At 32.6% G+C, this 144,179-nt stretch overlaps 10 protein-coding genes and 1 non-coding gene across 11 annotated transcripts; 5 read left to right on the forward strand and 6 right to left on the reverse strand.

Annotated features, from left to right (window-relative positions):
* The first annotated feature begins 18,608 nt into the window (after nt 1–18,608).
* Nucleotides 18,609–18,680, forward strand: TRNAD-GUC (transfer RNA aspartic acid (anticodon GUC)). Its single transcript has one exon. It is a non-coding gene; the product is annotated as a tRNA-Asp (tRNA).
* A 170-nt stretch (nt 18,681–18,850) lies between these two features.
* Nucleotides 18,851–49,732, reverse strand: hh (hedgehog signaling protein). Its single transcript, XM_090106651.1, has 4 exons — nt 49,358–49,732; nt 27,642–27,903; nt 21,515–21,657; nt 18,851–21,189 (listed from the first exon to the last, which is right to left on the reverse strand). The coding sequence occupies exons 1-4, from the start codon at nt 49,631–49,633 to the stop codon at nt 20,722–20,724; spliced, it is 1,149 nt and encodes a 382-aa protein (XP_089962777.1). The 5' UTR covers nt 49,634–49,732; the 3' UTR covers nt 18,851–20,721.
* A 4,690-nt stretch (nt 49,733–54,422) lies between these two features.
* On the reverse strand, nt 54,423–55,219 carry LOC149905131 (uncharacterized). The gene has a single exon (XM_090106232.1). It carries the CDS (start codon nt 55,217–55,219, stop codon nt 54,440–54,442), a length of 780 nt encoding a protein of 259 aa, XP_089962358.1. The 3' UTR covers nt 54,423–54,439.
* Nucleotides 55,220–56,228: 1,009 nt separating this feature from the next.
* LOC149905132 (26S proteasome non-ATPase regulatory subunit 5) lies at nt 56,229–63,193 on the reverse strand. The gene is made up of 7 exons (XM_090106648.1): nt 62,849–63,193; nt 62,626–62,770; nt 62,299–62,520; nt 61,824–62,076; nt 61,435–61,623; nt 58,008–58,331; nt 56,229–56,511 (listed from the first exon to the last, which is right to left on the reverse strand). The coding sequence occupies exons 1-7, from the start codon at nt 63,025–63,027 to the stop codon at nt 56,315–56,317; spliced, it is 1,509 nt and encodes a 502-aa protein (XP_089962774.1). The 5' UTR covers nt 63,028–63,193; the 3' UTR covers nt 56,229–56,314.
* An 866-nt stretch (nt 63,194–64,059) lies between these two features.
* Nucleotides 64,060–66,648, forward strand: LOC149905133 (dnaJ homolog subfamily C member 9). The gene is made up of 5 exons (XM_090106316.1): nt 64,060–64,376; nt 64,656–64,928; nt 65,001–65,128; nt 65,912–66,053; nt 66,238–66,648. Exons 1-5 carry the CDS (start codon nt 64,286–64,288, stop codon nt 66,402–66,404), a joined length of 801 nt encoding a protein of 266 aa, XP_089962442.1. The 5' UTR covers nt 64,060–64,285; the 3' UTR covers nt 66,405–66,648.
* A 303-nt stretch (nt 66,649–66,951) lies between these two features.
* Nucleotides 66,952–73,020, reverse strand: LOC149905134 (zinc finger protein 830-like). The gene is made up of 4 exons (XM_090106353.1): nt 72,366–73,020; nt 72,191–72,291; nt 67,345–67,514; nt 66,952–67,165 (listed from the first exon to the last, which is right to left on the reverse strand). Exons 1-4 carry the CDS (start codon nt 72,841–72,843, stop codon nt 67,018–67,020), a joined length of 897 nt encoding a protein of 298 aa, XP_089962479.1. The 5' UTR covers nt 72,844–73,020; the 3' UTR covers nt 66,952–67,017.
* On the forward strand, nt 70,259–71,674 carry Naxd (NAD(P)HX dehydratase). Its single transcript, XM_090106352.1, has 3 exons — nt 70,259–70,352; nt 70,460–70,627; nt 70,873–71,674. The coding sequence occupies exons 1-3, from the start codon at nt 70,269–70,271 to the stop codon at nt 71,611–71,613; spliced, it is 993 nt and encodes a 330-aa protein (XP_089962478.1). The 5' UTR covers nt 70,259–70,268; the 3' UTR covers nt 71,614–71,674.
* A 3,312-nt stretch (nt 73,021–76,332) lies between the features above and the next one.
* On the forward strand, nt 76,333–89,538 carry LOC149905136 (uncharacterized). The gene is made up of 15 exons (XM_090106724.1): nt 76,333–76,472; nt 76,595–76,727; nt 78,285–78,489; nt 78,778–78,974; nt 79,516–79,765; nt 80,962–81,136; nt 81,476–81,615; nt 81,696–82,236; nt 83,266–83,450; nt 83,526–83,818; nt 85,265–87,212; nt 87,289–87,536; nt 87,621–87,717; nt 87,798–87,967; nt 89,131–89,538. The coding sequence occupies exons 2-15, from the start codon at nt 76,600–76,602 to the stop codon at nt 89,303–89,305; spliced, it is 4,752 nt and encodes a 1,583-aa protein (XP_089962850.1). The 5' UTR covers nt 76,333–76,472; nt 76,595–76,599; the 3' UTR covers nt 89,306–89,538.
* A 5,005-nt stretch (nt 89,539–94,543) lies between these two features.
* wuho (tRNA (guanine-N(7)-)-methyltransferase non-catalytic subunit wuho) lies at nt 94,544–96,013 on the reverse strand. Its single transcript, XM_090106725.1, has one exon. The coding sequence runs from the start codon at nt 95,949–95,951 to the stop codon at nt 94,836–94,838; it is 1,116 nt and encodes a 371-aa protein (XP_089962851.1). The 5' UTR covers nt 95,952–96,013; the 3' UTR covers nt 94,544–94,835.
* Nucleotides 96,014–96,922: 909 nt separating this feature from the next.
* Srp19 (signal recognition particle 19) lies at nt 96,923–98,499 on the forward strand. The gene is made up of 4 exons (XM_090106445.1): nt 96,923–97,095; nt 97,172–97,349; nt 97,546–97,685; nt 98,376–98,499. Exons 1-4 carry the CDS (start codon nt 97,040–97,042, stop codon nt 98,446–98,448), a joined length of 447 nt encoding a protein of 148 aa, XP_089962571.1. The 5' UTR covers nt 96,923–97,039; the 3' UTR covers nt 98,449–98,499.
* A 28-nt stretch (nt 98,500–98,527) lies between these two features.
* LOC149905139 (uncharacterized) lies at nt 98,528–101,370 on the reverse strand. The gene is made up of 4 exons (XM_090106446.1): nt 101,313–101,370; nt 100,461–100,547; nt 100,128–100,178; nt 98,528–99,702 (listed from the first exon to the last, which is right to left on the reverse strand). Exons 1-4 carry the CDS (start codon nt 101,368–101,370, stop codon nt 98,528–98,530), a joined length of 1,371 nt encoding a protein of 456 aa, XP_089962572.1.
* Between the last annotated feature and the right edge of the window lie 42,809 nt (nt 101,371–144,179).

Consider the following 144,179-nt stretch of genomic DNA (forward strand, 5'->3'; position numbering starts at 1 on the left):
GTTCGATACATTTAAATATTACCAAAAATTTACCATTATGATTAAGTTACACTGATTTGAAATAAAATTAAAATGCGGTATTATTTTCAGGAAAACAGAATTAGATCAGGAGAGAAACGACCCTCCTGCCAATCTAATAACGAGTCAAATAAATAAAATCAGCTTGCGAATAATTCTTTTATAGTTAGGAACTTTTAGTATCTGACTAGGAAGGTAGGTATGGACTTTCTTTACCATACAATTATTCTACATTATTGTGAAAACATAAAAAAATAATTACTTTATTAGGTACCTACAGTAGGTATACTAAAGACAGAAACGGCAGAGCATTCTATAGATATGATTTCGGCAAGTTTGAAGGAATTAAGAGCGATCTGTCAAAGTTGGTCATTGAATGAAATCTTTTGTGTCCCATTTGGTTCCCGATTTGTACATGGAACCTAACGTTAAATTGCAATCCATTTACGCTCCGGTTTCACTTCGCAATAACACGCACATAATTATGGTAAAAGCGTTCTTGGAAACAACTTCGTTTTCGTGCTTTCTCGATCGCTTTATGAAGTTTCGCAAAACAATGTTATAAGTTAAATTAATTTAAGTATCATTCAATAGTCCTTTAATTTTTGTTATAAAACTACAAAAAATATTTATCGAGTATACATAAATTAGTTACGAAAAAATTATTGACCTAAACTTCCTGAAAAGTTGTGTTAAGTCGCCCAGTTTAGTGCCTAATCAACTTCCTCATAATATACTCCACTTTGTGGCCGTAAGCCGAAATGTTTGAAGCAATATTAATTTTTATACGACTAAACTAGGAATTCATTGTTTAATCCGGTAGATAGGAATATGAAAAATAAACCACAGCTGCTACCCAGGAACCGTGGATCTACGAGATATTTCCACTTAAAAAAAGGTTTAAATTATTGGCTACATTTTATTTAATGATTGAATGAATGAAATAATTTTCATTTTAGGAATGGCTATCCAGTTAATTATCGAGACATAAACCTAACTATGGGGTTAAAAAAATTATTGCGAATATGTAATGAAATTAATGTGTTATTGCAGGATAGCTCTTTAAAAATTAAATAAGATCTTCAAAAAATACTTGACGAGACATATATATTATATACCCATCCAAATTTCGTAAAAAAATTCATACTGCGAAATTATTTTTAGAAAATAAACTAATAACAAAATTTTGTAGTCCATGCGAGCAAAACCGCAGGCGGAAAGCTATTGTCAAAAGAAATATTATCTATAAATCCTCTACAACCAACTACGGAATTGAATCTGCCCTTCCTATTCAGATGTAAGTAATTGAATTTCAACATAAAAATTTAATCTGAATATGAATTTTATATGAAAAATATGATATTAATAATTCAGCAAGAGAAAATTTTCCGAACCCGTGAGGAAAATTTCACGAGCTCTAATGTGTGTTCACTTCTAAGAATTTCAATCCAAATGCAACCTATTATTTACCTGGTACATTACTAAGAAAGTTTTCATATTTCCCGGCTTTTACTTATTAATTTTTTTGTTCCAAATTTAAAACGCCACATAGTAGGTAATTTTCTCCGGTATTTAAAATAGCACTTGTGATGAACACATTAAAAAATGACCCTCCACGAAATAAAAAAAAAGAAAAAAGTAACTGTGTGAAACCACCCCAGTGCCTATACCTACCAATAGTAAATTCACAAAGGAAAAGGAAGAAATTTCTATCCGTTAAAAGAATTTTCTTTGTTTCCTAATACAATTACAACACAATATAGAAACCCCGTCGACTGATTTTACTTAGTTATGTTTGCTAAAAGTAATTTTCTTGTAGGTACCTACTCGAGCTATCCTATGATTGAATGTTGTTCAAATAAATTGTATTTTAGGTGTTTATGGATATCTAATTGATTTCATACAAAACGACTAAGGATTCTGCCAAAATTTAATAACTAAAGTTAGGTACGGCCTACTCGTACCTAATTATGTAAATTTTGTGGCTTAATTTTGTTGTTTGTTTGATATTTAATACCTTGGGCGGGGAAAAATTGAACATAAACGAACATCATGATTCGTATAAAGTCCTATTGATACAATAAACAATAATTGTATTTATTAATCATATTTCTTGTGTTATTCGTAGATAGTTTAATAAGATAATAAGAATAATAGATATAATGTAGGTACATATTAATTATTTTTGTGGTACTGATGATTGAATATAAAAAATAACCACCAGCTTTGCTACTTCCTTGGAAATTTCTAAGTTTTCTATCTAGTTAGTCTATTACTAAAAATATAATAAGAAATGAGATTCGAATTAAGTTGAAGGTATAACCGGAAGAAAGTTAATAAAGATATCGGATCACTAGAGCACATTTCATGATTATTTATTTTGAATCCAATCAAATAGAAAATTGGATTTTCAATAACTATGGAGGAAATATGAATTTTTCTGCATAAGTTCATCATACTATCTACCTACCTAACTACTTAAAAGTGGGAAATGTTTTACCTCCATGTAAGTATGAAAAATTAAAATTAAAAGTGTCTGGCCCAGATTCTAGAATAACATATTGAACCTACTTGCCACCTGTTGATGTAAGATGTAATATCTACAATTTACTATATTACAATTAACTTTTTATCTTCTATCTACAGCGAAACTACATAAGTAGGTACCAAATTAATTAATATCTAAATAGGGTATACGGTTATACCACACATAATCGCCCTAGAATCCATTTAACAAAAATTACTTCTTAACATCTATACATATCTGCAGTAATATAGAGCATCTCTACAATATATAGAGATTTCTCTAACGTTAAAAAATGTTAACACTCTCAACATCATACCTACCTATCGATCGGTCCATACAAAAACATTTGCCCAGTCGTTTAACAGCTTCACCTGAACCATTGACTCTAATTTAAGACCATTGATTACAAACACACCCACATTTGTTGGCACATTCCTTCTGAAGATATTGTTTTTCTAATTGTACGGTTTGGAATCCGACGAATTATTGACATTTCACGTAAAAATATATAATTTTCCCTTGAGGTACAGATTTCAGAAAGCTTCGGTATAAGCATGAAGTTCTAAGCAATTTAAGCCCGAATAACTTAAGCATAGTTATAGCCGCATTAAACGTACTTAAAAAATATTTTCCTTTTATTCCTATCAGATATAAGACAACGATTTATTTAATCATAATGTTACTAAAACAGAAAATTATTACGGCGTTTTATATAGTTCCTTACTTAATAAAAAGTAAAAAGAATAATAATCAAATTAAATTATGAAATATAAGGGAAGGTAGGTACTTAAATAATTTCATAACGAACAGGAAAATTGCTTTTCATCTTTTGGAAATGGTTTGCTAACAAATCAACGAAAACTTATTAAAGATTATGGCCACAGTGTTAATAGAAACAATACTTACTGCGCTTGTAGGGCGAAAAATAATAATTGTATTAAAAAAATAATAAATATATCTCTGTCCGAAATCATTTAGATCAATGTTTACTATTCAATAAGCTCCACCGCAAACCGAAGTGGAGTTCAAACGAATTTGCATGACCTAATTGACGTTGAAATTTACTTCAAGCCACATTAATTTGATACGAGCCATGTTTGTAATTCTACATATTTGGACGTATTATTTTTGTATTTCTAGATCCTCATCCATCCATAGTTTTTAAAAACATTGTTATTATTATGCAGCGAGCGACGATTTTCTTTAATTTATAACAGAATTTATCTGATAGAGCACCTACTGTGCAAAAAGAATTTCATGTCAAATCGTCACGAAAACTGTAGAAGAAAAATAAAATAATATAAATTTTCGTTTTATGTCACGCAAATTGTATATTCCTTTATAACTCCCTGCATAATTTTGAAGTAATTTATGTCTCTGAGAGATAAATCTACAAATAAAAGCACGGTAATTTATGGGCCACAGTAAAGAAGATATTCCTATGCGGCAAGTAATAAAAAGCAAAAAATAGCAGATTCGTCAAATAAACAATTTATTTAACACAAGTTGAACATCAATAAGCAAAAAATAGATATAGGTATCGAATATCTCGGGTGCCTTTTAACCAATAAATAGGTATATTCGATTAAAACTGATTAACTAATATGTATAAGTTATGTTTGTAAGTTTAAATCATATATGAATAAACAAGTATCGTAAGAAAGTAGGTATAGAAAGATCGAATAAGGCCTAGTTTTTTTCTTTTACTCGATTTAATTTAACAAACTCTATTTCATCGCGATTCTATTTTTATGAAATCTTTTGGATGCTACATAAATTAGACAAAAAATATTCGAAGAAAGAATTAAGATATGAATATCCCATGTACATGGGTTGATCCAAAAGTAATGATAATGAATATTAAACAAGGTCATTACAGTTAAAATAATTATGTATTTCTCTAGATAGTCTTCTAACTAGATAATATACTTCGATATTTTTTTTCCTTAACTTAGAAAAAAAAAACTTTGACTTCATCTACAAAAACCCCTCAAAATCGGCCATCACTTCGCTGTCGTCTTAAAATTTCTTGTATCGACGGTGTTTCTTGTGCCGAGGTAAGAGATAGAATTAACTAGGAGCTAGATCTTACAAACAGGGTGGGTGTTCAAGCATTTTCAATGCCGATTTTTGATTGGCAGCCATCGCAACTGACGCTTTGTGATCTGGTGCGTTGTCTTGGTAAACCAACATTCCGCCAACCCGCAATCTTTTAATTTGGTCTGTGTAGTAAGAGCCCTGTGTAGTAATGGCTACCTTCTTAAAATATTCCACATTTCTTCAGCGTCCCAAAAAACTACGGCTTTAATCTATCCCACTAATTTTCACTTTGAAAATCTTCACCGTCACTTTGGAAGCTCGCATCCAGGCCATTGATTGTTTCTTGGTTTCAGCATAAACATGGTGAACCCAGGTAACGCCCATGGTCACAAATCGTGACAAAAAATTATCCTGATCTCATTAAAAATTTAGAAATTCACCCTCTAAATGTCGAATCGTTGTTTCTTCTTTTCGTCGGGAAACATTTTGGCTCGCACTGTTCACATTAAAATTAATGTTAATACTTGGAAACGTGGCCTGTAGATATAATTTTTTTGTGATAACTTAGTGATTACATGAGCAAGCATAAAACATTTATTTTATATTTTTATGTGCACAGGAAATACCCAATTATCATTACTTTTGGATCAACCTATACATTTAATATGAAAGATTTTAGCTTTTTTTTGTTTTTTTGGTTTTCTGCTTTAATTACTTCGCAAATTTGGAGGGAAGTTCATTTAGAAACTGTAAATAGACCTCCTCATTGTATTGCACAATAAGGACGTCACTTCGAAAATCTACTATGAATACAAAATGTATGGGAAATAAATTGTATGGGAGCGTTTAATGTAACATTTTTGGTTATTTCTCGTTTTATTTTTATAAATTTATTATGGCCATTTTACTCATTAGGTTAAGTACTTTCGATATCAGTTTAAAGTTTTTTGATATCTGCAATAGTTACGGAATAATCGCTTGTGCACACTTAACGATTACACCCTGTATATAAAAATGAATCGCAAAATGTGTTGGTAAGCGCATAACTCGAGAACGGCTGAACCGATTTCGATAATTCTTTTTTTATTATATTCCTTGAAGTACGAGGATGGTTTTTGTGTAGAGAAAACGTAAATATGTACCACGGGCGAAGCCGGGGCGGACCGCTAGTTGAAAATATAATTTATGCTGCCTTTGTCTTTATAATTAATTTACCTACAGTAAAAGCTAGCATAGTAATTTTATCTTGCTAAAAAATGTCTTCTGAATGAAAGCAGGTTACAAAAATATTTGAAAACCTTCAATCTTGTTGGAAGTTTTCAAATAAGAGCCCCATAGGCTGTGGCTTAGTACTGCACTCCGCCACATCATTTGCATACTACATTACTAGATTAATTCCGCGCCGTTGCGTTCGGAGAATTTTCATGGTCAATAATTTGCTAACGTTTTGTCTAAACCATATTCTTCAATTTAATGATCTCTGAAATAACATGACTTCGGGTGCTTCATTTATAAACACACTAGAGGTCCGCCCCGGCTTCGCCCGTGGTACATATTTCGCAATAAAAGGTAGCCTATGTCCTTTCTCGGGTATCAAAATATTTCCATACCAAATTTCATGCAAATTGGTTCAGTAGTTTAGGCGTGATTGAGTAACAGACAGACAGAGTTACTTTTGCATTTATAATATTAGTATGGATTCTTCGCTACACATCTCGCGAATTATTGGTGGATAAGCACCCTTATTGGGCATTAATTAAATCTTTGAACAACTTACGAAGACTTTTTTTTTTCAAATTTATGCAGAATCAATTTGATATTTACGTACATATTTAAAACAATGAAATATGAATGGAGAAGACCTACTACTGGATTCATGTCAAGCTTAGACACATTTAGTGATGTATTCAATTTCAAAGACAGATCACAATTACATACTTTTTCCTTGATCATAAATTGAGAATGAATATCGATATCATTCCAATTTTACAAGACATATAAATTAGATTTTTATAATGAAAAATGAAGCTAATTTCACAGTAAATCGGAAAATTTAATAAGAGATAACGACCATTTAAATTTTTCGCATTAGATAAAAAGTTAGCGAAGGTAACTTAGGTACCTCTTTATTTATAACTAATACTGTCTCATCAATAAATTATTAATTTTAGATACATATTACATACACACGGAATTCATTTGCGTGTTATTTTGAAGACGATAACAGAATATTAAATTACAAATAAATCAAAAATACGTACCTATAACCTATTTGCTTGAGATTCAATACACATTGAAAAGTAAAGTAAGTAAGTAAGTTATTAAACATTATCTCTGAAAATTAAGTAACGTAGAGACTTTCGATCATCAAAGGGTTCGATTTCAAATGAAATTTAGATTACAGTTACATATAACATTGTTCTACAGAACGAAATAATAATTAGTTTCATTTACATACATACCTAAATCAAACGAAAATTATTGAAATATTCCAAAGCTCTTTTACATTCATGTTTAGATATAAATTGTATAAATTACATTCTCAGAATATGTATTAATATTGGTACCTACACTACGTTATGATTTTTTTATATCTTCTATATTATATTTGATTTATTGAGCCTGTGTTATTTTAATACCTAGTAATTTATTTTGATTGGATAGTTTAATTCAACTGAAATGAAATAATTATCATTTTGACCCTGCCTCAGGCAGAACTTCCGATGTTTGCCCAACCGTGATGATCTCCTAATTCAGATGATATTATTTGCAAATTTCAATTTTCGGTTTAGGTTAGACTAAAAACCTCTTGATTTATCTACTAGTTAGGTAGATGAACTATAAAATGAGTGGATACACCACAGGGATACACTTTCTATATGAATCCATGTTTAAATTTTTTTGTCAATGGATGATAAGAAGAGTAGCACGTCCATCACAGATTGCATTAAATACATAATACTTTAAGAATACATACTTAATATTATAAATGCGAAAGTAACTCTGTCTGTCTGTCTGTTACTCAATCACGCCTAAACTACTGAACCAATTTGCATGAAATTTGGTATGGAGATATTTTGATACCCGAGAAAGGACATAGGCTACCTTTTATTGCGAAATATGTACCACGGGCGAAGCCGGGGCGGACCTCTAGTAATATTATAAATTCGAAAGTGTGTTTATTCGTTTTAATGTGACATGGCCATGTGTAACTTTTGACAGCGGTGAAACGACTCATACTAATACGAATTTAACATCAGGGGAATCCGCGGGCAAAGAAAAATATATGAATATTGTTTTCAATAAAAATGATGATGATGATATTGTTCATGAAATTAATAATAATTCCATAATTCCAGGGCCCTGGTGAAAGCGCCCAACGACCGGGCGAGTTTATACGTTCGCTAGCTATGCAGATACTGAGCCATTCTGCGCACGCGCGGCCTGTGGATAGAGAGCATAGCGTACGGGATGTGGGTGGGAATAGGTGGGTGTTTTTTTTTATGTCAGAGCAAGCAAAGGAGCAGGTGGGCCACCTGATGTTAAGTGGTCACCACCGCCCATAAACACCTGTAACACTTCTAAGTGTTACAGGTGCTTTGCCGGCCTTTTATGGACAAATAAGCTCTTTTCTTGAAGGCCCCAATGTCGTTGTTGGTTGTCGTTGTTCGGGAACACCGCAGGTGGCAGATCGTTCCACAGTTTCACCGTACGCGGAAGGAAGTTGCGGGTTTACTTTAATCAGTCGTAAAAATTTCAAATTTTAGGAAAATTAGAAAAATGATTGACAGAAAAATTACGATGTCAGGAAAAATTTCTATAAGCTGGAAAATTTCCATAAGTAAGGAAAATTTCTATACGCCAGGAAATTTTCTATAAACAAGGAAAATTTCTATACGTCAGGAAAATTTATATACGTCAGGAAAATTTCTATAAGTCAGGGAAATGACTATACGCCAGGAAAATTTCTATACGTCAGGAAAATTTATATAAGCCAGGAAAATTTCTATACGTCAGGAAAAATTCTATAAGCCAGGAAAATTTCTATACGTCAGGAAAATTTCTATACGTCAGGAAAAAATCTATAAGCCAGGAAAATTTCTATACGTGAGGAAAAGTTTTCTTTGCCGCAAAAATTTCTATAAGTCAGGAAAAATCCATAAGTCTGGAAAATTACGATAAGTCAGGAAAAATTTCTATAAGACAGGAAAATTGCCATAAGTCTGGAAAATTTCTATACGCCAGGAAAATTTCTATGCGTCGGGAAATTTTCTATAAGCCAGCAAAATTTCTATAAGGCAGGGAAATTTCTATACGTCAGGAAAATTTCTATACGCCAGGAAAATTTCGATAAGACAGGAAAATTTCTATACGTCAGGAAAATACTACTGAACCGACATAGAGTAGGTTTTATCCCGGAAATCCCACGGGAACGGGAACTATGCGGGTTTTCCTTTGAAAACGCGGGCGAAGCCGCGGGCGGAAATCTAATAGGTAATAATTTCCACCATTCATAGTCATATAATATCTAGTTATAATCGGTACATACTACAAGCGTTAATTAAGCTTTATGCTTCTATCTATAGTTAAAATTTTCCAACGAAATCAATAATCATCTGAAAACTGGCACAAAACCTCAATATTAATTGTACACAGAAATGAATTATTTAGTATGATGAGTTACATAGTTCATTTATGAAACCGCATAACGTTTTTCGGTTGCTGAAGAATTTGTTTGTTAGTTTGTTCGAACATTAATCTCAGGAACGATGGGTCAGATTTGAAAAATTATTTATTTGTCGAGGAGGGCTTTTAGGCTATATAATCACGCTACGATGCGCTACGACCAATAGAAGCGGAGCAGTGCGGCACAACTAGTACTTGTATATAAAAAATAATTAGAGTCATGTCTTTTTTTGTATCCTGAAACTAGCTTTTATTTTCTGCCTTTTTTATGCATGCTTGATTTTTACGCAGTTAACGAACTAACAAGGTAGGTACTAATTAGTTTTAAAGAGAATTCTCTTTTATCTACGTTACCGGTTGCTGTTCCATTGAAAGATTTACACAACAAAGTACCTACCTATCCTACTTGTTAGCAGGAAAAATTTTTTTATTAATAAAAAGAAATCATACTTAGATGAAAGCTCTACAAGAGTGCTTGTAATAAAATCTTAGTACTTTCATACATATAAACATAAGCATATTATATCATAGTACTTAACAAGTTCAATAATGAGTCTTTCTGAATACCGTCACTCACTGTCAAGGTGCTCTATTCTCATGCTACCACTACCTGTCGGATATTCAGAACCATGATCTATTTAAAGCAGATAGGAAAATGAAATAACTATCTAATATCTTAGCATATTTCAAAGTTTATAAGTATATTTTATTTAAACGATAAAAATTAGGAAATCTTATTCCATATAAAAGTCAATAGTACTTGACCGATTATTATGATTTATAATTATTAATAATTGTTCTACAAATAAATTTTTACAAAGAATATAATCTGGCTCTCTTTGAGAAGTTCCTTTTATCGCTAATGGGCTCTCTATTGTAAGGACGTTATTGAATAAACAGATTACACTATGAAAAGCTTATATATGAAATCGTTGAAAATACACGTGTAACGTGTCTACACGCCTCTACACTCTTCAAATCGTTACAGTTCGAAGATTGCAAATCGAAATCGAACTATACGTGGGCTACAAAATCCTATTAACTTCGAAATGTTGTACGAGGTCCATACTCTGTGCACTTTATCATCATATTGATGTAATATAGCATAGGATTTCAAGCCGCTACACCGCAAGATGGAATGTGTTAATAACTCTGATAGAGCGAATTTCTTGAACCCCTTTGTACGGACTTCTTACAAATAATCTTAAACATTATATCCTTGTTTGTGAAGTATTTTTCCGCTCGGGTGTCGAAGCCAAGGTTTAGATGATACAATTTAAGGCTGAGTTGTTATTATTTGTGCCTGATATTTGAATGCTATACGAAAATAGGTTCCGTCGCGTATCCCTTAAATAATAAATAGACGACATTCGTATGGATAAATGTGAAAAAATAAATACTAATGTACCTTTAACTTCTTGTGTAATTTAACTTCTATATACATATAGTATTATAAGAGTATTTTATTTTTATCTGGGCTTCTTCATACTAAAAAAATGTTCCGTATACTACCTTTAACAAACATTGTAAAGCACAGTTAATTATTTATGCAAATATTTATTGGGATCCCATATAACGTAGTAACAATTCTGATAACCAATTAATTTTTAACATTTTATAGATACCAAAAATCCGTAAAAGAAGGCAAAAACAAGTCGTAATCCGATTCTAATGACGTAGGCATCGAATCGATAAATAAAGAAGAGGATAATGAGAAGTCTTTGCTGAAGTCTACACCATTAAATTAACAGTTAAGTATACATAGCAAAGGCTATTTTTTTAACGAATTTACTGTAAACTGATTTCGAAGTTGTGCCTATTAATAGAGACGTCCGTCGCGTCGTCGTAATAGAAAGTGTAAAAAGTGTCGTTAAAAAATATGAAAAACTCTATATTACAACCATGGACTTACAACTAAAGTTATTTATTCATTACCTAATATTGACACTATGATAGAGGTTTTAACTATAGAACGGATTAAGCTTTCAATGAGCTTTCAATAAAGTTGCGAAGAAATGACGAGAAAATATAATTTTTGCCAACATTTGTATAAATTGTATTTTTACGTGGAAACTTTTTTGGATTATTATCTGCAAACACCTAATAATATTTTTGTTTAATTAACTTTTTTTACAAACATATGCCCTTAATAGTCATTGATGTGATACTGCAGTAGGTGCAGCTATACCTCTATATCAAAATATGTAATAATACTGCTTATTTATTCACTATTTTAAATTAGTATTCACAGATTTCCATTCTCAAAGCTTATTATCTTATTTATTATTAGTTTTAAACATAAATCGCTACCTGGTCTAGGTCTCTTCTTATATGAGTAGAAGTCTAGACCCTTTAGACTCTCTATAATATTTAATATTACGTAATAAGTACATATAATTTATATTTGCTTCTGTTATATTTATAATTCATCTCAGTTCCTCTGGGAACTTCTTCCTCTTGAGCTTTTATATTAAATACCTATCTATGAAAACTTTGTCCTACAAAGTTTAACAACTATTGCTCCTTGTAGATACAATATTAATAGTTGAGTGTATATGTAAAGGTTTCTTATTAGTCGAAGCTTTTCCAAAAGAGCAATTTATATTTATTCAAATGTAGAGTCTAGAATTATTAATTATATAGGTATTAATAACAATACCTACTTATAATGCGCTAATAAGGTAATAATAATTAGTTACTACATATATCTAGTGGGAGAAAGGCAGTATTATATTGAATTGGCAAATTGATATGTTTTATAATATATATGTAAAGCCAAAAATTCTGATCACGAAATGGGTGAAGGAAAGCATATTGATGAAACAGGCCTGTCGTAAAACTTTTTTGTTATGTGACATCTATCAAACCGCACTTAGCCAGTGTAGTTGTCCATAAATAAATAAAACCCTATAAAAATTACACTACGTCGTTTCATTGGTAATAGAATAGATTGATGACGAGTTTCTTGGAGTGTCCTAACCTATGGTCCTAACCAACGTCCTAACTATATGATTAGTGTCTAATGTTGGTAGAAATTCAACCAAATGATTTGGACTTAGTGATATTAATTGCGATAAATTCGTTAAATGCAAATAACATCGCCTAACGTACCTAATATATATTATATAGGTACCTACTAAGAATTTCACTTCAAAATTCAAATATGAACCTTATGAAATGAGATTATTTTTTAATATTATTTTCTAAGTCCTACTTAACGTCTTGTTATAGGTAAGTTTTCACAATGTTATTGAAGAAATAACAGGGTATTATACCGCGATGTTTCAAATTGTTTCGAACTTCTTTATACGCTGTTGAGAATGTATTCTACGGTATTACAATGTACATAATATATGTGGGCACATATTTTATTATATTATTGTAGAGCACCGCCTTTGTATTATTTGGTATGTACCTATGTATTTAATATTTATCATAAAGTAAATATTGCCTGGAAGGAACAGATTTAAACCCAGTTCTTTACCTATATAAAATATGGCGTTGGTTAAATATAAAAACCAACCATGAATCAGGTTCGTATAGAATATTAATTTTCTGCCCGCGGCTTCGCCCACGTGGTCAAAGGAAATTCTACGGAGATGTTTGAATTTGAGTAAGTTAATTTAGAGTAGCTAATATGATATATCATTGTCTAGCGTAACTATCTCATGCTATATAAATCAGTCCATTATATTGCTCTGTTGCGATGTGAAAGAATGAAAAGCAAACAAACACGATTTCGCATTTATAATGTTAATAAAGGATACATAGTAATGTAGGTTATATATTTCCCTTCCGAGAACCTGAAGTAAAGCGAGGAAAGAGTTCTACTACGTATTTCTAGATAAGTACCGATTAAAAACAATTATAGAATCAACAAAACGGCAAATAAGTCTAAAGATACTTATTGGAAAATGGAAATGTTTTTATTTCAATATCGTATTGGAAATATCTTAACTAAATAGTTTCGCTATATTTTTACTATTCTTGTTTGCTTTCCATGTTACATCATTAATTCTAGCACCAATATAATATGCTTGATTTATATTCAGAATATTATAAGCGTTCTAACTGGCACGTTCAAAACTTTTCTAATAAATAAGTATAAGGTACCTAGTTGTTTGAATAGTTCCAAACTACCAATGTTTTTATTCGTTTGAATGACTTTATGAATTAAGTTAAGTGTATTTAACTTTGTTGAATATTTATTTGTGAAAGAGATAGTCGAATTGTAGAGTGATAAAAGTTCGGTCATTGACTTTTCATTTACTTTGAAAGTATCTAATAATGTCGAATTAAAATTAAAATGAGCCATATCTAAATAATATAAATTGTCAATTATCGAAAATATCTTGTATAAAACCGATAAAATCTCCGTCAAAGGCGATATAATATAATATTTACAAGGTCGGTGTTTAATATTTATGAAAAACATCTTGTAAGTAAACATGTAGGTACGCTACTCTACATCTAATAATTCTACGCTTCACATGCTACGCCATAATAATCACTAGAGGAACTACCATTAACTTTACCTTTATATTTAATATTAAACACTTCATTCGAAAAAACAAGCCCTAAATCTATCGTCAAGGTATAAATCTTCTACTTCCGACTTGGCTCATAAATAAGCCAATTTCTAGATGGTAAGGAGTAAGGACATTACAAAAACAAGTAATTCTGTGGTAAATAACGTGATTAGGGCTGTTTTATTGAACATTTCTGACCTATGAAGATAAATCAGCCAAGAGCGGTTGTATTGAGTGGTTTGGGTCTAATCGGAATATGGGAAGTGACATGTTCTGTAAGTGTACTGGTTATGTAGTTCTATGTGTTAATCAAACTGGGCATATCTAGTAGGTAACTGAATTGCGGTAATCGTAGCTTAGCAAGATCGATGTTAAAAATTTAGAAATCACAAAATCTCCAGAGATATGTTTTGCTTTATATAATTTAATGAAAAATATATGTTACTAGAAAGCTCGGAAACACTGAAAGAAAACATGATTCAAACAGAAAAATATGTGTTCATCGCAAATGCTACGTGAATTATAAAGGATAAAAGGAAAATAATTTCGCGTCTTCTGCAAATCTCATGAGCCGGCCAAGAGTAATTTTGCTTACACCTACTCATATACCTACTAGGTAATATATAAATGCACGGCTTCGCCCGCTCTGCAGGAAAGTTAGCAAAACCTTCCTCAAGAACCACTCTATCGATTAAAAAAATCATATCATCAATACATTGCTTGATTGTCACTGTAATGGCAGGTTAAAATTAAACTTATTTCATAAAAAAATTGTTGCAGCCATTTCCATTTAAAAATGTTAGCTACCTACAAATTTAAGTTACTTTTTTCCACTGTAGCATAAATTTATAACAACGCGTTTCTAATATCAAAAAGAATATTTTCTGTTCGTATAAGATTGCAAATAAAAATTTAATAGGTACAGATAAACATGTGCCAAGAATGAACTTGAAAAAGATGTTTATAAAATTTGCACGTTATAACATTATCTGAAGGTGATAAATTTTCTAATACACAGATACGACTTTCAGCGTTAATTTATTTTTAAACTTAATTGTTTAAGATACTATCTATTACTATAGTTATAGCCTAATAATAAATAAAAGATAAAATCTGAGCTATACACAAGGCAAAGCTATACATTCTTTCAGGGTGAAAACTCTAACAAAGCTTAAATTTAAACATCTAATTATCCCCCTTCATTTGTTTCAGGAGCACATTTTGAACCGAAATACTATACAGAAATAAGGAAAATTGTTCAAAAAGTTCACCAGCGTGGATAAGTAAACTGAAGTAGCAGAAGGCTGGGCACGTAGTCCATATAACCGATAGCTATTGGGTACGAACTCATATAGTACAGGAGAACTTACAGAGGATCCTGATCTGCATCTGTTCTTAAATCTATGGGGCACAAGAAATATACGGGCCTGTGGGGGGACGAGAATTCCATAGAAATAAAAACCACGGCTTTCGCAAAATAAAATAAAACTAATGGGTAATGGCAAACTTTACTTCAGCGATGATCAATTAGGAAACTTCGACATCGATAAAACTTATTTTTTAGGCTTATTTACATAGACATTACAATACTCAGCTATTTGTTTAGGATCAATCAAAATTGGAAGGTATACAAATTTGGGAAAGTAAATCTAATGAAATAATAAAAATCGAATTTATCGTACCTTATTCCACGTGCCAGAGCCAATTGTTACAATATGCTTCACTGTGAAGGTAAATCTCCCTTAATCAATTTGATCACTGATAGAAACGTTGAACTTTCAATACGAAAACTTTGCGATAGTGTTCGCCAACTTTTATTGTAGATGAAATTATTCCGATAGCGTCGCTATAACAACTATACTATAAGACAAGTTTGTATCACGTGATTGATTTTGTATCGAATGAGATAATTCAAAAATATTATATCGTTCAAGAGAATCGTTTCTGAAGTACGTAAGTAAGTACTACAACGTGCGTCCTCCTTCAATTCTGAAATATTACTGATTCAGCCAGCATGGATAGGAACTAGAGCTATCAACGATTACTCTTCGCAGTGTTTGTCGTCAAATCACTTTGCGATACTTCCATTGCCATTTCAGAGTAAAGTGTGATATAATGCTCGAAAGATATAGAGCAATCGATTGTAAACATAGTGATTTATTACAATATACAACAATTTATTGCAGGAACTGTAACTATAGGGACAAAAATCAGATAACGTCATTGTTAGGGCTGAAGTTACAGTTGAAATTAAGTTTTTGTGCGCTCTATTCAGAAAGCTCTTTTTGATAAGTTTAGTATGAAAGTTCCGTGTAATTAAACTTATAATATAAGTAATAAAAGTATATTTTTGGAATATATTAAAAGGACATTATATTATATACATTGATATTACGATCGATACACGTTTCATGTTATATTACGAAGCTTAAATAAATACCTAGGTCTAGTATAGTATTATATTATGTATAGGCACACAGCCCACAGGTATATATACCAAAATTACTACATAATATTATTTGAATCAAATTAAACACAATAAATTATTCCGAGTAACACAGATATTATATATATATTATATTAACTATTATATTATATATATATTATATATATTTGATTTAAAAAAGCTCTGAATTGAAAGCTTTAAATTTTTTTCATAGCGTCTATTTGTCAAAATGTTTATAAATTTTTCATTGTAGATTTGTATACTACAATAGTATGATGAAATAATAAGAAAAAAACAAAATGAAGCATCGTGTGATCTGGAATATCTTAACTTACAAAGTAGGTACTTTATCATAGATATAAAAGTAGGTACTAGATATTCAATACCTAGTCTATTTTTTCAGTTGTATTATAAATTATTGACAAAATAATTAAAAAAAATTGTATATTAATTATATATTTAAATGAGTTTTTTACGGCTATTTGCTAAACAAAGAATAAATTACAAATGAATACTAACAATTTTTTCCAAATTAAAATCTATGGAGAAAGCTATATGAATAGGACTTAGCAAATAATAATATTCTAATATGATTTATTATTAGGGATGTAACGATACATGATTTTGCCGATACGATACCGATACCGATATTTGTAGTAATGTATCGGCGATACCGATACCGATACCGATATCGATGGCTTGGTAGAAAAATAAATAGTGAATTATGCATAAAAAGTTACCAACATTTAACAGAGACAACTGTTAATCGTATTCTTTTAAATAAAAATGCCAAATCAAAAAACAACAAAACCATTTATTTTAGTATTATTATTTTACGAAGTCAGTTAAACTTTAAGTAATACACATACAATCAGTACCTAATAAAAGTTTACTAATTGGTAGAGTTTTTTCAGAAAACAAAGTGCGCACGCGCGGGCGGCCTCCCGCATCGTTCATTGGGCGTGGATTTTTGAATTCTATATTCTATTCTGTATTTGATATCAAAAAAATTGGTTGTTTGTAAAGTAGGTTTACGATCGAGATGTTTACGTGATAACATAATGCAGTGGCAGCGCTCGAGATGAAACGGGAGATCGGTCCGTCTCTCTCTCGTTATACCTGCGATCGCGCTCGTGAGGTTTTGGTGTGACACAAGTTTATGAACATGTCACCCGACTAAAACGATTTTAAAATCGTTATCACGTTAAAAATTAAAAAAATGTTGTGTGGTTTTATGAAACCACGGTAAAAGTGAAACTGTTCGAACGGTTCCGAACACTGCTTTGTGTAGCGCATGTCGCGTGACGGTCGGCTGCCGAGTAGGTATACCTACTCGGCAGCCGCGATACACGCGACATGCGCTACACAGACCAAAAAAATTGAGACGATGTTATAAAAGTTTCACTTTAAAAATTCAAAATTATTTCTTTCTTTCCTTTACATAAACAAATTTGTGATTGGAACACTCCTAGTCAGCAAATAAAATGCTTGTGTCAGGAGGTTCCGCTCTTCCTTAACACTATTACAGAAACAGAAATAAAACAATATGAATGAATACAATGCAAAAACATAAAAGAAAAGAAAGAATTTAATAAAAAAATATCGGTATCGGTTGATTTATTATCGGCGATACCGATATATCGGCTTGCCGATATATCGGCCGATATATCGGTATCGGTATCGGTATCGTTACATCCCTATTTATTATTCTATTAATGTATTTTATGCGTATAATTATCTTGCTGGTTTAATATAAGTCTACTAAGACTCAAGTACATATAATGTAGGTACTACAATCTACATGATCAAAAAGACTGATAAGTAGTAATTAATAAGTAATAATAATCTTCATATCCAATAAGTTGCTAACTAGTATAACTGATATTTTCACATTTTATGAAAAAAATCAACGTTCTTTTTTTCTACATCTTACTAGAAAGACTAATGCAACACGCCATTCTCATCAAGCTTAAAAGCTGCGAAGATGCCATCACAAAGTTCGTATAAAGGAATAATAGATGGCGCTGTAGCAAAACCTGCAAAAGCTTTCCTTCAGATACGGCATTTTGTTCTTATTCTTATACCAATGATTATAATACTATATTAGTACTTAAACTAGTACTACTTTGTTAATCTATTGAAACAATTTGTATAGTAATTTGTATTGAAATAGCTTGTATAACAACACAAGAAAGCAACAAACATTCGTATTTTAATTTTGTAGGTATGATAAATATTGCAAACATATTTTTAGATAACACACGTAAACAATTTTTATCTGATAAAAAGCGATAAAACGACTTTATTATTTTCGTTAAAACTCTTCTAACATATGAAACATAATTTCGATTATACAGACATGTCTTCGGTAGTATAGTGGTCAGTATCCCCGCCTGTCACGCGGGAGACCGGGGTTCGATTCCCCGCCGGAGAGTTCCTTTTTATTTATTTTACTTCTCTATAGAGCATAAGGTTTATTTTTATTTTTAAGCGATTGCATAGCTTTTTACTATTTTTATTTATTTCATTATTCATATTCAAGTTCTAGCACCAGGAAAAGGAATGAAAAGGATCGGGAAATAAGTTAAAAAAATACAATCTCAGTGAAAGCCAACTTTTTATTTAGTTTCCCAGTTTCGTCGTACACATGTATAAAAATTATTCTCAGCATTTAAAAGCTTCGAATTACCTAAATAATAATCATTCGTGAAAACCATTAAAGGACACAGGTGAACAAATGATTTCATTAAATATAATGTCAATAAATAAATTATAATAAGAGTATAGAAGCTTTCTATTGTAAAGTATAATTTATTTTACAAGGGCAACATTAAAGTACAATACTTAATTGTAAAACAACTTAATATAAATACCATAAATTATATTACGAGAATATATTTTAGCTTATTTCATAGAGTAGTTAATTATTTTCGTTATAAATGTATACTGGATGCAATTTTTACCACAAGCAATATAATGAAGAGTCATCAAATGAGAAAATTATTATTTTACTGCATTTCTGATGAATTAGCTAAAATATAACCTACTAAGCTCTTAATATGGCAATTGTATGGCATACCTTTATTGTCAAATATTAGTTAAAGCTCTGATATTACATTATTAGTTTATAAATATGCAGAAAAATATTTATCATTATACATCTAACATCATTTGTTTTATATATGAAAATGAACATGCATGCGCTTTGTACAAGATACATTTTTTCTTGAAATACGTTACATAACAATAGGAACCCAACTTCAGTTCAGATCAGTTTACAATCATTTAAGTGATTGTTTATAAAAAATTAATAGCTATTGCTATAAAGTCTTTCCAAGTTTCAGTCGTAGAAAGTCTTATTGAAAAGAAAATATAACGTATTCACGAAATTGCCTAAAATAACTGTCTCCCGTTAAAAGCTTTCAAAGTCGATTATCACAAAAAGGTACGTATATAACAATAGTCACAGGACGAAATTTAGATTTTATTTCTGTTATTATGTTGTAAAATATATTTACAGAAATTGTATACGATTGCCATTCAGCAATTCGGTACATTACAGTTTTAAAAGTCAATTAATGTAAATTTGAAGTTATACATAATAGGATTTATACAATATACATATTGAACTTAATGAAAAACTCTTATTAAATCTGTAAATTATTGAAGTTATGCGTTCAAATTTGTGATTATTTTATATACTTATGAAATAGATAAATAACATAGGTAGGGTATTTTAGTATGGCCATTTTTAATAATGGCTAAATTATTGGCTTGTATATTTCTTATTTTCCATCCTAATTAATTGTTGAAATAAATAAAGAAAGTCTTACATATTTGTAGAGAGAAAAATAAATAGAGCTATGAATTAATATACAAAAATATTAATACAACGAAAGTAGCAAAATAAATTAATATTAATAGGTTAAGCATTCGTTTATGTCAATTTTTTAAATAGCTAACTAGCCTATATAACAATAAATAAAATCTTAAGGCACTGGTTTAGGTACCAAGATCACAATTTCATTATTTTATCTATGATTTAAACGAATGTAGATTGTTAGTATAACAACAGATTAGAGCCATGGAATGTCTAGTTACAAACAAAATTTGAATACTGTTTTGCGTCAAGAGAGACCTAATAATATACACGAAAGATAATTTATATAATCTAACAAGATATATCTACAACATTACCTAAAACATAAGCGCATACAGACAATTACTTCTGCATTATGCAGAATAACAATACCGACACAATTTACAAATATGCTAGATTAACTAAACAATAAAAATCTTGCAATTCGCTAATACTACTTAATAAATAATCCAATTATGGTAAGCATACTGAAGTCGTAATTTTTTCGAAAACAATTTCCGATATTTACATGTATAATCTGACAGTTATTTACAGTTTTATGTACAAGCGTAGAGAATGGCACGTCCCGCGCGCAGATCTTTATAAAATACAACTTTTAGCGATATTTATAAGAGGACGGTAATACAAAGTCGCTAATGCCGTACAGAGCTTTAGCATACCAATGAACACCTTTCGATAAATCGTTTGAATTGCTCCAACTCGACATCCATCGAAGGGGAGCCATGGCGGCGTGCGCTAATGAGTGACTATTGACTATTGCATAACATGACGCGAGCGCATCGTCTACTATAATGGTTCCTGCTTGTGTTAAAGGCGCGAACACACCTCTCTTCGTGACGATTCGTGTCTTTATAACTTTCGAGGGTCGCATGACGCTGCCTTGACCTCTTGTTAATAGAATGTCGCCTATTTGTATATTTGCGGCGAATACTTCTCGCCAATTGTCAGCAGCAGCTAAAAGCAGCAAATGCGATGGCGTCGCTGTTATCGTGACACCATTTTCTGAGGTCACTTCGACGAAACTTCTGGTAGTATTCGGATCTCGATCGATGAACGTAAGAATCTGAAAAATTGAAAATGAAATTAGAAATATGTACTTGTTTTTAAATTGACAATGTTTAATTACTCCAAACAAATTAAAATACCATATAAAATTGTGCAATTGACGAATTACGATATTGCTCAATGCTCAGTGAATAAAAAGTAATTCGTGCTTATCATTGAAAGTCATTTGTATGTGCCTGAATTAAATAAAAATAAATTTAAAAGCACTTTACGATTGAAGGGGATATAAACTTCTTTATGAGCGGAATCAAAGCTCGAATCAAAAATAACAATCTGTTTATTCGCAATAAAATGTTAATTATTAAGTTTTTTTCGAGTTTTACCTCTGAATAAACCATTTTTCCGTCGTCATCAGCTGCGAGCACTTTGTCTCCTTTCTTCAGGTTACTAATATCTTGTGGACCAGATTCTGTGTACACTACAGAGCCTGACGGGAAGCACCCGGCACCCGTTCCTACTGATGATTCTGTAAACAAGTAAAATATTATTAATATTTATCACCCCAAAAAAAAAACGCTTAAAAAAGTCAAACCAAGTTATTAATATGCAGATCAAAACAATCGTTTAACGTTTAAATCAACATATAGCCAAAGATTTAAAACTGGACTTCAAGTCGTGCAAAGGGAGGTCAGCAAATTAACTCAATGCAATCATACACATATCCCTTTAAGGTATAACGAGATTGTTCTACGCCCGTAATTAAAATCCGATAAGATACAAAACAAAAGGGCATCGCAAAGGTTCTTTTATTCTCTGGCCGAGAGTTATCTGCTCACGGTTAAACTGCAGATAAGTCGCATCTCATACAGGTAACTCTTTTGTATCCGTGTGAGAATCCTATGTAAGAAATACAGATTATCACCTGTGACTCACGTGAAAGGTAAAAATTCAAGGAAATATTAACCGGCCTAAACAAATTGTGAACGATAAAAAATCGAATCCGTTTTGTTAATCTAATCCATTGTTTGTAAAAAACTAAAGCCAGAAAAATCAAGGAAAACCTAACTAACTATATTTGTTTATTATAATGTATTTATTTTAAATCCTGATCCAGCTTAAACTGTACCTGTGTATAATCCAGGTACAAAAAAGTTATATTTACGTGCAAATAAATGGCATCAGGGAGATAAGGCGAAATGGGATGAATCTAATCCGAGGAGTAAACTTTCGTGCCAGAATCCCGATTTCAATGGAATGTCATAGAAAACGTTTCGTGGAGCTATAGCGCTCGGATGTTACTTTCTTGGTGAATACGTAGGGTACTGCAATTACACGGTTAAATGAACAGTGGCGGTGGATTATCGTAAACGTAATGGCATCTTTGCGCGAGCTCGTTAAATTTTGATTTGTTGTGTAACCGAGCGATAAATTCGGGCGATCCTTGTCCACAAAGCGACTGAGCGGGCCCGACCGTATCGCATTACACAATAACCGCACAAATTAGATTTCGTTTAAAGTCAAACTCTTATTGTCAAAACTTTGTTTGTTGTCTGGTGAACATATTGCGCGCTTCAATAAAAGGTGTCGGCCACCTTTTGGTTCTCGAAGCTTTTATGGTTTATAAAAAATATGCAGCCTTTTGCATTTGCGAATAATTATGAATAGATCGAGTATCTACTCATAGAACTTATATAGCATTTATTTTCATATGGTAGATTTCTTTACCAATTTCAATTTTCAATCCACATAATGTTTACCTACAAAAATTTCGTTCAATTCAACTCAACTCTACAGTTACTTAATAAATAACAAATTTACTTCAACATACAATCAAAAGCTTTGTTCATTTAAAAATCCTAATAGCCTAGCATACAGTGGCGTGCCGCGTGACACAAGTTAGGTTGAAGATGGGCCGATAAGCGACGCGGGAGCAAGGCTCTCGGGCGCCGGCGGGGTGTGCGCGGGGCGCGCGGGGCGGCGGGGCGAGCGCTCCGAGTGGCCGCGGCGACCCCGCCCCGCCAAGACCACCGGGAGAGCTAGGCGGCGCCTGACCATGCCAGCCTGATATGACACGACTCCTCGTCACATACAATATGTGATCCACTAATATATTACATCACGTGCTCACCGTCTTGCCTATTGTTAAATACCTATGCAAACCGTCAACAAAAAATCTAGATAATGATATGAAGTAAACAGCAATTCGAAATTCAGGTTTTAAATGCAACAATGTACTGATGCCCCCAGCGATCCGCTCGAAGACTATCTGATTTATTTCACGTAGACTAGCAATTAGCTGACGTGAACCCATGCAAATGGCGAGCCTGGCCTTATGATTCATATACAACACACGCATCTCTTTAATTTATTTTTAAATGTATAAGCATTAAGCAATGAGCAATTTATAAGTTAAACATTAATCGAATTGTCCCCTGCAGTGTAAAGGTACCTATCATTATCTAATAGACACGCAACCGCAAGTCATGTTAAAACCGTAACGAATTTTAAAAGTAAATTCCTAATCACTAAAATGTGAAATGCATAACCATTACCGTTTAATCTGTTCAATATATCAGAATCATACAGGTATTAAAACGAGTGGATGAATAAAAATTTATGTAGGTACCGTATGCACGTTTACAGAACCCGCAGTGGACCGATCGCAATATCTCTAACATATAGCTTTGCAACTCATCCATCTACTTGCAAATATCATAATAAAATATATCAGATTGCAAATAAACATTCGCTTACGAATATAGATTGTAAAGTTACAGATTATCATAACTTACTGAGTTATTGCCGGTTGGAAGTTATGACATTGAATAATATATTAGACGATTCATTTAACGCCGATAGTAGTAAATGGAGTGAAGATTTTATACGAATTTAATGGAAATTTCTGTTCCTCCGCACGTTTATTGCCATAATCAGCCTCATCTCGGTCACTTTATGGTACAATGAACCCCGTTGTTATGGCTTCCTTGGAGCTAAATATTTAAATACTGCAACGTTTATTGGTTATGCGTATTAATTAATTAGCTTCTATAAATAAAATATATTTGAATGAATGTTGTAAATAAAAACTGTGTCAGTCGGCGAACGCGACGAGTATCAAATTATTCTTTTGATGTCGAGGACAGTCAAATAAAGAAGCGCATTAGTGAGAATTAAATAACGATTACATTAGTCACTTTTATTACACAATATTAAATTAGAATGAATAAAAAATACGTCAAGATTGATACAATATAAATACCTATGACACAGATTGAGATGAATTTACCTAAAGGTAGTTAATAAATAGTATAAGCTTCGCATACGATATTATTGAATCTAACCTACAAATTTCATTATGAAAATCCCGGTTTGTCGCCAACACATTACCAAAAATATGTAGTACACTTCCGAGTCCTGCAGCATATGAATGAATGAAAAAAGTGAATGAAGTATGCTGAGTGAGTGTGGGAACATGCGACAGTGCCGCCGCAGCCTTCCGGGATGTGGTGTCGGGTGTCGCTCGCCCGACTGCGCCTGCACTATCCACAACTCAAGTGCATGACCGATTAGCCAATGAAGTCATTCAAGTCTTATATCACTCGCCAAAATATGACTAATCATACCGTTCAACATTCGTTTTTGTAGCTCCACTTTTGTATAGAAACGATTGCGTGAAATGTGTTTTTATCATATCTGTTTATCAAATATGATCTAGAATATATAGAATATTAGCAAAAGTATATGATTGACTGAGAGCAATCTATTAAAGCCTTGAATTTTATTTTGTTGTACCTGCTACACTTAACTCTTACTAACCTATTAGTGATCTAAAATTAAACAGTTTATCCTATCTCATTTTATATACTGTAAACAAATAGAAAATATTTATTATGTTGATTACATAGAATAATATCGAAAGAGCCGTTTTCTCCAAGATATTGAGGTTTACAGGGTATTATCGGACCATAATCATGAAACTCAAATAGTTTGCATTAACAATATCCTTACGAGGTACTTTAGGGAAATCGATTCACGAAATATGGCTCTATTAAGGAAATCGTGTGGCTAAAGCGGGTTATGTTATACACCTATCAGAAACAATACGGTAATATATACGAAATATGTATAATAAATAATAATATGTATTACCTACACGTTATATCGGTTAGGTAAAGTTAATTATTTGTTTGTTTTTGTAAGCTATTGCGGACGTTTCGTATTTCAAGTTTACAGAGCGTGGTACCTAGCAGATAGACTGTAGATAATAAGTAAAAAACTTTGAATTTAAATGTCATGACAATACATTATGTATTCTATATTTAAATGTCTGTACTGTGATCAGATTGGGACGAGCTTATGGCTGTGTATCGAAAATATTAGCTCCATTAGTGAGATCGTTACAGTTTTTTAGCGCTGATTGATTCCCCAGCGATTAGTGTCTAGATCTGCTCGTCCTTCACCGGTCGTCTCGCCTCGTGACCTGCCTCGCTCAGTCACGCCCATTTGCACCTCCTATATGTTCCTACCATTAGAGGCTATCAAATTATTCTTCCTAGAACCGTTTAAAATCTTTGACTCATTCCAGTGGATTTTGACATTTCATAGGTACTACACGTCATTTGTGAGCAATAAAACATTGATATTCTTGAAACGAGTTTCATCATGGTACAATAGGCAATAATTCATACTAAAATATAAACTAGTAACTCTCAACATGTTAATTTTTATGTACATTGTATACAAAATCAAATGAAATATAGTATTATACAATCATTATGGTAATAAATATTATGTTTTCATCGGATTCAAAGACACTACACGTAAAGCGAGCGCGTTGATGTCTTTTATAAACAAAACACGTCGCAACGTGACAAATTGAGACGAGCAAAAAGTTTTGAGTTGTTTAGGTGAATTTAATTCGAAGTTTGACTCATAACATGTACAATAACGATGTATGGATGCGTAGTTGTATAAAACGTTTATATAAGAGAAAAAAGATAATCAAGTGCGACCAATGAAAATCAATTAATTGAACGTGAAATAAAAACGGTGGATATTTTATTGGCGGTCAGATGATCAAGTGTGGTACTTCACGAGAGCGCGTCATGCTTCGGACTGGTTCAGCGATCATGATTATACGCCTCCCTTACAAGTCTCGCATTGACATTTTCGACGTATATGACTTTAATTAATTTCGTAAATAACAAAATTCAAATGAGTCAATTATATTGAACCATAACAGTCGCGAATTGCTTTACAATGAGCGAATGTAAATAAAGAGATTTTGCGCCAACTGTTAGGTGCGTTTATTGGCATTAAAATAGAAAACTGTATGTACAGGTGGTAAGAGCAGAAGAATTCGTGATCGGCCTGGCCTTGACCCCGCACAGGGAGCCACGACCGCAGACACAAAGCGCATTAATTATTTATATACTCCAAATTAATAAAAAAGCCCCGAACCAACAAAACGCCGGAATAAATGAATATATACATTGGAACAAATTACGATCGATCGTATCGGCCGATACTTAAGTTTTGGAAATTTTGTTGCCTCAAAACAGCTTGGGAACACACTTTTAATGGTTATCGTCGTGTAAATTTCATTCATGTGTAAAAATCTAATTTGACTATTTATACCTATTTTATGCGAACAAGCCTTTGAACAATGTTTACGGCCACATCAGTGACAACTGACAAGCCTATAGAAATTTCTTCACGCGTGATTGAATATACGAATAGCCCAATTTCAAATAAGCACTAAAACTTATGGCTATCACCGTATTTGAATAATATTACCTAATAGCCAATAGCAAACATTTAATTGGTCCAAAACTTCCAAAGAGATTGCTTTTATCAACTAAACATGTACACATAAATAGTTGTTTCTCTCATCGTTATATATATACTCATAACTATAGTAGCTATTGAATCACCGGCATAATTATAGAAGTGGGGGATTGGCTGCGATGCGGCTGTGTGTGAGGAAGATATGAATACGATTTTTTGAAAGTGCGACAAGGAAACTGCGTTAACAAGAGGCTTGTTCGTTCGTTTGATCGACACCGCCAGCGAGCGGGCGCGGGAAGCTGTTTGAGGTGCATTCTTCTTGTAAAGCTTAACTATATAATATTTGGTCCATGGGATTGATCACTCGTTTTAAACTTATGTACCTACTGTGCCAATACACATTTGACTAAATACCGAAGGTGATTGTGTAATTTGATTGTATTACTATGTATACATAATAAAATGTATAACCATAAAACTACAATGATATTAATAAATATTAAATACCTTATTTAATTAAATAACACTATTATATGAATGACGAATAAATTTAACTAGAAATAAATACGAATAATTTTAACTAACGATAAATATACCTAATCATTGAAGTGTTATTAAAGCTAATAAGTACTTATCCAATTATGAATTGAATTTATGTGAGCGTAGCATGCGGCTACATAGATTAGAATATTTTATGGTCTAATATAATCGATTGTAACAAACCTGTCTTAACAGAACAATGTATATAGGATCGGCTTTCATAGAACACCCAGTCGAAGCCCGCTTCAACTGCCAATCTCGCTAGCATGCCGTATTTGCTTCTATCGCGATCGCTGGTAGTGAGGTCAACGGCTCTGCCTTCGTAGTGTAAGGAGTTGTCCACGTGCGAGTTCTCTTCGTCCCAGCCCTCGATGACCCGTAGCCGAACTCCAGGCCACTGATTCATGACGCTGATCGCAAGCGTGTTCAGTTTCTCCTTGCAACGCTGGAAATGTATAATACTGTATGTTACTTATTGGTTTATTTCTAGGGCTAAGTGCTATGATAGCCTTTAATCATCCTATGAATTCTTTATTCGATATTAAATTCACAAAAAAACTGTCCATAGCTCTAAAACAAACAACTTATTGATAAAACATTTAACAGACGAACTATGTGTTAAGCTGTTAGCAAATATTGTCACAGCAATTCGCAACGAAAAAAAGTCAAGTGTTCTTTATTCTTAATGGAACTTTAAGAAACAATTTGAAACTATAAAGACACGCAGCTTTTTGTTTGCACTACAGAAAATACCAATAGACGTGCTAACAAATTGACAAACGTCGCCGCCCTGAGGCCGGACCGCGCAGGATGTCGAGCATTTTGTCGTGAAGAAATAAATCAAATTAAAACACGCCGCACAAAGGGATCGACACGATTTTGTTTGTGAAATATGTCAGGGGAACAAATAAAGGAAATGTCAAAATATTTTTAAAGAAAACGTTGACAATGCGTATGCACCGCATGCTAGCATTATACTGCGATGTCAACTTACTCTATGCAGATTTCATAGTGAAAAAATTGTGAGATTGACGTAACGAATCGAAGCGATGGGCGCCCCGCCTGGACGACGCGCTCGCATTCAATATAACAGCTATTTTCAAGCACCGTATATAATTACTTCTACGAATGTTCTAAACATCCAACCACGTAATAAAGAGTTGTAAGGAATTCGGCCTGTTCCCAAATTTTGAAGCGCATAAATTGCTGATTTATACAGTTTCGTAAAGTATCCGACTATTTTGGCCCACTTACAGACTTTTATTTATAATTAACCAGAACAGGAGTATGTATCAAGATGTGAATGAATTTATAGCTGTTTTCATAGAATATCCGTTTCATAAAATTCCTTAAACACGAGAGGCAGCGGCAGAGTTCGGTGGGATGTTCAATGTTTACCGTGCAGACGTCTCAGCCAGCCCGCACTAAAACAATCGAATGCTAAATGTATACTCAAACATTGCGTGCATTTTAACGTGGGAACACCACGGTGGCGCAATTAGTCTCTCACACTCTAACTTTTCAACAGCTTTTAAACTTAGTGATTAAGCTGTATGGAATTTACATCACGTTTTTCTCATGCATATAAAGAACGATTTAAATTATCTATTGGTACACTTTAAGGTACCTACGTATCCGATCGAAATCGTCGTGACGTGCCGGGCGGGCCATTATAAATTCATTATGCATATTTTTAGTAAACAAGCTGTCGATCACAATGCCTGCTCACAGCAGGATGCCTGCCTCTGACACCTCGCCCTCCTCAGCTGTAATATCAACCGGCCAGCCCTGTATCGATAGCTCGGTATGCGTTAACACAACGGACATTAAACCAGTTTTTATCATAAATTCGATTAAAGGATATTTATTTCGCAAATTATCAAATTACACCACATCAAAAACTCATAAAGGACCATTTTAATTAAAAATAACAAGCGTATCGAATACCTAAGGTCACGTTTGGAGCGAAACGCCAGACTACCTGAACCGGTGGCGACCGAGGCACTTGCGGACGCATAATGAAGGCCGTCCGATGGAATTGAATCAAAAATGGATAAAAAACTGTAGGATCATCGCACTTTAGCAGTACTGCAGTAATGTGGACAAAAATGCGCAAGAGCCAAGAAAATAATCTTAGCAAAACATTGTAAGGAGATTAAAAGCGCAGCGAATTCCAAACGCAAATGAAATATATGCAATACTCCTTTCGTATCCATCTACCGCCCTGACCAAATTCGGTTTAAACGCTTATTTATTACCAAGTTCTTCGCGACCATAACAATATATTAGGATAATTAAATGGCTCTTTACATTCCTTAACACGTCGTTTTTATAAGAGGCTCGCCATAGAAAAGCACCGACCAATGGTGACTAGCTTTTTTTGTTTTTCGAAACCACAACAAATAGTTCAGGGGTAGTTTTATAGCAACCGTTAATTTTGTTGAAGCAAGTATATATTTTTTATTTTTGTTGTAGCTGATGATGATTCTCAACTTTTAACTATATGGGATTGTTATAGTTTTATTTAATAAATAAGTTGTATTTATGGGATGTTTTTACGGGTTTTGTTATTTGTATTTATGAGCTTTTATATAATTAATAATAAAAGTGAAACTTAATAGATATCTTAGTAGGTATGCAATTTTAGTACATCCGCGAATAATTCTATCCTTATAAAAATAATGTTAGAAAATAATCAATGCAAATGAAGCCAGCACTAACATTATGCAAATAAAAGTAAAGTATCAAGGAAAATAGTACCTATTTACTGACGCCGACTTAAAACATATTAACTATCTATCATCTCTCGTTAATGGATATACGCTATTAGCTACGTTCTATAGTCTATAGTCCATACAGATAATAAATACGGCATAAATGTTTGTCAGCAAATAAGTCCCAGTGTCACACTAGCTGTCGAACACGTTATAAATATGCATCAGGAAGGTACATCACCTGTATGCTTGCTTATGTTCAAAGCCCTTTAATGTTTGTCGACGAAAAATATTATCCTTTTGAGGTTTGTTTCATTACGGTTGTTAGAGCCCGACCCTAGCACGGAGATGCGACTTTTTATAACCTTTAATTGATTTTTTTCTATGAAAAGGAACATGAAGATATACTGTAAATTTTTATTAATGGGATTTCATTACAAAAATAACTATAAAACTGCTGAAAATGTTTAGTGCTCAGTAAAAACATGTAGTTACATACTTTTTATGTCAAGATTATCACATTTCCTAGTGAAAATTTAACAAAATTATATCATTTGAATGTAAAAAATTCGTGGAATTTCACGGGTAATGTATACAGACTTCAAATGTTTACTATTTAACAAAGATTCGGTTGCCAACAGTTAATAGTTTTCCATTAAACAAGATAATTTGTCTGCCAAAGAAAACAAATTAGGCCGTCTGTAAGTGTAGGTTACATTACTGTACAAAATAATGATAAAATGTTTCATGACTTATTGCTCTTTGAAAGGCGTAGTAAACATTTGAAATAATGGTGATGCGGAATGGCTCATTGTATTGTAGTATTCTCATCTTGTCACAATTGCAGAAAGTCCCCCGAGAGCGATGCGTCGTATCCATGTTTATTACAATCGTGTACTTTCAATCATTTATACCCACGGGAACCTCGTAGGTATATTTATACTATCATGATCGCAGCCTGTAAGGGTCAATGGTGAAGTCAATGAGAGCAAGCCCACAACTCGCAACCTGCAAGTCATTCGACTGAACGATAGTACCACGCTTCCGACACCGATTCATTTCGTTACCTATCTTTTGTTATTCTCCTATTATTCATACGATAATTCTAAATGTTTTCGTTCGATTCGCTTATAGAAAATACCGATAGCAATGATTAGTCAATTTTTTGCATACGGCAAATGACTGTGTCCGCAATTATCCTCTCCGCTAAATCACACACGGAAGGCTATAAACATTAACTGGCGTATCGTGCTAATTTACTGCGTCAACCCTCGTCGAGCCGATAACTGCCGTTGATCGATTTGCATCCGTAATTACGTCACTTTTAGCGAAGCAGGTGATGAAAACGCGACAAGTACGTGATTGCAGGAGGCGAAGAACCACCGCCTCTTTACCACGACCGGTTGGAAGCTTTTACTTTATGCCTCGCGTTAAATACGCTGCTGTAATAAGGTGCTCGGTAAATATGTATACAAAGAAAAAACAGGTTAACTACCTTGTCTTTTTTTTCAGATCTCAGTGACGTTATCGACTCACTGATGATTCTCATTAAAGAAAATAAAGAGCGAAATCATGACGCGTCGGTGCTATCGTAATAAAATGAATTATTGATTTATCAGTGTATCAGAACTTCATAATTCCACTCGTCGAGTCGCGTTTGGTACGGGCCGCTGAGCAACTCGCACACTAATCTTCGATAGTACGGTCCGCCATCGCGTCATGGTGTTTATACTTTACAAATATATTATTCAAAGATTCATATGCTTACAATAATAAAGTGTATTTGTTACAATATTGACTCGCAATCGCCGCTTTTATTGTTTATCCCTCGACCTAAAGAGAAGTGATCACATCATCGTGGGCGTAAAGTCAACAATCGCACACGGATCACAATATGAGTCCTCTTTTGCTGACGGTCCCGAAGTGCCACTCGATAATATTTTATAAGACAAATAACGCGATAAAGATGTTTTGACGTGAACCTGTGTTCATCGCTCACACTAAAATGCGTTCAGTGAACGCGTACAATAAAATATATATTAACAATGTCTGTTGTGATTTTTATTGAAATAAAATAAAACGACCCTAATTTAGTGTCAACTTTATTGAGGGCGAGCGAAGCGTTAAGGCGATCGGTTGTTGTAGTGTGGTGACAGGACTTTACGGCGGCAGACTTCAACGTAAATCCATTAGCATTGTTTTAAAGGATTAAACGACGCTTACGAGACGCATTATGGGTCGACGTGTTGCTTGACACACATATTTATATGACACATGCCCTTTTATTTTTTATATAATCAGTGTGAAATGACTACTGACTCCTGAGTGTTCGATAAGATGAGCTCCTTTTTAGGGTGTACTAAGCTTATCTATTATTTATATACACCTGTCAGTAACTCTGACAATGCGATTAATAAAAGGAAATAAATTAAGTAAGATTCTAGTGCAACCTTTGAGTTGTTACGAGTATTTAAAAGCAATAAATTGTCACATATTAAATGTAACCAATATTGTATCATTTGGGATATTTAAGCCGCGGTCTCGTAGATTGATGCCAGCGGTCAATATCATATTACACAAAAGGTCTTGTATTGTTTCTATGTCCCAAATCAAATGAGATATCCGGTAATATTACAAATTTACCCGGTGGGAAGGTGAGTTTTTTGTATGAAACTCTAACATGCAACCTATTGAATCAATGATTGAAATTTGACCCGCTGTAGACATGTTGAAGTTGCAGCAGGTAGGTAACCAAACTTTTTGAGGTTACAATTGCATATTTGAGGTCTAGAATATTAGTTTACATATGAGATTATTAATTTATATAAACCGTAAAATATAATTATGTAATATATCAAACATGACGTGACTAATGCTGCACGTAACATTAAAACAATAATTACATAAGAAAATTACCGATAGTTCAATAAAGCGTTCGATCAAATGTTGTGAAACACGAACGACCTAAAATATTGATTTAAATAACGGTAGTTGGTTCATCACAGACATTTTCGCAAATGGCTCGGTGTGATCAAAGGTTCTGGACGAAAATTAATTATCAATTTGTCGTGGGTGCCAGGCAGGCGACATAAATCGATCGGGTATATCTGCCTGCAGCCACATTAGCCACGCTCGAACATGAGATAAGGATAACAAATGCTCAGTTTAAGGTTATCTTAACATCGCGGACATGAGAGCGCTTTTTGCCACCGAGTCCCTCGGCTTGACCTTCTTGTTTTATGTTGGAGACATCACTCCAATAGACAATGTTTTGAAAAATAAACTATATTTATCTAATCATTAAAAAATACAAAAAAAGAACGAAATATTCATAATATATAAGTAGATATCTAGATTTACTTAAGTAATTGAAAAGTGCAAAAAATATTTTTTTTAATATTGATTATTAATTTATCTGAGCTTATAGGAAAATTAATTTATATGAACTACAAATATTAGATTAGATAATCAATATGGTAAATACATAGATATGTATATCAGAGCTTGCGTTACACATAGAACCTACATACATACCTACTGTAGTATACAATTTTGTTGGTGCATTTATCTGTTCAGCTAGCATATAATTATTATCAAGCCATAAACGCATGCGAAATTGGAGTCTCACCTCGCCTCGGCGGCCTTAAATAAAATAACATGAGCAGCGTCGGTGGGAGGAACTCTGTGCTAATGATTAAGCTGGATGACCCAAGTCTACCCCAGCGGGGTATTTCGACAGCCGTTTTATCCTCTCGGCCATTTTAAAACAGTTTCCATTGGTCAATCTCGCCATAAATCGTACAGGGTAAAATTAATCATACTTTCAAACAAATAAACTAACAAACGTGCCTAATTTGATCCCAAGATAACATCCTCCATTTTGGTTCAATTCAATTTTGGGAAATTGAATATCAATTTAAATAAAGTTAATATTGTAGTTCCCAAATTATGATGAACCGTTCACCTCATCACACATAAAGCGCATTATACTTTATCACTCAAAACTCGGATTACACAATTGTATAAAATGTTTAAAATTACTCAACACGAAAGTCCAATTTGAATATGAATAGGCAGGCGCCATGTGGGCAGGTACATAAAAAACCGGCCCAAAATAATAATAGTAGACAAATGTCCTCCTCGGCAGACACAATGAGCGACCTCTCAGAGATCGATTCACTTTTAAGTCATGCTAATTTGAAAGTCTAGAGCGGTTTTTTCTTTATACGAGATCATAAAGAAGCTCATACATGAATAACAACTAGATATCTCATGCATAATGAAAAAATAACGCAACGAGAACATCATTTATTTACCCTATTACACTGTCTTCACAAGCATAGAACAAAAATAGCAAGCAATATTTTCTGAACGCGTGTCTCTGTAGACATTCTGTATGTTAATACAGCTTAATTGCGCGATAAATTACAAGAAAAATTGGTTGGAAAAAGCATGGTTAATAAAGAATGTTATAATATTTTACGAGTTCATGTTCATGTTCATATCTTATATTCATATCGACGTTTTTAATTAAAACAAGTGAAGGTTACAATGCGGAAGAAAGATTCGAAGTCAAGAAGGATTCAATTAGAGCAATATTGACTGCGATTTAGTAAGAGGGAATTTAAACGGTCAAAATAAGAATCGCCATATAAAGAATGGCGTCCATGGACACAGGTAGGTTGGAAGGCAGCTATCATTTAAATTAATTGGACGTGAAACAACGAAAGGCACACTAAAGCGTGTCACCCGAAATTGTCAGATTATTAACTACTCGCAATTTAAATGGTCGGCATTTAAAATATATTTTATTGATATCTACAAGATGTTTTCAACAGATTTGTGAACCATTTTAAATTTCTATAAATTGATATTAAATTTTGGAGACTGCTACAGTTTATTAGATGGATTGCTTTAGATAAGCTATTAGATATTGAACAAAATTATTTGTCCACAGCAGATTACTAGTTTAAATGTTATCGTTTCTCTTGTTATGTTATTAAAATAAATACGCTCATAGAAAAGTGTCGTCTTCATAGGTCTAATAAATGAATCGAGTAAGTCAAGGAATAAGTGAAGCGAATAATAAGTGAAGGATTAGCGATGCAGCGTTTGGCCAGGAGGCAGGAGTCGCCCGCTGGCCCGCGAGATCCATATCGGACGTCGCCGTGTCGACTTCACAATGCCATCTTTTGTATTCCGACACGATAATTTATTGCCATCAAACACTGCGCTTACGAGAATAAAATAAACTTGCGATTCTGTATTATTCACCGACCACGCCTTTAACGATAATATCGAGTCTATTTTAATATATTTACAATTTTCATAATTCACAAACTACATAATTCTATAGATAACGTAAACACACGGTTTCATCATAGGTATATTGAACAGGTGTGAAATACTTTATGATACAAGATCTATGTTTATGTTTAATTTTACAACCATACTAATGAATCCTCCGTTGAGGAAATCGGACGAAAACATGTTATAAATGTACACACTTACAACGTATTTGTCTAATTTTCAATTTTGCAAAGATAATATTTATTTACATCTTACTTACATAAACGAAGCGAACAACAGCAGAGGTATTACAACGCCACTAAAATTTTCTTAGGTCCAGTAGAATGGTCACTTATTTCGAGTAAAAACGAATTCTGCCTTCAAAATAAGTACGACATAGTGGCCAGTAAGCGTTAAGCCCGAGAAGCTGAACAATGCAGTGAGAGGACACTTGCAGATATCCAAGAGCATTCAGGTCAATGCATCCCATATTTTAATAGTTATTACCGGTGTGTCGGTTGTTGTATTAAAACAATGACCAATAACTTAGTATTTACGTCTCATTGAGTGAACGTTTATTCGTGGCGGCTTATCTCGGTCTATTAGCCGCTTCTACTTTTGCACACATCAATTACTAATACTGAAGTAATGAAAGAATGTCAAAAAAATAACAATATTGCACTAGTTTTAGAGATATCCAAGCAATACAATGTAACTACCATATATTATTTACAGATAGTAATATAAAAAAGATGAAATAAATTTTATAATGATTAATGATCATAAATCATATATGTAATTTATTAGAGCGTTTATAGTGCGACGGTTTACAATTAATAAAATTCTACTTACATAAAGTAGCTAGCACGAACGGAAGTTACAAGTTTCAGGATAGATATTATTCAAGAACAATGGGGTTGCGACGGAGTGTGCCTTATCGAAGGCACGAAATCGAGCATTCATAGTCAAAATAACGACTTAAACCTTCAGGTTACAATTACACTCATTAGTTTATTAATCGCGAAACCACATCAAGCATTGTTCTGCCGAGGACAATCGTCGCTAGACCAAATAACGCCATTACCTTACCTTAAAACGGCGACACAATAATAAGAAAAAACTAGACAGTAGTATTGCATTTCAAACCTGTCTGTGGGCGACGACATTCACAAGGTAATTCGTCTAAGATTTCGATGATACTAAGAACCAGATACAACTTAGTACGTTTCAGAATAACAATATACTTATAACTAGACATCGGATTATATGCATTTGCATATTTGCATATGCAAATGCATAAAACTCTCTTATTACGGCGTTAGTGCATATTTTAGCCTTTTTCCCCAATCGTGCATATTTCGTTAAGTAGCAGGAGTTTTGATTGGTCAACTAACCTTTATTAGCCAATCAGAATGCTCAACGAGTAAGCAAACCCTATTTTGGCCTGGTAAAATGGCAAAAAATTACAAAATGGGCTGCATTTTAAGTAAATTTTGAGCCATTCAAAATAGGGCTAGATTACCCTTTTGGGGCTAAAAACTTAAAACACGGGTTGAATTCCAAAAAAAGGGCTAGATTTAGCCCGGAAAGGTCTAAGATGGAAACACTGGGCTCGCGGGTGACAAATGTCACAAAGTGCTCGAATATTTGGTAAAATTGCTTTATTGTATATTGGCACAAAAACTATACTTAATTTCAAGAAAATTTCACTGTTTTTTGATTCTGTATTGTGCATATTTTGGGCATATCAGTCGTTTTTAGTGCATATTTCGGCCTTTTTTAGTGCATATTTGCATGCATATTTTGGCATTTTGTTAGTGCATATAATCCGATGTCTACTTATAACTCATGTGTACGAAATTGAGACACGATTTATGAAAGCTTAAACAGTTTAAATCTTTTAACAGTGAAGATTTGTAATAAATTACATAAAAACGTAGGCGGAATGGAAAACAAGCTCCGTGAGAACATATCGTATAGCATGGCTTGACTGCACCCGCGACTCTATTCCAGCAAAATTCCTACTCAACACTTCAGCACCCTTCTAACAGTGTTTAAAAAATATGGTTAATCATAATCAATATTAATTTAAAATGTATAAAACGATCTATATATATCTCGATTGTCATGCTCTATTATTCGATTTAGGCGAGGATTTATTGGTAAACTTATCGCAAATTGCATACATTTTTACAAATCACTCAAAATCACTCAATATCTGTATAAAACTATCGCGTAAACATTAACAATAACTAAATGATGTTTGAACAATCGTATTACACATTTTGCATTTAATCGGCCATACAATTGTGTTATGCAACATGGATATAAAGTGGTACTGAAACTGAATTCATGCCATTGAATTCAAACAAGAATGTTCATAAAGAGAACCAATTACATGCTTATTAATTGTTTCAGAGTGTTTTCAAACGCTGAACTACAACTTCTTAGACCTATTTTATCGCAAACATGAATAATAGACTTATGAAAGTTACAATAAAAACCTAAATGATATGCGAAATATTATGTATCTAATCAGTTCAAAAATATAAAAAACAAGCTTTTATTAATATATTTAGATTAACGCCTAAAACAAACATATTTTTCATATTTCATCATGATTACGGATGCGTGCGTATATTTGCCACATGGATGAATAGATACACAATATATTAATGGTTTAAAACTTTAAATAAAGTAAACAATTGAATCACGATCGACGCCCACGAGACGCTTCCGTAGACGCTTCTTAATGTTATTGAAATAGACAAAATACAACCAAATTACAATATACAAAATAATCTTCAACGAGGTTAATAAACGAATTGGAATTCATGATAAAATATGAAAAAGCATTCCTTACACGCCTACATCTATTTTTGTTTATGGTAACTAGATTTTATAAAAATAGAAATATAATTTAAATCCGACCGCGTTCTACACAATAGCAATTTAACATAAACAATCGATGACTCATAAAAAATCTATTATCGTTGGATTATTAAATTCAACATTCTCTGTGGCCCGTTGGTTGAACCCCTACATTCGCACATTCTCGCGAATTGACTCTCCGTCTTACACAAGAATGCACTTTAAATTTCGACGAGGTCTCACTTGATATTTTTATTCGTTAACTAAACAGCAATATACAAAATGACACGTGGATATTAATTTCAGAGGTAGTTGTTTGTCAGATTGTCACATAAATTTATGATCAACCATTGTTTTTAGGTGACGTCATCTGATGCACTCCTTCGCGCATCTGATTCAATTATTCTTTTCCTACTGTTGTAAATGGTTTTCGAATACTTGGAATTTACTTATGTTTTAAAAGAAATATAGTAAAAATGTATTTTTATCGGATAATTAATGAAACTCGGCATTAATTAGCACTGTTTGTATGTATGTAGTTCATTTTCATAAACGATTGAACACGTTGGCGAATGTGTGTTATCGGCATCTGATACTTCGAGGCCACATTCCTACTTCGAAATTCACTCTGCTCGTGAGATACCTGGTGACCGCTACACTCTTCTTGTGTTTCAAGCAACCGCAGCCCCGGCACCCTCAGTCAACGACCTATACACTCTCACCGATACGATTTCTCTTATAAACTCGCTGATAATTTAACAGTTATCTAATTATATTGGAAGGTAATATTTTCTGAACATAATCTAAATAAATTATGTAGGTAATTGAATTCAATATTTTTATTTTTTTTAACATTCCCGTAAAAATCGTAACAACAAAGGCATGCAACACTTCATTGATGAAGTTAAAATTAGATGTCCTAATACATACATAAAAATGCGTGCACATGCGCCGGTATATTTGTTTGTTGCGGCATCTTGTACGCTTCTATTTAAGCGTTAAATATACGAGACTCCTAAAGAGCTGTCGATATAACAAAGCCTCTTCCGCCAGAACAGTACTGGGTGGAGCTAATAAACTATTTGAGTAGTACCTCATGTTGACACTCGTGTTTCACACCTGAACAAAGCTCCTCGTTTACATTAATGTAAATTAGGTTAGGCAGCTCGCCGCCGCGCCGCGCCTACGTTCAATTAGAAGAGCCCTAAATGCATGTGTTCATACGAAGACAATTGTTATCAACCAGGTATCACGTCCCGGAAATTTATTTCTTACATCTATAATATTATTTATCCGCTACTACTCAGCTACTAGAATAATGACGTAATTCTAGGTTAATCAAAATTGTATCAGTATTATTAATAAATATTATTTAAGAAAATATTATTGAGATTAATAAAAATGTAAAAAATATATATTTATAAACGGTTTAGTTCAGTTAGATCCACACAGAGGCCGTGAGAGAAGCACCATGTCAAAGAGTGCGTATGTTCTTCGTCTTTCAGCGCCCGCCTCGGTCGCGTAAACACCGACGCCTGGCAGCGATCTGAACTTAACAAAACAATTTCAGTTTTTACGGGAATTCGTTGTTTTAAACTCTATACTCTATAGTCTATACATTAATTTGCGTGGTTTAAGACGAACTCATTAACGACGCTATGCAAACCGTGAGGATGATGCTTTGAATTCAATCGAGATTTTACTGATATTCAGCAGGACTTCAACGAATCCTTAACTGTAGTCTGTAACTTTTTCTAAACGGATATGTCATTAATGTTTCCGAACGTCACAAATCACACCACCAAAATGCGAGATCTATAACCAAAAAAGATCTGATGTTGGGAATTTTTTTTATTGTGAAGCGGCGGAGTCGCACGCGCGGCTCGATTGTGGCTGTGTGGTCCTCGCTAGCCACTTTGTAAATAGCGCGGTTTACCTTTTTCAACTTTTGTGTTTTGTTACCTTTTGTGCTGTTGTACCTACGACCAATATTACCATAGCTATTTAGGATCGTCGGATAAATAAATACGTCATTTATCATGATAACTGATGCGCACGGACGTCGCAGTGTCACAATGTTCAAATGGGGTGAAGATTTGATCTTTTGGCTTGCACGATTTGTAGCGATTTATCTTTGCATTGTTTTCTCCGTTGGTAAAAAGGGTACGGGACGGGTAATTAATTTGAACTTTATTGGAAAAGTGATTATTCAATTTAAATACAACTTCTTTAAAAATGTTTTCTTATTTTACTGCAAAATAAAGGACAACTAATTGAGTAAAACGGTACTTTGTATTTTTTTTTTGGTTTATTTTTAAGTATAGTACCTACCTATTTAAAGTACAATAATTTTATGTTTATTGTTTTATTGTTATTATTAATTCTAAATCAAAAATTAAACTATTACCTAGTAAAAACATTAAATAACCGTTAAAACTATTTTCTAGCATAATGAAGTGTTCCTGATTTATGATCACGAAATCGCATCAACATTTAACTCAGCTGCTCATATCTTTCCAAAGAATTTTTTTTCGTCAGCGGCATCGAGGCTGTGCCATCAAATTGTGGCACAATAAATTCACTCAAAACCGCAGCCTCTTTCACAATATTTGTATCGGGGCGACAAAAAGGGCCGAAAGGGCGGCCCTTCGTTGAATGAAGGGAAGGTAAATAAATATAAATAAAGGTGAGGGTGGGAACGTGCGGGGGGTGATGTAGGTGTCCCGCGGCGCCTGCGCTCGGGCACAACACCGTTCGGAACTATGCTCAGCAAAAAAATTATAATTGTACAAATTATACATTTATCACTAGACACTTTTGAACTGCAATGGAACGAATGATTCATGTTTAACATTCAGAATGTATAATTTTACATAGGGCGCCTGTGAATTTTCGAGATTGTAAAAATCCAATTACAAGCTCATTGTTCTTGGTATCGAACCGTCACACGTCATTAAACGGGACCAATGAGAATCGTAAAAGTGAGTCCGTGTTGATCGACTCAGCTCACGGGTATAATCGAGTACACCATGAGCACGACCAATTACAGGTCTGTACTCGTGAGGTGCACTTTTATTGGGTGTAAGATTTAAGTGCCGATCGACACGCCAGAGTACGGTTCTACCTCATTTTATGGCCACTTATGTCTCTAAGGTACCTCTTTCCTTTTTCTACTCAAAATTAATGTTGCTGTCCGTACTATTTTGCTCTTAAAAATAGTAATATGTTACCTTAAGTATGCAGTGGTTATTATAAATAGATTAATGCGCGTGTAAACTGCGAGCACATGTAATCCGTTCGTAAGCACAGCATTTTAATTTGTGATGTTATTACTGCAGCATTTCAGAGGCATACGGCTCAAATCGTCTTGCGAAACCTAGGAAGAGAATGTGTGTAGTGAGAGCAATAAATTACTAATAGACATCGATGTTAACACGAAATTGAGAGCAGTATAAAATAAATAAACATTGACGTATCCATAAAATTACCTCAGTCGACTCACTGAAAATTAGTTATTTATTGATCTTATTTCCATTTATATGATGAACTATAATTATAGGTAAAACAAAAATAAATAAAATGATCATAGAAGACTTACAGCATGCGGTCAAAGTCATTACCTATAAGGTTCTTAGTCCTTACAAGGTAATAATGAAATGATGGTTTTATACGATAAATAAATATGCATTGTTGCGACATTATTAAATTACTAATTTTATGACGTATTATTATATTTTGAAGGTATATTAATTGAAAAGAAAAATTAAATTTTCTAATCTTCCTCTACCATTAAAAATTAAATAGCTACACAATAAATAAATATTTATTACACCTTAAAGCAAAAACTTAATAAGAAATTAAAACAAGATTACTCCATCCATCAAGTTAGTTAAAAATAGTTCTGAAATTAACATGCAACTATTTCTAACATCATAATTCATAAGGCAATGTTTAGGTGCCCTGTTTAAATAGATACCAAAAATCCTCGGATTTACTATCGGATAGATGTTGCATAATGCAATTTGCTTTGAGAAGCAAATAGGCACATAATACATTAGGAGTTACATTTAATATTTACTATGATCATCATTCTAAAATTGCTTAATGCTTATAAAGTATCAAGGTGGTATTACTTTTATGACCGACACATAATGAAATACCTAGTTCCTAATTATATCGTAGGATACGTAATGTTTTACAACTGTTTAATTAACTTTATTACTATTTTTGTTTGTCGAGGTTTGAAGTCGTAATTGGAAGGTTATGTGGCCCGTGCCTTCTAACATTGACTGAGGTTTGACAGATAAGAATGAGATAAGACACGCGACTGTACCACATCAAATATTTGCGGGAATAATGGAAATAAACATAGCTCGAAACATTCAAACAAAAGATTTCTTTTTGCACAACACACACAGTGCACACAACACAAAAACGTACCTACGATGATAAATACAAAAAAGTTCTGTGTACAGTCGGGAAATTAAATGATGATGAACACATAATCTTAAGTAATAGATATTGAATCGAGAATGATACACATTGTGTACATAATTTAGTACTACATGACTACTACCTAGACCTACTAGATATTACTGATTTGTGGTATTCTGCTTGCATGAAATAGTTTGGTACCTAACTACCTATTAACAATACCTACTTATCTATGAAATTGCTTAGTTTGTATAGTTTATATTTTTGAAATTTTAAGTTAAACTTAAATCATAAAAGTAATTCAATGATGTAACAATATTATTTTGTTAAATAACGATGCGACAAACCCATACCTATTCAGTCTATTATAATGAACTGTATTATAAGACACCTACATTTAATGAACGCTTAGTGGAAATGGAAAACTATCCCATGGTTTTAATACAGCAATATTTTGTAGGGTGTAGTAACAATCTATCCCGAGCACATGGCATGTAGATATATTGACACATTTGTGTACATACATCATGACTGTTTACGTTGGCGGGAGATGCAAATCGTTAATTTATCGCCACCTTAAGAAGCAACTATATAAAACGAACCGCAAACACAGGCAAGGTTCAAAGACCTATCAGTTGAACAGTTTGGTTTGTATTTGAACAAGTGTTCCCAGCATTTACATGCAAACTTAGAGGGCTTACACATGTGTACTCGATCACTAACAAATCTGCGAATACCATTTTTTCCTATTATTTTAATAACTGAACAATTATTCCGAAACTAGATACATTTGCAGTGAACTTTTACAATTAAATGTTTTAAAAATGTGTTAATTAATAAATATAATTTTACTATAAGGGTATCATAGAAGTATCTAATCAATCGGACTGAAAAAATGATTATTAATTCGACTGAAATATTATTTACACATCTGAAGGAAAGTAAATTATCAACTAATTACTTTATATTGTTTTTCTTTTATGAACTTTTAAATTTTCCCCCAATTGTAATCGATATCAAGACAGATTTCTTGGTAAACTTATTTGCTGTATGGTCCTATGTGCATGGTACTTTACAGTTACTAATGCACACTTATAGAATATGGGTAATTATTATCCTATGCACTTGCTCGCGCACAATGCAAAATAAATTTTAAAATACGGACCACGGATTAGTAAGTTTTATGATATTTTCATGAAAATATTATTTAGTTACTTAATTAGCATCTCATCGTTCTTTTTTCTTCTTATAAAAGAATCAAGATAAAGCCTTTATTTTGAAAACCCAAAGAATAAATTGACTAACTTCAGGATTGGTGATTTAAAAATTAATGAAATAACACATGTATGATTTAATAAGTCAGTTATTATAAAAAGATTTTACTTCCATTAGTATAAAAATATTACACACTGTAGGAAACATTCAAACTACTGTTATTTCAGTCTACCTTCACCCAGTACCAGTTCACGAATGTAACATGATACCTGCAACTTTTGGCACATTCAAGGCTTATGACTTGTTAAATTGACGTGTTAAAATATGTCTATTGACTCTATATTGTGGTTTATTCCGAGCAAAAAGCTCAAGAGGAATACCATATTATTTTGTAGTATTTCATACTTCACACTGTTTATCTTGTTGACATTCTTTGTTTTATTACTAACATGCACTATGTAGGTATTTGTGTTACAGTCAAATCTCATTGCCGATCAAAACCACTTGATACTGCAAAAATCAGTCAAAAGTGGTTTTAACTGAAGACGTTAGTCAAACTGTTACATGTACAATGTACAATTTTTTTTTGTGATTAACCTGTGTTAAAATTAGCATTATCATTGTATTTATATAATTTTATTAAACATTTAAATCTAAGAATTTTTTATTTTATTTTGTGGATTTAGGAGAATGATGATAAACACGCAATATACGGTTGTTAAGAGGTCTTTATTACATTTTATAACGTTGTAAACCCACCGTAGAATTTGAGGATTAATTTGATTATGGTCAATTATTCACAAAGCGATCGCCTCTCGTTCCGTTTTTTATCCTGCGCTAATAAGCCGAAAAGTACCTAATTTGAAGGCGGTGTCTTTGCAGCTAACAAATTAAACCACTTTAGCGTATCAGACTGTAAAACAAAATCAATATAAACAATCGATAATTAAGCGACCTTAAAACGATTTTATCAAAATAATGTTTGTTTGATTTAGGAACAAGCCTTGAGGACATGCCCTTAGCTGTTTGAAAAAATAAACGATGCAGTATTTAAATAATTCCAAGCCGACTTATAATCGTTAATTAAACATCATGGGCTAATCTGGGGATTACAATAAGAATTTTAAAGAAGATAACCGCGTTTGTGTAGTGGTTAAGATTGACGTGCTATCCGCGCGCGCGCACCGCTGTAAAAGCTTATTGTAACTCGACCCTCAAATACGAAATTGAATAATGCTGACCTATCCCGCGACCGCCTCGCCCATAAATCACCGAGATATTTATGTCCCTCAACCCCCGCACACCCGCCACATCCCCTTTCTCGTCTATGCCTTTTTCGCAGGCGATAATGTAAAATATTTTATAAAATGGTAAGTAATTTGGATTGAACTCGACAAAGCAAAAGCGGTGTGGTTGTGCAACGATTTTGTGGTTTTTGCAGCTAGCCAACAAATCAACAGCTAAGTATTTTTCCTACAAAAATATTTTATTTGTTAACCCACAGCTTTCGATACAATGTAACCATATTTGTGTCCTGTGTAGTGTAGCTTACGCGTTTTATGTACTCGTATGTCTATGTAAATATATAAGATAATGGAGTGTGTTATGCTAAATTCTATTATAATACGTAACTACATACATTTAAATAATGAATATCTATTTAACAAACTTCATTATTTTTCTCAAACGAGTAATCAGAATATGTAGTTCTATACGTTTATCTCAGAAGCCTGTGGCATGTAACGCACCGCTTCCCGGCGCATTAACTTTACTTATATTCCCTCTTATTCATGAGAAATAAATAATACTATTAGAAGGAGATACCGATTCCTGATAAAAAGTGGGCCCGAGTTAAATGGGAGGCACAGCGGAGGCAGAAAGAAAGTAATGGAGGCGCATCGGACCGGTTTGGAGATTTTTACGAATGCAAGGCTGCTCGGCTCGACACGGGCTATGTGCTGCCTGCGGCGAACATATAACATAACCGACGGCGGATTCGCGTCGGCCTTTCTTCATCCAGACGCACACATGCATCCTACTGTCTGTACCCAATACCGATTATTATTATGGGCACATAACTGGATTCCACGCATAAGTACATTAGGCCATTAAAATATTTGCTGAGCAAACTACCCATGCTCTTAAGTCATTATTTGCGAATGACGAAGTAAACAAAGTCATCCTTGAACATAGCGACAACTATTCGAAGATTTGGGTTAGTTGCACGGAAATGAGCTCTGTACCGACGTTATTTGAGTATTTTGGCGGTGCTTCATAGAGTTTCGAGGCAAGTGTAAACACAAACGCTAAATCAATTTGACTGCAATCAAACACCGGCGAAGTGATCGACATTCAAACCAACAAGCATCCGATATAGAAGCGACTTCACTAAACATGTCCTGTTGATTAAAAGCATGCGATGGTTGTGACAAGCTTTTTATGTGGACGACAAAAACCGTGACCGGGCGTCAAATAAAGATAAGTATATTTTTTTTATTTTAAAGCATATTATAGCATTTATAATAGACTGGGTTTTTAAGATCGACTTTCAAAAATTTTAAAAAGGTTATTTAATTTTAAGTTAATGATATGACTTTGTAAAACTTATTGATAATTTATTATTTATTTGCAAACCACTTACTATAACTGTATAAAAGTTATATATACTGTCGGTAAATGAATGTGAAAAATAAACGCAACCTTTAAAGTAAATATCATATCCATAATGGGTTTTCCATTATTTCGTCTTGACTTATATAATATTATGTTCATTTTGATTTACGGCGGTTGGCGTATGTAGGTAGTATCAGTATTCAGTAACCTTAAATATTTTTAACATCACAAATTATGAAAGTATCCAATATTTAATAAAATAAATCGCCTAACTCTAAGTATATTGATGGGAATAAAAAATAGTATTATAATTTTGAATAAGATTTTTACACGTAAGTTTAACACTTGACATCTGAAGCTACAATATTTTTATTGCTGTAATTATTTAATCTCTAAAACAATTAAATTAACTATTGCATTCGATTCAATTAAATTACAGGAAAAAGTTCCACAACAAGTAAGATTAGAAGATCATTAAAAGCCCAAATAAATAAATACATTTTTAAGTTTGAAAACAGGCATGTTCAGTATAAGAATAAGTATGCAACCTGCATATGAATTATGACGGACTTATGTGCTGATTAAATTTAAAAAAATAAATATTATAGGACATTTTAAATAAATAGATTAGAAATATTTCTCCTGACGGACAGTTGGACAAATTTATTGGAAGAATAAATAAATTAAGGCCATAGTTAAATATTCAATATGTAAATTAAATAAATATTTTGCAGACCCATTCTTATAATTACACACCTAATATTGATTTAAGTAATAAAAATTTGCCAGATCAAGTTACCATATTATTAACTACATAATATAGGAACCTACAGCCGCTGCGTACAAGTTATTATTTTATTAACACTTTTTTTTTTCTTTAAATATATCTATGTCTTTATATCTATATATCTTTTTTTATTATTATTTACTATGTTTAATTGATCAAAGTTTAACTTTATCGGGCTGTGTATGTAAAAATGTACCTCTAACAAGTAACCACTACACCTACATAGGTACAAGGTTTCTTCAGTATACCTAAAAAAATATTCATCTACCGATATTTTTAATACAGTTTTATGGAATACCAGATTATTACCTAATTTGTAAGAAAATATATTTTTTTGTTTTAATAGGTATCTATATTTTTTGTTTTAATTTAAGTAAGTAACATTTTTTCTATAAATTCCAATTATTTTCGATATATTTTGAAAATACATAATTGGCTATTTTTTACTGACCATCAATAGGTACAAAATGTAAAACAAAGTCGCTTCCCGCTGTCTGTCTGTCTGTTAGCTCTACGCAACGGATTTTCATGAGACATTTTATTGGTTTTTTAGAAAGGTTTCAGTATCTGTAAAAATTTAGTCAAAGCAGCTGAAAAGCTAGATATATATTTTATTGAAAAAACGCAATTATTAACGTCAATGAAGTTTGGAGTTATTGAGAAAACAACAGTTTTGTGTGTTTGTCAATAACATCGGCATGTTTATCGTACGTACCATTAGAGCAAGGCTGAAATCCATCTTATATTACAGTTCCCATTTGAGATGAAAATAGCGGTTAAGTAAAAACTAATAAATGTCTGTTTCGCGAATAAGTCTAGAATTATTTTAACCTATATAATAACGATTACTAGTAGGAAGGTATATATAATTAAATAAATGTTTTTAGAAAATCACGGCGCTGATCAATTATATTTTCTTATATTTTTTTTTTCTTTTTGATACCTACCTAATCTAAGAGAATCCTTTATATAAATATTTAACTAAATTCAATAATTTTCTACATTAATTTCCAAATGCAACAAACATTATACCTAACACAATATCATGAATTTATAGAAGATAATATTAAGTTACGTTCAATTAGAATGCATCGAGATAGTTCCGACGGCATAACTGATTACTTTGTAAGAATCTTACAGCTTGTAGGAATTATAGGTAACCTTAAATTTATCTGTGTTTGCATTAACTACAGCGTGGACAGGTGCCGCATTTTATTAAAAAAATCCTTTTAAATATGTGAAGGAAAAATGCATGAAAAACTTTTTTATGTTCAAAAATTTAAGCTTTCTATTTAATAAAAATGTTTCTAAAGTTGAATACATACCTATACTCAAAAGAAATTGAGATAAATATCTAAAATAAACGCTTTAATATGCATTAAATTTTTTATCGATGAAACGAGCCAAAATATGTGTTACAATGAGGAAACAACAATAAGGTTCCCGTAAGTTTATTTACGCGTTTACAAAACATCGTGAATGACAACGCATGACTTTCAATACCTTCAACACCAAGTTTATGACGGCAATATATTCACCAAAACTGGCATCAATGTTGAAAAGAATTCATCATTCATCAATTAGTCACAGGAACAAAATATTTGTTGTCAAATCCTGCGTAATTGCAGTGCTACAATCGTAACACTCGCTACGAAGCTACCGTAACGCCCGCAATTTGTCCCCATTGTTCCACCAACGTTCATATTTACACCGGCAATTATTGTACCCTACCCGCGCACTGAGAAGCTGTTTTCAAAACACTGGATTCTTTATGAATCCTATTGTCTTATTTCATAACTGAACGACTATAGTGGACCGACACTTAACTTTTAAAGAATTCATGCAATCATTTTCTTTGCATCAATTATTTAGTAATTAATAAGTTTAATCATTTTCATTGAGACATTAGTTAACTTTTGATCTCACATCTGAAACTGAAAAATTTACACAATAATAACTAAACTATTATAACTCACCTGGGTCATTAAGCGATCGGCACCCGTGCCTTCCTCATCCCTGAATTCAATATCAGGATTATAATTAGGCACTAAGTCTTTGAACTTTTCATCGTCCCTAGTGATGCGGCCCTCGGGAGGGCCACTGGCAGATTTTGAATTTTCACTAATGTTCGGGTCATGCTGATTAAATACTAAAGGGGTGATGCGGCGCGGTCCGTGGCGGCGAGTGAAGCCGCGGCCCGGGCCGCAAGCCACCGCTGCGCCCAACCACAGTAGCACCAGCGACAGCCTCATCTCGCAGACATCACTTCACACGCGCTCGACGCACGACCACCGCGCGCCGCGATTTGTGCGACACTGAGGATTGGGTGCCGGAATATCCGAACGTCCGTGCACCACCGACCACCGCACGAGCTTGCATCCCTTGCAGCGGCTGCTCGACAAGCCACCACCACGCATCGCATCTCGCCACAGACCATAGTCTATTATATGAATGGCGGCTTTGTAAAGCCCGTACCGTTATCAAAGAAATACCTTTTTGTAATAGTAAAAGTGAGCGCCTTATTTTCACCCCCAAATTTTTGAAAGTGGTCACTTGTACAACAACGATATATATAAAAAGTATCTACAATAAACGAATCTGCTTGAAAAAATAAATTGAAAATTTTGTATCAAATTAATTTTGTAGATAAACGTAGGTACCTATCAAATATTGTAGACTCGGTTAATCTATCTCGAATACATGTGTTAAGTGTTTCAGTTCAGTTTACATAAAACTGAAAAACGAAGCCGAATTTATTGAAAATTGAGATGAGAAACAAACTTTGAAGAACAGAATGTGAACAGAGCAAGATAGAAACTACCTATTATAATTCGCAAACGAAGCCGAGTGATTTGGGTTATATTCTAAAACCTTAGACATATATATAATGAAATTATGGTTAGAGAGATTTGTACAAACGGTTAACACGACTATAGCTACATATTTTGTTTAAAATCGGTTTTTCCGTATATCTACTGAATTGGGACTTCAAATTGGAGAAACTGCTCGCCGGAAAAATAGAAAATTTGAACATCAATGCGGTTTTTGTGTTATTTTAACTTATATTTTTGTGTAAACTTTAGTTAGCTGTATGTAAGTATGACTGTATCTTAATTCGCAACTATCTATTGGAAAATATTTTAAAGAAAAATAAGAACACTTGCACACAAACGCATTCATAAGTGCGCACTTTTTCTATAACTTTGACTGGAGAGAAATCGAAAGAATCAATTGAGCAGAACGAAAACCCTATTGCCCTAGGAAGTGGACCTGATCTAATGATATTCACGTGATATGTCATATGTCTTAAATATTAAATTAAAATTAAATTATGCTATGTTGTCTATAATTCCTTGCGATCATTCAAAGGCAACATTGCCTACTTACATGGCCTTATGGCCTTATTGCCCTCTTCGAAATGTTTACCTTTACCTATTCATGTTTTTTGCTGTATATACCTACACAACCAAATCTACATATATACAAAACACGAAAAAGGTGCAATAGGACAGAACAACGTCTACCGGGGCAGCTAGTATATAAAAGTATGTGTATGTAATTTATGTATGTATAAACTCAAAATATTTCTATACAGATAGACCTTAACCAGATAGTCCTAGATACGTGTAGATACATAAATGAACCTCGTTCATAATATAATACGAGTAGGTACAATGATGTTGTGGTTAGAGATGGTGGTGTAAATGGTAAATTGAAAGTTTCAATATTTTTAAAGACGGTTTTACCTATTCTATGTCATGGGTTATTCAAATAAAGGAAAATTCCTCAGTAAGGAATCAAATTTTGAAATTGCTTTTCTACTTATAGAATGGAATAAGGAGAAAGATTTTTGTTGATCATGATATCTCCTACAAATGAATATGATTGATTTATTTTAAAATAAGGAATCTTAGTGAGTTAGTGACAACTAAGTTTCTTTTCAGAAAAGTAGGTATGAATTCTTATATAAAGTCAGTCCGGAAACATTAGTTACAAGGGTCAAAATTCCCATTGCTTAATTTTCATAACGCCGAACCCATGAAAAAATCTTCCTTTCAAGAAAAATGCTTAAGAAGACAATTTATATGCACATTTACATAATGGAGAGCCTGTTTAGGGCAATTTGTACGCAATGCAAAGACGATACACAAAGAATAAAATGCATGGCCGGTCTTGTAGTAATCTCATATGTCATTCTTGTAAATGTTTGATTTTCAATTTCCTCCAACGTATTGTATTACTGAAGTAGGTACTGTTATGTAATAACAACTTAATATCTTAGGTACCTATATCGCTTAGTATAATGTTAGACAAATATTTCTAAGTAGATACTCATATTAAAATGTTGTTTTGCGAAATAATTGTTTTTATTATATATGGATAATTGTTGTGCGTGATTTTAATTGAAACATGAAGATTTTTCTTCTTCATGGTTAAGGCGTTGATACGAAAGACGCGGATAAATATAATGGTTTGTTGACTGCGCAAAAGTATAGTTTTATACTAGTTTTATTCGTATTAAACTTAGAAGTTGGCCACATTTTTAATAAAATATATGCTTGCTCAATAAAAAAAATCTATCCTACCGAAAAATAGATTCGGTCTGGAACATCATACTCATGAGTCACGAACTTTATTCTCTAGAATGAAAACAAACAAAACCGAACAAGTTAAACTTCCTTATCGATAATACTCGGAAGTAAAGTGTGCGTAAAAATACCTCAATCGACCCGAATACAGGGAGTACTGTACATATTTTCAACAAAAACCGTGTGAACGCAACCTGCTTATGTCCATCGCACAATACTTAGTGTGAAACCACTGATAAGATAAACCCTAACAAAAGGCTAACACGTAATATTAGGGAAATACAATGCAACAAAATATGTGCCTATTTGTCTTTCATTGCATGTGGTTGGAATGAACGTGAGCTCATAGGCCATAATGTGACTAATGACTTATTTGATTTTTGTATATCTAGGTATAGGTGCGCATCTTCATCTACATGCGTATGATGTAGGTACGTTCCTGTTTATTTATTCCAATATCTCGAATCACTAATTTATTATAGCCTTAGTTTCTTTACACATATAATAACGGTATAGTAACCTACTATAAAATATATTTTTCATAAAAGTGAAAAGATGTCTCTTGTCTCAACTATGAACTACCGAAATATATCAATGGGAAAAATGAATAATAATGTTATGCTTCTTTTGTGATACAAATATTTCAGAGAAATTATGATCCACGACCAAGCCGAAAAGATGAATATTATGAGAAAAAAAAAGAACGGAAATCACAGGAGAGACAAAAGGACAGTTAACACTGAATACCCTGGGCTAATTAGCACTATGGCGCCTTAACTAATTATTCACTAGATTACAAGATAAGGCACTGCATGCTGCAGCTATTCATTCAAATATTTTGCCTACAAAAAACCAGAGGAAGCTCTGTAGCCATCAGAAAATTACAAGCAAATCAAAAATGGAATCAAACCAAGAAATTGATTTGCGGAAAGAGACAAATTGTAACAAGTACCAGCTCAAAAAATGATTGACCTCTATGACTCTATATCTGGTAGCTAAAATGCATCAAAACATTGAGAACTAATTTATTAATTCCAACAAAACAATTGAAAGAAATCTATTAAATAAATTACTTAATGAGATCAGTTACCTTTGGCGCCTACTAAAATCCCTAAGCGCTCATAAAATATAAGAAACATGTTCATACTATAAAATATAAATATGACGTGATGGGGTGATCCTTCAAGCCGCTTAAACGCCTAAGTAAACTGCACCGAGTGGTGAATGAGTGTCGCGTCGGCACCTTCGTACGCTAGAAAACAAAAAATATTTTTGACTGAATACCGGCGAGGTGTCGGTGGAGGCTAATGGAAGAGAGTGCTTAGCCAATACGTCCCGGCTGTAGTGTTTTAAACTGTTTGCTTTACCATAAAGCTCTTAGCCCCGTTCAAACCAATCGTCTCGTAGATATTTTCGATACAGGAAAAAAACAAGTCAAACATGAAAGTGAAAAGGTATCTATTTTATACAGTCTACTTATGCAGATACAATATTATTAAACATGTACAAAAATGAAATTTGGAGTCAAATTAGAATACAAGCATAGGTAAATACAGACAAGAGAGCGACAAATAGTAAAAAGCTTTTAATATTTTCATATAAGAACTTGTAATATTAAAATTTAAAATTGATTATAATTTATTCACAATATCATCGCGAATTCAATAATTATAATACATATTTTCACAAAAATGACCTTAACGAAGCAACTAAGATTTTATAATCAATTTTGCATCCAATAAAAAGAAGAGTCCACCTTCCACAAACTCGAGTTGGTCGCGCTCGGTTAAAATTCCTTGCATATTTTTAACGACCGCAACCGATATGGAGTATGGAAACACTAGTGTAAGTTTTTATGATAATAATTTCTGAACTAAAAATCTGATTTGGTAATCAAATTACTTTAATTTTGATTAAATATTTAAACTATGGAAATAAAGCGTTGCAGTAATTTTAATATTTTCCATACATACTACTATCATATTAAGAAATAATAGATTGTTAGGTGCCGCAAAACTTTTTATTTTATTGACCATTAAAAATTAAAAATTACGGATAGCAGATATGCGGTTTCAGCCATGACTCAAACAATTCCATATAGAATTAGTATTAGTCAAAAGGTGTAAAGAAGTCAAACCAGTTTCGTTTATGCGTTGCCCTCTAATTGACAAATTGGAATCTTATTAAAATAAAATTCAAGTTCTTAACTGAACGAGACAGGCCGCACGAACGAATGTAGGTAGATATAGTTTGTCTGTACGGGACCTTCCCATCGGCTGCCGACGAATACCGAGTGAGCACGACGGCTGATCGCGCGCTGAGAATAAAAAGTCAGGAGCATTCGAAGCGCGTGCCTCGATGTGTGTGGTCTACAGTGGAGGTCTCGTTCGCCTGATTTATTGAATTCTGATTTTCACACCGTTTTTTCGGAAATTTTTAATGTAAACTTTGCAAAAACCATAGTTCTCATTACAAATCTGATAATACGGATTCATTTAGACTGTTGGGTGATTTGTTTTTTATTTCTGCATCATCTACAGACGAAGAAACATCGCTTCCTGAAAGTGCGTTTAGTTCTGGAAACATCGCGGGTATAAGCTCAAAGTTATTTAAATCGTAAGAGAAATCATCCACGTTAGATTTCCACTTGCTGGCAATCATTTGTAATGGTTCCAGACATTGTAAGCTTTGTTTCACGCGTAAAAGTTCTATATTACATTGATTTTCAACTTCAAGCAGCTTGAGTTTATAAGCTTTTGCAATCATGTGCTTTCTAATTGCATTTTTCTTTTCAATTTGGGCCATATTTAATGTATTTTGATATCTTTGTAATTGCTTTTCATATTCTATGAGATTTTCGTCACAAGTTAATTTATCCTCCACACTAGTAGTATAAAAATCTGGAGAGCAAGGAACATCTAGATAGCTTGTTGTGTCAGAGTTGGTCTTAATTTCCTGTCTATCATGTGAAGCTTTAGTATCTTTTTCCAAACGGCTCTTTTCTTGATTAAGTTCTAATTTTAATGATTCTATTATATTTCTACATTGCTTAATCCTTTCTTTTAAATTATTTTCGTCATGAACTTCCTTTAAGCACTCATTCTTTGCACTTGAATCATATGTTATTGTTGCTTCTGGAATAGCAACTTCCGTAACATTGCTCTGGGTATGAAGATTACATGTGTCTATTTCTTGCATTTCTGGAGAAAGAGGGCTTGACCGACATTCCGCGTTGTCACCGGAGGCCATATCCATAAAAATTAAGTTAGAAAATTTAAAATATAAGATAAATATATTATTTAGGAAAATATGAGCAAATGTCAAACAAATAACTTAATAATAATTCTTTGACGTTTTTACATATTGTTTTATAGTGGTTTTATAAATGGAACATAATGAGCGAACTTTTTGGACACGCTCATGCCCCTGGTAAACTACGAGAAAGCTACGATACGACCCAAATACGACCACACGACTGTAGGACCTGATATAAATTCTTTCCTGTTTTTTGAATTGTAGTACTAATACACTACACAGTATAATTAGACGGCAATTCTAAGAGACAAGAAAACCGTATCATAACCGAATCAAAATACATAATAGCAAAATATTTGTGATTTGCTATTATTTTATATGACCGTTGCTGACACGTGTAGTTCAGCGAGCGAGATGTAATCTGTTTTATTCGTGAGAGCGAAAGAGGAGATTAAACGCAGCTACATTTAATCTATACTCATCCCTTTCTAACGATATTCATGCCCTATCGTTTGTCTCTTTCTTAGTGCAAAGTGTTGTGGGTTTTTGTGGCACAGACCAAACGATTTTAGCGCAACAGTCTATAGGACAGACTCGTCCACACGTCTGACAATGCATCAGTAATTTCGTTGAGAATGCACCCACTTTGTACAACACTCGTAAAAACTAAATAGCCAACCATATGAGCAACAAAGAACTTTTTTTTTCTACTTAACATCCATTTTTTAAACGTACGAGTTACATCTGTGGCGAATGAGCATAGTCTGATCGACCTACAGACGTGTAAGGACGTGTTAATCCATCTGCTGATACATCCATCTCTTATCAATGTTAGTGGCTTTATAAGAATAAGGGGCTTCATACGTTACGGTCAACCGAAACTGCAGCTTCTTATATGAATTCGTTATAGTCGATAGATAAGTTTGAGATATGAATAAAGTCATTTTCACTTCCATATACGTTACAATTTACGTTTGTAGGGTAATTGGAAAAAAACACTAAACATGTATAAAAGTAATGTATTTGAAACATAAACATTCTTTCAACAGAAATAATAATTATGAATATGAAAAAATAATGCTTTTAAAACTAATCGCCTTCTTCCATTGCCACTTGCATCGTAGTCTCCGCATAAAACGGACCTTGGTCAACATACGTCTGCAATCTCATAAGAGTGTTGGCGTCAAATGCTGTCGAGTTGGATAGTCGCTTGATGATATCATATTTTAATTCCATCAATTGCTTCTTATAGTCGAGAGTACGATCAAGCAGAAATTCGATGAAACCTGCAAGATACGCATATTAATATAATACCGACCTAATAATAATAATTTAGCGCTTTAGAAAATTGTGAAATTATCAAAATTTTCGATTTTTCTTTCAGAGTATGGAGGGTAGACCCAGAGTGGGAAGTAAAGACTACTAGGACAAGCCTGTGTATCTCCGCATGTAGGTATTAAAAACATACCTACAGGCGAGGGCCATTGCGCAAGGACTAATCTGGCCAAGGCTGCCGCAAGCGAAAAAAGACAGGCGCGCGCGCTATTTGTTCGACCACGTTCAACTTTCTCGATAATTGCAAGATAGACACAAAATGAAAAAAAGCAAAAAGATACTGTGCAGTATTTAATTGTTTAAATTAGAATTTCCTGCCTACCATCTAAGTGAGGTCGCGTGATTTTATGCCTATGTGTTATTCTAAGTCTTCAGCTACGTTCATACAAAACTTCATCGTAATCAGTTCGGTAGCATTTGCGTGAAAGAGTAACAAACGTCCATCCATCCATACACACTCACAAACTTTCGCTTTTATAATATTAGTATGATTACATATTTTAAAAGAGATCAGTTAAGTAATAAATTCATTTATAAGTGAGGTAACAATGATAAAATTTTTATGTTTCGTCCGAAACAAAAACAATTCCAGATATTTTTACACACTCATAAGCAACCCTAGACCGCGGCTCTTTCAATACGTATAAGTTATAACCACATATAACTTGTTATGAACCGTTCTCCCGTGAATTAAGGTCTATATTCCCTCGAAAAAAATTGGTAGGTATGTAAATGAACACGTCCGTCGAGCGACTGGAACGCGAAGCTAAATTGAATCATATTGTTTATCAAATTGAGAACATATTTCTTTGAAAACCATTGCGAAGAAAAGCTTCTATAGCTAGCTACTAGTTATTATTCTGTGACTAGGATGAAAATTAAAGTGTTCGCAGAAAAACTTTAAATGTGATACCATAGTGGGTAAAGTGGGTGGTAAATTTTAGTGAACGTGCGTTCCGATAACTATTGGAACTCGTAACAAGTAATGAAAAAAAATATCAAATCAAATATGTTTATTTGCCTCATCATTGTTAAGGCTTTTTAAATGTTTGAAATATTTTAAAAAGTATAATGATACAAATTTTATATCATTCTATTCTATCATACATACAAAATTACTGCTAAATTAATACTAAGCTCCTACGGTAAATGCTATAAGATTGTTTTAGAACGAGGTTATATTGGTCGGCTTTTGAACTATTACTTGCTTTGGTATATCTTCATGACTGTTTAATTTTTCTTCCGTTTGATACTTTTCTACTTAATAACTACCCACCATTTTTTAATGAATCGTCATTGTGTATTTAAATTATAAAAATATTTAGTGTTCTATAAAATTCATATTTATATCAACGTTTTCTTTTACACAATAATTTAAATTACCCGTCATCCACAATAATCCTAAAACACCTAATATGTAATATCACAATCATATTTTGATACATACCTGCACAGTTTGCGACCAAATCTTCGCCCCACTTATGCTGACATACCGCGTCTAACAAATTAAACGCAGAGGACCGAATATCGGGAAATGGATTTTGACACACACCAAACAGAGTTTCTATTGAAGCAGGCTGTTTACTTAAGCTCCTAAACCATTCCCGAGTCATTAACGTTACTCTATGGTCTATGGGTTTAGTTTTTGATTCCGGATCCTGTTCAACACTTATCAAATGCGAAAAACATATAAGAGCGCGCACTTTTATCTCCGTTGAACTGTTTTTAATCATTTCTCCGACCTTCTCGACAGCCTGAGTGAATTTACTTCCTGGTAAGGAATAAAAATCAAAAATTATTATAATATAATGTGTGGAAGTGGTATTATTCCAAAAATAAAAATTCTCGACTGAAGACTAATAGGCCCTTAGGACACGGCGTATTTAAAACGGGCAGACGACGCTAGTAGCAAGAACTCGTTGTCTGTCTTGTGCATGACGGTTTTTCTGTTTGTATAGATTCAAATATGCAAACTAAAAACGATTGTTTGAAGCGCGTTTGAAGAGACAAGGGAGGGGCACTGCAATAAATGCTATTTAATTAGAAAATCCACTAACTATTCTAACACTAACATTTCGTTTGTAGGTAATAAAAAATATTTTGTAGGTAGATTTTAATTTTATGTGGAAGCTATGAGCTACTTCAACGCGTCTGTATCACTGTATATGCGCATATGCGCAGTAGACGCTTGCTTCACGATCACCCCGTGTGCTTAGGGTTACATGATAGCGTTGAATCGTATATAGTCGTGTCATTTGCACATTGACTGCGCGTTTTAAATGTGCCGTGTGCTAGGTTCATAGGTAAGGTAATATGCTTAATAGTAAGAAGATATTAAGAAATTATAATGTATTGCATTAACTAAAAGAATAATTCAAAGCATGACATAATATATTCAACATTGTAATAAATGTTGTAGTGTGAATTATGTATACTAGACACCTACAATGTGTCATAATCAAGGGCGGATCCAGCTTTAGTGCCAGGGGGGGGGTCACATAGACGTGGTCAATTTTCAAAAGCTATATTTTTTTAATTTAATTGATACGTAGATTAAAAAAAAATGGTCAAGTGCGAGTCGGATTGGCGAACCAAGAGTTCCGTACAAACATTTTTATATGTTTTAATATTAAATTTATGCTTTTTTTTCCTTTATCTGTGCTATAAGACGTAAGTTTCTATTAACTAAAGATTAATTCTGTGTTCACGGGAAGTACCCTGTAGGTTTTGATTCCTGGCAACACTTGCGAATGTTGATAAGCATGAAATGTATGTTTTAGCAATTTTTCCTCCATCTGTGCTGACATTGCTTTTAACCAAATTTCAGAACTCTGTGTTCACAGGAAGTAGTACAATACCTAAAGATTTTGATTCCCTTGCGATAATGTCCAAATTTGCGATAATTTACGGCATAAATGGCTGTATCTTTTGATTGCGTTGGCTTATAAGTTTGATTTTTTCACAGCTATAAGGAACCGTAGATTTGAGTATTCAGTATGAATTTCAGATTGATACCTCCACGCGTTCCTGAGAAAAAGGGTCTTCACAGGCAGACAAACTTGAAAAATATATTTTTTTTGCAATTATTTCTTTATCTGTACTATAAGATGTTGCTTTGTACCGAATTTCAAGATTCTGAGTTTACGGAAAGTACCTTGTAGGTTTTGAGTTTCGATTCCCTTGCGAATGTCGAAACGGCAAATTTTACGGCATTTACGGCTGTATCTTCTGATTCGTTGACATAGAAGTTTGATTTTATTATAGCGTAAAGGTAATTAAGACTTGAGTTTTTGGTATGAATATCAAGTTAATACATGTCAGCACTCAACGTTCATGAATAGAGGGTTGTAAGTTAAATTTTTTTTTTTAATTTTTTTTATATTAGTTATAATCTAAGGAAAAATTCATGCTTTTCGCAATTAGTAAACAAAGCCGTTGTCTCTGTGCCTATGTCCCTATGTATGATTAAATCTTTAAAACTACGCAACGAATTTCGATGCAGTTTTTTTAAAGATAGAGTGATTCAAGAGGAATAGTATATAATTTTTAAGGTTTTAGAGAAAGCGGGCGAAGCCGCGGGCGGTAAGCTAGTCTGCGTTATAAGACGTACTTGATTGTACTAAATTTCATGACTCTGTGTACTCGGGAACTACCCTGTAGGTTTTGATTTCTTAGGGAGTGTCGAAAAATTTCAGCAATTACAGCTGCATCTTTTGATTGCGTTGGCTAAAACGTTTGAATTTTTCACAGCATCAAGGGACCGTAGACCGTAGGATTTCGACATTAGCAAGGGAATCAATACCTGCAGGGAGCACCCTGTCCCGTAAACACAGTCTTGAAATTGAGTAAAAGTATCGTGTTATAGCACAGATGTAGTAATAACTGCGAAAACCCTAATTATTTAATTAAATTAAATAATAATATATTTTTAAATAATTTTAAACTTACAATCTCTTTACTCATGAACGTCTACATGTATTTAATTGATATTCACATCAGAACTCAGGTCTATAATAACTTAAATCTGTTATTTAATTCAAATTATATGTCAAAACAATCTGAAGAAAAAGCAATTAGAGCCGCATATTCTGTAATTCGCAACTACTTGCAAGGGAAATGGGAATCATCAATCAAAACCTACAAGGTACTTCCCGTGAACACAGTCTTGAAAAGCAACGACTTAAGCACTTATAAGCACAGATAAAGAAAAAATCCTTTAAACAAAATTGTAAGATACAACATAATGAAAAAATATGTTTGCTCGGAGTCCTCGATGTGTCCTCGGTGCGCGAGTCCGACGCGCACTTAGCCGATTTTTTGTTGTAATTTGAATGTATTTTATAGTGTTCATTTGAAAAAAAATTTTGCTATTTTATGTCTTATCCACGAACTGGGATATTTCGATATTTGAGGTTTTGTGTGAAAAGTGTAACAGCAAAAGTTGTAGAAAAAATATTAATTACATACAACTTTACCATTACACTTTATTCCGCAGTTATAGTTTTTTTTAATCGAAAAACCTGTTATTTGTCCTTAAATTACGACTGCAGGTTACCCTAATAAATTTTTTCTATAATTTATGTTATATTCTCATCCGTTACCGTTTGTAATTGATTTCATTGTTCTATATATTACTTTTATATTGTCTCAAAATTCAATAAAAACATCATATTGAACAGTATTAATTTGTTAATTTAAAAAAGTTAATATTAAATTAGTGGTCCACTTAGGTCGTGGACCTAGCCCAGGGGGGGGTCATGACCCCGTGACCCCCCCCCCTGGATCCGCGCTTGGTCATAATGTTAAATTTATAAGACAGGCATCACATATAAGTAACTATAAATCAATTATAAATAAGTACAATTTATATTTACCAAATGCAGCCAAACAAAGCTTTCCCTCTAGTGTACTCCCGATAATGCCGAAAGTATCCAAAACAACAGGAAGTATTGTTTGATCATTGGAATCAAAACTTTCAAGTAATATTTCCACTATCAAAGGGTACTCATTAATAATTTCTTTAGAATATTGATAAGTAACTGTGCCGAAAAATTTGATATAACCTAAAAGAATAATTTTACATTATTAGACTGTATGAACTTATATTATCTTGTTTTATTTTTTAACTACATATATTATTAATCAGATTTTCAAACACTTTACAGTGAGCATGGTCATGGAGGTAGGCTTGCTGTAAAGTGTTTGAATGTAGGGATAGAAGGAATTTTACCAAAATGTATCCTTTATAAATTGTAAGATTTACCTGTCATTAGAAGACCTCCCAAGGGATTGTTGCGAAGTTCTTGTAATTGTTGAACCATTTGCTTAAATGATCCATTTTCTACTAAATAATTCATACCATAGGGTTTTCTAGCAAGTTGTGATAACAATTCTAAGATATTCATTTGATAAAGTATATCATCGGACTCTAGTTCTGAGACCATAAAGTTAATGTACCCTTGATCTGTACATAGCTTGAATAATTCAGGTGACTTTGAAGAAATGTTCACAACTATCTGAAAGTTCACTCATAATTACAATTACTTACCATAACAAAAAACATATAATTTTTTTATGTTTTTCATTAGCGATTTAGAAACCAATTTTATCTATTTTGTTTTAGACATTATGCAATATGCCTACATGTCATTTAAGGGTTAAGAAGCTTTACTTAATGCTATCATAGGTGTTGGTAATTATTTAAATCTTAATTATTTTAAATTTAGACTATACATTACCTCGAAAGCATTACATTTACTGCTTGTGTTGCAATTAAACGCTATCTGCATTTCTTCCAATACTTTAGGATATGCATTCTCGGGGAGATTAGATGTGATGAGAATGGCTTTATTTGCAATGGCAACATCTTTATCACAAACCAATTGTGCAACAGCCACAAAAATATCAATGTGTTCAGGTACAGATAAAGCTGACGAATTTGTCATTAATATTTTGTAGACCTGTAAATGTAAAAACCATAAAAAAGTTTGCAGGGTATTGCCAAATATTTTACATAAGCAATTTTTAAGTCTTTTCGTTTCGTAGCAATGATTATATTAACATACCACTTCTACTGCAACTTGTCTAACAGGAACCTTCTCATGTCTCAATAAATACATCAGATATGTAATATATTGCCGAGCCACATCACAAGGTTCAATTATTTCAAAGCATTTCTTTAATACCTCACACGAAAGCTCGACGTGTGTTCTGCAACATTTTAACATTATATAAACAGATGAGTTTAAGAAACAAGTTCATAGTACATTTCTATAACTTATGTCTTACTTATTAGTTGTATTGATGCACTGTAATATTTTAGATATTCCAACATTTTGTATTACAGATGCTGCTTCAGCAGGAGAAGTAAAATTTAACAGGTTTATAATATCATTTAAAGCTTGTGATCTTTGCTCTTCGTGCTGTAGATTTTTTGTAAAAACTCTGTATTGCTCGATGTTAGACATTGCTTAAATTTTTGTGAAGTATCAACCACATTCGTCAAATAACTTCCTGGCTATGAATGATCAAATTTCTATGAAAAATTCGATCTAATAACGCGCCGACTAGTGAAAAATGAAAATAACAACAACAACAAACGTTACCAGCAATTTTCGCTTTTTTTGACAAGTGTCATCACTTATCTGACACTTGACAAATGACAATGTCATTATGTCAGGTGTCAGGTGTAAGGGCGTATTCAGAAAGAAAGCTTGAATATCGCTTCTCGGCCTTTTGGCTAAGATCAAAGTGTAGTGTAGAAAGCTTGAAACTTATAAGCATGAAAATATATGAACACGCGCCGATCAGCGCTGATCGGCGCCGACAAGTTCCGACAAGCTTCAACAAGCGCTGATCAGCGCTGGTCGCTGCCATATAAAATTTGTTTTGGGCTGTTTTCCAATTACAGAGCATAATGCGACTCAGTGGCGCACAATGCCGAATTATGCTGATGCTCAATTGGAACGTGAAACGCACCAGCAGGTTGCGCAAATGAGAAGAATTATGAATTAAATTAAATTACGCAATTTTGTTATGTTCAGTGTTGAAAAAATATATTCATAGAGTTAGCAATAATATATATATAGTTCCATGGCAATAACCTCATATTTAATGTGTAAATAAAGTGGTATACATAATAATTGGTTGAAAAATAATATTTACGGTTATTTTAAGTAATTTGGATTTTGATTATTTCATTAACATTTTTTTCAATGTTTGTACCTTCATCCATACTAATTATATTTATTTTTTTAACACAATTTGAATTAACTTTGATTATTTCGAAAAAACTACAATGAAACGAAAGCTTTAATTTTTTTTCCAATAATTAATAATTACTAACGATAAACGGGGTACATGTGTACATGAGTCGTGAAATTGTGAATTTCCACGTGATTTCCATGGCTGTTTTGGGTCTGTTCCTTCATATGTCAACTCTACTCATATTCATGTAATTATGTCAAATGTCAATTTTCAAATTTCAATCGACATTTGGCAACCATTTTTACATTTTGCCGCGCATCGTGCAATAACAGTTCAATTTTGCATTATTTATTGTTTTATAAACACTCATATTTTGGCCTAATTTAATCGAGGAGATAAATCCAAAGAAGGATAAATCGGATCAATATTAGGAAATGGTTTTGAACTCACAAGTTCTGTTTTAATATTAAACATTTACAGGCCTCCTTTCTTTATTTGATTTATAATAAAACCTTAAATATGAGTCTGTTAGATTTATGTAAACAATATTTTAACACAACTAATTTATATGAAATTTTACAAATCGATGAAAAAGCTTCAGATAAAGAAGGTTTGTACCTATCTATACTAATGTTATAAAGCTTAAGAGTTTGTTCGTTTAAACGCGCTAATCTCAAGAACTACTGTTCCGATTTGAAAAATTGTTTCGGTGTTGGATAGCCCATTTATCGAGGAAGTCTATATATAGGCTATTATATCATCACGCTAAGACCAACACGAGTGGAGCAATGCTGGTGAAACCGCGCGGCACAGCTAGTATGCCGTATATGGATACCCAAGTTTTATTTTTTAAAATGTTACCTCCGTTAAACTTTTTTTTTTCATCTAGTGAAAAAAGCTTACCATAAACTATCTCTGAAAGTTCACCCGGACAGGGTTAAAGAAGATGACAAATTAGAAGCTACTGAAAAGTTTAAAGTCCTTGGTGGTGTTCATGCGATTTTGAGTGATAAAGAGAAAAGGGAGTTTTATGATACAACAAAGAGTGTGGATGATGGAGAGTACAATATTATTAAAGACAGAGATTGGACAGTGTACTGGCGATTGCTATTTAAAAAAATTACAGAAGAAGATATTAAAGCATATGAAAAAGAGTATATAGGTACTGTAAGATATTCATTTCATTTTTTTGTTTGTTGCATGTATTCTTAAATTGAAAATTTTATTTTTTTAGGATCTGAAGAAGAAAAGAAGGATTTAAAAAATGCATATCTGGCAGGTAAAGGTGACATGGATTATATTGTTGACCAAGTCCAATTTGCTAGATCAGAACATGAAGAGAGATTAAAAGCCATCTTAACTGTAAGTTGGACATTCATTATAATTTATATAACTGCTGCTTTTACTATTCAAATAAACTTTCTTATAGAAAATTTATTACTATTATAGATTACATTAATAATCAGAAACTCTCATAATGAAATTGATAAATTATATTTGTATGACTTAAATTGTTATGAATTTTGAGCCAAATTTATCTATAAAAATTGCTGTAATGAATGATTTTTAAAGAATTTTTGATGCATATGATGAGAATGAGATGTCTGTTGATACTTGAGCTCAATCTGTAACATAAATAAATAAATAAATAAATAACTTTATTGACATTAAAAAATAGGTACAGCCACAGACTAATAATAATATACTATGTATGTACAGCTTATATATGAATCCATAGGCTCCTGAATTAGTTAAATACTGTGTCTCAGGAGCCAGTGGCTTCTCCCATTAAATTGGAAACAGTATACCTACGTTATACAAAAGAAAATTTGAATAACCATTTTTAATATTTCATATTGGATTTAAAATGTATTCAATCTCGTCTGTTGTGTTTTCCGATATTTAATGGAGGAATAATATTAAGAAAAATGTTGTGTGGTTTTATGAAACCACGGTAAAAGTGAAACTGTTCGAACAGTTCCGAACACTGCTTTGTGTAGCGCATGTCGCGTGACGGTCGGCTGCCGAGTAGGTATACCTACGCGGCGTGCGCGATACACGCGACATGCGCTACACAGACCAAAAAGTTTGAGACGATGTAATAAAAGTTTCACTTTAAAAAATTATTTATGTTATATTCTATAGGAAATGATAGATGAAGGAGAAATCCCAGCATACAAAATATTTACTCATGAACCAGCTAAAAAACGTCAACGTCGTCATGCCAAGGAAAATCGAGAAGCAAAAGAAGCAGAAGAGTTCAAAAAAGAATTAGGTTTAGGTTCAGGTATAGATAATAATGAATTCCAAAACATTTCAATTTTATTTCTTTTCTCAAATCATATAGAATGATTCTATATTTAATTTATAGATTAAGACAATAAATAATTAATTATTAAAAAAAGAGAGGATATTTACTTGATAATAAGTATGTATTTTGTAATATTTTTCATTGTTTATATTTTTTTCAGGTGAAAATAGTTTAGAATTAATGATAAAACAGAAACAAGAATCAAGAGCAAGTCAAATGAATTCATTTCTTGATAATTTGGCTGCAAAATATGGTGAAGGTAAACCAAAAGGCAGGAAACGTAAAGCTAAAGAAACCAAGGAAACCTCCACCAAAAAACGAAAATAAAGCTGCTCTTTTTATTTTAATTTTTTTACTTGTTATCCCTGTGAAATATAACTAATATGTTGTTTATATTTCACACATCTGTGTCATCACTTTCTATTACTCTCAATAAAATATTTATTTATGTGATAAATACTTTTTTTATTAAACAAAAACAAGTACGCTCAAGAATTTTCCAAATAGCTGCTCTTAAGGTGCTTTTACACTAGAGATGTGCGAAGATGCGTAGCAAGAGATGTTTGTAAAGAACCAATAGTATTGACTTTGAAACTCACCGTCTGTAGATTATAGAAGCCGCGGCAAGTGGTGACGTAGCTGAAGTGCTATTACCTATGCGTAGGTGAAACAGTTTATGCATATTATGCAAAAAATACGCATAAACTGTTTCTTATACGCCAGTTACAAAAAGAATTAAGGTGCTAATCCTAGTTTCGCATTTGCTGTGAATCTGTGATAGCAGCAGCCAGCAATACCTACATAATCTCGTAGCATAGCTACATAGCACATCTCTAGTGGAAAAGCAACCTAACAATTAGAAAAAAATTCAAGCTTAGTTAAATATCAACCATTAAATAAAAATAAAAGAGTGGATTACTGGAGTACATTTTATTTTTAGTTAGCTATAAGATTTTTTCGCTCGCCAATCCAAAAATTCATTTAGATCTGCTTCACTATCAGAATCATTATCTTCATTTTCATCCATCACATCCATATCTGTAACTTTCTTTTTAGTTTCCTCTTTTTTCAATTCGAGGTCCAATACTCTGAAAACAGGACAAAAATATAATGCGGCTGACGCGTCTAAGGCCTTGCTCTGCAATTTTAAAGTATGTAGTTACACCCATGAAGAAAATCTATTGCAGTTTTTTTATGAACCAATATAATATGATTCAAATACTATTTTCCAAATACAGACACAGTATATTTTATATTAATATCGTACCTGGACCAATTCCTAATTTGCTCATCTATTTCATCTATTTGTCTCTCTGCTGTAGCTTCTTCCTGTTCACCAGCAATAATTTCAGCAGATGTAGTTGCTTCTTCTTTTATCTCTTTTTGGAATTTTTCCCATTCCTCTTCAACTGGATCTTTGTATTCAATATTTCGTGCCTGTTGAGTGAAAATATATTGGGATACTAGCTGTGCCCGCGACTTCGTCCGCGTGGAATAGTGACTGCATAGTAGTTACTACTTAACACACAATTATTGAGTAAACACGTTTTGAAACACATACTATCATATACAACTAAATTATAAGTACTTACACATTATTATAAAGTTAAGAAATAAAATAAATAATAACACAAAAGAACTGTTAGTAAAATTTATTACTAAACTGAGCTATAAAACTTAGGTACAGAAGAGTTCAAAATTTCCAGGATGTGGTTATTCTCCCGCTCCCATATTCCTTCTACTTTCACAGACTTTCAACTTTTTCCCTTTCACCCCTAGTAAATGGCAGAACCGATTTTGATCTAAACCATGTCTAATCATACCTATATATTATGTACATGTCATATCCTTTCGTTTGGTACTCCATTTGGATTATTTATCCCCACTATCACCCCTAAGGTGCCCTATATATAATAAACAGATTAACCAATTTTGATAAAACATGACTAATTGTAATTCACACGTCATTTGATATGCCGCTTGATTATATTATTTGACCACATTCGATTATTCATTCCCACTTTTACCGCTATAAATCAATAAATGGATGAACCGATTTTGATTAAATATGCCTCATCATACTTCTCACGTCAGGTCATGCCCTTTCATTTGATATGCCACTTGGGTATATTATTTGACAACTTTTATTCCCACTTTTATACCTATATCCAATAAATGGATGAACCAATTTTGATAAAATATGTCTTATTGTACTTTACACGTCATGTCTTTCATTAGATAAGTCACTTGAGTATATTTGATAAAATTTATTTATTTAATCCCACTTTTACCCCTATATCAAATAAATGGATGAACCGATTTTGATAACATTGGACTACTTAATTGTTTCTGACAGGTCGTCTTTTTTCATTTGATATATCACTTGGGTATAACAGACAGCATTCGTTTTTCTCATTCCCACTTTTGCCCTACATATAATTATTGGATGAACCGATTTTGATTAAATATGCCTCATTATACTTCTCACATCAGGTCATGCCCTTTCATTTGATATGCCACTTGGGTATATTCGACAACTTTTATTCCCACTTTTATACCTACATATTATATCCAATAAATGGATGAACCAATTTTGATATTATGTCTTATTGTACTTTACACGTCATGTCTTTCATTAGATACGTCACTTGAGTATATTTGATAAAATTTATTTATTTATTCCCACTCTAACCCCTATATCAAATAAATGGATGAACCAATTTTGATATAATTTGACTTGTTGTTTCTGACAGGTCGTCTTTTTTCATTTGATATATCACTTGGGTATAACAGACAACATTCGTTTTTTTCATTCCCACTTTTACCCCTCTATATAATAAATGGATGAACCGATTTTGATTAAATACCTATGCCTCATTATACTTCTCACGTCAGGTCATGCCCTTTCATTTGATATGCCACTTAGGTATATTTGACAACTTTTATTGCCACTTTTATCCAATAAATGGATGAACCAATTTTGATAAAATATGTCTTATTGTACTTTACACGTCATGTCTTTCATTAGATACGTCACTTGAGTATATTTGATAAAATTCATTTATTTATTCCCACTTTTACCCCTATATCAAATAAATGGATGAACCGATTTTGATAAAATTTGACTAATTGTTTCTGACATGTCGTCTATTTTCATTTGATATATCACTTGGGTATAACCTACATTAACAACTAACATGCGTTTTTTTCACCCCTATATAATATAATAAACAACTAATGTAACAAAAAAACGCATCTAATTCGTATTACCCGTTAGCGAGCTACGGTGGCACAGACAGACACGCAATACACACATAGCGGTCATAACACCCCTCTTTTTGCGTCGGGGGTTAAAAATATAATACCTACGACATAATTTCAAAGACCTTTTATATAGAAAATTTACCTAGAAGTAACCATAATGCTATTTGTGCAGGTTTTAGACTTATGAGCAAAAATCTAAATAAAGGTCCTTTGACCCCCCCTACTACCCCCTCAGCATAACCACCCCCCCCCCCACGCTTGGGTTCTTTCGATATGATCATCTGGACATGTCAAGGAATACCTTTAGCGTATAATTTACCTAATAAAGTAATTCATGTGTAGAATGCCTTAGCAAATGTTCGCTGTGATTACTTAAATGGTCATAACTTTTTTATTTATGAACCGATTGACATGAAATAAACACTAAATGTTAAATGAAGCTTACCACAATATATTAGTGAAAACCGCATCTAAATCGGATAATCCGTTTCTGAGATTAGCGTGTTCAAACATACAGACAAACAGACAAACAGACAAACAGACAAACCGACAAACAGACAAACAGACAAAAATTTTTTTAACAACAGTTTTGGGTTTGGGATCGATTTAGTAATAACCCCTGCTAATTTTTTTTTACATATTTTCATTGTACAGACACCACTTTTCTAGAATTTTATTATATGTATTGATTATTATACATATCTTATTGTTTGTCAGGAATTAATTTATTTATGAAATAATATCGTACACGCATGTAACAAGTATACATATAACTAAATTAGCCTTTTGAATGGAGAAATTGAATACTAATTACTGTATTTTGCTGCAGACAAAGATTTTATCGGGAATGAACCGTTTACATATTGTATGATCGAGCCCTTATTTATGGCATGTGTCCAATGTCAATATTGTTATGACACTTGACAAATGTCAAATTGTTGCTCAATGCTCATTGCTCGTAAAAAGTTGAAACTTCATTCAGAAAGACCCAAAATTCAAATCCAAAATCAAGTAAATATTATTCTCGATTCCAAAATAAATATTAATAATAAAATAAATCTATGTTCACTTTAAGAATAATAAGTAGAATATTTTTAAATACATTTAATATGTCAAAGGTCTCGACTGCTCAAATGAATACGGCAGAGGTATTAAAACTCACACAATCATGTATTCCTGCACTAGATAACAAAAAACATAAAGGTCAAGCAGGCAGAATAGGAATAATCGGGGGTTCATTAGAATACACCGGAGCTCCATATTTTGCAGGAATAAGCGCTCTTAAAGTAAGTCATATTAATACAAAACAATACATAAATTGTCTATGCAATTTGATATCTTTTTTTTAACAATTTTCAAAACTAGTCTATACATGTATAAGCCTTTTCTGTTTATCAACCAAATCAACACTAATGTAAACTGATAAATTTTATATATCAATTCAAATTACTAAGAAGATCTTATTAGCAGTAATAATAATTGAATAAGTACATATATGAATATTTTAAAATAACACATTACTACTTTTCAGGTAGGAGCTGATTTAGTACACATATTTTGTGCTTCACAAGCTGCTACAGTTATTAAATCTTATAGCCCCGAGTTGATTGTTCATCCTTTACTAGATGACAAGAATGCAGTTGAAAAAATCTCTCCTTGGTTTGAAAGATTGCATGCAATTGTTATTGGACCAGGATTAGGCAGAGACAGCAACATTTTTTCAGTCACAGCTGAACTCATAAAAGTCATTCGTGAAAAACAAATACCTTTAGTTATAGACGCTGATGGTTTATTTCTTATTACTGAGAATTGTAATTTGATACAAGATTTTAATTCTCCCATCATATTAACTCCAAACAAGATAGAATTTGAACGTTTGTGTAATAAAGTAGATATATCATCAAAACTAATTAACAAAGGAAGCAATATAACTATTTTAAAAAAGGGGGAAATTGACGAGCTTCTTAGTCCTAATGATAATGTTCGGTGGAGTTCAAATATAGGTGGGTCTGGTAGAAGATGTGGTGGCCAAGGAGACATTTTATCTGGATCAATAGCTACATTTTTGCACTGGACTTTACTTGGTATGGACAATATTTACCAAGGAGAAAATGATAAACAACTCGTAGCTTCATCAATTGCATGTTATGCTGCGTCATTACTTGTAAGGAAATGCAATGAGGAAGCCTTTAAAATAAAGGGACGGAGCATGTTAGCCACTGATATGATTGAGTGCATACATACTGTTTTTAATGATTTATATGAAAAATAATTATATAGAATTGTACATATAATTATTGGGTGTAAGGATAAAAATTATATTATGATGTTTAGTATGTTTATTTATTAAAATCATTTTGTATTATTAATTCAAGTTATATAATTTATATTCCTTGGAGTAAAAAATTAAAATTCCTACTTTCATTTTTGGTGAAAATGTATGTATACCTAAGCTATAAAAAGAGGCTGACTAGCACAGCACCATTAGTTTTGTTTTTAAAATTTAAGGGTTAACATAATATGGATATTATTTAGAACACACATATAAAGCTCAAAACACCATAAAAGACCAATGAAACATACAAATTGTTCCCAACTCCTCCCAACAAAATGGGAACTTTTGATTTGAAATTTGTATTATACACTAGCTGTGCCGCGCGGTTTCACCCGCATTACTCCGCTCCTGTTGGTCTTAGCATGATGATATATATACTCATGGATAATGTAGCTTTCGAATTGTGAAAGAATTTTTAAAATTGGTCCAGTAGTTTATGAGCCTATTGATTACAATCAAACAAACAAACAAAGTTTTCCTCTTTATAATATTAGTGTAGATACCTATACATTACCTTTGCATCTAATATTGGATCATCGAAAAATCCCTCTGGAATTGGTTTAGTCAGCTTTGCCTCTTCATCAGCTTTCTTGTCTTCATCACCTTCATTATCTTCTATAAAATGTTAAGAAAGTATAACATTTGAGTCATATAACATAACCTTAACAAGTGTATAGATCAGAATTTACCTTTCATTCTATTATCCACATCTTCATTTGGTAAATTTAAGGGTTTTCTTTTAATTTGTTCATCATGGTGTGAATATATGATTGGAACATCGTTTTTTGTTTTTTCAATAATAACAGGTTTCTTTTCAGGAGCATTTTTTAAAATACCCTTAATTTTTTTCTCTTGTGGTGCGTCAGGAATGGAAGATGCAAGCCTTTTTTTAACTTTTCCATCAGTAAAGTTATTAGTCAATTCTTTTAATTTTTTAGCTTGTTCAACATTACTTCTGTGTTGCTTACTATTAACATGGACTGGCCAAACATGTTCTGAACGGACAACAGAAGAACATAATACACAGGTCAACTGCCCAGCATTGTTGTATTTTGCAAGAGGATTTTGAATTTGTGCTGGCTTTTTATCTTTGCTTTTTCGTTCACTCATTAGCTTACGCATTTCATCTTGAGCTTTTTTCTTTTCCACTTGCATTTTTAGTGACATGTTTATTTATTACTGTACAGAGTTAGGTAAAGTCTCCAATAGGGTCAATTATTTATGTTATATTATAAATTTGAAATCAATTTTCAAAATCGTAATTTTATTAATAATTAATCTATAGTAGTTTAAATCGTAAGAAATAGTTCTTCATTACTAATTTCAAATTTGTAATATTTTGACAAAATATGACAACGATGATCCATTACAAATGACAGTTGACACGGTCAATGTCACAAGGAAACTGAAGGAAACAAACCGTAGACTATACCACAGATTAGATAGAAAATCCTACTAACCCCTAGAAAGCCCCTAGTACGAAATTTTCTTATTTTATCACAGAATACCTTAGACACAGAACAGTAAAGTAGATAGAAGTGTGATGTGGGCGTGGCCCACGTGTCACTTGTAAGGTAAGATCACCTAACTTGCTCTCAGTTGTGCGCAGAAAAATATTCGAGTCGGTTGTCAGCTGTCAAACCTTTTTTCCGTATTTATTCAATAATTAGGACGTGTTGTTCGGTATAAGAGTGCAAAAATGATAGCAGACGAAATAATATCAGCAATGGAGGCATTTCATACCATCGGTAAGTCTTATTTTTATTTATTTTACATATAATATTTTATGTTATATCTTCGCTTGTAATTTGTCAAAATTGTATACAAATATCTAGTAACAATGAACCTTAATCCGTAAGAAATTAGTACTATTATAGATTGAACAGCAAACAAGAATTTCTGGAATATTATTGCAATAAACAAACGAATGTCGCTTTAGTGATGCTTGTGGCGCATATCGACAGTATCGATACTTTAGAAAAGACAAACATTATAAATATTAAATTTTATTTTATTTTTCCTTAGCTTTCATTTGTCCAATTTATTTACAGATTTCCCAAAGAGGCTAATTTAAAAGAGAAATGGATAAATGCAACGTGACGAGTTAACTGAATGCCGAACAGCACTAAGCAGTCTAACAAAGGCCATCGATACAGCAAACCTACGGCAGTTCCAAGATTTAAAATAATGTATATAATTTTCTGTTTGTATTTTGTAAATATAGATTAATACTATTCTATTCCGTTTTTTATTTAATAATAATAATATAAAAAGACGTACTTAGTAGTAATAAACATACTCCAAAATGTGACACATTATACTATACTCGTATAATAGAAAGAAAAAAAAATACACAAAAAATATTTATTTTTGAATTATCGATATCTCGATATCGATAACAAGGCTGACATCCCTCAGGGCAACTGATAAATATCAAGTTAATGTCATTAATGTTGAGTGACACAAATTTCAACCTTATCTCTATGTGTTGAGGTTCAAAGTTATATCTATCGAAAACTAACGCCCTCTGTTGTGGAGTAGCTGAATGTTTTTCGAATTTGGAATTTCTGTGCAATGAGAAACAAAACAGCTAATAAACCTAGAGATGTTATACTAAAATAAACCGTAACATTGTGCGTTAGGGTACATATTGAAATGCTGAATTTATAACCTAAGTCAGTTTTTACTCAAATTAAGCTGTCCAATCAAAGGCATAGTTTACTTGTAGTGTACTGTATAACTATCGGTTTAAATGTGTGGGTTTGGCGACACTGGTTTTCATACTAATTATGACATTATCGCACTTCTATTTGTTTTTATTGTTCTGTGACCTTAGATCATTAAGTAATGGATGGAGTACGCTGGCAAATGTTCTAACTAAACTTTCTGCTGATTTTGGTGCGGGGAGGGTAACTCACACTATTGAAACACCACAGTGAAACACAATCACACATTCACAAAAATAATTTGTGTCACGAAAGTCGTAAAAAATTACGACCTTTTAAGCGACGAGTTTTTAAATTCAACTCTATCCATAAGTTCATAAAGATTAAATTTGTATTTCATTCCAAGTTGTCTCGTGGGGAGTGCGGTTCAATATCGCGTTCTAAATTAAACTTTATAACTTATATCATAAAGATTAAATTTGTATTTCTATAAAAGATAGTCTCGTAAGGAATGCGGTTCATTATCACGTTTTAAATTCAACTTTATCTCTTAGTTAATAAAGATTAAATTTGTATATTTTCTTTCCATGATAGTCTCGTCTCTCTCTCTCTCTAAACATGACTCGATTATTTGTCTTGATCATATCGCTAAACGATACATCGACGATTATTAGAAATTGCATTTAATTAGAAATGTACGTTAAAAAAATAAAAAAATATACACAAATTAAAGGTTATTCCATCTTTTTTAATATTCGACATGTTTGAATTGCTTCTGCAAGACTTGACAGTGCAAAACGGCATTTTTAGCGGAGCACTCGCAGACGTCCTTTCGATGTTTTACGAATACGCAGAGTGTTTGTAATCGATTACGCAAGTAGTTTTTATGAAAGCATAAGATTTTTCGATTCGAATAATCTTATACCTCGGCAAAAGGGGAAACGCCTGCGAGTGTTATCCATTACTTAATGATCTAAGCAGAATACGATCTATTTTACTTTGAATAAATAGGAAGCTATTAGAAGACTTTCTCGTGTGATAAAAGTATATCTTGCTTCTGAATTAATGGTTTCACGAGATTTAATAAATGTGTTAAACAATCCTTAATTAAGGTAGATAATAATAATTTCTGTACCCCCTTGTTCTTTAATACTCCTAAAATCCTCAATATCCGATTTACTTTCTCAATTCTAATTTCTAAATAAGCTTCTAAATTTAGAAAGGTGTTATAAGAGCATTAGTGATGCTTCTCGTGCATCTCGTGGTCAGTGTTCTCGTTCGATATAAGGACGAATAAAATACTTATAGCAATATAAAATATGTTGTTAGGCTATTGCATAGCTTCTATCGCGGGCCTTGGGCGCGGGGACCGAATCCAGAAAAAGCTTTACCGCGGCAGTCCCCGAGTGCCACACGTCTTTTTTTAATCTTGTTCATAACGTATATAAACTAAAATGATTATATTGTTTTGCTTTAATAAAATTATAATATAAATGGAATTAAATTTATAAAACGAACAAAAGACTTCATAATTTGATTCGATTGTGGTATTGTGGTTCGTGTTGTGGTTGTGAATAGCAAGTAATATTCTTTGAGTTTTTGTATCAAGAATGTTGCTATTGTACATTTTGAAGATGCATTTTACTCTATGCTGTTTTCTAATCTATATAATATTTTTTTACAATATTTAAAACATACCAATGATCATTTTTATGATTATTTAAATTAATAGAAATTATGTTAATATCAACTTAAATGTTATTCATATAGTAATTAATTATACAAATACATAAAAATCTACTTCAATTTATGTATTTACAAATCATGCTGCCCTCAGTCAATAAATAAAAATTTGCCACACAAACAATGTATTCAACATTCTTATGTTTTATATGTGAGATAATAAATTTATAATTTTGCATTTTAAATAACGGTTATCTTTACATTTGAATGCAATCATAGACAATATTCTATCACAGTTTGTCACTTTGATTTGATACTGGATTCGTGCTTTAGCTTTTACACTTTATTTTTCAGGATAATTAAGCATAATCTTAAGCGTTTAACATTAATATAACCAATACGGCTTTTCTTTAAATATGTTTAACGAGTGATATCTTTATATTAAAGGCAAGAAGGATGTTTTATTTTTTCGTATTCTAACGCAATCATACCTTTTGAAAAAATCATATTTGTGGCCAGATTTTATGTGTTTACTCAATTTTTTGTGATAGTTGAGTTTCGTATTACAGTGACGATGGATATTGATGTAAGTAAAGAAAATATCCAACCTTTAAGAGGCGGCAGAAACCTTTTGCAATTGGGTACAGCCTTACAAGCTCAATCTGATGTTGATGCCCAAAAACAGCTGCAACATCAAAAAGAGTAAGTTTGTTTTTATTACGATTTTTAAGAAAAAGTGGTTTCATCGTATTAGTTCGACAATAGGACAAGTTAACTACACATGGTCTTATTTACTTTAAAATCCATTGATGATGTGGTCTAAAGTGAAGATATGTGTTGAAATAATTAAAGGTTCGGTATTTCTTTAGAAATTTGCGGCACGAATTAAGGGGGGGGAGGGGAGGGAAAGGGAGGGGGGAGGTAAGGAGAGACCCCCTATAAAGTGGGGGGGTGCGGAAACCCCCCCTTCTATTTTTTTTTATTTTTTTTTTGAGATTATATTTATACTAGCTTTCCGCCCGCGGCTTCGCCCGCTTCGTCTAAAACATAATAAATTATATACTAAAACCTTCCTCTTGAATCACTCTATCTATTAAAAAAAACCGCATCAAAATCCGTTGCATAGTTTTAAAGATTTAAGCATACATAGGGACATAGGGACAGAGAAAGCGACTTTGTTTTATACCATGTATGTAGTGATGTAGTTAGAAATGTATCGAATATTATGGGCTTTCTTGACTGCTCCGGCGCTGCAGAACGTGGCGCTTGCCCCCGTGTACCTCGTTGCAGGCAGGAGTCTTCACTCGCCTTCGTAGCTTCGGCTTTTTGGTCGCCTTTGGCGACCAGCCTCAGCCACTATGGCTCGCTTGACTCTGCCTGCTCCTCAGCACACGCGGGCGCCACGCTCCTCCGCGCCTCCGACTTTTTTAATACACTCTAGTGTATGACAGACAAGTACCACGTGGAATCGGGGTGGACAGATTCGGTTCTGTGATTAACAATTTGTGTGCAATATACATACAATAAAAACATTTTTTTTAATAATTATTTATTCAAATCTTGTATACATGTTTGATACAATTTACAATGGCAATGAATGGATCCATTTTATTTTTTCCACCGAGCGTCTCCACATATTCTATAATATTTTCACCGAAGTTTGCTGGGTGGTTATAGTTATCTTTTTTTAAAAATCTTTTTACATCATGCCACTGGGACTCAAATGGGTCAGGGGCAACAAATAGGTTGTCTGGGTCTGAGTGATTAACTTTTTTATGAGCATATCCATATCCCCAAACAATCATATGCTCGCCAATAATCCATATGAATTGTTGTCCACTCAGCAACATGCTTTTGAATGAACTATGGTTTTTAATATGTACATTAAGACATTTGTTATCTCTTTCAAACACAATTCTTATAGTTTTGTCAATGTAACTCAAACAATTTTGAACATAATCTCGAAAATTAAAAAAAAAGATTTCTCTGTAATTACACGTTTCCTCACGAAAAGCCGCTAATGTATGTTTCGGGGCATCATTATCGATCGATAAAAATGAAAATCGCGCCGAAATTCGTGCCGCACGTTTCTAAAGTCAACCCAAAGGTTCTTTAATTCAACAGATGTATTTGTTATAAACAATCATAACCATTTTATACTTATATTATTCACATAAATGCACATATAGACTTAATTTGTTGACTATAGGAATAACTTATAACATTTTGTTCAGTTCCCAATTTAATCTTTTATTGTAGAGAACATGAAGCAGCTATCAGACATTACCAGGGACCTGACCCCTTAGATCCTTGGTTTAATTACATACAATGGGTAGAGCAATCTTTTCCTAAACATGGTCATGAAGGTCACATGGATAAGTTAATTAAAGATTGCTTGCAATTATTTGAAAAGGATGAAAGATATTATCAAGACAGAAGGCTTATAAAACTATGGATTAAATATGTATGTATCTAATTAACACAACTATATACTGTTTATTTTCGAAATTAATATTCTTAGTCTTATGCAATGTAATGATTTGATGAAATACCATTAGTTCTATATTATATGTATTAAGTAGTGAATAACTTTTTCACTTATTTGATATTAAATACTACTTGGATATATATTTTAAATTCTAATACAGAGAGAGGTGTGTAACATAATGTTACTTATAATTTCTATATTGAAGCTATAATTTACTAATACTAATTTTTACTTAGTATGAAATGTATTTTATTGTTTATTTAGATTGATTGCCTCTCAAACCCATTGGAGATATATCAAAGGCTGCATAACACTGGGATTGGTGTGGAGTGTTCTGAGTTCTACAGAGCGTGGGCTTGTTACTGTGAAGAGTCTGGAGATTATAAGAAAGCTAATCAAGTGTATATGTTGGGACTCCAGGCTAAAGCCCAGCCGTTAGACGAATTGGAACAGGCGCATATGTATGTTTTTTATTTTATTTCTTGATAAATTTGATCTTAAGACTCCTTTACAGCAAATAGGTATCAATGGAATGTACTAGGAAGCTTCCTAGTTTTGATAAAGAGTTTTACTTTTAAAATTTCTTTATTGACTAAATATATGTTTTATAATAAGATTGCCACTTATTTTAATGTTATTTATAGTTGAACTTGTTATAAAATGAAAATTTCTAATGGTCTCTTATAAATTGTGCAATTATGCTTGAATGGCCATTTTAACAATTGTGACCTTGTTCAAGCAAATGCATTAATTTAATAACTAGGTTGTAAATATCAAATTACTTCATTACACTTTGTTTAGTCTGCCACATCTCCACATTCGTAATTAAAAAGGTGATTATTCAATCAAACAATTTTTGACAAATAAACAAAAGTTCTGATCAAATAGTTGCAATATTATGTAACATGCATGCATGCATATTGTGTACATAAAACAATTCTCACAAACTATTATTGGTAGCAAATACAAACTTGTAGAGTACAAATGTATATTCAATTGCAGGAATTTCCAGTTGTTTTTTGCACAGAGGATGTTACATGATGATTCTCCAACAAAAAGGAAGGCAGCATCTGCTCTTGCGGAAACCCGTTTGGCTCTCACTTCATTAAAGTCATTCAAAAGGCGTAACATAGCTAATGTGCCTGTTCAAAGAATAGGTGACAGTATTAAAAGTGTAACACCAGGAGTGGTGAGACAGCAAGGAAATGATGGGAGAAACCCAAATCCTAATGTCATGCTTAATGTTTTTGATGTAAGTTTCTAATGGCTATTTTTGTATATCCAATTATGTAATCTTTGATTTATAGCCTACTAGGTTTCTGCCCGCGGCTTCGCCCGCGCAGTCAGAGAAAAACCCGCATAGTTCCCGTTCCCGTGGGATTTCCGGGATTGCGTCATTTTCCCGGGATAAAAAGTAGCCTATGTCCTTTCTCGGGTATCAAAATATCTCCATACCAAATTTCATGAAAAGTGGTTCAGTAGTTTAGGCGTGATTGAGTAACAGACAGACAGACAGAGTTACTTTAGCATTTATAATATTAGTATGGATGCCTATCATCCATAATCTGTTCAATTATTACATGCTTTGATTCTTTGCATGTTGGAATGGGTAAGGATAATCTTATTGCACTAGTAGTGGAAAGTTATATTATACCATAGCATATTTAATTACATGAACATAATTAGTCAAAAGCTGTATTTTTATTTATATGTATTAAAATTATAGAGATAAGATAACAAACAACAATATTCTCTTAGCCACATTCAACAACTTGTATTATAATTTTGATGACAGTCTTTAAGAGGCCTACACCACCGAAACTAGCGCCACCGAACATTTTATTTTTTTACTCCTAAACCAGATCAAATTTAAAAAATCTAGCTCGGTACTTTGCTAGTATATTACTTGTAGTATTTTTGGTATTACTTTTCACTATTCTAACTGTTCATTATTCTAGAGAACTTTTGATTACCGCCAAAAGTGGCCACTTTTGGCGGTAATCAAAAGTTCTCCTAATTTACCGAATGCAAAATAATGAAAAGTAATACCAAAAATACTACAAGTAATATACTAGCAAAGTACCGAGCTAGATTTTTTAAATTTGATCTGGTTTAGGAGTAAAAAAATAAAATGTTGGGGGGGCGCTAGTTTCGGTGGTGTAGTCGCCTTAATTTTGATCTTAATATCTTTGTATGTACCATGTTTTTATGCAATAAATGATTTATTTATTGAAGTGAAACTCCTTTATCGGGGTTAAAAAAAAATTAGTGTAACTTTTTTCCGTTACGCGCCATCTTGTTTTTATCCGTACCACGCGTGATTGACGTATTTCTGTAAAGTTTCGTATAGTGAATTATGTTTTGAAAAATAAGGTCATAAAAAAGTTTCACTTCTTACGTGTGTACACTAGTACACGCACACATTTTTTTTTATTTATACTTATGTAGGATGCACCATCAACATCCCGTGCAACAATTCCTGTGGCCGAGGACCCAGGGCCTGCATCATTAGTTCAAGCTTGCAGTAACATCGAGAATGACAAAGAAGTGGGTATCTGGACCAACCCTAAAACGAAAATGGTTCACTCGCATATTGTACCACACCAACCACTGCCATTCACACGTAAGTCAAAATTATTAAAAACTAGCGGTCCGCCCTGGCTTCGCCCGTGGTACATATTTCGCAATAAAAGGTAGCCTATGCTCTTTCTCAAGGTCTAAAGATTATCTGTGCCAAATTTCATCAAAATCGGTCCAGTAGTTTATGCGTGAAAACCATACATACATACATACATACAAACCTTTCCTCTTTATAATATTAGTATAGATGGCTAGAAAAAATAACCTTGCAAGTGCTTAAATAACTATCCTTTACCTAACTTTAATGTTATATTGCCCATAAAGTATTAATATTTAATGTATACAATGTTTTAATATATTTTATGTTTTTCCCATTCATTAGCTTATGAAGATACAGATGACGAACTTAGACTTTCAGCCAACCACCTGCCTTATTGTGTTGACGATTTAACATTTAATGTGCCTCTATGTGTACCTGATCCTGTAGACCCAACAAAAATATCCTGTTATAATAAATCTCAGGTAATTATTTCTACATATTTATTGGAAAACTGTTTGAAGTTTATAAGTGTATCTACTTAATTGTTTGTTTTTCATTCTAGGTATATGTTAATGATAAGGAGTACAGTTTAGAAGAAATAAGGTCAAGAAAGTATAATTTAGAGAAAACATTTAAACCCAAAAGTGAAACAAATGAGGAGTTGAGGCAAAAATTTAACATGAATGAAACATTGGCGCAATGTAGTGCATTAGAAACATTAGCAAATTGTGCTTTGGATAGTGAACAAGATCATATGTCGCAGCTGATGCCGCTAAGTACGCCTTGTTTGCAAAATTTTACAAAAGTCTCTTCAATACATTCTCCTGGGGAACCTAAAGTTTTTGTTAATTTAGATTCTAAAGAAGTCAGTGAACATGCAGCTAAGAATGTTGATGAGAATCGTAAGCCACAAGTAGATAAAGAAAATCAATTAAATCAACACACTTCTCCCAGTTATGGAGGTGAAAATGGTACAAATTATGGTAAAAACAATTTGATGGAAGAATTCAATAGAAGTTTGATGGGTAACCTTTTGGGAGATTCAGTTACTGTGAATACTAAAGAGGCCAGATGGGAGCTTAGAAACATATTCAATGACAATGGTAAGTGATAATCATACACTAATACATCTTACACTGGTTTGTGCTATAAAAACTATTAGATCAAGAGCCCACGACGGCCAGACTTTCCTTTCTTTCGGAAAGTTGAAAGTTTCTCTGTATATGTCTCCTATACAGATAAGAACGACCAGCGACTATCAAGTTTGGGTTGTGGTTACTTTGGCAGGAAACAGGTAGTGAAGGTGTATAAAATAGTACCTAACTTTCATTATAGTTTAAAAGCTAAATTTTATATATGTTACTTGGGGACCTATAAAAAGACATTACCTTAAGAGCCAGACAGTTTTCATGGTTCTTACATCTAGCCAGACACATTTAAAAAATAACTAACATATCATCAAATTCACATAACTACCTAAAAGCGTAAAAAATATGAAATAACCCGCTAAAACATTAGTTAACTATAATTATTAAAAAAATAAAAGTATAATATATAAGTAATAAAGTTATTACTTATCTTTTACGGGGGTTTATGTTGATGAAATTTCACGTATCTCGATGACACAATAAAAAAGTCATCGGGATACGTGAAATTCCATCAACATAAGTCTAAGTAAAAGATAAGTAATAACTTTATTAATTATATATTATACTTTTATTTTTTTAATAATTATAGTTAACTAATGTTTTTAGTGGGTTATTTCATATTTGTTACGCTTTTAGGTAGTTATGTGAATTTGATGATATGTTAGTTATTTTTTAAATGTGTCTGGCTGGATGTAAGAACCATGAAAACTGTCTGGCTCTTAAGGTAATGTCTTTTTATAGGTCCCCAAGTAACATATATAAAATTTAGCTTTTAAACTATAATGAAAGTTAGGTACAATTTTATACACCCTTACTACCTGTTTCCTGCCAAAGTAACCACAACCCAGACTTGATAATCGCTAGTCGTTCTTATCTGTATCGGAGACATATACAGAGAAACTTTCAACTTTCCGAAAGAAAGGAAAGTCTGGCCGTCGTGGGCTCTTATATTATATGTCTTTTTTATTTAAATATTATTTTTAGAACCATCAATGGTCCAGCCAATGGTACAAGAGCAATATGACGTGCCAAAATTTGATATACATGAAGATAGATCTATGACAATGGCATTGAATACAAAGAAGACCTATGAGCTGACTGAAATGCAGAGTCTACCTAATGATAAAGAAAATGAGAAAAAATTTAATGCTCCTACTCAAATGCCTCAGGTATATTTTTTGTGCATGTTAATCACATTATCAAAATAGGTAATTGTATATTAAAAAATATGTAATTTTTTCCAGATAAATAAAACAGCTTACTACGAAGAGCCATCATGTACTCAAGTGTTCAATTTTAATATAAAGGATGCTAGTACTCCTAATATGTCACAGTTCAAAAAACCTATGAGTTCTGTTGATCAGTCGAGTAAATATGCTACAATGCCTAAGTTCAATATAGACGATAGTGTGATGGAACATCAAGAACAGAATATAAAAAGGGAAGAGACCAAGCAACCTACTGATCAACATGTTACTGTAGATAATCAAGGGGGCGGCCTTTCTGTTATCATGGAAGCTACAAGAGAGTATAATAGGTGAGCAATAATTGCCTTGTACATTTTTTTAGTTTGTTTTGTTTGTAATTATGTAAACATTTTTAAATAGAATTAATAAAACTCATAATATGAGTGTATAGGTAAAGATGAAAAACAAAGGGTGGGTATAGATTTTAGCATTCACTTTACATTTATTTTTGAGTAGGTACATTGAACATTTGTTGTGTTATATTTTATTGTTACTCAAACACTATGATCAGTGTTTTGTTCCATCCTGATGTTGAAAGCAAAAATAATATTGCTGTAACATTTTTCGAACAAAAACACGAACGTGGACGACACAAACCTTTCCTCTATTCCAAAACATTCAAAAGAAAATGTAACCTAGGTAATAGACCATACCTCAAAATATTATAAGTAAATCACACCAACATTGTGAGTTATAACATTTGATTCGTAGGAATGTTACATCACAGCTTATACCATTCGAAATAACGTTATTTTACATATAAATGTTCAAAACACTAGTCTATACCCACCATAATATTATATTTATGTCATTGAGTTTTTAATTATAGTAGAGCCATTTTAATAGGCAACATTTGACAGTTCAATAAAATTCAACAATGTAACCTAGTAACGACGACATTGAATAACATGATATTTCGTTTTGTTAGAACTGCACATTTGCTTAACTTTTTTCAAATACGATTACATATTTATAATAATAATGACCGATACAAGTAATTTTAAGATTTCATTTTACTGATAAACCATTCTAAACATAATAAACAATTTCTGAATTAAAGAACTGACGTCGCTACAATTTTGTGTCAATAAACCTTTTTTCTTTTTAAATACCAGAGACGTTACTCTAAAAATCGAAATCTGACATCTAGAATCGAATGCATTGATTACTTCTGAATAAAAATCATCTTATATTAATAAATGTGTTTTAAGTTCGATTGACAAATGTTTCAAGTCAGTATCGATTAATTCACTTTAATCGATGTTTTTAAGCAGGTTACCTCTCTTCAAAGATAAAATTGATAGACGTCAAATGTTGCCTATTAAATTGGCTCAACTATAGTATAATAAGTCAGTAGTTGTCACCACTTTTCATTAAGAGCTAGCGCGCACGAGCAACTTTTTCTCCGCAACTATTTTGTCTCTCCCACCCATGGTATAGTATGAAAGTGCGCGCACGTAGCGACGCAACTCCCCATACAAATTGATGGGAGAGACAAAATAGTTGCGGAGACAAAGTTGCTCGTGCGCGCTGGCTCTAAGAGCCGATTTTTCAATCCTTGGTTAAAATTTATCCGTCCAATAAAGTATTACACGAACATATTAAAATGTCACCTGTATACTGTCAAATACGGACACTTACAATACCTTTTTGAAACGTTAGTTTAATATGTTATTCGATGAATAAGTTTTAACCAAGGATTGAAAAATCAGCCCTAAATCTGTCAAATTTTGCAGCAAATCGGGATCTAGCTCTTCTGGCCAATCCACAAGAACAAACTTCACTGGTTACACAACAAACTTTGATTCAATGTATAATCAAAACGATCCAATGCATCAAAGTAAGAGAGCATCTATGCCAGCCCAAGCTAGGTTGCCAAATGGGCAATTTGCAAGGGCTGGATCTCAAAAACGGGAAGAAAGTAATGCGGGACCTATGCCTTCTCCTGCCGTGCCTTATCATACACACGATCATCAGTACCAAAAACCTCAAAATTATAATAATGGTTACAATTCACAAAATTCAATGCACTTTCAACAAAATTATAACTATCAACAAGGATACTCCAATAATCAGATGATAAACCAGCAACAAATGCAAGGCTTTGGAAGTCCCAATCCTAATGTATATCATAGTCCACAGCATCCAGGTATGCAAAGTCCCCATGAAATGAAGCCCCCAGTTCAATCGGTGCCTACTGGTTTCCAAAGTCCGACGTATTCTAATCAAATGGGGTATCGTAGCCCAGGCCACGCAATGATGAGCCCTCAACATAACTTTTCGGGTAGACAAGACTATCATTACGCTAATCAACCTGAAAGACAAAACATGTATGCTAACCAACAGCAAGCTGCAATGTTCCAAAGCCCAACCCATCAACCACAGTATCAAAACTCCCAGTATTACCAAAGACCTAGTCAGCTTCCAGCTCAAAGCCAAGCCTATAGTCAGCAAAACTTTCACGGCATGCAAAGTCAATATACTAATGCAAACATGTACACTAACACTAGCCATCACACTACTAGCCCCAACTTTAGTACAGTACAAAGTCCATACAGGCATCCTCCTAAACCTGTTGAAGTTAATCAATCTGGATATGGCATGAATAATAATAATCAGCCTTTCCAAGTTTACCAAAGTCCTCAGCAATCACAAAGTAACTTCAGAAATACTTCGTCGCATGTATCGCAAGGATCGTATGGTGATGTACAGATGCGCCAAGATGTTAACAATACAGTTAAAGAAGAAATGGACAAAAATGCTATTGTTAAAAATTCAACTCCCCATAAAAGCCCTACAGCTGCACTGCGAAACATCAGACACGACCAGCCGAATATTAAAATGGGACAAAATTCACCAGATGTTGGATTTTCTAATCAGTTCCTGAACTTCATTACCAATAGAAATGAACCTAAAGATAACGCAAATACTCCCAAATTTACCAATAGCCCAAGTATATCTCAAAAAATGCATAAAAATCTCTATGTATCGAGTCCTGAACAAGCGCAAATTCCGCCATCTTCGGGGCTTTCGGATTCAGACAGTAAAGATGGTATGACAGCTCAGCCTGCTACGCCAATTCAATCCGCTAAAGTTACTCATATGATAGATAAAAACAAAGATATTTCTAAGCGACAGTTAGATTTCGAACATAGAGTTGACGTTCAATCTGAAGACAGCAGAGACTCTGTTAGTAAGGAAAGCCGAATCTCATCTGTATACTCGCGACACTCGGACTTCCAATCTGATGGTTATGGCATGGATGTTGATAGTGAAAATAGTATGGAGTGTGCAGCATTTAAATCAAACCATTCCATATCCATGATAGACACGACAGATATTCCACGGCCGGCTGACATCGACTTTCCTAAAGTAATTGATCCATTCAACAAGAAAATGTTAACTTCATTGTTAGAGTATGTGAAATTTCCGAACAAAACACATGCAGATGGTTATAACGAAGTAAAGTCAATTCCCAAACTGCAACTAGCGACAGTAATGACCGTAGGAGGATCTAAATTTTCTGTCGAAAAGCAGCTAGGTAAAGGAAATTATGGAGCAGTGTTTTTGTGCTTAGACCTTCATAGTAATAAATCAGTTGCTGTGAAATATCAGAAGCCAAGTCGGCCTTGGGAGTTTTACATTTGTCAAGAAATAAAAGCCAGAATAAAGGATCCCTTTATGGTAAATATTACTATACCTATCTTAAATTGAATTTAGTTTCAATATTATTCCTTCCATATTACAACTTTTTTAACAGCTTCCAGGTTATATGGACATAACGACGTCATTTCTTGGAGACAATGCTAGCTTGTTTGTATCGGAATATTCTAAATATGGATCTTTGTTGGATGTCGCGAATAAAGTACGTGTAGCTACCTCAAAATGTATTAACGAGTTTATTGTTATATTGTTGACATCGGAGATGCTGTCCATAGTCCATTATCTTCACAAGGCGCAGATCATTCACGCTGATATAAAACCTGACAACTTTTTGTTGATGAAAATGTAAGTTTATTTTTGTAGCACTATTTAGATTGCATGTTGATACGAGTTCATTAAGGTTATTTCATGTATACCATAATTTTACAGACCAACACAAGAATGGCGAACTCCTTCCCTTCAGCTAATAGATTTAGGTTGTGCAATAGACATGTCATTGTTCCCAGAGGGAACAACATTTAGAGAGGTAATTTATTTAGTTTGTATGTTTATTTTTATCTATGAAACCTTGAATTGAATTAACTTATATGTTATAACATGTTTTAGTTAATTGCAACGGAAGGATTTACATGCACTGAGATGAGAGAAGGCAAACCGTGGACATATCAAACAGATTTGTATTGTTTGGCTGGCACCATTCATGTTATTCTAATGGGAAGCTACATGAAGGTAGCTAATCGTTTAGGTCAATGGAACATTGATAAGAAACTACCCAGGTAATATGATTATAATTTTGTCACTTGACATCTGATAAAAAAGCAAATTCAAGTTGCGATTTTTTCAAAATTTTCATTAGATTGATCTCTTCACAGTAGATGTGTACTGTTGTATTAGTAACATATATTTTACTGTGCAGTGAAATATTACTAAGGGCCAGTGTTGCCAACTTTATTTTCTAGAGGATCGTATCACACACTAGGGAAAATCGTATTTTACCAAGAATTCTAGAAAAAAAATAGTATGTTTTAAAAAATTCAATAAAACTACAGCAAATTATTTAAATAAGAAATGTAATTGTACTTTTTAATAGAATGAAATACAAAGTTTTAGATAGATAAAATTTATCTATTATAATTAAATCACTAATTATTATTATATTACACAGCAGTGCCATGTATGGATATAAATTAAAATATCAGTCGCTATCAGAGTCAATACACGCAACATCAGATGCAAGAGTCGATGAATTTATTCTTTTGTACATACTTAAATTTAATTTGCACAACATGTCGCTGGATGGCTGGAAATCGATACATGATCCTGATTCCTTAAAATGTTGTGCAGCCAACAAAGTTCCATTCACTGTATCTATCATTAATTTATTTCGAATTTTTGTTTTCATTAGATTGACGTGACTGAATACTCGTTCGCATTCGAAAAAAAGTTTAATGCTCGTTCAAGTTTAAAAATGGTTGGATGAGTGCATTATGAATAAAAAAAATTGTTCTTGTCTTGTTCAAATCAAAAAGATTGTTATTGTTTTTTTATATCAACAAATAAAATTAATCGGAATTTTTTTTTTCCATGTTATTCTAATATTTGAAAAGATCGTATATTTTGCGTACGATTAGGAATTTACGATCGTACATCGTACCAAAGCCAAAAAGGTCGTATAAATACGATTTAAATAGTACGGTTGGCAACACTGCTAAGGGCCGATTTTTCAATCCTTGTTCAAATAATGTATAAAACTACCATTTTAAAAAGGTATTCTATTTGCCGGTATTTGACAGTTTACGTGACATTTTAATATTATCGTGTAATACTTTATTGGACGGATAAGTTTTAACCAAGCATTGAAAAATCGGCCCATAATCACATTGATGTTTATTATGGAAAATGTTTGGTGTCAATATTCATGTCTGTATTTGTTCTATAGGTACATGAAGGTGAGTTTATGGGATAAAATATTTACGACTCTGCTCAATGTGCCTGACTGCAACAATCTACCTGACCTCATGGATCTCAAAGCAGATGTAGATAATGTTTTGAATGAAATGGACAGTCTCGGTTCTCAACTCCGTAACTTTGCTAATGTGCTTAAATGTAGGTAAATAAAAATTAATTAAAGAAAATTGTATTTATTGCATTTAGGAATTATAATGATTGTAAATCTGTATTATTAAATATACAAGTTATATTTGATGAATTTCATGGAAAATGTAAGGCCTTCTAGATCTTGTGTTACTGGCAATAATATCTGAATCTAACAGTTTTAACATATTTTAATTGTTGTGTTTAGTTAAAATTGTGATAATGTATTTTTAGTTTTTCTTTGTTAGTATATTATGAACTAGCTGTTGCCCGCGACTTCGTCCACGATTCGGTCGTTTTTCGTCATTCGTCGTTTAAAAAAAATACGTGACACTTTATTTTTGAATGTTCTTAATTGTCTCTTATAAAATTTAACTACATTAAAATTGAATACTCTGATAAGAAAATCTTAAAATCATCGAAAATCATAGACATCGAATATCTGAGGAAAACATAAATGAATGTGATTTAAATTCTACATTTCTTAGAAATTAAAATAATAATCTAAATTAAATGTAGATTAACAGTTTGAGCGCACCATTATAGAATATGTACCTAAGTAATAAATTACGTTAGTTTACATTGTAACTTTACTAAAAACACGATGACTTTCTTTCGCGCTCGGTACCACAAACTAAACATGTTTGTGGTACGTGGCCCGCGTCACTTTACCCCCCACGAGTTCCCCTCCGTTGCTATGCGAAAATACATTCGTCGCCCTACTGTAGGAAAAATTGTAATACTGCGGCCTGGGCGTTATAACACGCTCAGGGAATTCCTGAGTGCTGATAGACTTCCGTCTATCGGCATTTATACCAATTTTATATTAATATCACCATCTTGAGGAAAAGCTTCTAATGTCGATTTAAAACGCATATATACGGATTAACCTGATGAATTAACATGTTCTAAAATTGTGAAATGAGTTCAGTTTTAAATTCGAGAAATATTGATTTCTTGTATTCGATTATTCGTCGTAGTCGAATACAAAATATATTTAAAGAAACTTAGGTTGGCCTTCAGGCAAAAGGGATCCTATCAAATGATAAACTTGACCTTGTATCTTAAAAGTAAGAATGAAAGGAGCATCTAATAATTGTTGAGCACCAAAGGATCATTTAAAACGCAATACTATAAGAGCTAATATTGTCTAAGAACTGTTTAGATTGCACATGTTCCTCTAAAACTAAAAGTAGTGATTTCAAAGGTTCCGGCGTATCTTCAAACGAAAGCCGACTCCTTACTCCACTTTAAAGCATTACAAAAAGAACATACTACGTTAATATCGCCTATACAGAAGATGATCTGTAATCAATTGTGAGGTTATAAGCAAACCCACTTTTATATTATTTTGTCGGACCACACCACCTAATTTGTAGATTGATCTTCTATGTTTACCTCTAAGTCATTAAGACTATGTCGAAATCTGTTTGCAATAAGACGGGCCTCTCGCTATTCGTCCGTTTAAAGAGACCAATAGTTTCAATTCTTAATCTTTCATTAAACAAACTTATTAATCGTTCTTGTCTCAAATAATGGTAATATTCGCGTCCCTACTCTAGTCATTGCTTATGCTCATGTTCATCTTCGAGAGATCGAATAATATTATGGTGCACCCTATTATTTGTCAAACGGTCTTCATATTGAGTAAAAGTTTCAGAATTCTCGAGATAAAATATGACGATCGTGATCAGCTGTGAGACGTAATTCCCTCTCAGTGAGGGTTTCGGTCTCACGGGATAGTACAATATGCCATTTGCGATCAGCTGTGAGACGTTATATATACCCTCAGTGAAGGTTTCGGTCTCACAGGATAGTACATGCCGTTCGCGGTCAGCTGTGAGCCGCAATTCTCGTTGTGAAGCGGTTTCAGGTTCGGCATAACACATGTTGTTTTCGGTCAATAGTAAGCCTCTTATCTCTAACGATCCTTGAGAACTCTTATTTCTCATTTTCTTAACTTTGCTCGAATTTCGATATATAAAGATTTTTTAGGTGGCACTGATGCGGGTGAATAAAAATTAAAACGGACTGAGTGTTATAATCTCAATCATCATCATCAATACATATAATAAAATTGTGGAAAAGTGATGTCTGTACAATTAAAATATGTAGAAAAAAATTAGCAGGTGTTATTTTTATCGAGAAATCGAGAGAAACCATTTTTTTCTCTTAAAAGCTCCCCCCCTCCCACTTCCCGAACTCCGATTGACCGTAATTTATTTTTCCTTACATTTTTATCATATCCTTTTCTAATGGGTTTCATCCTACTGCGATTTTTTTTTGTTTCAAAAATTATCTACCCTGGTGTATAGGTAAATTTTCCACATAAAATGTCCTTTAAATTATGTCGTATTATATTTTTAACCCCCGACGCAAAAAGACTGGTGTTATGTGTTTGACCGCTATGTATTTCTGTGTGTGTGTGTGTGTCTGTCTATGGCACCGTAGCTGGCTAACAGGTAAACCGAATTAGATGCGGTTTTTTTTGTTAGGCAGAATATTTTCCGACGCTGGTTCTTAGATAAAGTGTATCAAAATTGGTTCATCCACTTATTATACCTACATAGGGGTAAAAGTGGGAATGAAAAAAATGAAAGTTATAATTTATTTTTAAAGATCGTCGGGAAGTTTATGAAATTATTTATTCCTTTTTCTATACACTTTTCTTCGTCTAAACGGTTTAGTTACGTGCTCTCTCTCTCTTCAGCCTTTAGTTACGTGCGTGAGACAGGAAAGATAATTTGGATTTGTTTCTGGATTTGATAAAAACTGAGTATCGATTAAGCTGATCAGTGGCTACTGGCTACACCATAGATTATTAAAAACATCCGTTTAAGAAAGGAAGGAAATAGAATTTGCTCCTCTCCCCCTCCCCCCCCTGGTTCCTAAAAAATAATATGACATAATTTAAAAGAAATTTTACGTAGAATTAGTTAGGCATTTCTTTTTTGATTTTCGATATTATATACTAATCATAATTTTTAATTACAATATGTAGTAACTATTTGGTATAGGTTAGGCATTTCATTTCTTGATTTTCTTTAATAATTTGGTACGTAAGTTTTTTAGCTCAGTTTAGTAAGAAATTTTAATAACAATTCTTTTAATTATGTATGGTAGTACAACAGTACATTATGGTTGTACGTATTTACTCAATAATTGTATGTTAAGTAGTAATTCAGCATGGGCGTAGCCACGGTGGGGCTGGGTGGGGCGCTTACCCTGGCTTTGATCTGGTAGGTACTAATTGTGAAGGGGAGTGGGCGTGGGCGTGGGATTGGGACTGAACGTGGCATATGGCGTGGGAGTGCGAGTGGGCGCGGGAGTGGGAGCATGAAAATAAAAATGATTTTTTATTGTTGCCCCACCCTGAGCCCATGGTCATAGGTCCCATAGTCACTATTCCACGCGAACGAAGTCGCGGGGACAGCTAGTAGACAAATATAATCAGAGAGCTTTGAACTCCTAAGCTCAACCATAAAAGATAGACATTTATGATGTCGGGAGATATTTTTTATATAATATGGAGAACATTTCTTTCATACTTGATTTCTGTGTAGCTTTAACCATTAAGATACACGCATTAAGAACGCACACGCGACGAAAGCTTAAAAATGGAGTTGCTGCTCTGCTCACGAATATGAAAAATAATTGTACCAAGTTTCGTTTAAATCCGTCGAGTAGTTTTTGTTTCTATAACGGTTATACAGACAGACAGACGGACAAACATTTTTGACGTCGATGTCGATCTCTAATCACCTCGTGATAGTTATTTAGGAAATATATTTCATGTGCAGAATTGACCTCTACAGATTTAATATAAGTAGGTATACATATATTTAGATTCCAATTTCCATGTAACGTTAAATTCGACTATATAATAACTAACAGACAACGCAGGTTACTCTCGTTTCCGTAAGTTGAGGCGGCTACATATTCGGTCCTAATAACATGACTTTTTGTGAACGAAACGACAGCGCGGTTTAATTCGATGGCAACACCATCAGAAAAAAGGAAATATTTTTAACTTTGAAACAATATTATGATTTACACTATTAATACTATTTTAACATTAACACAAAATATAAGACTGTGAGTGTGTAAAAATAAATCCAGCTAGTTTCACATCACACTTATGTTTATAATTAGGTATACGACATGAAAATATATTAATTACCAAGCAATAATCATACAGATAAATACTGAGCAAAATTATTAACAGTCAAAGTATATTTTTACTAACAACATGTAAATGATGAAGGAATAATAATTATCAACGAACTAACCTTTTTGTATTAGAGTCCCGCCTCGTGATCGAATTATTAAAACACGAAGATTTTTAAAAATGTAACCAATGAACACAATCAATATTAGATTAACAGCTGTAATGGTGTCTAGTTTGACTTAAAATAATATACATCTACCCTCACTTTTAAAAATGTAGTATATTCACACGAATTATATAAGCGCACCTATAGGGAAGGGAAGATTTATTATGGGTTAAAGAGTTAAATAAATAAATATAATTATATTTAAATTATTAATTTTTAACATTGTGTTCAGTAGTGTTAACATGTAAATTGATTTGATTTTTACGAAATCTCATAGATGGCGCTGAATCAAATTTGTCTTTATAGTACTAAGATTCATTAAACAGTTTCTCTGCCCAAATAACGTATATGACGTAGTTTTTATAGTGTAAAGCTAGATAATAGCATGGCTTACTCAAAAACAACATTTAAACATGAGTCTTTAGATTGTACGCTGTCGTAGTTCACGGAATACGTAAGAAAAGTAAAGGTTCACAGCTCCTCCCCCGGAGGTGATAGCATGATAATATGTTTAAAAAAACCTCACACGACCTGTTAGTAATATTCATGCAAAATTTGAAGTCAATCTATGCAGTACTTTTCGAGATTAGCTCGGACAAACATACAGACAAACAGACAAACAGACAAACAGACAAACAGACAAACAGACAAAAATTCTAAAAACTATATTTTTGGCTTCTATATCGATTATAGATCATGGATTATGTATTCTTTTAAAAAAATATTCAATGTACAGTTTTGACTTTCCTACGATTTTATTATATGTATAGATACTTGGCTTAGCTCTTCTTGTTAGGTGAATGTTGAGACATTACTTAGATTTCGTTTATTTTTGTAAAACATTGTGCACTTCATATCTTGGTTGGATTGTAATGACAAATAAACAAACACATGTTTAAAAATTGTTTCATTTATTCGCAATAAAAATAACCTGTCTTTAAATATACATGTATGAAAAACAATAAATAATCATAATAAAAAAAACATTTTATGCATTTATCAAATTTCTGCATACTCTCATCATTGATATTGATACGATAAGATGTTTTACCTCATAAAAAAATTGCAGTACTTTAACAATAAGCTTATTTCTCTACATTAATAATTGATGAGGATAAAATTTGTCTATTTTTATGTAGTATTATGTGGTATTAATTCAAATTAAGTTTTGCGTAAAATAAAATTCGTTCCATTTTCTCTACGATTAGATGATGATTCATGATGATTTTTCAATTCTATTCTTTTTCCTTTCTTGATATTCTTGTACATTATCAAACTTTCTCTTAAAAAGTACTTTTATATATTCAAAGTCATTTTTGATTACTGTTGCAGTTTCCTTTTCATCAAACATTGTAATTGTTTTTAACATATTAATAGTCACTTTGTCATTTTCATATAGAACTTCAAATTCAACTAAACTGCTTGTGCTACTGTCAAAAGCGAAAAGGATGTTATTATAAAACTGTATACAAGCCGGAAAGTAATTTAGTACAATCTTATCAACTAATTTATAATTCACTTTACATTCAGTTGTTTCTAAACTATAAATTAGTATACTATTTAACGAATGAACGGTAACAGCTATTAAGCTTGTGGATTCATTTAACTTAGTTGCAGATAAGTGCACAATTGGAAGGCTATCTACTTCAATGCCATTTTCATCCATGGTTTTCTTAAATTCCATTTGGAGTGTTTGGTCACTTATATCCAGTTTTGTTTCAATAGTACAAGAGAGATGCCCTTTTATGAAATCCCAACATTTTATGCTCCCATCACCTGAAGCGCTAATTAAATATTTATCATCATGTGGTAAGAATTCTATGTGATTAACAAATTCTTTATGTCCAAGACAATATGTCTGTATATTATATGTGTTCGGATAGCTGGAAACTCGAATTTTTTCATCTCTGTCTGATGATATTAGATAGTTACCATCTTTGCTTTGTAAAACATTGAGGAGAAGACTTAGATGACCCAGCAGTTTCGTTCCACCTTCATCACTTATTATATCATAAAATAAGACATCGCCAGTCTTATCTGCCACAAATAAGTGAGTATTTTCTGCACCGAATCTTATTTTGCTAGCACTTCTAGGCAGAACAAATGACTTATACAATTTAAGGCCAGTTAATTCGTACACAATCAGGTTCTTTGCCGAAGTTAATATAGCTATATATTTAGAATCGTTGGAAATAGTGATATCACACACATATTCTTCAGCACCGGTTGAGTCTTGTAAATTTATAACATTATGTTTATCGTTGATGTAACAGTCAATGAAACTTCCTTTAGAAACTACAATTGTATTATTGATTACAGCTATGCAATGCATGGTGTATTACTTAAAATGTTTTTACTTTTTACGCGTAATATTAAAGCTATATACCAACAATTACAATACCTATTATGTTAATGTTGTACTTGTACATAACCTAAAACTGATAAAACATTTATTTTGTATTTTTGACATTGTTTTGACGTATTGAAAATGATCATCCGAAAAGTGTTGCTAACTGACCGAAAAGTTATATCTTAATTTTCATAAAGCAGGTTAAAAACAGTTAAAAACCCATTAATACAAAGGAGCCAGTTAACAGACCAAGTACATGTTGAAATTAAATGTGAACAATTAACAATAAGTATATAACATAGTATTCACAGCTGTCTTAATCTGTGTGTAACGAGCTGTACAGCGTAAACTCGAGCTAATGCTAGGCGTCCACTAGGCGGATCGGGCCGGGCCGCATCGCAACGCAAAAATACGCCGGCCTATGTTTTGTATGAAACATCGTCCATTAGCGACGGATCGGGTCGGGGCGGGCCGCAACGCATTGGCGGATATCGCTTCGCAGGCGGATTTCTGCCGGCGGTGCGCTGCGGCCCGGCCCGCCCCGACCCGTCTTAGTGGACGCAGGCAGGCGGGCAGGCATGTGAGCGGCGAGCATCTTTTAGATAAAATCCGCCTAGGCGGTCCGCCGCGCCCCGTACAGGTGGACGCAGGAGAAAACAGCGCGTCCATTAGAGACGGCCCGTTGCGATGCGACCCGCCCCGACCCGATCCGTCGCTAATGGACGATGTTTCATACAAAACATAGGCCGGCGTATTTTTGCGTTGCGATGCGGCCCGGCCCGATCCGCCTAGTGGACGCCTAGCATTAGCTCGAGTTTAGAGACGGATTCTCTAATGGACGCCTAGCATAATGCCAATGCACACCTTATAGCTCCCTTATAGAAATAAGTTGTCATTTTTGACATATTTTTATACTTTGTCTAATGTCAATTGTCAACTCTTTGTCACGCAATTATTGACATTTGTATTCCACATTCCACGAAATAATATCAACATTTTTAAAGTTATTATAAATTAAAGTTTATTTCGTATAATCAGTGTTAGAAACAGCTTTCCCGTATTAGTTAAATATGGCTTCTATGATTACATCCTGGAGCCCTGAAAAGAAACATACTGACGTGGAAAGGTTTTATCCAGTTTTACGAAGTCGTACCTTGAGTATCTCTAATATTTTCCATTTATTTCGATATATTTTATTTCAGATGGGTTTGTATTTACCCTGCTTATATTAATAGTAAAAAAACTCTAGCAGAGGGACGAAGACTTCCTAAATCTGCATGCGTCGAGAACCCAACTTACCAGGAAATGAGAGATGTTTTGTTACCAACAGGGTTACATATTGGAGTAGAAAACAAATTGTATCCACGAGAGCGTAGCAAGGTAAATAATTATTGTATTGGAAATAACAGACAGTATCTTGTAAGACTCCAACAGGATTATATGAGTGTCTATGCTGTTCATAAGTATGTACATTACGAGCATATATTGTAAAATCAAATCTTTCATCTATTATATCAGTGTATATAGTAACTTATTATTATCTATTCTTTAATATAAAAATGTACTTATTTTACAGGAAATGTTATACAGAGGAAGGCTTAGAGTGGAAATAAAGAATGATGACGGTTCACCAATCAAGTCAGAATTTGCCACACGGGAGGATGTAATGAAATACCTAGCTGACTCAATACCTAAGTTAAAAACTCGCCAGAACAGGTACAATATTATAAATACTTTTAAAACATTTGTATAAAATGATATTACAATGTTTACTTTAAAGTTTGTGTAGGTTGAAATACTTATGACTAGCTGTGCCCTGCTGTTTTACGTGCATTGCTCTGCTCCTACAGTAGTTATAATATTAGTTCTTAATTAAAGAAACAAATCTAAAACATGAGTCACGAGTGGCCGAGTTGGTCCGGCATCAGCCCCGGAATGGCACGAAAGGATGCGGGTTCGAGTCCCGCCTCATGATCGAATTTTTTCTATCCTTTATAAATTTATAAATCCAAAACAGCAGCACTAATCGTTCTGACCTACAACTGATTAAACTGTATACAAGTATGTAAATAACCTCTAGTTTAGGTTTGTATTTGGTTTGGCGATAATAGAAATGCTTAAGTCTTAACTATCTGTAATTTAAAACCTTAGAGGCAGATTTGACTGCTTTTTGTATTGAATATAAAATGTAATTTTTTAAAACAATGTAAGAATTAAAACTACCGTTTAGAATTTTTGGTAATATGTTAAAAATAGGAACAATCAAATTTGTCAATATATATGTGATATAACTTTGTACGCATTCATTTTTTTTTTCTAAAGCAAAAATGTAAATGTCTAATAGTAAAATGTGTATCAATTCTGTTGTTTTTGGGTAATATAGCATATTCATTTATTTTGTTTCAGACCTGCTGAACAACAACCCCAGGCAGCACAGCAAACCGCCAACAAAAGTAAAGGAAAGAAAGGACGTCGTTAGTTTATTTTTATTGTATATATTTCTTAAAAATAAAAATTATTAAATAAACTATTATACTTTGTATTACTTTAATCCTAATTTACGTACGTATTTCTATTGCCTTTTCAGACATTTTATTTTCACCATTGACATCTCGAGCGACACTGTATCCATCGAATATCATGACGACTTTATTTGGGCCTTCTAAGTTTTGAGTTACTGCTTCATTTGCTCCACGATGTTTTTTATTTTCTGTGGGATTTGTGCTATTTCGGTTAGAGACTCGCTTAGCACTGGAGATAAACCGCTCGATTGCGGCATAATCTTTTTCTTTTGTTTGTTCAATTTCTGTTTTGTTATCGGGTTCAAATCCTTGTACTCTTGAAACATATTCTGGTAAAAGTTCTGTGCCTTCCGCTTCGATTCCTCGATTTGGGAGTTGATTTTGTTCTTCGTGCTCAAGTAGGTTTCCTTCAATACTTGAGACGGACGTGTGAAGGAGTTCAGCATTTTGGTTTCCTTTTCCAATTGAAGTTTGGGTAAATAGTCCCTTTGCTCGTAATCCTCCTCGGGATTCATGGCTTGAACAGTTTCCTGAATCACAGTTGGTATTCTCTTCACTATTTTCTGTAATGGATTTAATGACTGTGCTTCTGGTATTGTGTTCATTATTTCTATTATCCCTGGTGAAAGTTCCTTTAGAGTGTTTGATATCTGAGGCGCCGCTTCTCTCACCGAACCCATTAATGTTTCTGATAAAGCTAGCGGTATTTCTTGTAGGTAATATGGGTATGTTCTTATTCCGTCTGAGATGGCGTTTGTTATTAATGGTAGTACGATGGGTCTTCGGGGAGGTAAGCGGGGTAGAGGTGATAGTCCCAGTCTCGACCTCATTGGAGAGAGACGTGGGAACAACTGTCTCTTCATACGAGCTGGATAAGTGTGATTCAGTTGTCGATCTATAGGCGCAATTGCAAACAATGTCGTTTGCGTCCTGTGTTTTTGGATTTCGTTTAAATTTATTTCTTGGCACGACTTCCTCTGAGCCTGTACTGAGAATGTTGTCAAGAATAACACTAAGACTCCTAAATAACGGCAGGTAATTCTGGTTAAATTCCTCATGGTTATCCGATTCTCGTTTAGTCTGTTTAATTTGTTTTACTGGAAAGCGATTTTGTGTTCTTTTAAATATTTTAGGCAAAATTGGGGGTTTAATAAGAAATGATTTTCTATACTTTGAGGGAGACGTTCTCGTTGGTTGCAATATTGATAAATCTGAAAAAAAAAAAATACGGAGTTTATTCAATACGATTTGACACGATTTTAATTTACAAGTAATAAGAATTTCACGTAAATTTAAAGAAATACCCAAATTTAAAGCAATAGGTTATTTTCTAACTTCTATGCAAATTATGATTTCTCTGCAATTGCCAATTGTTAGACTATGACGACAGGTACCTACGTGTCTAACAGCTCGAGTAATTATTGAAATCATTACATATGTAATAAATTAATTTATTTTGTCAAACATAAGAGAACAACTCTAAACACGAAAATTAAAATAAAAAAAGAAGTAAAAATATTAAGTAACACTTACCTACTAATAAATATAAACAACAGTTGTGTATACATAGGTGCATAATATGTATGTAGGTACCTATTCGTTTTGTGTGCAATATAAAACAAAAAATAATACATACCCCTATTTCTTTGTGGTTGCGATGGTAAATAATCTTCTTTTAAAGGTGTATCTGAAATAAAAACAGATGAAAATAAATTTCATTTGTCAACCTCAACCTAAATTAAATTTGTACCTAGTTACCTAACAATAATTATCATCATAATTATTATGTCTTGAATATCATTTATTCACATTATAATATATATATCATAATGTGAATAAATGATATCTTGAACAAGAACATGAGCTATTTTTGCTTTATTTTGTAAGATCTGAAAGGAGTTAAATTATACGTAAGTATATATGTCGCTAAAAAGCTATTATTATATGATATTATAACGAATATAAGAACCTGGTACTCGAGGTAATTTTATTGAATCTTGATTTCTTGCTTCGGCTGCAATAGCTTCGTTCAAGGAGAATGTTTTTGCGTCGAAACCTGAAAAATGATTATTTTAAAACAACTTTATCGATTATTTGTCTATAAATAAATAGGTATAATTGAGGTGAATTAGGTATGTAATATAATTTTATATGTGGAAGAGAAACCTACTCCAGAATTGGGAATCGATGGCTTTTCAGGCTTTGTCACGCACTACTTACCTAATTAAGAATCGGGGCTTAGGTTTAAGTTATATGTTAAGAAAAGTAAGTTGTAATCATTGTAATCAATTTCAGAATTTACAAAAAATAAGGTAGGTACGAAAAAATGAATTTAATAAATAAAATAAGAGCGATTTTTATTTCATTTTAAATACTATGCAAAAAATACTCGGTATGTGGGAATAAATTAAATTAATGTTACTGTTGTTCATTAATTACTACCTGTGATTACTACTTATTAAAACGCGAAATGAAGCATAACAAGAGGCAAAATCCTTGAGCTAATGGAATAAAAGACTTTCTTTTTTACTTATTTCATGAACATATAAGCGCCTTACAATAATTATTTCCTTTTATAATTAATTTGCATAGTGGAAACAATAATTACTGAATTAAGTTCTAATTAATAAATAGCTTTAATAGAAAACTCTACATTTTGTAAAAATAAAATAACGAATGACAAAAGGTCAAAGAGAAAATTATTTTTAGACTCAAACATTGAGGAAAAATCTTTAAAATTATAAGTATAATGACAAGTGTATTGATTGTTAAGGCTATAATTATAATTAGAGGACTGCGGATAAGTACAAAAAAAACTTACTTGGAAACATTAAAAAACAATTAAAAATAACGTAGCAATATAATGCACGGATTTCCATCTTCAATCATCTTTACAACAATAAACACATGACACACGTTAACTACGTGACTTTTTAAGCAGAATTAACAATTTCGTTTATTCATATTAAATAAATAACCTTCAAAGAATTCGCAAGAGTTGCACTTTTTTGCATGTACTTATCCATGATTTTTGTATTTATAGGATTAGATTTAAAAAGATGCGTATTTTTCAGAACATAACACTTTGCTGTGAAATAATTAAGTGAATACCTAATTGTTTAAAATCATGTATTTTTCGCTCTACAAACTGGAGCCTTCTCACCCCGGCTTCGCCCAGGTAGTCCTATAAATAAATAGGAATTTATTTATCGTGTGGTCCGTGTGTCCAGTAGTCCATAATATTATTTTATGAGTGTAACTCTACTGGATAGATTGAGCGTAATGTGTTAGGCATCTATATTTTATACATAACTAGTGGTCCGCCCCGGCTTCGCCCGTGGACCCCGTGGTACATATTTCGCAATAAAAGGTAGCCTATGTCTTTTCTCGGGTTTCAAAATATCTCCGTACCAAATTTCATGCAAATTGGTTCAGTAGTTTAGGCGTGATTGAGTAACAGACAGACAGACAGAGTTACTTTCGCATTTATAATATTAGTATGGATATTATGTTTTCATTTTTTTTCTTTGAAGTATAACAGGGTGTCCCAAGAAAGACTGTCAATCAGTGGTCCAGATCACCCTATGTTTCATATTCGATGTCTCGTAGTTAAGAAGTTATGATATTTTTTGATAGTTAATACTATACATATTAGTATTCTTAAACACATAGAAACTAAGCACTTACGCTTTTTAAATGAATAACATTTTTGTATTCAATCAACAATATACCTAAACATAGGTAGTATCCAATTGGATAATAATAGAGCTGTTCAACTCAAATTACTTCCAGAGTCCAGACTATTGTAATACGTTCAGTGGTATATTAACAAAACTTCGAAGAGAAATATAGTCCGATTTTCACAAAACAGAGGAATAAGCAAAAGTCGATATGAATGGGTCCAAGAGCGACAAATAAAATTCTTGGCTATATACCAACTGGCAGTCGATCCTAAAACACTCGTTTCCAAACGCTGCTTATCTATAGACTTTACTAAAACTTAATCGGACAAACAGTTTTTAATGATATTTTAGACCACATTAATTTCCTTCCTAATTTTACAATTATGTGAAAAAATTGGGTTTTTAAGTATCGCCAAAGCAATAAATAATCACATAAACTTATTTGATGGTACCTTAACATCAAATGTTTCGATAAATAATAAAATAGGGCAGTAAAACAAAGAAGTTGCAGGGCTGGTTTGGTCCGTCGTTAAAATATTACGATCGTCCAATATCGCGGGATGAAATCTTTAATCGGAGATATGAGTTTAACGTGAAACTTAGTGGCGAGGCTGTGTGGGTACGACAAACAGATAAGGGAATCCGAGTTACGAGTGAGACGTCGTATGTACTATATAACATGTTTTGTATAAGATGAATTTTAGTGGTAAAATTTCTCTATCATGTATCTACTTAAAATGGACGGTAAAAATTATACTGTCTCGCGATAACAAGAGGTGTAATTTATGAACGAAGTCGCAGGCAGATCTCGTGGCACTGTTATAAGATTAAAGATAAATTATAATACAATTTATAATATTAGATAATATATTTTGATTTATTCCTAACAATTTTTTGGTCAATAACGATATTGCCTGAACACTGACTGAGGCAACAATAACACATGTCTTGTACGATGATAAAATTGTAAAGACCTTCTTCAATATCTTCAAACTCAAACTCAAACTCAAACATTTATTTATTCAATAAGACTTCATCTAGAAGCACTTTTGAAACGTCATTAAGTATCTACATATCTTTAACATTTACCACCGATTCGGCAAGAAACTACATAGTTGCTCTTATTAATCATGTCAGATTTACAATTTTACAAATTACATATGTAATATCATAATATATTATCATAATATGCCAAAGAACTGTCCTGTGGTTTTTACGCGACAACCCTCCATGGGTTTTTATCGTCCTACTAGAATACTAGATATATTATTTTGCTGTAAATTTATTGTCAATACGATTACATAAGTTTCCTTATAAAAACTATAGCAAAGCTTAGAATATTTTAGTGTAAGGTTTTCCGAGAAGTGTTTACCCTTAACACCCCAGAGATTATAGTTTCCAGCAGATAAAGCGCCTGTTTTATTTGTACCCGAATCCGAAACCCTGGCCGCGCCTCGGTCCAATACTAGTGGATACTCGCTTCCCTTATTTACAGCCACCTACAGACGAGAGTTAGTATGGCTGTCGTCACGCCTCGTATACTACCGATTTATTTACATAGCTACACTTTTATTTATAAAAACATTCAAGCTTACACGTTAGAAGAAGAGTAAACAAACCACAAGATTATCCCAGCTTTCAGTGCTACAATACATATAAATTACAGTCATTTGATTTTATTAAAATTCAATGTGGAATGTCTTGTATATTCCCTATCAGTTAACAAGAACAAAACAATGAAATTGTAACGAATAAGGTTGCCTAGCTTCACGATCGTCTTCGCAATTAATGTCTCACAGTGCTACCTTAGCTAGGTAATTCGAGCAGCGAGAATCGAGATAAAGTACTCCTTCAATTGGGTTGTATAAGTTTATTTTGTTTTTATTGTCGTATTTCGCAAAGGGAATATAACCGGGAAGTTTGAAGATACTGCATCTTGGCTATATAATGTGCCTGCAACTATTACATTTTAAATAGGTAACTATTACATAAGCTGTAGCCTGTAGGTACCATTAGGGTAAAAGTGGGATAGATGCCATACTAGGATAGATGCCCCATTTTCAAAAAACCTCACTTCCTAGAGTCGTGACTACGAATTAATGATTTAAATAGGAGCTCCTATCACCCCGCACCTCGGGTACGCATGAGCTGTTGTTTGGTGAAGACGTGTTTCGCTAGTGTGTTTTATAATATCGGCGGCGAACTTCACGAACACGTTAAAATTTAAAATGGTTGATATTTGCCTTTGCATAACTTTATAAGTATTAATAAATTTCACTATATTTCTTATTATATCTATACACTGGTTCATTAAGTACAAATATAAGTGAAAATAGTGGCTCTTTTGTTTTTATTTGATAAAAAAAAATACTGGGGCAGCTATCCTTATCAAAAAGTATAGTTGCCCCTTTTTTTTCGAGGGATAGATGCCCTTAGGGGCCTCTAAGGGCATCTATCCCTCAATACATATGTATGATTGCGTCAGGGGTTTTCTCTATGTTAACCGATTTTACTCGTTTAATTTGCTTTTTTTTGTTATACGTATACTTACTTATTAATGATCTGCCCTTATACTGATTGTAGGAGAACCACGCCACGAAAATACAAAAGAAAAGAAGGAGTGCGAGCGCAAGTATATTCTTGGACAACAGAACAACTATGTTAACATGACATTTGCTGGTTTATCATATAAATTTTATTAGAATTCACGTTTATAGAGTATTTAAGGCATCTATCCCACTCTGCAGGCATCTATCCTCCTAAGTATTTTCATAGTGGGGCAACTATCCAACTAGGTAGGCATCTATCCTCAAAAAAGGTGTTCTACAAAAATATTTATTACACATTATCTATAAATGATAGGATAAAATATATATATAGTAATTCAAAACAGATAATTAACCTAGCTATATTCATACAAAGTGTTCGTATAAGATACATGTTTTTAAAATTATGAGGCTATTTCAAAAAGTGGGGCATCTATCCCACTTTTACCCTATGTTTTAAGACGCTAGCGATAAACTGATTTTCTAGCAGAATATTATTATTCCCTTCTAATAGAATGATGCTTCTTAAGGATCGTTTGGGAAACTGATGACACTATTTGGTTTTGCCATAAAAAGTTATGATATCCTTCTAGCGATATGAAAATATTACGTACAAATAATCTTGCTTGCCAGCGCAGCGTTGGTATTCACATAATGAAATTGTTCTAGCCTGATTTATGTTACGTTTATAATTATTTTGTAATATATAATTACTCTATTGAAAGTTAATGTAGTGAATAAAATAATAATTACGTGAAAATTTTCGTACCGAACATTACTTACGGATAATAATTATATACGTTATATTATTTCCATTGAATCTTACATAATTAAACTGAAACATACGTGACACTTTATAATGATGTCAAAACTGAAGCCTTTTTAATGTCAGTCTGTGGTTCTCAATAGTCAACTCGTTTTTATCTTGATATTTTATTAAGTTATTTTCTGTGTAAGAATTTTCTCGATCTTATAAATGGACTCTTTCAAGAAATAATCCTTACATTAGTATTATAAATGCCAGCTCGTGTTTGTTTTTTTGTCTTTCTTTCACGTCGCAAGGTAGAGATGATTGTGTATTGAGATAGACAATTTATAACATAGGCTATTTTTTACCACGAATAATCTAATTCCCATGGGTAGGGAAGGTTCATTACTACACGGGCGAAACCGCGGGAGGAAAGCTTGTTGTTTATATGCTTAAAAGTTCACAAGATAAAGCTATTTTTTGTTTTGTATAAGTGTGAAAAAACATCAGTAGATTAGTACAGAGGTTAATATAGCTGGGTTTTCAGCTCTGTTACTTAAACTTTCAGTCGGCAGCAAAAAGCAACAATTAAATATAAAGAATTAAATCATAATAGCTCAAATATTTTTATAAAATTGCTTCTATTAATAATATGAATGGATGAATGAAATGAATGACTAGCTACTGTATTATTACTTTATTACTGTATTATAACTTTTTCATAGCTTTCATGTAGATTTCAGAATAATCTAAAACCACTTTGAAAGCTAAATATTGTTTAAGCTATAAACACAATTTTTGTGAGCTTTCAGTGAATCTATTACTGTAGTCTGACTATTGTGGTCTCTGAAAAAAAAAAGAATAGGTATCGATCTACTATGCAAGTATAAATGTTAATAATTTATCGGTTTTCTAAAGAGTCCTTCTACGAAAAAGTAGCCAATTTATAACGTAACCAACTTGTAAAATCAAACATGCGAAAGAACTAATATTGTTAGTTTTCCACTGTTACTAACTATTCAATACGAGACAGGCTATATCAGCAACAAAAGGGAGCATAAAATCGAGACGAAAAATATCCTCAGTGGAATTCTCACTTTATCGCCACTCTCTACTTAGCCTGGGCGAGTTCAGTAGCTACACCGACAAATGTAGTTGGCAATTTTATTTGCACGCAAATCCAATCGGTCGTAACGCGGGGCTTGATGGAGCCAGCGTAACGAACTGATCGTACCAACTTATGAGTTTCATTTCCTTCGTCCGTATACATTTTCAACACTTCACCCCTACCAGTTACCGCAAGCGATACTTTTTTCAGCTTTATCAGTGATTTATATTCGTTTACGATTCGGATGCAAACTGGATTTTCAGATTAAACGGAGCTTATTTTGTGAATATATATTTAATAAAGTTAGAGAACCGCTGATGCGAGGAATATAAAATGTGAGGGTGAAATTGCGCTACAATTTTAGTTACTAACTAGGGTTAGGATGAAGTTATACCTACTAATGATGTAGGTTTCATTTCCAAGGGTAAACAGCTCAACTGATTATGTGGACATTTAGCATGGTTTATGGATTGCGATAAGGTGGATTTTTTTAAAATCATCATAAATATGAATAATTCGTGATAATGGTCAGAGATATCCGAAAATTTTATATCTAGTTATAATAGAACATCTATCATAACCCGTGGAAAGATTCAGGGACAAGGTCATATTGATTATGGATATTGCGTGTACAACAATGATTGTCTATATCAAGGGTTCAGAAGTCGGAACTCGGCACATAGGTGCTTAATATTACATGTGCGAGGCACCGGAATGCGAGCGGAACAATTTGCCAATAATCCTGTCCCGAGGCAATAGCAGAGGTGGCGGCCAACAGAAATGGGTGATATTACCCATGAATGATTTCTACGGCCCAAGAAAATACTTTTGTTGTACTTTTCCATCTTGCCTCTTCGTGAAATGGAATTTTATATTATGCGAACCAATATACAATACTGTGTTCTTTTGAAATTATTTTTTTATTTGGATATATAGAGCTTTTTTAATTTTGATAATAATTATATTACTATTCACAAATATACACACATATACATACTAGGCTCTCTCTTTATAGGTTTATCATTTTATTATAGAAATTTATTGCACTCGGACTGCGATTTTTGACAAAATCCGTTTAAAGTTTTGATTTTATTAGATAGGTAGTATAAACGTAAGTAAAAATTTAAATACCAATCTATATATATTTAAATTTTATAACTTCTCTAGAACAAAATCATAACAATTTATCTTGTATGGAACTAACTCGCTTTCGCATATTGAAACCGATAAAAAATTGAACTTTCATTCAATGTTCATGAATTTTGTAAAATGACAAACTACCACAGATCGTAAAAGCTCAATAAATTAAATGAAAAAGCACAGCAGTGGAATGAGAAGGAAGTGGACAATATATATCTTCAAGTACCTTACATAAAAGGCCACTAAACTTTATTGTTGTGTTTACGACGTTGTTCCACTAACTTTGTGTACATATTCGACACGAGAACACATCAATTTTACAAGTCGTTTCCGGGAAACACAAATATTAACTTTGCATTATTTGCAACAGTTACCCAAGTACAAATTAAGAAATAATATATTCTTGATTTTACTGAATTGTATGTATGTATATGTTTCTTGATTTTACTGAATTTAATTGAATAAAAGAATTTAATGTAATGAATTGAAATAGCAGGATTCTTATGCTCGTTGTTTGAGGTAGATAGGAGATACATTGTTTGAATCACGGTCTAGATTTCACGCTGACGTAACGCCGCGGCCGTCCCACCAAGACCCCGTTTTGTGTATTATCTCTCGCTACAAATCACACCGGATGTCCCACGAAGGGAAAATGAAATTTGAGATACCGGGAAGGCATTGTTCCGTGAAAATATATCTTCTTGATATTCTCAAGACGAGGGATGTTTGAAGAGACGCAGATATTTTGATAATACTCGGGTATGTCGCCGTCCTTTCAGTAATTGCGGATAAATGAACACTCTATAAAACAAGTTTACCTACTCAACTTTCTTTCATTTGAATGCCGAGCAAGATAAAGAAAGTGCTAGGATTGTCTAGACATCAAATACAGTCGTGTCTGGTGTTTGTATAGGTACCTATTGTTTTTAAGAAAATACTATAGTATTGTTTTAGGTCCTATATTTCTTTCGTAAGCTCGTTTTGTGTTATAGCGAGAGTAATCTCCTGGGTTAAACCTCGATAAAAAACATACATAAATCAGGTCTGACAGTGTAACTACAGAAGAGTTGTACAGCTTCTTTTTTGGTCGTAAAACAGATGATTAAATGGAAATTAAATAATCCTCTCGCATATTTCAGAAGGGATATACTTAGGCCTATTTTTTGATATAAAATAGTTTTAATCTTATCGTTTAAATGATATAGACTTCTGACGAACTTACAGGTTTCCCTTGAATAATCCCTTTGGTACTGAAATCTAATAAAAATATCCATTAACGAATATTCAAGCCACTTTTCAGATCAATCTCAGTATTCATTGAAGAGATATTTTGTCTCCAGTGACTTACGAAATGAGACAAAACATTTTTACTTATTTAATATAAAAGAAATAGGTGAAATAACTCTTTTATGTACCTCTTTTTTTTCTCATATAAACCTGCAGACATGTTGTATTTGTAAGAATAAGGCCAAAGCAATATAAAGCCTTACTATTAAACTTTCTCGTGCGCTCTCAAACGGCTAACATTGTATTAAAAATGGATTTAGAAACCTTTACATTTTCTCTGAATAGCTAATGCATGTCAGAAACGGTCGAGATGAAATGATTTATGCAAGTAACTGCGATGATAAGAGGTCACTAAGTTTAGGAAGGACAAAGGGATGTTACAATGTGGCTTTCGGCGTCGCCGAGCAAAAACCCCTCTGGATTACAACGTTTTGCTAAATATTTACGTACCACTTGGTCTGCTCGTAAACGCAAGATAACAGCCTAACTAAATCCTTTGGACATTTAGTAATTTATCAAGTTCATTTTGTTAAAACCTTGGTTATGTGTTTAATACTTATGTGGTATCTTAAACAAGTGATTAAAATTTGTATTGCGTAAGAATACATTAGGTAGCACTCAACAACAAGAAAAATTAAGCAAGTGTAATTTATTTGACACGTTTGCAAACGTGAACACAATTTTAAGTTAGATGTGAAATAACAAAGGCGATTATCGTATACGAAGTACCAAAATACGCTTGAAAAATTTGTAACCTAAGATGAAAATACACGAAAATGCATGTATAAAAACTAATTGGAACATAGCGCTCTGAAATTCCGTTTGTATGCAAAGGGCAGCGTTGGTGCGGAAAATTATCCGCATTTGACTCACATAAGCGGGACGAATTACGATGTACAAAATGGATTGCATACTATTTGGTTTGCGCGAATCATCCAAATCAAATATGGATTTATATCATTCAGTAGAACTGTTCTATAATGGCTACTCTGCCAATTCGATGAGGCTAAAAATTTTAACGTTAACATATCAAAAATTTATTTACCTATTTTTCCGATGATAATTAATTAAACGAAACGAATATTAAATAAGGACATTAATGAGAGCCATATTATTTGCTCAGAAAGCACTATTAATCTCTAAACACTCCACACGCGGGAAACATAAATGTTTTAGCATTACAAATTCAGCGTTGAATATAAGCCCCTCAAATTAGCAAGCTATTAAATGCAGCGTTGTTAAAAGCCGATCATTAGACTGATGAATCGGAGAGTGGGCAAGTAGACCGAAATCCGGCTATCGTGGCAGCCTAGCCAAGCTGGCGTATACTCGCTGGCAAATTTACAGAGTGGTGTGAAATGGAGCGAGTCATTCGCGCACAAAGCGCTGCTAATGCGCGCCCGTCCGCTGCACTGCCCAGCAATTATATTTGCATACGACCACCTTTTAGGCAAGCAGAAAATGATACTGTTCAAGGGAATATTATGACGTTTGCCAGCTAAATTTTGATGAGGCATATTTGAATGGTTTACTTGGTGGGAGGTGTTATTATTAGGTACTTCAGTTGATGCAGTGAGGTAGTTGTAATTTCTTTGCGTTTTTTCATTAATTAACATAAAGTTTAATAAGGTTTGGTATAATTTTACGTTTAGTTTGAGATCTTAATATGTTGCTCTGCATTTTAAAATATTAGGTACTAGCTTTCCGCCCGCGGCTTCGCCCGCGTTTTCAAAGAAAAACCCGTTCCCGTAGGATTTCCGGGATAAAACCTATCCTATGTCCTTTCTCGGGTATCAAAATATCTCTATACCAAATTTCATGCAAATTGGTTCAGTAGTTAAGGCGTGATTGAGTAACAGACAGACAGACAGAGTTACTTTCGCATTTATAATATTAAGTATGGATTTGAAATTTAATCTCAAATAATGTCAAGACCAGTTTTGCTATCGACTTTACTGAAAATTATTTTATATTATTTCTTACTAGATTGTGGGCTCTAATTTAACGAAACTTTGTTGACAACTAAAGCTATATTTATTGTAACCAAAGTTGTTTATAGAAGATTTATCGCGGTTTTGGCCTTATTGAGTTAACAGTAATTCCAGGCTGTTTATTTCATGAAATATTTTGTTTAATGAACAAAAAGTTTATATAAATAAATACGAATTATATACTTTTAAAGGCATGAAAGTTATAACAGCGTGATAAATACATTTTTACTTGGATTAGACTTTCAGAACACGTCTTACAGTTTAACCTTTACCTGTCTTTACCAGACACCTAAACTCAATGTAAAAATACTTTATCAACATCAAAAAGAACATAGATATATACGAAATATAATAATATGATATTTTGCCTAGATAAATCAATAGGTATATTATATGTAATTGGATATGAAAAAGCATTTTCTAAAAGTTAAAAAAAATACTCTTAAATAATAAAATTAAGTGAATTATACGGGCGTTAAGTGGTTACTAGATATTATAATGAAATGACTGATATTAAAAGAGGATAATATCAGGCGTCTGCATAGCTGCATTCGTTTAATAATAATAAAGCAGCTCCGCTAATGTAGGTCTTAGAAGACGGAATTTTAATATCAACATAACGGGAAGGAAGATGTCACATCTATGAAATATATAAGAGTTGCGAGCATGATAAAATTTAATTAATAAAACTCGCTATGAAGGTCAAAATTGATTTATGTTAGTATAATTTAAAAGTATTTTTCAATATGGCTAATTAATAAACATTTCAAACGTTTTCGATCCGTCTCTTCATACTCTACAACTACTACGTTATTATTGTGTTAACGATCAAATAACTTTACTGGTTAGTGTTGGAATTTAATCATTGCCTTGTATTTCTAATGTTCGCGTTACAATTGTAGCACACGTGGCGTTACTGCCAATATTAATTAACGATGTTTCTGTACATCGAATAACAAACACGTAGGCATATAAATGGAACCATGATTGTAAGTTATTTGCATTGTGTACAAATAACGGCTGGCATGTAAAATAATACGACTGCTTCTAGGGCAATACGTGCCTCGCCTGTGAAGTCTGACACGACTCTTTTCGAGAGTTAAGGAGAGCTATTGTGGATGAATATTGTATTTACGCTCATAACTCACATATTTCATATAAATATTTGTTTTTTTCACTTGTAATTTTAGGTCTGGACTCTGGGGTCGAAGGAATTTGGAAATAAAAAGCTGAGCACGTGCGAATCGGATTTGTTAACGACTAGTTTGTTACCATTGCATTGTAGCAAACGGTTGTTTCATTTTTATGAATACCTAGATTTTAAGCCAATAGGTGTGTTTTATATAGAGAGATAAACAGGCTCTCAGAACTTTAGTGATACGATGCCGTTGTTATTCATTCTCTGTACTCTGGTGGTCCATAAATGTTTTCAATTTACTTGCATAGTAATCATAATAAATAATAGATTGTTCGTTAAAGTGTAGTTTTATTTGATACGAATTCGTCTGATGTAAACTGCGTGCATAAACGTACTCTGCGATCAATCTTGCATGAAATGTTTGCATAATATCGCTTACATAAGGATTTCGTTAGGTAATAACTATACCAAAAATACATAAATATACATTTATTTATTTCAACACATTATTTATTTCCTTTTCTTGATTAAATTAGGCAACCTCATAAGTCCTGATACCTGGTGTGGGTTCAAGAGCCTGTTGAAGAGGTATTAGACTTATTAGTTATGTTCAGTCTTAAAATAACACAAGATTAAATCTCATTAACTGACACCGCTTTATAAACAATAAATGTTTGAATTCAAATTCAGAAATAGAAACAAAAGATAATCACATTCACACGATTATCTTTAACTAACACTAGTTACATGACAAATTTTAATGATTTTTGCTTTGGATTTCTCTCCACTTGTATTAGATTAATAACATTTAAAACTGGTAAAAAAACGAGTATACTTGCGGAGCCGGGGCGAGCAGCTAGTTTAAAATAAATCGATTGTAATTGTCTCAATTTCTCGAAGTAGCAGACGAAAGTTTCAAACAAGCATTGACAGGGTTTTGACGGCTTGTGATTTATTATTTTCTATAATTTGATTTAACCATTTTACCCAATTATGATTTTCAAGTCCATCCAAATGGCTTCACTTGTCTTAATTTAGAATCTAGATTCCATTCTATGCATATATTTCTTCAATTAACGTTATTAATAATTAACGTTTCTCATTAGAATATTATAATTACCATGCTGACAGTTACGTCTTCCATAAATTTTATATGGAGAACAAATTTAGAAATTTAAAACTTTGTAACGGATCTAAAATGCGATTTATTACACTACAGTGGCGTTATCTGTAAAGTGTTCGAACCGTCGGGTTAAATAAAACAATGTGTAAATCGTTTTAAATCCGCTGCAGTCTCTAATTTCAAAGTGACCGTAGAGCTGTTCAGTATTTACAGGTACAATAGAAAAAAAATTCTGAAACATGTTTGAATAAAAGTTATTGTAATGTTTCCTGTAAGTCATTATTGATAGCAGATCCGTCGAGCGGACTCGCCTGGGATGATACTAATAAATATGCTAATGTTGGCGTCCCCGAAGGATCTTCTCAGATTTTCTTCCCTATACCGTTGACGTAAGCGAAAATAAAATTTCGAGCTATCTTGAAATATGGCTTTACCTGGCCGCCCCTATTGCGTGCTTAGTACAGATATAATATGCCAATATATGGCATACCATTAAAATATTTATGGGTTAGGCGAAATTACATTACAGCTATTTCAGGCCGCTTTTATAAAGCTCAAAGAGAATAAATTGAGTTTATACATTTATAGTAAAATATAACACACCATTGTAATACGGGAAAATAGATGATGAGTTTGATAACATTATCATTCAATTACAATGCCACATTTCACAGACTACGGCTGTAACTTGTATCGCTTTGTTATAAATACACGACGACAGTTCCCCATTGTATATGTCGGGTAGTAATTTATTGAATCTGTAAGGGCAGAGAAGATACCGTACTCGTTTAACATCAATCAAATGTCACATTCGACACAAATATTATTGCTTATGATAGATCTCCCACTAATGTTTCCTAAAACAATGTAAAAGACGTAAAGGAAAGGCAATTTGCAGTAAAGTATATATAATAATAAAAGTGCAGAATCATAAAACGGTTACTGCAAAAGCATCTTAAAGGATTTTCGATTGGGCGAGTGTGTAGGAAAGAGGTTAGCTTTAGTCAATCTTGGATTTTCCCTTTTACGAAAATTGATATTGGTTAAACTCGTAGAATTTAAGCACCCATTATATAATGTAGTCGAGCATGTGCTAGTCGTGTTTTACTTTGATGACAGGTTAATGAGAGTTTAAGGGGGATCTACACGTTTCGAACACTCAGGTAATTGACGTCTGGTGTTCTACATACTGAAAATGTAATTTTTCCCTCGTTTGTTAAATTTAGCGGGAATGAATACGCTGAGGAGAGCCATACTTTGACTAAAGCTGGAATATAATTGGAAAGGATTTTCAATTACATTATGTTAAACCCTTTAAAATTTGATTAGAGTAGAAATATTACTTTATCGCTGTAATTTGTATATGTACTTTTAAGTAAATGTTATGTTAATAACATTTTATGAGAAGTACATACCTACTATGCATAATTTATGTTAAATATAAAAAATACAATAAGTTGTTATGAAAATAATAATGACTAGCTATTCCTTTATACGTTTCAATATATATCACTTTCAAATTGAACATTTTCACGTCACTTCTACATAACAATCACTTTTTACGTATAACGATCCTTAATACCGTCCCAATATTCTTCGAAAATTAATATTCTTTTCTTTGTGAATAGCTCTTCAAACATGAAAACGGCATATTTAACGTTTAGCGGAATTTAATATGTCATAAAATGTTATTTATACGCCATTTGCGCCGTCGACGGCAGCCGGAGATTTCGTAGAGCCCTCGAGACCGACTAGATATGAATGTCGAGCCGCTTAAACATATTAATCTTGTTTTATACAAAAAGGTGGCTATCAATTTGAAATGTTATCTCATATGTCGTGGGCTTTGATTCTCTAATGCCCATACTAAATAAATGCGGTAAAATATTGGGGTAAATAGCCCAATATTTATTTTATGTTATGTATAATATCTACATTTTCAGATTTAGTTACATTATAAAATAAATCTTAAATCTATGTTCATGAGGTCTCTACGGCAGTAGCGGTTTCCTCAGTGTATTTGCCCTTGTCTTTGCCGAGTGCCGCCAATCTGCCCTTCGCTCTGCGGTCCAAGATCGCCTTACGATCCTTAAATAAAGAGAATACTATATATTTGCTTGTATGACAAATGTTGGATTAATATTAAAAAGTACATGAACATTTTTTCAATTTCAAAAGTAAGTCGTATGATTAATTTCTTTATCTATCTGTTTTGTATGAATGAAGAATAACGCTTGAATTTATCTTAATTCTAAACGATACCTTCTTTTGTTCCTTATTTATTTGTTATAATAATAAAAATTGTAGATAATAAAGCTTAGTTATTAAGAGCAGCTAGGTTTTGCTGTATTAGATATACAATAGCTGTGGAAAGAAACTGAAATGGAAAATTATGCATTGTTTTATATCTTTTGTATAACGAGTTGCTAGCCCCGAATCCTCTCGGGTAGATTTATGTCACAGTCAGTAAACAAAAATACCAATTTAAATTTTTTTATTTAGATAAAGCATTAAAAGCATTCATACACAGTCTTCTTACATGGTGAAATAAATTTTTAAATCGGTCCAGTAGTTCCTAATATCAGCGTGTTCAAACAAACAAACTCACCTTTATATCATTAGTATAGATATTCCGTTTCTTTGCATGTAAAAGGGCGCGGATGATTGTTAGGCGTAAACGGGTCGAGCGGCAGTGAGTCTACTCTCAAGCAATAGTGCAGTCGACAATAAATCTTAAATCAACGAAGTACAAAAATAAGTAAACTCGAACCTCGGGGAAACGAAGCGTTGTCGACGGAATTGAATGGAACTTCTAACTTCCTAACAAGTTCGAGAAATGCCCTTTTCCGTAGTGTGAATTCGTATTCTTGTGGACCTGTGGGTATTTAACGTGGATATAGTTTTATTAGTAGAGTGGAAATGCGCAATTCGTAGCATCTATTAATCCTTATTCACATCATATTAGAACACTACTTAAATTTCATTTGAAATTATGGAAATATAATCCAAATTACTAAGAAGCCAATTTATGATTTCCAAAGAGGTTGTCTACGTCATTGCGAAATTCAAAGTCGAAGTATGTTGTGTGTTGTGTTGTAAGTGTAAGTATGTACTCATGTTTTATAATCTATAATCTGTTATTAGTAATTTCAAAGCTTTTCACGTTACTAAAACATAATTAGCATATTAACCTACGTAAGCACGAACTTTGACAAAAAGTGTCACTGATTTATTTTAAGGTTAGCGTTTCTTCTTTACAAAACATTTTTACCCAATTTTAAGGTTTTCTTTCTGAGGTTATCTTCATGTACATATTTAAAAAAAAGTTTTAATTCATTCTTATACCATTTTTACCAAGATATTGAACGCTGTGAAAATTAAACTATTATGTACGTTGTACATGTTCCAACAACAAGCAAAGTCAATTTAATACATAACAGTGTACATTAATCTGAGGAGGAAATGAAGTAAATGTTTAAATACAACAAATGTACTCTCTGTCTTGAGGGACACTCTAACTTCTTTTCTATTCAGATAACGGAAACAAATTGTTGTTTTAACTTCTCCTAACTAGCTCCTCGACGGGTAATAAATGTTAAACTTGTAGCAACTGGCTTGAATACTTATGGAGCTCCTTTGAAAATACTTATATTCAGTTCAATTTATTGGATGACTATTGACTAGTGTGAAATAAAATAATGCGCCTTCCAGCCCTATTCGTGCATCCGACGAGTTAAATGGTTTATAGTTTTATTACATTACTAGCAGTCCGCCCCGGCTTCGCCCGTGGTACATATTTTCGTTTTCTCTACATAAGAACCATCCTCGTATTTTAAGGAATATAATAAAAAAGAATTAACGAAATCTGTTCAGCCGTTCTCAAGTTATGCGCTTACCAACACATTTTGGGATTCATTTTTAATTTTTATATTATAGATTCTAGCTGTGCTATTTCTATAACTCATGTGTTATTGATGTATAACCTCTTTCTGAAAAGCTTCAACCAAATCTGTCGAGTAGTTTTTACGTGAAAGACTTGCAAATGTTTGTACCTATGATACATCCATACTTACAAACTTCCGCGTTTATGATGTTGTTTCAATGATCGGGTGAAGTAATGTATTAAAAAAATAATTACCTATAAATAATTTTGCGTGGCGGATTTTAAATGAGTATTATATTTGAAATTCATGAATGTATTAATTATGATTAATGTATTCATTATTTCGATATTGACGAGGAGTACTTATTTACTATGGAAACATAGTATTACATACTTATTTTATAATTATACACGTAACATTTTTTAGGTAATATCATCTACTACACTAAATAAATAACATTTGTTTAAGGCTCTTATTATTTAGTAATACATTATAGTTACAACATAATTATATAATGTACATAAATTCCTAGAGGTAAAGCGTAAATATTCATAAGACATAAAATAGTTTGTAACCACTTATCTAAAATCGTGAAATAAAGCCATTTAAAACGAAATTGATAATTTTCATGGTAATGGCGAAGCTGTATTCAATAAACGTTATGACATCGTTAACCTCTCGGAAGTGAACGCTTTAGGCTAATATCTTACGATGATAAAGCTATTTTCACAATGTTCTCGAAGCAAAGTTTCATTATAAAATGTCAAACCTTTAGCCTAATTTCAGTGCTTAAATACATAATTATGTACATATTGAATAAATCGGCTATCTAACATCGAAATAAATTTTTAAATCGGACTGATAGTTACTGAGATTAGCGCGTTAAACAATCAATCAACAAACAAACTCTTCAGCTTTATAATATTAGTATAGATATTTAATATTAAACTAGTATCATAGCCGTGTAGAGAGATTAACCCTTGCTTGTATATTTTAAAATTTTCATTCATCTATGGCTTAATTTTCTAAAAAACTACTATAAATGTCTGTTCACCTTTCAGTGTGCATTTTTAAAACTTTCTACGCAGTAATTCTGTTCCGAGAAGTACTTATACTTGTGTTTTATGTCTCTCTCCATAATACACGGATACCACCAGAAGGAAGATACCCGGTCCTTTGGAAGGCTTACGTGGGGACACGGATCCAACATGCAGAGGCCCTTTAGAGAATTTAATGTGTTATGGGACATACTTGTGTTATTATTATCTCTACGATTCAATTGTGATAATATAACTTGTAAGTATAAACACAGAGGAGTTCTCAAAAAAACATTATAAGTTAATAAAGCCAGATAAAAAAGGCCTTATTAACAAAGCATGCAAATATCATATACCTAGAGGTACACGCACATTCCTAAATTCTACATCTTTTTAATAAGTGTGAGCATAACATTTTCTTGACGGAATGTCAACATGGTGAGGAGTTATAAGATTTAAGATGTTACAAATAAATTAAATACAACCTTCACACAATATATAATAATTTATCGAAATGTCAGCGTCTACTTTGCAGATGCATATGCTGAGAGGTTCCCCTTTCTGTACCACGCTGATACATTTTAGTTTTAAGTTTTTTATATATTTTCTTATTCATCAGCGTGGTCCATCAATGCTTTATTTATTTTTTTATTATTTCTTTAATAAGCTTTTTTTTACATTATACACACGAACAAATGATATTACCCTTCTCACCCAAGAAGTTACCTCTAGTCGATAAATTATACATTTTATGATTCTAATGGTTATGAAAATAAAATAAAATTATAATTGTAAACAGAATTTATTTTATACCATTCAACAGAAAGATTTTCGTGTGCACGTCACAATCATTCTCTTCAAGGGGTTAGTGTTCATGGGGTGGAAATAACAAAGACGATAAAACTATTCGTTTGGAAAAAGGATATTGAATGAGGTCAAACGCTGATATATTCGTATTAAAGGCAAATGCTTAGGTGTGGGCAAACCCGTTGTGCACTGAATTTGACCCTGCGATGTTCGTTATCATTAAAGGAATTCTTCACCAAAAATAAACCGAAATACGAGTTAGCACAAAGGAAGCGACTCAGCGGAAAACCTGCACTTCGAACATGAATCAAATACCGTCGTATTGGCTGAACTTTGTTGTAAAAAGTACCACAAAAAGCGAACCGTTCGATCGCTATCCTTTAATGTCTATATGTTATAATATATTTTATGCGAGCATTATACGATAAGAGTTTCTTTATTCATCCGATAATTTAAACTTCAATTAGAAACTTATCGATGTTAATAATTATATTTTCAATTATTAATCTTTCATAAGTGCGTCTGCCGTAGCCTGTGGATATTAAAAAAAATAACTTATTCAAATGATTTATTATGCATCCGTCCCAGTTAAATAAATATGAAAGTTTCATACTCCTAGTATGAAATATAATAATACACATACGTTTAATTTTAAAGACATGATAAAGACAAAGCTTTTAACGTTTCACGTCTTAAGTGGTACATTTTATCAAACAACGCAACAATGCACTAAAAATGCTTTTCTTTCGTGAACAATTATTTAACTATTGTCCCCATTTCTCTAACCTACAAAAAAGCCTTTTCCTTTATTAACCTATTTTTTGGGTTATATTCCAACCATCAGTATATCGCGATAGTTTTTGGAAGCACGTGTTATAGGATTTGAAAACAGAAAACTAATTAAAAGAGGTACATTTTACTTTAACAATTTTACGGGATGTTATATTGTTAACGATCATGTTACTTCAGCTACACTAAGGATTAAATGCTTAATGATTGATACAGATAATAGACTAGAGTAGATAATTTTTGAAACAAAAAAAAATCGCAGTCGGATGAATCCCATTAGAAAAGGAGGGGAAAATAAATTACGGTCAATCCGAGTTCGGGAAGTGGGAGGGGGGAGCTTTTAAGAGAAAAAAATGGTTTCTCTCGATTTCCGACAAAACTACAAGTCCTACAGAAAAAAGTTCAATGGCAAAGTTGTAGGTAATTAAAAGTTCTACAACTTTTGTATTCACAATTTTTTCACATAACCTCCAAATTTAGGTGAAAAATTCAAAAAACCAAGTTTTTGGTCTTTTACTTTTATCTACTTCAAAATTTATTGTTTTTCTACGAAATTTGGTGGAAACTTACTTTATTATGTCCCAAATACACTGTAATTTATTTGATTGAAAATATTTATTTTTTCGCCTTATTTTGAAATAATACCAAAAAAACAACCTAATTTTCAATCGAAAAGTCACCCGTCAAAATATCAGCTTTTTTCAAAAACTGGGGGTGCCTTTTATTCAATGAAATCTCTACTTTCATATGGTGTAAAAAAAATAAACACCACTATAGTAAATGTTCTCAGGAAATACATACAAACAGTGTGATAATGAGCTTTTACTAAATCAGGCACACTTCTCGAACTACCTGAAATGTTTTTATCGACATCATCATCACCCCCTCCCACTTCCTGAACTCGGATTGACCGTAATTTATTTTTCCTTTTATTTTCATCATATTCCCCTCCTTTTCTAATGGGTTTCATCCGACTGCGATTTTTTTTATCTTTTCATTATTTTAAAAGGCTTCTACCCCAGTCTATAAGTGTAATGGTAAATACAAAAATCGCCAAAATGTTAATTTTCTGATCCATTACCACATAGTATTGATTTTCTGTTTATTATAAAACTACAACCTTTTCATGGCTATTTATGTTCAATGTTTAGAACACGAACAAAATGTATTCATCATTTTGAAACCTTTCTCAAATGAGACGAGTTAAAAGTGTTCACAGTTTAATAGCACCGAATGCTTTGTCAGTGGCTTTCTTTTTGATTCTTTGTATTGTCTACTCCCTTCAGTAACTAAAGAGCTCCTATTCAAAGTCTATCTTATCTCAATTGAAACGTTTTAAATATATATTGAAATCTATTTAAAATTAATACGTACATTTTGATATACTTAACAAAACGCAAAATATATTATTGGGTGAACAAAAAACAATATCTATTATCTATATGTAGATAAAGATTAGATGGATAGATTCAAATTTCAAAGTAGAAATGGGTTTTATACGCCTTTACTTAATTATTTAATTTGTATTGTAAATTAATTAAGTATGTGACTAATTGTTTAAAAATAATTCAATTAGGATATTTTGTTTGTGTACTTTCAAGATAATAATTAATAAATTAATCATCCGTACACTGAAAGGCTTGCATTGTATTTAGAGAACATCATTAATTTACAAAGGTTACATGTTTTTCTTAATTACCTATCAATTAGAACTTAAATATATAGATGAAAGTTTCAAAATATTCAATAGTATAAGCTGTGTCGCCTAGCGCGAAATGAGCATCTTATTAAAACATGCAACGTAAAGATATTAAATCAAATATGTGTGTGTCAGGAAACCCTGTAAATACTAAAGCCGTAGTGTATACATGTGGGCGATGCGCTATGTTTTACTATGAATATAAGCAATTAGTCGAGCACTTATATTGGCGCCATGGAACGGAAAGTCTTTGGTGCAAGAAATGCGGTCTGAAGCGATGGCAATATGCCGCTCACGTGTGCAACGTTCTGCCAATTGATGAGTCTGTTATAGATAGCTATCCAGAAACGATTTATTGTTTCTGCGGGAAAGAAGAGACAGATTCGCCAATGATTGGCTGTGATTCGCCCAAGTGCGCGTTTCAGTGGTACCATTTCAAATGTGTTGGTATCGTGGCGCCTCCTGATGGTGACTGGTTTTGCCCACAATGCCAAAAGCATTTCGGTGTTCAGGTACATCTACAAGTAATCACATAATACATAATAAAATCATAAATTTGAACGAGCTAACATATAAGCTTAATAAATAATTGTATGCAAAACTAAGGCCCAGTTGAATAATCGAGTTGATTAACGAAAATGTTTTACATATATCAAATATTAACTCTTTCACATAATGGTTAATGCTTGTTAAATATAAAGCGTTGTTTCAATGCAAACAATGCCGATTATCTGTTTGAGATTAAAATTGCGACCAATACAGGGTGAAACATTGATTAGTGTAATCAATATTTTTTACAATAATTTCAGTAGGATACGTTATTTTCACATCGCTCAGATTAAGCTCATTTTAAGTTTGTTTAATCAAAGTAACACAAAATTATAGAATAATAATTAATTGTAGAGGAAGTGGCGAGTTAAAAGATATAGAAGAAAGGTATTTTTTTTTAGGATATAATGCTACTTTTCGTTTGATACAAACTTGTAGTCTAAACTTCTTTCAATTAGTTGTCAATTATTTTCATTAGATTACATAATAATATAACATTAGAATATAACGTTTATTTTTTTTTCAGAACAAAACCAAAGAAACAAAGATGAAAACCTGATAGAGAAAATTAAAAAAAGTTATGATACTCATATTTTAGAATATAATTGAAACAGTTTTATAAAATTTACAAAAGAAAGAATTATAATTGATTTCAGTCAGACTATGTAGAAATACCCAGTCAGATACCTACTACAAAATAATTTCATAAAGCTTTGACAATGGGTATCTTACGTTAAATATGGACCTTTATTCAAGAGCCTGGGATAACGAGTTGCTAAATCATTCAAGGGAAGATTTATGAACATAAAATTTATTTACTTTTAAATTATTTGAAACTCTACCAGTAGAAATTTGTCAGTTTGAAAGTGAGGGTGCTCGTTGTTAATTAATATTTAAAAAGAAGCTACGGATTACGTCGGCTTATTTATGGTTAAAAATAAATATAATATTCAATTTTAGTGGAAAATTGAGTGAAGTGTACGGAGATTAAGTAGAAATTTCAATTTGTTTATGCAAATTGCTTTGGTCTTATTCGGGATAATCTGTAAAATAGCTGTTAATGAAATTGCACATGTTCTTTATATATTTGATGAAACAATGAATTAACTATTACGATAAATGTACAGTATATAGATCCAGTTATTAGATTAGATAAATCTTATATTCCTAGTAGGTAGGTTAATAATCATTATATACCTATAAATAGGTAATAAGTCTGTATTTTAACACTTATTCGAAAATAAATGAATGTAAACAATTATTATTACATTTATTATAGTTGTTTTATTATAATTATTGGCATGCAATATTCATTCATCTTTTTGTGTCTCAAATTATTTCTTGGGATGAAATGGTCAATATGCTCATGAGTGACTTTGACCACATGAGGTACTTATTTACAAAAAAACAATGCTTAGTGGCAAAAAAAGAGTTCATAATTCTATATTTTTTTTGTCGAATTTCGCCAGGCTATGAAAACTTTGTTGGCATTGCGCTCTAAATCATTTTTTATAGACCAAAACTACCTACCTCAAATATTTAATGTTTGTCTAGGTGCACTGCAAAGAGTTTGTAGATTCGTATTCAGTATCGATTTTAGATATTTTTAAAAACAAAATAAAAATATCATCAAGAGTAAAAGATTTGACCAACTGCAGTTATTATGTTATCACTTGTTAAATATATATCCATAAAGCTTTACGTTCGTATTTGAAAATATTTTTTGCTAGAAAGCCTTTTGGATAAAATAGTCGTTTTTATCACGGCACATGATTGTTGTAGGGGCTCGAATATGTATAGGCTATTTGTTTTGCACAGAAAATATTATCTACACGTACGATGTTGATATCAGTTTGTGCAATAAATTTTTAGTTGTAAAGAATTCTCGTATATTGAATATACGGGAAAATGTACTCTTTAGATATCGGAATGTTTTATTATGTTTTTTTGATAAATTAGTTTCTGACAGATTTAGATTCATTTATAGTTTTCTCGAACTAATAATATTTGTATTAATCTACCATTATAGTTTTGAAGATCCTACGTTATGGAAATAGTTATTTCCTCTAAAGGAGAGAAGTTGTTCCGTATCATGTTTAAAATGATCCGAGTTAGTTTCATAAATTACACCAAGAAATAACTATTTAGCTGCAAGGCTAAAGTTATAACAAGTGCGACAACTTGTTTTGCTATGAAAGTTGCTTGTCAAAGCGCCGAAGACTTTTTCAGGGAATTTTTAATTATACCTGCTTAACGCGTTGCACGAGAGACTGCAGCATAAATCACGACGTTTTTAATTAGTTTGTATCACGTTCACGTTACTTTTGGTAAGGCTAACAAGACACAGAGTCAATTTATCGCTGATTAACGAAGAATAATGTTAATTTGTTAGTGAAATCGGAGAGCTAATAAAATTAATGACAGACGCTAATGGATCTGTTAAAATTTGACACTTCTACAACTGATAGAAACTAGTTCGAGAAATATTCCCAGTTTAACCTTCACAGGGCATTGATTTATCTTCATGTTTGAAGTTCAGATTTACTAATGATAACGTCTTTCTGGATGAATTATTGAGAGCAGGTGACTATCTATCATAGTAGTCTATAAGTGTATGTCAAAACTCTCCCAATGATAAGGTAAAGCCGATGTTCATGTGCATGATCGTTCATCTTATCCATATAATTTTATTATGGTTAGTAACGTGAGTAAGTAAATCGTTTCATTTTATTTATATTGGTCTGAATGCAGTGAATATACGGAGAATAGAAATCCCGTAGCTCAAGATAGATATTTGTCACATCGAAAAACAGTAAGGAATTTAAGACAATTTAAGACTCTTTAATTTTTAATTATTTTTAGTTTGTTATTTTGTTACTGAATTACTTATCACAAATTGTACCCGACAGAAATGTAATAATATTTTTATTCAAATTCTTTTCCACTGCATTTCGCTAATTAGTGAAATTTGTAGTTAATCTCCTAGATAAAGTTTGATAATGGTTCGATAAATTTGCAGTCGGTGGGCGTATCTCAAAGCTTCGAGTTCTAGGAAGATTAATGATATTGTTTGTTTTAGCCTAAACCTAGCTGCCTCATAGGTGTTGGAAACTATGTGCTTTTAAACGATTAACGATATTGTACTTTGTAACTAATAACGTTGAGTGACGCATAATTAAAATGTAACGATATAGGATTATATTGATTTCAAACATGAAAACTTTGTGGATGTTTTTGATGCAAATGTTCATGACTGAAAACGCTCTCTTCAATCTAGTTATTGGAGTTTTAATCTAATCGTTCAACATGGTAATAAATTTTACACTTACGATTTTCGAATGAAGTAAAAATATAAAAAAATATATAAGTATAAAGAAGAGAATTTGCTCGTCGAAATTAGCGTTGAATAAGTAAATTGAGACCATTATTTCGTCACGTTTACGCATCCTGGGTGAAAAGTTCCTAGATTGTGTCTATACAAAATAAAATTCCTCCTACCAAAAGGTATTTTTTGATCACGACAGGAAATAACGTAAAAATCGTGTCCCGCAGAACGCTTGCTGATAATATCGGACGATGATCTATTGTGAGTTTAAATAAGATTTGGGAATCACGTGCGGAATATAAATTGAGACAGTATTTGGGGTTCATCTTTATTAGTTCCCCGTACCCAACTACCGACATTATTTGAGGTGGAAGTGAAAGAATAAGAAAGTTTACAGCGTTCTTGTTATTATAATATATAATGTATTTTATCTTATTTGAACGATGGTTATCGCATATCGATAGTTTAATATCGCATTCATTGTTTTATATAATAGTGTTTTTTTATTATGATCATGGTTTTCTGAATGACACATGTAGAGTAAAAAGTAGTTTGATCGGATTTTAAATAGGAAATTTTTACTTAAACTTAGAAAAGCTTTCCGCTCATGGAATTCCCAGCGGGGTAAAAGGAAATTCCCATAGGAATAACATGTTACAAAGCGGTAAAAAGTATCCTGTGTCACTCACAAACCTCCAAACTATATCCAGTCACAAAAAATATACATTATACATAACATAATATAAAATCGGTTACATTACAATTTGATAGAAAGGCAACCAAACAAACAGACTTCCGAATTTATAATATAAGTAAAAATAATCATAATACGAATATTAAAGTTTCCGCATTTAACAAGGGCCTCATTTTTATTGTATTATTTTACTTAGTACTGAAAATTTTGAAGTTTGTGTGAAATCTTTGTACAAGTATTTATAAGAATAAAAAGATGTGGTATGAAATTTTTCACCTTATATGTGCTTACCATAAGGATAACAGTACACTCCATATATAACTATTGCAATTTTAATATGCTAATGTTGTCTGAAGGTTTCAATCTCAAGGGATACGACCCAAGCTCCGTTACGAGATTTAAAACATTCTATTTTTTATTAGATTTGTGATCGGCCAGTACTAGGTAAATTGCTCACAGATGGGATCCCGAGATGAATGATAGGCCCCTGTCAAACGCTTTTATACTATTACCTACGTATCACCTGAGACCTTCTAATTCCGTTGCTGTATCATTTATCCTAAGCTTATATACCTTTCGAGGGAATTATCCTTTATCATTATATTGTTTAAATGTAGACATTTTCTTCATGTTTATTTATTTCACAGGAGGCACAGAATAAAGTGGAATATGAACTTAATTTTATTCGTGTAAAACAGCAAACGCGCTAACAGATGATAAGCAACTATTGTGAAGCGGAACAATGAGTTGCGGTTGTTTTCCCGGCTTGATATTCACGCTGTGAATTTTATTTGATACTTCCAAAATCAGCTCAACAGCCTAAACCTCCAACGTACATAAAAGTTATCTTGAATTTGATTATGTTATCGCCGTCAGATTTTAAAGGAATCCGTCATCTTTGTGAAGGCTCTCATAAATATGTTTTCACATCATTTGCTTCAGGGTCTAAAGTGGCATTTGTGCCGCGTTGTGGCAAATGGTTTGGATATCCTCCAAATATGCCATCGAGATAAGCTACGAGATCTTTTACTGTTATTATTGGGCTACCCTATTAGCGAGCCCTTGATTCTTGGAGAATCGCTCTTTAGAATAGTTAAGATAGCTAACAACAAAACCAATGCAGTTATTATTGTAATGGTGAATATAAGGACATGTTTTAAAATAAAATGAAATGAGTATTAACTTTCTTTAAAATCAATTTAATTTGTAATGTCTATTAATATTTGTCAATTGGTTTGTACTATAAAGAGTAATTAACATTGAAATAACATTGAATCTTAAGATTAATCATTTGGCTTCGCTAGCGACTCATCATTAATCTAAGACTGTATTTTATAACTTCAAATATTTGTCAAAGTTTACGTTTACCCATTGATTTATTTGAAAATAATTTTCAGTAGACGAGCCAATTTGGTAGAAACTAATTATTATCGAAATAGAAAGTCAATCATTTTATAACATTTAATATCTAGAATACTGTTCAAATATTTGTGATTTGGTGCTTTTAGAGGAGATAAGAAAGACGCTAGATATGTATTGATTTGTTGGTAGAGACATTCTCTTAAGATTAAGGAATTTCTAAAGGAAAGTCCTATTTATGTATTGCTTAGGAGTCCTATTTATGTATTGCTTTTTGTTCGAATCCATAGGATTCAAACAAAAATATATATTTTTTTATGATCAGGATTGAATGGATTGCGTGTGAAGTGTTTATTTTGTTATTTTTACCAAGTACAGTGTATTTTTATATAGCTGGTTTGTACGAAGTGGTTGAAGTATTATCTATAACTTAAGCAGTTGAGTAAAAGTGATTTATTTGGGTAATTTTTAATAAATAAACTTTAATAGGGGATAAATAATTATCAATGAAAATTAGAAAATTATGATTTGGGAAAATAGGAATTTCACACATTAATTCTCTTATCTAATTAAGATTAACCACAACAAATACTAAGAAAAAAAATATTGATACAATTATTATCTAGTATTCTAAAAATAAATTATTTCGTTTAAAACGCGGTATGACCGTATGATGTTATCCATACGCTTACTGTATAGGTATATTATATTTTAATTATTTCTAAAAACGTTTTCTTGTTTGATACGAAATTAAGTTGATTTTTCAATTACTGTAACAAAATTGCTTTGATGTGCTCGATTAATACATTTCATTGGGCAATTTTGTGCCTATTGAAGCGTGTAAATCCATCACCTATTAAAAATTTGAGAAAAGCACAGGATTTTCCATAATGTTGCATTACTTTATATCTTAAATAATAATTGGATTTATATGGAACCTTAATAAATAATGTGCTACAATTTTGCAGATTTTATGGTTTAACTACAGGATATAAAAACATAATGCCTATAATTTATCGGACTTTCCAAAGGTGTTCGTTGTACCTAAGTATTTTTCAGATTTTTACTAGTTAAGAAAGTAAATGCTAGCAAGCTCTATGCAGTTTTGTTATGAGCATTAGATTTAATATGAGAATGATACTATTACTTTTTATTGCTGGTGTTCACGTAAATTTTGCAGCAAAGTAAAAACTTCTAGGTAACTAATAGAATATTTAACAGCGATATATTTATTCAGAACTAGGTAAATTTCCATATTCTCTTATTGGTCGTACTTACCCGATTAATCGGACTAATTATTTATTGAAGATAAATTCAATCCATCAAAAAAATATTGGGAATGAAAACAATCATGGCCGCATTCATAAATGCACAACTGAACAAAATAATTCATTAGGAAAACGAGGCAATCCTAACGTACTTCGTGGAATTAATGCTTATTCAAAATATCAGTGCTTGTAAAAATATCGGGCCATTTCGTTGATTTTTTCAGTGTTCATAAGCCATTCATACGCAAATCGAAGCGATCAGCCAGCTGTGAAATAATGCAAACACGATAAAGTTATGACTTCTTCGGGAATATTTGCGTTAGTTCTGCTATTTATTTATTCTCATATATAGGCTTTTCCTTCCCGCTTCGTCGGAGTGACAGTGGGGTAAAAATTACGATTTCTCAATTCCGTTTTCCGGGTGCCAAATGATTTTCTTATTCTGAATTTGTTAATCCTTAATACGATGATAAGTTAATACAATTAAGATCAACATTTTTGAAGTGAAAACTTCTTTAGCGGCGTTGAGCACTTTTTCTGTAATGGGTATAAAATCTTAAACTCGCGTCAGGACACGTGACCTGATCGAAAAAGCGTAAGACGGATAGATATCAAACATGATCAACGTTAATAATCAAGTTTTCACTTCTGCCGGCACTCCCGGAGTGCAACCCGTCTTTTTTTATGTCAATCGATCAGTCTAACTCAAAAACGGAGTTACAAATTCACAAAGCAAACATTATTTTAACATGACAGAGTCACAAGAAATAATATCAATTATCAATCTATATGAATCTCGATATCCAATGTTAGAAAACGATTCTATAAAATTAAAGTATATCGCAGGATATCGTTTAAATAAACTGATAAGTCCATACGGGAATACAGAGAAATAGATGCATTCGTAACGCGCATATCCAATGAAGCATTCATGTTATAATAATATGTTCTTTGAGAGCAACTAGCATCCCTTTCATACCTCATACCGTACAAATGCACGTTTATGCATATTAATATCTTATATCTTCAATATGCTTAAAATATTTACGATATCATTGAAATTGTTAGCTTGTTCATATATTATTTGCGTAAATAGAATACGGTGAATAATTTGTAATAGTTAGGGAGCCAGGTGCAAATTGGGTTCATTATTTCCTCTCAAGAGATAATTCGTCAGAAGCATCAGAGTATAGTATTATAAAGCCTCGTGAACGTCAGCTGGCGCTCGGTTGGGGGGGTGAGCGGTTGTAGCCTCCCACGCACGTAGGAAAAAAAATACATTCATTCATTTCCTCTCAGCTAAAAATTTGTCAAATTGTAGCTAACCCAATATCTCAACGAAAAAAAATAATCAGCTGGTTACAGCATGGTGTATTATACGTCAGCTGGTGGCTCGAACATGAAAAAAAAAATATTATTTTCCGTGATTTCCTCTCAAACAACAATTTACCTGATGATAGCTTATATGTAACTGTGGATAAATATATAAGTCAGCTGGCTGTATCTTGGTGGAAAAACCGTCAGCTGATACTTTGAAACTTATTACATAGGAGTTAGACAGAAGCATCTATTGCCAATTTATATGCATCAGCTGACTAGATTTTCCTCAACTTATTGCTAGCTGATTCTTTTATTTATCGCATCAATATATTTTTAACACTCTCACTCACAAATTTTCATCTGAGAGGAAATGACGATATCTTTAATTATTCGACATTACGCTTCAATATAAGAGTTGAGTTGAAATAAACATTCAGTATCAATATTTTTGAAACGAATAAGTATGTAATCAAATAATTTTATATATTTAAATAATTAAATAATCAATTAGCAATAAATGAACTAGTTACTCGATAAAAAAAACAATATAATAAACTCTGCTCTTTTACGCATATCCAATTGGTTCACTGCTAATAATTTATTATTAAATGCAAAAAAAAAAACAAATTGTGTAGAATTTATCCTTCCAAATGTAAAAAAGGTGAAAAGGGATATTATTTTAAACGGGGAGGTATTATACCCTGTGGATTCCACTGTTTTTCTTGTGATTGGTTTGACACTAGATGAGAAGCTACAATGGGGGGCCCATGTTGCCACCACCGCTGCTAAGCTTAGTTCAGCTGCATATGCAGTTCGAAGAATAAGGCATCTCACCGATGAAGACACGGCTAGATTGGTTTATTTTAGCTACTTTCATAGCATTATGTCCTATGGAATTCTGCTATGGGGCAGGGCTGCAGATATAGAAACTATATTTATATTACAGAAAAGAGCCATACGCTCTATATATTATAATTTACGTGCTAGGGACTCACTAAGAGATCTCTTTAAGAATACTGGTATCCTCACTGTACCATCACAGTATATATTTAATAATATTTTATATGTACACAAAAACGCAGACTTACACACAAGAGTAGGAGAAAAGACACCGTTATGGCACAAGGAACAGAAATAAAATTGAAATGCCATTTTACCGGTTAGCTAAAGTTAAAAATTAATTTATGGGCCAAGGTATACTTTTTTACAACAGAATTCCTCATAGTATTAAAGAGTTTAGTAGTGCTAAATTTAAAAATTATGTAAAAAACGTATGAGTTCAGAGAGCCTATTACAGCATTAAGGAATATATGGAAGATAAAAACCCATGGAGGGTTGTCAGAGCGAAAACGAATAAATCTCATTATAATTTTTTATCAAGTTTATATAATAAATATTATTTATCGAGTAACTAGTTCATTTATTGCTAATTGATTATTTAATTATTTAAATATATAAAATTATTTGATTACATACTTATTCGTTTCAAAAATATTGATACTGAATGTTTATTTCAACTCAACTCTTATATTGAAGCGTAATGTCGAATAATTAAACTCAAACTCAAACTCAAACATTTATTTATTCAATTAGACTTCTTCCAGAAGCACTTTTGAATCGTCATTACATTCTTTAAATTTACCACCGATTCGGAAAGCAGTATCTATGGAGAAGAACCGGCAAGAAACTCCATAAAGATATCGTCATTTCCTCTCAGATGAAAATTTGTGAGTAAGAGTGTTAAAAATATATTGATGCGATAAATAAAAGAATCAGCTAGCAATAAGTTGAGGAAAATCTAGTCAGATGATGCATATAAATTGGCAATAGATGCTTCTGTCTAACTCCTATGTAATAAGTTTCAAAGTATCAGCTGACGGTTTTTCCACCAAGATACAGCCAGCTGACTTATATATTTATCCACAGTTACATATAAGCTATCATCAGGTAAATTTTTGTTTGAGAGGAAATCACGGAAAATAATATTTTTTTTTTCATGTTCGAGCCACCAGCTGACGTATAATACACCATGCTGTAACCAGCTGATTATTTTTTTTCGTTGAGATATTGGGTTAGCTACAATTTGACAAATTTTTAGCTGAGAGGAAATGAATGAATGTATTTTTTTTTCCTACGTGCGTGGGAGGCTACAGCCGCTCATCCCCCCAACCGAGCTCCAGCTGACGTTCACGAGGCTTTATAATACTATACTCTGATGCATTTTACTAATTACCGCTTGAGAGGAACTTGGTCATAAAATCTGCTTCTGGCTCCCTAACCATAAGCAATTTATTGGCTACCACTGATATTTTATTGATTTGTAAATCGATTAATTTTTACATAATTGCCGTAATACTTTTATGTTGAACATGAAACTGTATTAGTAATGTGCAAAACGTACTCGTCAAAGATTTCCTTTAACTTATTTATAAATAACTGATGTAGAGCCGCTACAAAACAACTCTACACATTATGCCAATTTAATTTGTTTTATAGCACAACCAACAAAATAATGATCCTAATTAGTTTATCACCTAGGTATTTTCTTTTGTATTCATGTATATTACAATGTTGAACACTAGCTAATGCACAAATTACCTAATCTTCAGCAAATGAATACACAAACTAATTAGTGTAGCAAGGAATAATGCGATATTGCAAGCATGTACAAGTCGCAAAGTTTTCTCTAAGCATTATGGCCATATTGAGTGAGTTAATGGCCGGGGAACTACAACTTGGATCGTCATTATGAAACTTAAATTGTAGCGTTAATTACCTCGTTAAGGTGAACCAGCAACTTTTGAACTACGTATAACGTGATTTGATTTTTTAATTCTTCGTTTATTTTTGCTTGTTAATACTGCGAATGTCACGTAATTAACAGTTTCGTAAGTCTTGAACGTATGCTCTATGAAATTATTTTGTGTTAGTCATAACCTTATCTTTCAGTTATAGCTGGTTGGATATATTTACATTTGTGAGAAGGAGGTAAAGTCCGTCCATAATATTAAACATTCCATAATATTATACAGTTCTATGGGTGCTTCTAAAAATGCAACCCACTGTCAGCAATTCGCGTTAAAATAATATAACATAGAGATATTAAATTGCAACTCCGATTAAAACGCAAAACGGTTTCGCCGTAAATTGTTACCTGGGGTAAAAGCTCGCTTGGTTTTTTACGTTCACAGTTCCTTTAACGAAAGAATACAAACGTTGTGCAGCACACATAGAATATACATATGTAGTGGGTATATATGTGTATTCGTTTAAGTGTTATTTGCGAGATGTTTTTACTCTAACAGCGCAATTAAGATTCGCAAACAATGCAATCAAATTAGCGGAGAATTTATTATTTTACAATGTATTATGCATGTGTTTTCTTAGTGTTTATCAATGTGGTTTATGTTTATGTGGTAAACTCAAACTTAAACATTTATTAATTAAATTAGAATACTTCTAGAAACATCTCTGAATCGTTATAACATATTATTTTTACCAATTTCCACCGGCTTGGAAAGTATGTAGCAGTAAATAAATGTTAAAAATTTTTTCGTTATTGCCCAGAGGTCAGTATTCGAATTTAAATTCTTATTTTGACATTTTTATATCAGTAATAAGAAAGTTGTGTTTTAATATAATAAAATATATATATTTAATTGATTTGTTCAAATTAATTTATGTTTTTTTTCAACACTGCGAATGATTTATTGAATATTTTTCTTCGCCAAGGTTTCCCGAAACGTTTAGTAGCGATTGCCAATGTTTATGTGATTGAAGGTTCCAAATTATGGACGATTGAAGTTCAATATTGTGAATGTTCATATGGTTTCATCAAACTTGAAATTCAGAATTATTGTACGTTAAATAAAGTGTTGTGTCTAATAAAACATAATTATAAATTGAAACTATACGTAGGAGACTATTTATAAACTTATTTAGTATCTTCATTAAAACATAATTACGTTTTCTGTTAGACTTTTTAACTCTACAAAACGTATCAAAGATCTAAAGTTTTACCTGTCTCGCTGAAAAACTTTTCATTATCCGAGACAACATCGTAACCGTGCAATCTAAATTATCGCTAAGTTTCGGAGCTAACTAATTAGCTATAGTACCCTTAACTCCGTCCCCTCCGTCGAATGTAACGACTCTTGTAATTAAATTTTTGCCCTGATAGCATCCACGTAAATCGTAGAGCCACGTCCCCGGTATCGATAAAAAGTTTGGAAGTTTGTTGTTAGATGTAAACATTGATGTGCCAGCGTCGATAAATTAGTATTCACTTTACCGAGCTCATCTTATTTACCCGAGACATAAATTGCACATTCGTACACACATGAAAATTCAAAAGCAATTAGAGCTATTCCACATTCAATGTGACTCGTGACAATCGGGTGTACAAGTAATTTATTCAGTACAAGTAGAGTAATGTTTCCCGTAAATACGACATTCGTATGCAGGTTGAGATGTAGAAGCTGCTTGTTAATTTTCTACGTTTCCCTTAATGGTAAAGTAACACAAAGATCTCCCTCGTAGCGGAGCCGAAAACATTGATTGGAAGAATTTACGGAGACGCATTATGAATTGAAACATAATCTCTACGTAAACCTTATTACGTTATATGATTGGAAAATCTAACAGAAATTACATCGCTTCAAATTAGTTGTGCAAATAGAATTTATTGGGACATCTCATTAATTTTAATACTGTGGAAGTTTTTGAGACTGGAAAATATCGCGTTGGTTAATGATGATAAGAAAGCGTGTGACACAATGAATAAATCTAAATGTTTATGTTAATATGAATAACTAAACATTTAGATTTGTATAATTATATTATGCTTAATAAATATTGTAGAGTTATTCATTTTTACATATACTTAGATGATTACTAAAATAGGTAAGAAGGATCGACTAGCAATGTCCCATCTCTACGTTAAAGTTTGAAATAGCCGACATAGTGGTAGGAAGAGTTCGAATGACATAGTTCATTCTTGTGCGAGAACAAAATCAACGGAGACAAAAAGGCGCCGATAGGTACAGCCTGGGGGTTTAATTAGTTATATTAATGATCAAGCGAATTCCTTCGTCGTTCCACGAAAAAAATGGAAATAATATTTGGGCGTATGTTCCACGTGTATGTTGGGAATATAAGACTAAAGTAAACAATGTATGAGTAAAAATATAATTAACTATTTCAGCATATTATAATGAAATAAGTAACAAGATTAGCTTCAGAACTCTAGGACGCTCTACATACCTCGTATTCAGAATACATAATGGTATTGTTTTGCGAACATTAAATAAAAACAGTAATGTATTAGATTACCTAATAATAAATACCTTCTTATTATCTTCTTTGTTTTTGATTAAGTGTGACGTGTCGTAAAACCACTACATTTAAGGGTATATAACTATATAGGTACTATATCTATTGAAAAATTGTTTCGCGATAATTTGTCCAAAATTTATGTATTGATCCAAATGGACGAACTGGAAAACGGACACATGTCTATCCGTCCAAACTCAACTAGCGCTTATAGGATTTCACTTTTCAGCAATGCTATTGTAAACCTTAATTTTTTTTATGTTTATTTAAGGAATCGAAGCAAAAGGGAAAATTTTGTACTCCGGGAAAATATCTGTATTGACATTACATTATATAAAATGATGTATTGGTACCTCGCTTTTTAGGATGATAATATGTTAAAGCATATTATATTGAATTTGCACGTTGCTACGCGGTTTTTGGGCAAGGTCAAAGCGAAGATGTATTTGTTGTTGATTATGTTCCTTATACACGCTTACATTCAATTAAAAGATGTTTACATGGCATTATTACGAAATGAGAAGTATGTTTCATTGTGTGTGAAGGCCCACGCATCACGGTTTTAATGGCAAAGGGCAAAGCTAAATTAAAATATGTTAATTTTTTAGTACATTTACCGACGTAAATTAAAATGCAGGAAGCTACTTTTAACATCAATGAGAACAAGAATCCTCACCTGTAAAATGTTTGTTCAAACATTTGTATATTCGACTATTAAGTTCAAGTGGTCGACAACTAATTCAAAATCATGTAAAGTATTGGTATACTTAAGTTTGTTATGCTCACGAAAGGCGTACAAAGGGATATAGATAACACCTCTCGAATGCACTAATATTAACTGCAGCTCGTATCAGAACTGCTCACTCAGAGGCGATAATACTGTTATAAAGTGTTTACAGATTTACCTTTGAACATAAAGAAAAGTTCTGCTGCTGGAGAGAGATTTTTAACGTCAATTTGTATATGCATCTGTCGATTATTCACTGACTTCGTTGAGTTTACATTTTGTTTTGAAGTGATTGATTACATAATGGGAATTACACGTTTTGTATGCTTAAATATAGTTTTTTATAAATTAGGTACTTATAATTATAATTTTAATAGGTTTTAAATTAGCAATATATTTGGATAGGATCCTATCCACTATAAACATTGTCTATAGCTACAAATGCTATAGCTACAGCTATAAAAATAAAAACATAAAATAAATTAAATTAAAATAAATAAATTATACTTATTAACTTTAAGAAATACGACCCGCACTTTTTAAATCCATATTTTATAAAGCTGTAGGTATATAGAGATCTTAAGAATGATCTCTATTATAATCAAAGCCATTTTTTTTAAATCAACACCAATAGGTAGATAACTTACACTAAAAGTAATCAACAACACGAAACTTTGTTTGCCCACATCAAAGTAATTCAAAAACAAACAGCGATGATGTGGTTAGGCCCAAACAAGCGCTTCGTTATTTCAGAATTTAGTATCATTGTTATGTTTAAATTCAGGTAACCGATTGCATCAATAACTTTCTAAATATAAATTTATACTTAGAAAAATATTAAAGTAGGCACTACCATTACATTATTATTATATGGAAACATGATGGAAACACCTAAAAATACTCCTAAAATGTCGCTAAGATTGTTTCCACAACTTCTGGAGCTATATTTGCCAAAGAATCATTATACCAAAGAATTTAGTAACATGTATTAAATACTATATTAATTGTATTAATTAATCGAAAAATGAAGCCGCACACTAATCTCAAAGCTCAGCTTATAAGATAAGCCAAATTAGTTAGTTACAGTTAACGACAGCATTAAGCATAAAATAATTTATCTGGTCATTATTGAATTAGGTGGTGATATGTTGGCATATGATCAAATTGCTAACATGTAAAGGAGATTACTCATTTAGTCTTCCAGATAAAATATGTATTAACAAATAATAGTAATATATAATTTCCCTTTCTAACTTATATTTTGAAATTATTTTCTATTTCTATTAAATGTTGGTATTTATAATGCATTTATTTTCTTGTATAGAAATACTTTAATTTATCTAGCAGGTGAGCTAAGTGGTCTGTGTTGAAATTGTCTAAAGAACATTTATTTTCTTCATTCCTCTCAAGCAAATGCACTTTTATATCACAATTTTTTTCAAAGCAACGTTGTATAGAATGTTATAATATTTTACGTAAGTACTTATTTAAAAAGCTCATCCGACCGTTATACAGCTCCTTAAAACATTAAGCTTTTGAAATTCTTCCACTATAACTAGAAATATTTTTTATCAATAATTTATATATTTATAAGAAGTCCCAGATGGTTTTATTAAAATTTCTCTTTTTGAGTTTGATATCTACATATTCTAGCAATACGGTAATATCATGGAGTTTATTATTTAACTAGCGGACCGCCCCGGCTTCGCCCGTGGTACATATTTCGCAATAAAAGGTAGCCTATGTTCTTTCTCAGGGTCTAAAGATTGTCTGTGCCAAATTTCATCAAAATCGGTCCAGTAGTTTATGCGTGAAAACCATACATACATACATACAAACCTTTCCTCTTTATAATATTAGTATAGATAAACAAATTCTCTTGAATGGCTTTGACCATTATAAGAGACGTTTGTTCATCTATTACAACAAAAACTAAATAGCGACGTAAATAGAAACTTTTGTTACCTTTTAATTGATCTAAAAACACCTAAATAAACAAGGAAGTTTCTTCAGTTAATAAATAATGAGGCAGCGTTGACAGTATACTGTCTTCTCAAGAGCAATTTAGATAATATCAACCATTCGGATGTTAATTGTTATGTTCCCGCTTCTGGTCTCTGACGTTGGTATACATAGCTGTATGTTAGAGGCAAATAGCAGGTACAGTTTATCTATTTACGATATGGTCACTTTAGGTAAAGTCTTGTCAAATAATTTTCTCATTTGTGAAACGAAGTCCCTCTATATAATGTCATGTTAAATTATTTAGTTATTTGTTCGCCAGGAAAGAAATATATCCGGTTTAATAAGAAACAACTTAGGTTTTTTTATACAGGGTGTCCCTAAAAGTAGTGATGAACGGAAGCTGGGAGGTAGAGGACCTAAAGGGCTATCCGAATCACCCCCATGTATGTTATGCGATTTTTCCTATTTTCGGAGTTATGACGTTTTTTTCAATTTTTCACCTATCGCCGAGTACGGTGATATTTTCACTCATGGTGACGTCAATTATTGCGGAAGGTGCTTGATTTTTTTTGTGTGCTAAGCTGAAAGATAGGCCAATTCAGTATGGTAACATTTACTATCGTTAGATCTTTGAATGGAATAAAAAAAAGAATTAAAATGCCAAGAAAGATAAAATTACCCAGTATGTTCTCCACTTCAAGGGCCCGTAAAAAAATAAAATCACATAAAAAAAGTTTTCCATTTGGCTTTTAAAAACTTGCTCTATATTCTATCAGGTAGCTACCCTGAAAATTTCATTTTATTATTCAGAAGGCTTCAATCGAAAAATTGAAATCTAAATGAGGTAAGTGCAAAAATTGAATTAACATGATGATTAATAAAAACAAATTAAAACCAATAACAAGGTGTTTAATTACAAGAAATTTTTAAAATGACCCCGCTATTGCTCAGTGCAAGTGCGACATCACCGTAAAAAGTTGTCTTTTAAATGTCTGAATGCCCTTTTATCATTTTTAATGGTTTCTTCTGCTACTATGAATTTCCAGGTTATTTCGTTCAAATTGTGGCAGTCTCTCGTCTTTGTAGTATCCCCACGGAAAAAAATCAATAGGGTTTATGTCCGGGGACCGTCGAGGCCAGGCTAAAGGGCAAAGATACCCTGAAAGATGGATTGGTCGTTGCAGCCTGCGCATGCGCTGGTGACGCCTGCCTTAAAGCCTGGCCTGCACGGTCCCTCGACCTAAACCCCATTGATTTGTTTCAATGGGGATACTAAAAAGACCTCGGCTACTTGAGAGAATGCTACAATTTGGACGAAATAACCCGGAAATTCATAGTAGCAGAAGAAACCATTAAAAATGATAAAAGGGCATTCAGACATTTAAAAGACAACTTTTTACGGTGATGTCGCACTTGCATTGAGCAACAGCGGGGTTATTTTAAAAATTTCTGGTAATTAAACACCTATTTATGGGTTTTAATTTGGTTTTAATGATCATCATGTTAATAAAATTTTTGCACTTACCACATTTAGATTTCAATTTTTCGATTGAAGCCTTCTGAATAATAAAATGAAATTTTTAGGGTAGCTACCTGATAGATAGAGCGAGTTTTTAAAAGCCAAATGGAAAACTTTTTTTATGTGATTTTATTTTTTTATGGGCCCTTGAAGTTGTGAACATACTGGGTAATTTTATCTTTCTTGGCATTTAATTCTTTTTTTATTCCATTCGAAGATCTAACGATAGTAAATGTTACCATACTGAATTGGCCTATCTTTCAGCTTACCACACAAAAAAAAATCAAGCATCTAGCGCAATAAGTCACGTCACCATAAATAAAAATCTCATCGTACTCAGCGATAGATGAAAAATTGAAAAAAATGTCATAACTCCGAAAATACGAAAAATCGCATAACATACATGGGGGTGATTCGGATAGCTCTCTAGGTCCTCTACCTCCCAGCTTCCGTTCATCACTACTTTTTGGGACACCCTGTATACAGCTAGGCTCACTCACGCAATTTCAGGTGCAGGTATTTTTTTTCTATTGTCGCAAAAAAAAAGATATTCCGTTTTTATTCGTCGTAGCGTGGTATCATAAATCTTAATAAATTAATGGGATTTGCTACTTAAAATTAAAATGTTTCATTTCAAACCAGTACTTCGAGAGGTTCGCTCTTTCAAACAAACAATCCAACAAACTCAACTTTAAAATACTAGAAATACTCGTACTGTCCTAGTGCTAGGTGAGTTTGTATCAAGTGTTATAGACAAGCTGTAACAATGCCATGGCTACAATATGCAGGACACAACAGCGGAACATGCGCTCGGAACGATGCGTTCTCTGTAGTACAGGCTGTACATAGTCGGCACACCTGGATCGAAATAGCATGTTCATGTAACTATACTCTACCTATAATATATACCCTATCCATATATGTAAGGTATGCTTCTTGAAAAATTTTTCTTCTTCATTGACGATTTGTTGTAAAGATAATATAGCTAGTTCTACAGAATAATACTATAAGGAGTGCATGCAATCATCTAACAAATAATGGGTTATGGTGAAAACCAAAATAAACAATATTTACCTTTTAAGCAAACATTACATACGATCCTATTACATAAGGCTTAATTCAGTTGTATTATAAGGTCTATTTTATTAAGAGATAAAGGTAATAATTTCTATGAATTTCAAATTATACGGTCGCGAATAGCATTGTTACGCGCCGGTACACCGCAACACTGTGTTGGTAATGTGCCAGCTTTGTGGCCGCCATAATGGAGTGATTTTTCTAAACAGGTTCATTGTGTTTAACTTCAATAAATACAAACGGTGCAAAACTAATTTTTTTCCACGCAATTAACCTGTACTTCGCGGTACGTTAAGTTTTTATTTTCAAATTTATTCATTGGGCCATGAATAAAATCTTTCTTCTATTCATTTCAATCCAATTTGTTATATTTACTTCAATTTTATCGAAATTCACCAAAATGCCATTTTAAAAGTACATTTAGTATTGCCCTGAATGACTCACTACACAAAATAGTATAAATATTTACGAAATGTTTAACAGTCAAAAGGTATTCTGGATTTCTAACGAGGAAAAAAAACATACAAGTCCATTAGGGGGGAAAATAACAGCCTTTTCCAGCTCTAAATTAAGCAAGTCACGGCCGTCCGTGACTTGGTTATTTTAGAGCTTGATTATAATTTGTTCCGAAGCAAATTACCCTTAATAATATGTAGGTTAAATTAGGAATAAACGCGTGTTAATGCTTCAATGAAAGCAAAACTAAACTATTCATCATAGCCAGCGTATTCTAGCTTGGTCCGTATTTTAAACGGCTTTTGTTAAATTTATGGGTTTGCATACAGTTCCTCGTTATGCAACTAAAACTAAATGTACACAGAGATTCATTTTGTAGCAATAATTTATTATTAAAAGCCAGAGGGAGAAGGTAATATAGTGAAACGCCTGAATAACCGGAATACTAAATCTATTATAAGGTAAAGATAAATTTAGAGACAGGGAAAACATTAACTTTTAAGCTTTTTTTAAAGCTTTAGATTCTACTGAAAATTTACATTACATGTTTGATGTCAGTTAAATCTAGTACTATTTTTTTAAAACACAGAAATACGCGAGCATACCGCAATTTCTACACTACAATTTTTAAATAAACAAAACTTAGACCGTAACATTATAAGTTTGATAATCAGGAAGATGCAAGCCAACATAATTCCATTCGTAAGCACCTGAGTGCACCTACCGGGTATAAATTGCAGCCTGTGCTTTAATAATGGTGCAATATAAAACAAAATTGAGGCTCTTGTTGTTTAAAAGTCAACAAACGGCCGACTAGCGCTGCTGTTGCCTATCAGATCTAATGTTTCTATTTTGTAATATTCAGTTATTTTACAACTTTTATGTTTATGTTTATGTTTATTTTTAGAGCTTAGCTTTTTAAGTGGTACTACTATCAAAATAATGTTTTGATGTCAAATTACCAGAAGAGTATCTTGTTGATGGTTAAAATGCAATTTTTGCGTTCTTTATTACTTAAAGACCTATTTCTGTAGATTAAAGTTATAACTCAAGCTTAATCTAAAAGCTTTGGCGTTTTCTAAATATATCCTGAATAAATATGCGAGATTTAGGTGTTAAAATTGTACAGAAGCTTTGATAGCATACACAAATTACTACTTATATGTTATTGTTTTAGCTACGCTGTTAATTAATGCGTTTTTTTTCAGGTAATATTTGAATGTACTCCGTCTAGCTAATCCCAAATATTACAAAATTTAAAATACATAGCACAGCGAAACGTTAGTTACCTTAGAATTTGATAACTCAGTGTAATATGTTAAATCCAGCCTACATCAACAACCGAAGCCAAAGTTATTTCAACTTCAAAGCTAACTCGCAAGTTCGACACAACAAACCCCGTCTAGCCGTGTTTAGGAACTATGAACATAGTAAAGTATGAAGGTATTTTGTTCGAGCGGAACTATTTGAACGCACAATGGCCAGATATGATGCCGGTTCTGCAGGAAGCATGCCACTTCATGGTAAACGCGACATGCGCTGTGATAACAACTATTTACGAGCGGCTACTTTCAATAGCAAGTACTGACGTGCTTTTGTTAATGCAATACACACAAGCGAGCAGCCTACGATTGTATATATAGATTGTAGATAGACACGATTTTACTGATAATTAACGGAAATTTCATAATGTACGTATGAAAATTTGTATTTTCATTTAACTCAAGCATACATTGTTTTTACCAGACGATGTCTTAATATTTTTTTTTAATTATGCCATAAACATTTTCTGTTGTGCCTTACTTATAAATTATTTTATTTATAAGTAAGGCACAACAGAAAACAGTTCCATTGTCGTGGTCTTCTTTGTTAGGTACTTATTTTGTTTATTAAGATGTTTCCTGGTTTATACCTTGTCAAACATAAATAGGTACTTTCAGTTTTTATCCTGAAGAACACCTAATTAAAAGCGTGTAGAGCACAATAGATAGTAATACATATATATGATATTCCTAATGTTGCAGCCACTCCTTTGGATAATAATTAATAATGATAGGATTATCTTTGTTCAGAATGCTCGACCCGTATGAATAATGCGCGAATGAATCTCAAGCTCAACTATATATCTCTACAACTTTTATCATATATCATACTCGAGATTTTGACCCGTCAATATTAAAACGTTTTTGAGATTATGATATTTTAAAGTTCAGGGAGTCGTGTTCAGATTTCGATAAAACGGTATTCAGTCTCGCGTAGAGCACGGTGTCGTTTGTCAAATATTTGAAAATGTTAGTATAAAAGTACACACAATTTTTATGAATACAAGGTAAGGAAAATCTAAAAAAGCTTAATGTAAATTGCTTGTTGTTTTTAATTTAAGACGGTCTACCTTCAACCACTTTTTATCGAAAATAAAATTAAAAGATCGACGGTACTGCAACTAAATTCTATTGAAGCGTGAAAAGCGAAAAATGCTTATTTTTATGTTAAATTTCCCGAGAGGCTTTTATTCACTTGGGCTGAAGCCGTGCCAAGCTAGTTAATGAATAAAATCCATGAAGTACTGAATAGAAAATTAGTAAAGAAACCGTTATTGTTTATATTTTAAAGTTATTATATGTCACTTAAACAAGATGCAAATTGCAAAGAAATTTATGTTTGCCCAGGAAAAATCATAAAGCTCAAATAAATGAAGTATTTAAGTTTTACGACTAACAAAATACAGTCGACGGTAAAATAAAGTCGGACGAAATCCTCTTGAATATAAAAATTAAATGTGATTTTTCTTGCTGAAGCTTTATCGGGGATGTATTTTTTCGAGTGCGTAGCATAAGCTTTATTTATTTTTATGTAGCAAAATGGCAGTTATGTAAACATGAACTTATAATATTCTCCTGTCCATCAGACCGAAAGTCATTTTATGATTTGTACGCAATTTTAGTAAGAATATGTGTAATAATTATTGTATAGAAATGCACTATTACATAAATAAAACTTCGATTATGAGAGACACATCGAATCGCTAAATAACATATAAATTATAACATGTAAACTTGAAGATTAAATTAAAAAAATAGAGAAAAATAAAAATAATAATTAAAAATAGAGGGTGCGT

Source organism: Colias eurytheme, chromosome 10 (genome assembly GCF_061535395.1).
Source record: "Colias eurytheme isolate Ceu_HAF_F1 chromosome 10, ilColEury1 Martin Lab GWU primary, whole genome shotgun sequence".
NCBI lineage: Eukaryota > Metazoa > Arthropoda > Insecta > Lepidoptera > Pieridae > Colias > Colias eurytheme.

Excerpts from the sequence above, each read along its gene's own strand:
- Srp19 (XM_090106445.1), top strand. The coding sequence starts at position 97,040 with ATGGCTTCTATGATTACATCCTGGAGCCCTGAAAAGAAACATACTGAC. Across the intron at positions 97,096-97,171 it reads AAACATACTGACGTGGAAAG|ATGGGTTTGTATTTACCCTG; the intron begins GTTTTATCCAGT and ends ATTTTATTTCAG. Across the intron at positions 97,350-97,545 it reads ATCCACGAGAGCGTAGCAAG|GAAATGTTATACAGAGGAAG; the intron begins GTAAATAATTAT and ends CTTATTTTACAG.
- LOC149905134 (XM_090106353.1), bottom strand. The coding sequence starts at position 72,843 with ATGTCACTAAAAATGCAAGTGGAAAAGAAAAAAGCTCAAGATGAAATG. Across the intron at positions 72,292-72,365 it reads TGTGGATAATAGAATGAAAG|AAGATAATGAAGGTGATGAA; the intron begins GTAAATTCTGAT and ends AACATTTTATAG. Across the intron at positions 67,515-72,190 it reads ATCCAATATTAGATGCAAAG|GCACGAAATATTGAATACAA; the intron begins GTAATGTATAGG and ends TTCACTCAACAG.
- Naxd (XM_090106352.1), top strand. The coding sequence starts at position 70,269 with ATGTCAAATTGTTGCTCAATGCTCATTGCTCGTAAAAAGTTGAAACTT. Across the intron at positions 70,353-70,459 it reads AAATTCAAATCCAAAATCAA|GTCTCGACTGCTCAAATGAA; the intron begins GTAAATATTATT and ends AATATGTCAAAG. Across the intron at positions 70,628-70,872 it reads CAGGAATAAGCGCTCTTAAA|GTAGGAGCTGATTTAGTACA; the intron begins GTAAGTCATATT and ends ACTACTTTTCAG.
- LOC149905136 (XM_090106724.1), top strand. The coding sequence starts at position 76,600 with ATGGATATTGATGTAAGTAAAGAAAATATCCAACCTTTAAGAGGCGGC. Across the intron at positions 82,237-83,265 it reads AAACATATTCAATGACAATG|AACCATCAATGGTCCAGCCA; the intron begins GTAAGTGATAAT and ends TATTATTTTTAG. Across the intron at positions 83,451-83,525 it reads CTCCTACTCAAATGCCTCAG|ATAAATAAAACAGCTTACTA; the intron begins GTATATTTTTTG and ends AATTTTTTCCAG.
- LOC149905131 (XM_090106232.1), bottom strand. The coding sequence starts at position 55,219 with ATGGCCTCCGGTGACAACGCGGAATGTCGGTCAAGCCCTCTTTCTCCA.
- hh (XM_090106651.1), bottom strand. The coding sequence starts at position 49,633 with ATGAGGCTGTCGCTGGTGCTACTGTGGTTGGGCGCAGCGGTGGCTTGC. Across the intron at positions 27,904-49,357 it reads CCGATCGCTTAATGACCCAG|CGTTGCAAGGAGAAACTGAA; the intron begins GTGAGTTATAAT and ends ATACATTTCCAG. Across the intron at positions 21,190-21,514 it reads GAAAAATGGTTTATTCAGAG|ATTCTTACGTTCATCGATCG; the intron begins GTAAAACTCGAA and ends TCAATTTTTCAG.
- LOC149905133 (XM_090106316.1), top strand. The coding sequence starts at position 64,286 with ATGAGTCTGTTAGATTTATGTAAACAATATTTTAACACAACTAATTTA. Across the intron at positions 64,377-64,655 it reads AAAAGCTTCAGATAAAGAAG|TGAAAAAAGCTTACCATAAA; the intron begins GTTTGTACCTAT and ends TTTTTCATCTAG. Across the intron at positions 66,054-66,237 it reads AGAATTAGGTTTAGGTTCAG|GTGAAAATAGTTTAGAATTA; the intron begins GTATAGATAATA and ends TATTTTTTTCAG.
- wuho (XM_090106725.1), bottom strand. The coding sequence starts at position 95,951 with ATGCATTGCATAGCTGTAATCAATAATACAATTGTAGTTTCTAAAGGA.
- LOC149905132 (XM_090106648.1), bottom strand. The coding sequence starts at position 63,027 with ATGTCTAACATCGAGCAATACAGAGTTTTTACAAAAAATCTACAGCAC. Across the intron at positions 62,521-62,625 it reads GACAAGTTGCAGTAGAAGTG|GTCTACAAAATATTAATGAC; the intron begins GTATGTTAATAT and ends TTACATTTACAG. Across the intron at positions 62,077-62,298 it reads GTAAATGTAATGCTTTCGAG|ATAGTTGTGAACATTTCTTC; the intron begins GTAATGTATAGT and ends GTGAACTTTCAG.
- LOC149905139 (XM_090106446.1), bottom strand. The coding sequence starts at position 101,370 with ATGGAAATCCGTGCATTATATTGCTACGTTATTTTTAATTGTTTTTTA. Across the intron at positions 100,548-101,312 it reads TTGTTTTTTAATGTTTCCAA|GTTTCGACGCAAAAACATTC; the intron begins GTAAGTTTTTTT and ends ATCATTTTTCAG. Across the intron at positions 100,179-100,460 it reads AAAATTACCTCGAGTACCAG|ATACACCTTTAAAAGAAGAT; the intron begins GTTCTTATATTC and ends TTTTTATTTCAG.